Below are 144,179 nucleotides of genomic sequence, written 5' to 3'. Positions count from 1 at the left end.
GCAGTGAGGTCACAGCTTTTTGTTTGTCATGTCACGATGGGGCTGTGCTGCCTCACTCTGTATCTCCAAACAATTCCAGCGTCACCTCATCGACCTCTCACCTCTAACCCCTGTAAAATGGCAGGGTGACCGTGCGACTGACAGCAGCTCCTGTTGCTACAAACAAGGCAACAATGCTAACGTGGCAGCTCAAAAACATCTATACTGGTGCAGTGCTGTGTGCACGCACGGGGCTTCCACACTGACTCGCATGCGCAAAGTAACCGCACAATACCTGACATAACTGCTTAATCGCCTGTGTGCTCTGTGGTGGCACTGTAGTGCTCTACTCCGAGAAGCGAGAAGGAGCTGTTGAAAGCTCCTCTGGCATAATAGTTTATAAGGTCATTTGCATGATTTTCAGGTGATGGCCGCTGAGAATAGCTGCAAGTTGGCTGGATGTTTTATTGGGTAAAAACAAAACCTTGTGTTTAGAGTCTAAAAGAATGGGGGGGAAAACAAAAATAAGCAAACAAAGGAACCTCAAGGCTGACTTCATGAAAGAGAAATGGGAAGTGAGTGCAGCCTTCTGCATTCTCCTAATGATCGTCACTGTCTGAGACTCGTCACAGTAAGAGTGATCTAGTTCTAGTTCTAGTTCCTATTTTGCCTTTAGCCAGTCAGATAATTTCTCTGCCTGGTTCCTCCCTCTCGGTCCCTCACAATAATAATAACAACTTCCCTTAGTTTTTAGTTGTTGTGCTATTATAAAAAAATGTATTCCTCCATGCCACGTCTTTGCCTGTTACCTCACAGACCTGTCACCTGTTCTTTGTCTTCTTTTTCTCGGCTGGCAGGGAGGACAGACAGCGTTGGATGATTTTCTCTCTTATTCACTTGTACTTTCTTTCAGTTCCCCCTTTCCCCCCCCCACCTCCGCGTTTGGCTGCTCTCCAGCAAATTTTAACACCCATCATGGTGCTCTGGGCATCATCCAACAGATGCCCTTGAGAAGGACATTCCTATCTGGCACAATTCCTCTTTTCACGCTATTTATACTCAAATATCTGCGGCCTGCACTGATACCAGAGCAGAATGTATCAAGACCATTCTTCTCACACTGTAAGACTACAGAAAGTGAGTGAATAATAAAAACTCTGTACACATTGTTGCAGAAACGCACAATCGGTTTGTGGCACAGTGTTAACATTTGTTCATCTCAAAGGTTATTTTTGATAAAGCCACAGAGACTCTTCCTGAATTGTCTCCATTGTTCTTTTTGTTAATGATGCATTTTACCGCCAGCAGTTTGGGATTGATTTTCGTTTCTTTTCTTTTTTGGGAGGAGGGGGAGTTTGAGCAGAGAGATTTATAAATTAACTCTTCAATGGCCCAAGCAGAATGAACCACTACTGAGGGACAGAATGTGCTGTTATCAGAAAGGTAAGTGGGGTTATTCTGAGAAGGCCTCAAACACACCACTTAAGCTTTTACATTTTTTCACAGTGCAGGCCTCCTGAAAAGAGAAGGGAGAGGTAAGACTGTTATCACTGTGGACTTTAGCTACATCAAAAACTAGAGTGCTAGTGAATCACAAAATAGCATTCCAACCATATAGGTGGATCAAGCAGCTATTTCCCCCTCATTCTAAAAGTAACCTGCTGGTCTACACCAAATGTATATTCGTTCATCAGCTGGCTTGTAGAAACACACCAAGCCAATGGACTTGTGTGTTTGTCTTTGGTTTGTCCGTGCTTACTTTTCAGTCCATACCTCAGATTTAAAAGTGACTGCTTGATATGTACAAAATTAACACCGGTGGAGTGCAGAATGCTGCCACTATTGCTGCACATCCACAGGATCAAGGCAAACAGCGAGCTACACACACCAGTGCCACACTTAGAGACACTTAATACTGTCATCAAAGCTGATGAGGGGGTTGGATGGTCTCACTGTGACGCTGGGTAAGTGGGACAAGAGGTGGTAATGGACAGAGAGAGTTGTGTTGAGAGGTTGTTGAGGACTCCGCATGGACCAGAATGCTCTACTTGGGTTGGGAAGCAGAAGTCTTATGAAACTCAGAGAAGCAAATATGCTTCTCGTTTAGTGCTGCCCACCATGTATTTACGTGTTTACACAATAGTAAATTACTGCTATGATCATCATAAATCCTATCTTACATTGAAGATATGCTGTATTTATACTGCAACACAAGGATCTTAAAGGTGTTGCCTAGAAAAGCTTTATATTGCATATCTGGTGCATCTTGCTCCCAGTTGATAATAAGGAGTTACAGATAATCTGTGTTATGACATGCAACAATGTTGTTTATCTGGAATTAAACCAGGTAATTGCAAACCGTGCAAATCCCTTGAAGAATGTTAAATCTAGTTCAGTGATTTTACAGACAAAGATGTAAGGCTTTCACACATGCAGCTGTTCACACCAATCACATAATTTCGCAGGATGAATTTGCGGCTTTTATCTTTCAAGCTTAATTTTTTTGATTTTTCACAGACAAATGAACAGATCTGACCAATCCAACCATTGCATTTGGTAGCTCAAAACGTGTGCCGGTTCTATATAATACCGGCAATTGTAAAGTAAAACTCGGGGTGTCCTGAACAGTATCAGTAAATGTCTTTCTGTGCCTAAGATAACTGTGATGAGTTATCATATCAAAGTACTGTTTAGAGTTTAGTCTGTTTAGTCTGCTAGAGGCTGTGTGGATTATTGCTTGCAAAATGTGTGATTGTTCCCCCCCTAAATCGGGGTGGAACTTGACATCGTGTAGACCTACAAGAAAAAGGAGCTTTGCATCATTTCAGATTAATGCTGTAAAAGAAGGGGGCCTGGAGGGGTGTACTCCAATTACAGGGGGATCACACGCCTCAGCCTCCCTGGGAAGGTCTATGCCAGGATACTGGAGAGGAGAATCTGTTCATGAGTCAGGCCTCAGAATCAGGAGGAACAATGTGGTTTTTGCCCTGATTGCAGAAGACATGACGAGCTCTTTATCCTCTCCAGGATGTTTGAAGGTGGCAGGGAGCTTCCCCAACTAGTCTAGGCGGATGTTGTCCAAGATAAGGACAGTGTTGGATAACGCCTCCCACCCATTCCATGACATGCTGGCTAGTCACAGGAGCACATTCAGTGAGAGACTGAGATTACCAAAAAGCACCACTGAACGACACAGGAAATCATTCCTGCCCGTGGCCATCTCCCCGTACAACTCCTCCATCTAACACACTGTCAACACGGCAATAGTTACACCCTTTTGCACACGCTCCACAGTAAAATAGCAAATGACAAAGTTCCCAGGTTAGAGTCAAATGTCACACATATATAATCACCTCTGTAATATTCCTGATATTTATAATTGAATAATTTGTATATATATTAGTGCTATTTCTTACTGTTACTTTCTTGGAGCAATTCACATAATTTCCTTAGGGATTAATAAAGTATTCTGATTCTGATTCTACATGTGCTTTGCTGACTTTGCGGAGCAGTCGACTGCATTACTTGGAGGATGCTTTGGGAGTACTCAAAGTATTGGGTTTATTGTTACAATTTATTCAGTCCCTGTACCGATGAAAACAAAACTGTCGATTAACTGGTGGATCCACGTTCCTACTCTCATCTATGACTGTTAGCTCGCACTGAAAGAATGAGATCACAGATTCCATAATTTCCTTCGGGATTAATAAAGTATTCTGATTCTGATTCTGACAAGTGAGCTTTCTCTGAAGGGCAGCTGAGCTCTCCCAGTTGAGCCGAGGAGTTTGGCCATTCGGTAATAACTCAGAATAGAGCCACCACTCCTTCACCTCAAGAGGAACCAGTCGAAGTGGTTTGGGAATCTGACCAGGATGTTTTCTGGGTGCCTCCTAGGTGAGATGTTTCTAACAAGTCCTACAGGGAGGAGGCAGGCCCAGAACACGCTGGAGAGATTACATATCTTGGCTGGTTTGGGAACAACTTTGTGTTTCCCTGGATGAGCTGGAGAAGTGGGTGAGGAGAGGCAGGTCTGGGCTTCTGTGCTTAGACTGCTGCCCCTGTAACATGGATAAGTGTCAGAAAATGGTTGAATGGATGGGTGAATGCATACTGTAAAACATTTATCTTAAGGCACACTGTGGTCTTTTCATAACTATAATTAAGAGGTTCTCTCTAACTAAACTGTGAAAGAAAACAATAATAAAACACCCAAAAAGGGAAAGTTTAAAAGCATTCACAATTGGTCTTCCTTGGTCTCTTGTGTTCTGGGGGCCTCTGGATGTCTGGAGTTTTGATCTCCTCCATACCTGCTTCATACCCTGGAGGACGGGGCTGTGGCTCCCCACACTCCCTAGCAGATCGTTACATGGAGAAACCTTTGGAATACAAGCATGCTGATCCACACAGGTATGCACACAGGTGTACACACGGGTGTTCACAGACGCGGACTACAGCTTTCTTGGCTGCTGCCTCAAAGCACATTGTGCGCTGTCTATCTTGCGTGCTGCACAATATCGTTTATTATTTAGTATCTACTGATATCTACTGCTAGCTAGTTTATTGTGATGGTGCTGTTTTTTTTTATTATGTTGCTCTTTGTTGTTTGCTTTCTCTTCTGTTTTTTTTCTCCATACAGGTGACCCAGGTGTTTTGTTTGTTTTGTTTGTTTTTCTTTCTTTCTTCCCCCCCTTCTCACCGTCTCTTCTCCCCTTTGGTTTTCTTTCTCTTCCTCTCTTTCTTTCATTCTTTCTCCCTGTCCTATCCCCCAGTCATATTTGTCCCGTTTGTAGGAACTGAAAATAAAATAAATTCATAATTATAATAAAGGTCAATCAAATGGACCAATATGGCAAGGCCATGATGATCCACTTGGTAAAATAAATCCGCTTGGCATCTTTCTTGGCCTTAAGACAACAATTCTGATGGCTAAAGATCCAAACGGGACACAAAAAAAAAAAATAAATAAATAAATAAATAAATAAATAAAAGCATTCACAGGTGGATGTCAAACTCAGATTTCGTGTCCAGACGTTTTTGTTCCACCTCCATCCCTCTTGCCACCTAACTAAGACTTTATCTGTTTATTAATTGGAAACACTTGTATGGATTTTTTTCAGATGGTTGGCAGGACTAAAGTTTGGTTTATCTTGAGTGTTTCACGCAGTCTGTGGATAGTTTTCAACAAAACTTATGTGTCACTAGGCTTCATACACTGTAAACTCCAAATGTCATACAAACTTTGCTGCCAATCTCCAGAAGAAGATTATATATATTTGTTAGATAAGTGAAATCGTGTTACTGCTTCCTACTCCTGGTGCTTCAAGATCACCCCAGCTGACCAGTATTCATCTGGGCACCATGAAATGTCCTATGGAAAATAGCATGAAATAATTTTTAAGCCATGTCATTAACTACTAGAAGTGTTCACCTCAAAGAGATGTCAGTTAGAAAGCTTCATTTGTCTCCTTTCTCTTGCATATGTAAAACTTCACAGCAATTCATCCAAAATCCAAGACCTTCCCATCTGGACCCAAGTGGTGGACAGGCCGATATAAACAGATAGTCATGCAGATAAAGGATGGCGAAAGGTTCTACAATAACAACAGCATCATCATAATCTTTAGGATCACAAGTGTCAGCAGTTTTCCTGCAGCTCAAATCCTTATAGATCTATGAAAACATAACCAAAGCTACTTGCATGGCTCCATATTACTTGGGGCAAGTGAGAAAATGTTTTTGTAATATGGCTGAACTGACCTTTTAACCTTATAAACAACCTGAAACATTTTCCTGTGAACCTCAAACCAACAATGTTTTCTCTTCTGTGATTAAGGCTGGAAATGTGGATTGAGGAAAGACAAGCTGTGCGCTTTGTCAGGGTTAGGATGGAGGTTCATAGGTCAGTGAACCCAACCACCGTGACCATCTGATGTCTGTGCTCTGAGGTTGTCTGGCTCTTAGACACAGCACCTGTTGAGAGTGGAGACATATAGACATTTATTGACCTTATTCAAACAAAACTGTCTGTTATAGTAGTCATCCTTCTTCTAAACTGCTCATCGCTGAGCTTTAAGCTTCAGTCCAGGCCAGATTTTCTTTCAGTTCTGTACATAAAGTGGCAGAGACGCTGACTTTTGGGTTTATCCAGGGCAGCAGTTAAAATACATGACCACAAGCGTAAAGCTGTCAACATGTGGACACGGCCATGGAACACAGTCTTGACTGTCCCCACAGCAACTTTATAGGAATGTTTAACGCCCCCCTCCACCTAAACATATCTGTCCTCTGTATCGTATTTTCCCCACTGCCAGCCTGCTTAATATGCAGGCTGCGATTTCACCCCGCATTCCACCGGATAAATCTCCACTCAGGATCCTTCTAGAACAAAGCCGTTAAGACTTCTTGGGAAATCTCCCCTTTCATCTCAACACTTGCCCACCTATGTGCGGTGTTTTAAGCCGTTCCTGCTCATATCGTTTTACACATCGAAAGATATTTGTAGTGTTGATATGAGCCACTTAAATTGTCGGTGTGTTGGTTTATATGTCGAGACAAAGTGAGAGGTACTTGTGTGACAGTGTGTCTCCGTGTGAGATTATTCTGCCTCTTTGAAGTGTACAAGATGGGACGGGCAACCTGTCAAAATGACAATGAGGAGTCTCTGATGTGTGATTAAAGAAAATGTACAGAATACCTTTATGTAATAGGTTTCAACATTTGACAGTCTGTAGCCCACAATGAAACACTTGTGAAAAAAGATCATAGTTTGAAAACATTGTTATTACCCTGCCTGTGTGTGAATGTGTGTGTGACTGGGTGAATGACTGGATATGTAAAGCGCTTTGGGGTCCTTAGGGACTAGTAAGGCGCTATATAAATACAGGCCATTTTACCATTACCCTGCCTGTGCTTTTTGATCATCTCTCGGTGTCCTCCTTGTAGGCTGGCAACCAGGATATGTGGTTACTGAGCTCACTGCCAGACAAATCTTTCTGTCAGCTTTGTGGGATAAGTAAGGTAAGAGATCAGTGATGGTTGCCACGGTTGGCTTAAGGCAGCAAAAAAGCGTGGAAAATGTACAAGACCGAGCGAATGACAGAGAACCAAACACAGTTGTTGCCTTGGTAGGAAACTGAAAATTATTTCACGGTTCATGCTTTTATGAGTTCGACATGATTTTAGCTTCGTATTTACACTAAGTTACAGTTGAAGCAGTGTTGTCTTTGGCATGTTTTGTAGATTTAACTCAAGAAATTGTGTTTTTGTGTGTGACAGTAACAAAGAGCCTAAAGATACAATTTAAAAGTGGTTCTTCACTAAGTTTTCTTTTATGTGTAGAGTGAAGACTGGTTCATCACTTGAGTTAGGTACCATTTTATCCTTGAGTGATTCATAGGTCAGAGTTAAGTAGCTTAACAAATAGAAAAAAAAAAAAACCCCACATTCTTCTGCTGAGGTATGAGGACTAGTTTGAAAATGAGTGAAAAAACAGCCAATGTCCAAAGAAATTGGACCTGAAAAAATATACAAGGAAAGTCTGGCTCTTTGGAAGAAAAATATAAAGACATGAGAAGTGTCTCAAGAATTTTTTATTCCTTTTATTCTTTATTACAAGGAATAAACCATCATTTATGTAATTAGTTACTTATCTTTTCATACTGAGCTACGTTTTCTACGCCCCAGGGTACTTGTTCCACTGGTTGGGAATGAGTGATCTAATAGCACACTGACAGCATGCCTTTGCTAGCAGCAGAAGCAGCTTTTCTGTAACGCTACCAACCTCCCAGCCAGGGCCTAAGCCGCTCTATCAACATGGAAATCAGCCAGAACCTGGCTATGCAGCCATGCCAATTTTGTTTTACTTTGTTCTGCTACTTTCTAGCTCCCATATTTATGTTCCTGCTTTATATTCTCACTTTAAAGTGGAGTGACACACAAGCTAAATTCTTCAGCGCAGGTTTCCTGTGTTTGGAAGAAGGGGGGCAAGGATATAAAAACAGAGAAAGGGGTGATGGGGTCACACGAAATGAGGGAAAAACAGGTTGGAAAGTGTGGGGGTCAACTGAGTTTTAAGCCTAAGGAGAGATATTTGCACTCTGGCTTTTAAAGTTTAGATCCTCACAAATCCAATGTAAGACTAGAACTGATTTAAAGTGAATAAATTAAATTGTTAAAATTTTCTAAACCTGTCTTAACATTACCAGTACCTGGGGGGGCGGCTGAGGTTATAAAGTAACAATTTAACAACAGAGTGAGCTGTAACATGAGCCCAAAATAATAAGACAGTTTAACGATGAAGTCACTGTCTCTCCCCCTTTCTAAAAAAAATATACAAGCAAGATACTGCCTGGTTTATCTTGTAAACAGGACCACAACAGAGACGTCGTCAGGCAACGACCACAGCAACCATATCTAGGAGATGGCGGTGGACTCCGAGACATTATCGGCTCTAGATGAATGATATCACGCTTGAATGAGAGATTGTAGCCGTCTGACATATACAACGTGTCACGATGTTACACCTCATTTAAGAAACAGCACAAAAGACATCTTGTTTTTTAGTGAGCTGGGGACTGATTGAGAAGATGCTGCTGCCCAGTGGCATCAGCTATGCTAGCAAGACACAACTCTATAAGGTGCATTAACCCTTCAGAATAATTGGGAAAGAGCACCAGTGTAGCTCATCTAGTGGATCAGGTGACCATATGTTAGGACTGGGCGATATATCGAGTTTTTAAATGTATCAATATATTTTTATATGAAATATAAGATGTAACAATATTGTTTATATCAATATAGTCTATGTTACCTTATAATTATACTTGTGGAACCGCAATTTTACCTCTCTTTTGTCCACTTTTGTCTCTACTCTCTACGCAACGTTACTCTGCCTCGCCTCTCCTTCACTGAACACAACTCCCCCATTGCTTCACCTGCAGGCAACAAGATGGACACGGCAGCTATCAAAGAGGAGCTGGTCGGTAAAAAGAAAACATTTGGAGATTACTATTTTAGTGTTGGTAGCGTTAATCTTGTTAAAATGACGTTAACGCCATAACTGCATTAACGCGGCTGCACCGCCAAAAGTCCTTTCATACTCTCAAAAATCGACAATGCGCCTTATGGATGAATTCTGGTTGTGCTTACTGACCGCGAACCGATTTTATGTGGTACATGCCGCTCAGCAATCTCTCAAAAGTGTTTTAGTACGGCTTTGGTAAGCTACGAAGCCACACCGCTTGATGGATTGTCAGAGCATTACGGCTACCATAGTCAGGAGCCTCGCGGAGTGATACGTACTGTGCTTCAATGTAATATTACTGTATTGTGTGTGTTTAAGGACCACAAATGGCACCTGTTCAGAGAGGTGGTTACAAAGAGGATTTCAAAATCCAGGCTGTCAGTCTTGGGAACAGAGCAGCTGTGAAATCTGTCTGTCTTTGTTATTATGCTCAGCGTCTTTTTAGTTTACATTTTGACTGCACAATTGTGAGCTTTTTGTTATGCACAAAAACAGGATTGTTTTATTTTATTTATGGAGCATTATTATTTAATAAATGCTGATAATTTATTTCTGAGTATTTTTTTCATGTACATCCACGCTGTGATGTTAATAAAAGTGCCTGTGTGAGATCTGGGACACAGCTTTGGCTAAGAACTCTCTTTTTGTTCTTACTTTATGGCTTTAAAAAAATATTGAGATGTATATCGCCATCCAGCTAAAGAATATCGAGATATGAATTTTGGATCATATCGTCCAGTCCTACATGTCACAAGACTCAAGCAGTGGCCCGGGTTTGATTGTGACCCAGAACCCTTTGCTGCTCGCACTACTTCCCCTGTCTTTGCTGTCCTACTAAAAAAAAAAAGCTAAAATACCCCAAAAAGTACTATGAAAAGATGAATATCAAAAGGATTCTGATTTGCTAGGAGCATAAATAGAGGTACGCGATGACACAAAGAAGTAAAAACTTAGATAGTTAAAAATAAAACATGTGACCTTCCTATAAGAACTTAATATTTGAACTCAGTGCTGGTAATGCTTTTAAAAAACAACATGATCGTTCACCAATCTGACACAAGAACATTTTCCAATCAGGACCTCTAAGTTTTCCATCTTTGCAATTCTGCGACCTTCACTAGAATCAGTTAAGCTTTTATATATAAAAAAGATTCTTCTTCTTTACTGTTGAGGATTTATTTAAGTTTTACATTTGTAGTTTATGTCTGTGGACATGTTTCACCTCCATTAAATATTGGGACTCGCTGGTATGGCATTTATGCAGTTGCATAAAAGCATGATGTCATGCTGTGCAACTCTTTATTCATTTATAAAAACGTTAACACTGATTTAAGTATTCCTTTTCATTTTTGTTTTTCAGTAAGGAATATTGAAGAAAACAATACGTTGTGTAGAGAAAAATACTTGAAATCTGCCATTTTTAAAGGTCTCAAGAAAAAAAGACACATCGGACTTATTATTGCCCTCTCCAGACCAACAGGCAGCTGTCTGGTATGTAGTTTAGACTTATAATGGTCATTTGCTGTACTTTGGTAGTACAGTTAATCCAGCATTACACTGGGCTTCTTATCTTTTCTGTTTGATGGGTTTAGAGTTTAAAGGTTTTCCAGAACAGGTAGAATTCATTATAATGGCGACTTTATTTGGTGGTATTTCTAAATATTTGTTTGTGACTTCACTCTCCAGAAGAATGATGTAAATATGAAAAAGAGAACGCAGGAGAGTGCAAAGAAAAAGGGGAAGAGTACAAAAGATGAAGTGAAACTTGTCATGAAATACTGTGTGATTCTGTGGTTTAGCAGTGATGTGTGGAAAACATCATCTATGTGATGGCCGGAGGTTAACCTGTGACAAAAACCAAACATGGATGGGATTAAAACTGAGGTGAGCCAGAAAGAAAATCGCAAATGCAGCTCTGTGGGAAAAAAATGGCATTACCTGATCTGCCGAGGGGTCACTTAAGGTCACATTCACAGCAAGACACGCTGTTTATGATGCGGATTGTTGAATATGTTTTTGTCATTGCTATTCAACAAGCTTCCAGCTCCCTCTTTCTTTATCCACCCACAGTTTCCCCATCCAAATTATGCAGACAGTATTTCCTCTGAGAACCAACTTTATGTCTGTCAGTCTGTTTCTTATTTGGAATAAACACCGAAGACAACCCCCTCATTTTGAAATTAGGAAGTTGCTTCTCTTACCTTCACATGACAAAACACAGGTAGAAAATAAACCATTTATAATATTGCATTACTTAAAAAAACAGCACGTGAGATCGGGCACAGACCCATTAGTGTGATCATGGGAAAGTGATGCCTTTGCGCCCTTTTTACTTCCGTCTAGAGAAGACCGTTAATAATTGTCTGGCCTTTTGTTGGTATGAAGCTATTCCATTAGTCTTCAAATGTCAAAACACAGAAGAGGTATAACATTACCGTCTACTACATCCACAAGCAGAACAACCATACACACACCCTTCTTCCTCCCACACCCGCTCCTTTTATCACTTTACCAGCCACACTACACGAGCTTCCCTCCCTCACATGGTCTTATGCTACTTTTATACAATTTTTCTCTATTCAATCCCAAGTGCAGTGAAACATTTGGGTTTTTTTTTTACATAACAAAGCTATATAACGGTTTTACTTCCTCATAATTATGGCTATATAAAAGATTATTTGAAATGCAAGAAAATGCGGGTGATATTAATGAGTTTGTCTTAATTTAAAGGCTCCAGTCCACTTATACTTTTATAGACCATCACCCCAGTTTGAGTCTGAATCCCCTGCGAGGCAACCTGCTAATCTGCTCCAAACAAAACTATAAGACACAGGAGGAAAGCAGACACGCTGTGGAATGTCATTGCTGTGCAGAAACCTTCTAATGTATCCTAATCTGCTCCAAGATATTTAGTCAACGGCGAGTACACAGACAACGCACAGATGGGGCCACACGTGAACACAGATGATCAGACGGGGTTAAAGGGGAGACTTCAATAAATTATCAATTGAAATGTCTGGCGAGGAAATATTAATTGTGTCTGAATTACTGATTGAGTTCAGATGGCAGACCTGTGTAGACATGTCAGTGGTTCAGCCATCTGCTAACAGACGTAAACACTCTGAATTGCATACTGGGGTTTGGGAGGGTAAGTTACCTCTCCTTACAGTCATGACAAAACAAGTAAAAGAGTTGGGTTTTTCTGCTGCTATCACTTTAAATATATAGTTATTTAAAGAAAGAAAGAAAAAGTCCACCAATAAACTAGAAGTTTACATAAACAACCCTTGATGGACGGGCTTGGCAGTCCTGTTTTGCTTGGAGCCAGCCATGAGCCTCCTGAGGCTTTGACAGGTCCCAGCTTTCCAACGCAATCAAAGCACACGCACGGCATTAAAATAAACATATACCTGCTTAGGCAGAGTCCGGCCCCCATTGCTGAATTACAGCCGATCATTCAAAATTAAAATAGTTTACACACAGCGCATTGTAGGTCGTGTTTTGGTGCAGGAGATTAAGCCGACAGTTTCGGATGAATGAGGTCAAAAAGTATACCTGTCATATTTTTGGCCCTAAACGATGGCAAGTACAGAGGTATGATGTTGGTGCGTGTGATGGAGTGGCAGTGAGCTGTAACGGAAAGAGAAAGACAAGCTGAAAAGAGGGAGAAAAAAAAAGAAGAACAGGGAATGTGATAGTTCTGATAACATCCACATCAGAGACAAGATCCTTGAGTATGTAACAAATTGAGGATGGGGGGCTGGGGCGAAAAAGGGTGACAGAGAGAGTGAGAAAATGGATGCTTTTAACAAACAGAAATGCAAGTGTTAACGTTTAACACAGATGGAGAGGTTTTGTTTCAGGGTCGCGGTATGTTTTAGTTTACAGTCAGCGTGTCGCAGCGTTCATAGCATGTCCAAGAGTCTTCTTGGCCAGACTGTTCTGAGTAAGAATTGTTTACAGCTGCCCAGATAGCATCAGCAAAACACTTCTCTGAGCTCACGCTACAGCCTTGGGCCACCTCTTAACTCCTGGTTACCGTCTCCCTCACCCTGTGTGTCATCGCACCAATTCAAAGGTGCTGCTGTAGACATTACACAAGTCTAACACAGATGACTGCAGGTAGTGCATCATGCATCAGAAATGAGACTCAAGTATTTTTGTGATGACAGCACATGCAGGGGGAGGCTAAAATGTCCCCTTTGTTTTCTTTGAGAGATTTTTGTTGAAAAATCATCAGGAATTTCCCAGTGATAAAAAGTAATCAAGTACATTTACTCAACTACAATACGAAACTGGGATTCCTATGCTTGAATATTTGATTTTCAGTCAACAATATACTTTACTGGATGTATTATGTTTCTTAAAAGTTTTGTAAACTACAGCCTATGAAATATTATGCAGTAAAATATGGCTATACAGAAAAAAATAAAATATTGAATTTGTGACAGTTTTACTGTTGATACTTTAAATATTTGTAATCATAAAGTAACTAAACTAATATTGTATTTAGATGAATAAAGGCTCTGAATACAGAATGTTTCAGAGGTTTATGTTTATATTCATAAACTTGAGAAAATGTGGATTAAATGGAAAACCATTGCATGCCAGCTTCTGAACTGGATCACTGTCAAATGATTTGACTTATATTTACATTATTATGAGTTATATATTTTAGGTTAGGCCCCACACTGTGTTCAGGGTCAGCTAAAAGCTAATTTCTTCTTTTCTTTTTCAATTTTAAGCCATTGTTTTCTTCTATATGTGCTCATCAGTCTTGAATAAACCGTGGGGTTTCCTAATATTTTGCTGTCATGGCGTCTTTTCCTCATTTGAGTGTGTGTGTGTGTGTGTTTCAGCTTCTCCTCATCTTGTCTCCACTCGCTTTCCATCCAGGTATGACATCTCTATTTCGCACACGCGGGCTTTATATCTGTCTGCACGCTGTCTGTAGGCTGAGGATGACTTGGGGAACTACCCCTCCACACTTTTATTACCTTCACGGATTTCATGCTGTTGCTTCAGAGCTGTAGATGAAAGGGAGTGAGAGAGAAGCAGTCGATGTGTGGGATAAGCATGCAGCTTAATTGTGTGGTTTTCATTTGACTTGGATACAATCCAAGTCTGTCTTCTGTCATCATATTCTTGTTCTCTTCTTCCTTTTTTGGGGGCTGATTCACCATTCATCCTGGCTGTCTTCTTCTTTTCTTTCTTTTTTTTTGGTTTGTTTTGGTTCTAATCAATTGGTATTCTTTCTGTATTTATCTTAAACACTTCCAGCTTTGTATTTAACTTCTCTTCATTTTGCCCTCAAGTTTTCAATCTGTTTTCATATTCACATACTCCCACCTCTGCACTACTATACCACATTTTTTCCCTGTCCACAGTTCCTTGCATCTGTCCTCCCACATTCAACTCAGTACACAGTATCACTTCCCCCCGTCTTTGTCTTCATTCCTCTACGTTTTCCTCCTGTTCTCCGTGTCTTTATGAGCTGTAATGATTATCTGTTAGTGGGGCTGAGCTTTAGTTCCAGCAGGCCAAAGGCGGTAGAGCCTGTTATTCTTTCCTCCCTGCTGTCTGGCATATGCAGAGACTGGAGGAAAATTTGGAGTGTACACTGCTGTAATTTCAGCCCTTCCGTCTAAGTCAGCCAGTAGGAGTGGAAAGGTGAACCTGGTTCTGTGATAAGCAGAGCGATGGGCATTGCTTTGTTCAACTTTCAGACCACCTCATTTTAGCTTCAGTTCAGCCCAGATGCCCACTTTGATGACAAAGATTACACTGTGGGAAAATGTGAAAGGAAGCCACTAATTAACTAACTAACTGGCCAAAAGCAACAACAGCTTAGTTTGTTTCACATGGAAGGATCAGCTCGTTGATTATTCTTCATACAAACCACGTGCTCCATACAGTTAGATCCATAAGCTTTTGGATAAAGACTAAATTTTTTGTAATTTTGCTTCTGTACACCAGCATTGTGGTTTTTAAATCAGTCAGTAAAGATGTGATTAAAGTGCTGACAGTCAGCTTTAATTCAAAGGTTTTAACAAAAAAATTGCCCTCCATTTTAAAAGGCTCAAAACTGAGCTGGCAAGGCCTGCTCCCTTGTTATAACTAAATAGATAGATAAAGTATCCGTAGCCAAAAAAAAGATCACAATGTGAACATGTCTTGTGAAAATTATTTATGCACAGGAAGAAAAGAATGAACTGGGGTAGAGGTGGGTTGCAAAGCGGCTTGCAGAAGCAGAAACAACTGTAGACAGGCTAAACCAACTTAAATACTGCACCCTATATAAGATATGTTGGTAGCATGCATATCAGCTGAGCCCTCTGCTGCTGTTGCCTACCGCTGAGACTAGCTGTTATCAGTTCGTATACTTAGATCGTGAGCTTGATTTAGTACTGTGGGTTCTGATCTCCTAGATGGTACAGACACGCTAAGGCTGATCTTTAAAATGCTAACAGGTCCACTTGTTTTGCAGATCAAAGTAAGTAAATAACATCGTCTTGTATCTGTTTTCTGGTTTAAAAATAAGTATGGACACGTGCTTTACATTTCATGCTCTGTAGTAAGTAGATGGTGGTGCACACAGGGGTGACTTTTGTGGAAATTCGTACTCGTACTATCATCCATCCACCAATACTCTTACATGTCTACAAAAACGTCTGTTTTATCTGCATTTTGGTGATTCATAAAGCACCAAATTATGTTCATTTTCAGTTTTAGGTATCTTTTTAGGTATTATTATCCCCATTAAAACACAGTTACAGCATGTGGACGCGTGTATGTTCATTTGTGTTAAGTCGGTAATGCAGATGTGACTTTTGTGTGTGTGTGTATTGGCTGCATTGGCTCCAACAGAAGACAAACCTTCACTGAGAGAGGTCCAGACCCAGGCGCAGATACAATCCTGAGAAACAGAGCTGTGTGTAGGAGGGTTAGCTTTTGGATGGTTACCAGGTTCCCCTGCCAACCCCCAGCCTGAGCCTGGATTCCAGCAGTTACCAGTAAGGTTTGCATTCAGGGGGGAAATCTGCCAGCTCCAGACACAGAGGAGATGCATGATGCAGATTTCAGAAATAAAAAGCAAAAATAATGATAATTATAGTGAGACACTTTGAGAAATCTTCAAGAGCACATAGATTCTCAATTTTAGATCATTATGTGGGACTTCTCTCTCTCCCCTGGCTGTTGCTGTCTCATTACTTATATTTTGATTGGCATCTTCGTCCACCATAAGTATCGGGCTTTTATCTTTTATCCCCACTTCTTCCCCAGTAAAGCTTTAAATGTGGGACGCTGGCTGGAAACACTTCCCTGTTTTCCCCAAATTTCATACCACAAGTACCATAGCACCACATTTTGTCATGAAACTTTTGAAACATATGCTTCATTTTCAAAATTACTGTTAAATTTTTAAAAAATTGAACCAAGTTAAAAAGACCATTCAGTTTCTACTTTTGCCAAGTTGGATTTGTAGTCATTTTGGCTTTAATGGGAAAAAAGAAATCCAAAGAACACTGTATTTTTTTTCCATTCATCACTAAAATTGGCAAAGATAATCTCCTAACTAAACCGTAATGTCAATTTTCCAATTGGCAGAACATTTGTCAATTAATCTTTAAACCAAACAACAGTCAGTAAGTGTTGACACCAAACTCAGTGTAGGGACTGCACCCCTTCCTGAGGTTTTCCTATCCTTGTTTACAGCCATGCTTTGAACATGATCAGTTTATATAAATTCCACAGTAATTACATGAATCATACGGACAAAATTTGAGTGGCAGTACTCATATAGGAGAGTATATAAGTTTCTCATGTCTGTGAAAAGACTTAAGGAAAGACTGCAGAGACGTTGCATCTGCAGGATCTGGAATGTGTGTTTGGCACAGTGCCCGAGTTCAGGAAAACATCAAAAAGCTACTTCAAGGTGATCACCCATTCCATCTTCTCATCACACTAGCCAAGCTGCTGAGGGTCCTCATCACGTAAAAAAAAAAAGAAAGAACGAAAGAAAGAAAGGAAGAAAGAAAGAAAGAAAGAAAGAAAGAAAGAAAGGACAAGTAACACCTAACAGCCATTTTAAGCTGTGCCCTAACAAGTATTGTTCTGCTCCCTGCAACACCTAACTGCTCCCCCTTCTGTTTACTTTTCCAGTTTCGAGTTTACAAAAAAAAAAAAAGTAGCACAAAGTTACATAGACATGCACCAAGGGGTGTTGTAAGGCTATACTAAGCTGGGTTTTTCCCTCTTCACAGAGGAACATTTAAAAAACCCCAGACAACACACCCAGAGCCTAAGAAATAAAAAGAGCAGCTGAAAGGTGAATTGTATAAGGTGTTCTTCAGGGAGTTCAGTCTAATAATCACTGGGCTGGGTAGGTTTATTTTTTAACTAAGACATCAAGTGGCTGTATAGTAACCCCTTTCTTCCTGGATCTGTCCATCTCTGTTATTAATGTGCAACCAGTTACTTTTTTTAAGGTTTGCAAAACTCTTCAAGCCTTCATTGAGGAGGCCGTGTCAGTACTGCCAACTGATTAGGCAGTACGAATGTTTTTCAAATCCAGATCTTACCTGGTAATGGGGACTGGGAGACCTTTTCCAAGTTTGTGTTATCCATGGTGCCCAAGGTTGCTCATTTTGGCTTTCCATTTGTGCAGCAAATGCCACTGCCTTAATTTGGGGATGTTTTTTCAAAGTTAACTTAAAAGCCTAGAGCCTAAGGGGTTAATCATGGCCCATGTGCCCACACATCAACCTCCACCCTCCCTGCTCACTCCAAGTGGAAAAACCGCATAGTGGTCAGAAAGAATTAACGCAGTAAGTCTGGCTCTCATGTCTCAGGACCTCAGGTTAACCCCCCCGATGTATATGTACCCATGTGTGTGCAGATGCATGAACATATAAACATATGCTCATACGTTTAATGTTCTCTCAGAGCAGAGTACAGTGCACACAGGTAGCGCTGTTCTGAGAGGGTTGAAGGACTGCCATAGCTGTTACCTAATGGCTGGATATGTGCTGCTGTGAAAGGAGCTTTGTGAGGATCCTCTTGAACTCTCACTACTGCTTTTATATCTTTACATAAAAGGGAATTTCTTTGTGGTGCTCCCAGTGGGCAGCTACACTGGTGCTCTATCAGTGGAATGATGCTATAATCGAAACAGCTTGTCTTTTTTAGAATTTCAACAAATTAGCAAATCAGTAACTGATTTTTCTATGAGTTACACCGCTCCCAGCAAAGCACGACCATCATCTTGCTGAACTGAGCCCCTCTTGATATTGTTTATTGTTAAGCCTTGACGTTTCCTTTATGCTTAAGCCAAACATCTCAGTTTGGCCAAGGCATGGCTTGCCACAGGCTCCACTGCTGGACAAGAGGACTGCAATTATAGCTCACTTCAAAGATGCCAGTCAGTCAAAGACAGCATTCATGCATTTATTTTGGCATACCCTAGCCAACCCCTCCCCCCCTTCCTTGCCTCCTCACCTTTCCACCTCCCGCCCCCTTTGCCCTTCTTCCTCCTTTCCCACCAACCCTCAAGCTTGTTTAGATGAGCGATTAAGTAGAGAAACAAGTGCAAATGGAGTTTGGTTTGGCACGCTTCACTATTGACACACAGTTTACTGAAATATCTCCCTGCGTAGTTTTCCCCTCACCTAAATTTGGCCGCGGTGGACGTCGGCAAAGATGAGGGGAGGAGTGGGTCTCGTGTGCCAAAACAGCAAGGCTTTAGTCTTGGGCACAGACACCATCCTCTGCCCCCTTCTCACCCCACCTCCTCGAGCGGATCCCGAAATAAATCCCAAAGAGAGGGGGGTGGGTGAGAGGACGTGTTTCACCTCAGGCCATCTGCTCTACGCAAGCTATTAGATGTTCAATTAACACGGTAAACTGATAGTTTGCAATGTCAACAGAGCACTGTATCACCAAGCATCAGGTTTTACCCCCTCTATATTCGAACCCCCTTTAAAACCGCAAAGCAGGCCAACTTTAACTGTCAATGATAAATTTAGAGAAGTGTTTATTCATCGGCCATTTCATTTTCTGCCAAGGTTTATTTGACCATGAGAATTCTGTGTATGTAAGGGACTAATAATACAACTTTCTAAACTTGTTATTGCATGGGGTCTTTAAAGTTGCCTGGCCGGAGATTTGTATGTGGAGGAACAGCTGCCATACTCTCTTCATACATTTCACTTTATTGAAAGGGCATCATCTAGTGTATAAGTGATCATATTTCAGAAATATCTAGCCTTCCACCATCTGCTGTGTCTTTTATCTCCATCTGTTCTGAGAGGGATGTGTTGTGTGCATGCTGTAATTTGCTCATATGTCTGTTTTTGAGTTTGCATAAGGGTATTGTAGGCCAGCGATTGGTATGTGCAGAAGTGCCGGCAACTGTTTGTTGTTAAAGCAAACCAGACACCTCAGCCTCACTGGGCCAGAGCTCCACCATCACACCCCCTGGAATCTGAAACCTGATGCTGGACGTTGGGCAGCCAGAGTGATTAGGGGGACCCACCACGCTGGTGGTGTTACAGTTTGGCTCAGGTGTCCCATTCGTCACACCACAAACCTCGCACACACCACCCAGTACCGACACCCTGGTTGCAAGATTGTCTCTAGGGTGGAGTCAGGTGGCCCGGGGACCTCTCTATAGGAGCCTGTATGGCTCCCGTGGGTCCAGCTTATAAACCCATCTGCAGAGGGTCCTCTAACTCATTAAAAAGCAGGGAACTATGGTGCTAAATCATGAGTCTGTCACACACATCATACACACCTGGCGGGACTTGTATCCCTGCAGAACAATAACTGTCACATTCTGGATGTTATGTGGACACTGAGTTGTGGAGTGAGCATTTTAGGCATACAAATAAATACCAAAGCCCCAAATCAGATATACTCAGATTGCCAAATACACACGCACACTTCACCTCGGTGTGAGACCAGAGGTAGTTTTTTTTTCTTTCTTCAAACTACAGTGAGTGGCTTCACATAAAGGTGGCTTTGTTAAAATGCAACACAAACTCTAAATACCATCCAGCTCAGAAAACCATAGTAGGGGAGTGTTGGTTAATTCTGATAACAGCTGTTAACTGCAAAGGTGCGACCTCGCTGCTGCTTATCTGGATACGAAGTTTTAAATAGACATAAATGAATGCAAAGAGCTGCGCTACCAGGATCTCACATTGTGTACACACTCACAAACAGCACATGGACTAAATGTTTTTCAAGCTGCCTCATTCCCATCAGTGTGTGATCATAAGGGTTTCCTTAATTTCTGGGCTTTTAACAGTACAATAGATGACTGCTTGCTGAAAGGTTTGAGTGAGTGAGTGAGTGAGTGAGTGAGTGAGTGAGTGAGTGAGTGAGTGAGTGAGTGAGTGTGTGCATCTGGCATGCCATATAGTGGTAAAACCATCTGAATATGTCCTAATTACTAAAAATAGAAATGTCTTGTCTTTGGAACTGTAATGTAGAAATACACTTTTAAAAAAGAAAGAAAAAAGTATTCTGAAATCTTTTAAATGTTGCGTATTTTAATCAAGCTTATTTCTTAGAGCGATGGCTAATTCACCACATATTGATTAATTGATTCCAACATGCGCCCCGGTACAGTTTAATTTTATTCAATGAAATGTAACTAGAAGTAGAAAGACCTTTAAATAAAGACAACAAAGAGAATGAATGAATGAAATCGATCTAAAGGCAAAATACTTTAAAGCAAACATAGAGTTAACATGAGTTAACAAAAAACCCCTCTAAATTCTACACAACAATAACTGAGCTAAAATTACCAGTTTAATCAATTTGCATTTAGTTAAAAATATCAAGTACAGTTGACTAAACAAAAAAAATCTTAATTTTCTTCATGCAATTGCACAATGCAGTAAAAGTGAATCATATCAGCAAAATATCTTTTCTGCTGCCCCCTCAACCCAGACCTGGATAAACACCAGAGAATGGCTGGGTGAATAAATGAATGGATATTTTTGTGGTTGACTTAGTTGTATTTACTTTTGAAATATAACTGCTTGTTGATCACCGGCTATCATCAATGAATTTTCTGAAAAATGGAAGACACATTTCTACAGTAACATATCAAGGCTCACATTCATTAAATGCAGATAAGTAATACTTCAATACTTACACTTGCTATTTTGAGTACATAAGGGCTTTCACACCAAGTACAGTTATTCTACCATAGGACTTTCTGCATTGTGATAATCCACTAATTTAAATGTGGTTCACTGTACAGGTCTGGCTCTCAGTGGTCTACATACAGGGAAAGAGATGCAACCAATTTTCAGCAGGTAGGAGGACAATGTGAGATACTACAGTATCATGTGATGTGTATTTTTATGTTCATGTGTGTTAATATATGGGATGTATGCATAGTTGGGGGCTTTGCATACTCTAAATGTGGTGATGTGATTGTGAACAGGTGTAGCAGATTAATCACAGGTAAAACTAATGAATGAAAGGCAGACAAAAAAGGATGAAAATGAATTATGGGAGGAAGTTAAATTTATAGTATTTTAAAAAGATTTGATTTGAATATAAACATAAGCACAACCCTTTAAATGCACAACTTGATGTGTGTGATGTAGGACAACGACACACTTAAAATGAAATATAAAACCCACATGTTACACCAGTAAGTGTGCGCGTATCCAAATGTACACCACAGCAACATCAGCACAGAGAGAAACAAGAACGGGGAAAAGCAATAAAAATAACAGCAGTAACGATAGTCATGAACTCCTCTAGGTCAAGAAGTAAATAAATGGCTTTGCCTCTCTGGAAGGTGACCCTTAACCCCTCTCACACCCTCACGTCATGCCTGAGCCTTGAGGCGACATTGTTAATAGCTCTCTCCGCTGGTATGCAGAAAGCATGAAGCAGAGCAGAGAGGATCCTTCCAATGCAGCATGAAAGAAATTCTGGCCCTTGTGTGCATTCGGCCTTACAAACACCAAGGTGGTCCTGAGGAGATGGGAAGAGAGGGAGTTAGAAAGACACACGAGTACATGGGAGGACAGGAGTTATGTGGGAGGGGGGCTGTTAGGTTGTCTGTGTCAACAATAAGGAAATAATTGGCCTCTGTAGCCTGTGGGCCTCACTGTGGCAGCCCTGGGGCGGTCTAGGGTTGGGTGGGGCATGGCTGTGGCATTACACACAATTAGGGCAACAAGGGGGTCAAATGGGGAGGCAGGGGAGGTCCCAGCCCTCTCATTCATGAAAGGGATGTCTTTGTGCCCGAGGCTAAGCCACGGCAAACCTGGGTCACGGGGAAAGGCCCTAAACTAGGACTCTGTCTGAAGATGAAAGCTTAATGTGAGTGTGTTGTTGATGTGAAACCAGGCCAATGCTGCAAATTACAGAGGTGGGGGGCGGAGGATATTAACAGGTAAGGGTAAATACAGGTTTGGAGGGGGCATCAGGCAAAAACCTAGAATCACTTACTGTTAGAAATTCAAGACGGTTCATGTTTCTTTTCTTCTACTGGTTGTTCTTCTAACCTTTCTTTAGCCTCAATTAATGACAAGCATGTTCTCCTTCTATACCTGTGAAATCCACTAAGTCCTGCTGAACAGGTTTCTGTGTCCATGGTCAAGCTCTGGATAGTATCATTATTTAGACTGCAGGGTGGCAGCACACTAGCCTCCCTCTGACTTGACCCCCTCCTTGACCTCTGCCTAATGTGATAAACATTCCCAATCAATGGAGGAAACAGGGTGGAAGTGGCTGGGGATGTGAACATGACCTCTCGTATGGCTTCAAACAGCCAGTGATTCCCTGTTTACACCTACTCCACACTTTATTCTGCTGATTGGCTAAGCCCAGGGAAAGCTCAAGCAAGGTCATCTAGTTCAAAACTGACAATTTGGGGAAATGTAGCAATCTTTCTAAACCGCTCTTTCAACAGTGGCTACTGCAGTGATTTTTCTTATCAGTGCAATTAGCTTTATATTAATAATAATGGATTGCATTTATATAGTGCTTTTCAAGAACATCAAAGCACTGTACAATTCCATTATTCATTCACTGACTGGTGGAGGCAAGCTACAGTTGTAGCCACAGCTGCCCTGGGGCAGACTGACAGAAGCGAGGTTGCCATATTGCGCCATTGGCCCCTCTGGCCATCACCAGTAGGTGGTGGGTGAAGTGTCTTGCCCAAGGACACAACGACCAAGACTGTCCAAGCTGGGGCTCGAACCGGCAACCTTCTGATTACAAGACGAACTGCCAACTCTTGACCCACAATCGCCCCCTATTACTCCGCATGAACGTTTACATCTGCATACCTTCTATGTAAATCATTTTGAGTTTTCAGTCACACTTTGGTTAGATGTAGGTAACAAAACTTGGTTAGGAAAACGTCTGTTTTAAGACTCTGTGTGGCAAACCCCCCCTGGCACCTCCACATGTTTAGCTGTCCTTGAGAAAGACGCTAAACCTCAAGCTGCTACTTCTGCTACTGATGCATCTCTGTGTTGGTTTAAATAAGTAATAATGTAAACAGGCCCATGTTCTCTTAAGGTAGAAAAGTAAGTAAGACCACATCAATATTTACTATAATACACTATAATCAAAAGAAGACTGATTTTTCCATTGGCAGCAATTTATATTAATCAGCATGTCTTCGTTCTGGCACATCCACACCCTTCCATGTGAATATAAAGCAGCAAAACCGCATTAGAGCAGATCAGGAATCAGCGACAACTGAGATGATGTTGATTGAGCCAGAATGAAAAGAAGTAGCTGGTGTGAAGGGCTCCAAAGCAACTGTGGGTGGACTAAAGCAGCTCATTTAGCATGCCCCAGCATATACAAGATAGCTGACTGGATGCTTAGAAAGGTGTCAGCTGAAATCAGCTGATCAGCCTGGATTACTTCATGGTCTGCCTTAATTAAAGCTTTGCTCAGTTTGTCAAATCCCTGCAAATTATTCAAGATTTGCATACATTTAAATGTGTAATCACAGCATGTTTATATATGCTACAGTATTGTTCTGTTATGTAATACACCCTAAACAGCAATATATCTGTTTAGCGGGATACGTTTTTATACATACTACAGTCATACACAGAAAAGTCATGTGAAAAAGAGTTTCCACAAGTCTCCTTAGATACAAACTGAATACACCCCATCATTCAGTGGGTCGCAGAATCAACCTAGCTGCAATAATTAAAATATTTTTTTGTATGACTTTATTGGTCTTACACATCATTATGGAGGAATTTTGGCGCACTCTTCCTCACAACGCTCCTTCAGTTCATTGATGTTTTTCATCATTCATTTCTGCACCTTCTCCTAAGGTCCCAGCATTTCAAGCAAGTTGATATCAGGACTTTGACTGGAGCATTACAACAGTTGTAGATTTGCTCCTGTGCTTGGCATTATTGTCCTGTTCCATGACACAATTTGCACCAATCTGCAGCTGTCATACAGATGGCCCAATCATTGACTCTAGAATACTTTGATAAATGGAGGAGCTTACGACTAACTCAATGCCTGCACGGGCCTCAGGTCCTGGGGCTGGAAAAGAAGCTCCCTTCATTTGCCTCCACCGTAATGCCAGGGCTGATATTTTGGTCCCAGTCCAGCCCTGGCCAATCACCTCCAGTTTGGTGTCGTCTGTCCGAAGGACATTATTCCAGAAGTCTTTTTGTTTGTTCAGATGCAACTTTGCAAACTTAAGCTGTGCTCTCATGTTCTTTTTTAGAGAGAAGAGACTTTTTTTCCTGGCAACCTTTCCACACTAATTGTGCTGTCATGAACATTAACATTTAACACACTGAGGCTCTGCTCACGTTGACATATCCACTGGGAATATTGGGGTGTTGTATTAATATGCACTTCTGAAACTTCAGCCTTAATAGAGGTGCTCACACTTGTTCATGATCAAGAGTGTTTAATTAGCAGAACCTGGCTGCTACTTACCCTCTTAGAGGATTTTAGTTTTTCACAGGACTGTATAAACTTTAAATACAGCAAATGTTGACTTTTATGGCTTTTCTATGGCATGTTATGTGCTTCTCTTCTACTATATCTCAAATGAGGCGAACATGATTGATTAATTCAAGACTTATTTTATAACATGAGATGATAAAATGATCAACTTATATTGGTATATTCTGTCTCACACAGACCGATGGTCAGTTTGTTTAAAGAATGCATGTTATATAATACTGCCATGACTGCATAGCCAGACCTGACGTCTCTTCTTCGGCTTCCATTTATACCATCTGCTTTGAACTCACATGTATGTCACACAGGCCACACAGCAACAAACTCTGAAGATGATATTTTACAACTTTGTAAATATCTGAAAACAGTATCCAGCATCTCACTTTCATTCAGCAGAAGAATGGAGAGGGCTCTCACCTGCCACATGAATGAATGCATGTAACTAGAGATGCAGGTACAGTAAAAGATCTGCTCTCCCAGTTGGGGTGATTGTTACGTTTTATCTCCCTTGTTGACACTTTTTTTTTTACCACCCCTCTCTGCTTTGTGGAAGCTTGGGAATTTAAGGGTCTGTTTTTGTCAAAGGAGCATTTCCCTCATGTAACTCTATCTGTAACAGTTCACGCTGCATTGCTTCACTTCTACAGTACCTCTACCCACTTCACTCGCTCAGTCTATACTCCGTGCTCTCCCATGGCTGATAGACACTCATAAAATAGTGGCGCAAGTCCTCCTGCAGGAATTCATGGCTGGATGTAACAAAATATATGCCAGAGGCCTTTCACTGCTTCCTCTTACAGTTTAGAACATGATCAAACAAGACTGGGCAGGAAAGTGGGATGGCATTTAGGTTTACATGAGTTGGGGGGAAGTCAAAATGTGTGTGTGTGTGTCCCCGGGGATGAAAAGGGGTTGTGGGATATCTCTGATCCCCTGGGCCCCTGGGGAGCAGGCAGGGCTGCTGCTGAGACTGAGTAGGGCTCAAGTTTTGTCAACGGGCATCAATCTCTCTTGTCTGTCAACCCTGCAACTCCCAACCCCTGACCCTACCCCACCCTTTAATGGCCTGGGTTACAAGGCCTCGTGGATGGAGACTGGTTGCCACAGAGGTCCAGCTGAGAGACAGTGGAGACGGTAATCTGGCCTGTGATGCCGCTGTGTCTCTGGAAGATGGAGCTCGTATTGCTCTGGCCTGAGCTTAACAAACTCAAGCTTAAACTAAATCTGCTCTGATGTTGTCCCTCGTTGCTGTTCTTTATCACTTTACTGATAATAATATGCTGCTATTCCTATCTCTTGGTCATATCAGTCCACTTCCCCTTCCTCGCTCTTCAAGGTACAAAGTGTCATCATCCATCTCTCTTCTAACAACTGAGCAGCCTGTCAGTGAGCTACCTCTGGAGTGAAGGATGGCATTATCTCTGAACAAAGAGCATAGATTGTTTTCTACACATTCACTAGTCTGAGAGGTAGGATTCTGGGATTTTTGGTGTTGGAAGCGTGATGTGAGTAAGTGTGGGATAAAGATATGGTGGGTTCACTGAGACAAACTAATGAGACCATGACAAACCACTTGGGGCACGGTTGTCTCATTGCATATCCCTGAACAATGAATTCTTGCAAGGCCATGCTTGGCTCCTCTCTCAAAGCTTCTCTGTCATTTCATGGAGGAGGTCAACAATTCGGAGCATTCCTTCTTCCCTCCACTTCTGCATTTGTCTTTTTCTTTCAGCCAGTGCATTTTGGGGTGCAAGCAAAGAGACAGTGGCATCTCTTTTCCTGGGGTGTGGGGTTCGAGGGCAAATAAAAGATAGGCATGGGGTTATTGGGGTGAGACCTGGGGGTACTGAGGTACTCCAGCTGTAGAGCTCCTTAACCTTCTTTTCTTTATCTTTGTCACTCTCTGCTTCCACGCCTACAATCTCCCTCCATCACTCACTGTCCCTTGTCCATCAGCATCCTGCAGGTTCCTGATTAAAGAGAATATCTCTTTAAACTCCCCCACCCCCCTCTCATGTGCTCTTCCCCTCTTACTTCATCTTCTTCTGTCCTGTCTTTCATTTCTCCTCCCCTCCCGTGTGAGGCGACCTGGCTCACTTCCATCAGCTTGTCTGTGGAATCTGTGAGTTGAACCTCGGTATGCACTCTACATGCTCAAACTAAATGCTTTTCCATTCTCTTTTATTTCTCTTCTCCCTTTATCCTTCCTCAGATTTGAGAACTCTTGTCCAGAACATTGCTTTCCCACGAGCAGGTGGCAAGCTGTGGTCCTCATGTGAGTCATGACTGCACAGAGTGTTTAGTTCACTGAAAGAAATATATAAAAAAAACTGCTTTTTAGTAAAATTTCAACCAAAAACCCCAGTCAGCTCTTTAAATTAAGACCAGGACAATTGCTCCTGGTTAAAGCAGCCCTTTGTCCCTGCTGGCCAATGATCAGCGACATGCAGCTGACATCAGCACCACTATAGCTCTTAATGAAAGATTAAAATCAAAGGCAGCGTGAACCTGTATGACGGTCCTTTTCACTCACAAACAGCTCTCTGAAGCAGGAGGCCCTACCCTCATGCAGGGACCCTCAACCATCATCAAATCATCACTGGTGGCTTTGATGCTCTATTCAGTTGATGGTCCATTGTCACTGCTCCCTATTCACAAGCACCTGGGCTAGGAAGCAGAGTTAAATCCTTTTGCAGTATTATCAAAACAACACCTTAATCAGGGAGCTGGAGATTGAGGGCGAGCTGACTGTGTTGCAGTCAGTGGCACTGAGGTGCTCTCTTTTTATTTTAACAAGATGGGGACAAGTGGGGAATGCAAGAGAGTTTTTGAATGTGAAAACATGGAGATCACAAGAACAAACCAAATGCTTTCTAAAGCAACACAAAAATAATGCCCTCAGATTTGCAGACTTGTCATAAAGAGAGGAGTAGTTATGGGCAACAGCGGGTATGAAATGCTGGTATTGTCTCTTTTAGAGAAGCCAGACCTGGTCTCATCAATGAATATATCTTCAGAAGCTAGTTATCATGTGCTCTGAGTACCTTCTCGCCTCTTCTGGCCATGGTTGAGGGAGGGGTTGGGGACAGAGTCCTCCTTCATCACCTCAATACGAGGATGGGACCAGTGCCCAGAGTGGCCATGCCCAGCAAAATCCATTCCTAGCTGAGCCGCAGCACGAAGCAGAGCAGTTAGGGGGATCTGGACCCAGGTAAAGTGGGAAAGTGTGTGTGTACGGGAATGCTTCTGGAAAAAATACACAAGTGCTTGTTCCTGTATATGTGCATATACATCATAATGCAGCATCCCTTACTAAGTTTTCCCCTGGAAAGTTTGGCAACGATAACAACAATAATGGAGGCTTTGCTGTTTGCCCCCGTGTTGGTCTTTCTGAAAATAGGACCTGAACGTGAGAGGCGGAGAGGAGCGGAGACTAGGTTGGTGGTTCACCTTGGTGTCTTTGATGCACCGTTGTTCCGCTGGCCACCCTCTCTTCTCCGTGCAGCACTGCGGTTTAGCTTTGGCTCCACGACCCTCTTCACAGTCTTCCCGTCCAACTCCGCCACCGCAGGTGAACTTCTTTAGCACTTGTCAATATTTGTTTAAGATTATTTCTAGAAGTCCAGAAGGATAAAATCCCTTTAGTGATTACAGAGCTGACACAAAATAATGAGGAAGAATCCAAGGAACCATGGAAGAACCATTAATGAATATTTATTATTTGCATAACAAACACAGATGATTTAACTCAGGCATACTGTGGGCTGCTAAATTTGGGTGTATCCACACGGTGTCCTGGGTAACCTCAGCCCAGAATAGCCTGTGATGAAGACAGGAGTCACAGTGGTGTGTTAGGCTCCCTTGCTTACACATGAAGATGGGAGTTATGAAAACAGAGTCAATGGAATTAGGTTTTTCCACCAGATCTCTGATAAAAGGATCCATGTCTGGCTTAGCAGTGACAGCCAAATTCAATTTGCTATATTTTGAAAAAAAATTAAAAATGTTTCATTGAACAGCCCGAGTGCTGACTCTGAGGTCAGCTCGTTCACACATAAATCAAAGACAAACGATTTTACTCATTGCGCTCATTGCAATTTGATGGAAATGAGAGACGTAAGTGTAAGAATATGCTCAGTCAAGGATGAGCTGTATTTCCGTGATCTCTGAATGATTCCCAGGTGGGAAGTTCTCCTGGCATGCGGCAAGATTCAGCAGGACTTTCTTTCCTTTGTTGCAGTGGGTGATTAGTCATGCAGTTATTAAATACAGTTGATGCATTACAGACTTGTCATCTTTGGGGATATGAACTATATGTGTTCTTTTTTTAGGCGGTTCACTCCTTTCTCAGACAGTCTGCATTAGATTAGATTAGTCTGGGGCTTACTAAAGTAATTAAGGTTGATATAAGTTCTTTTAGAGACAGAAATACTTCAGTTCAAAGATATGCAATCCTTTTGGAGTGTTATAATTCCCAAAGTTTCAAAAGAAATGGTGCAGTGAAGGGGATTTCCCCTCAGCTCAGTGTGTGCCAGCAATGACCATAAAATAAGGATCTACTCGTGATCCCTCTCAACTTAGTTTAAGTGTGTGAGCAAACTTAAGCGCAATTTACTCCAGGTTATTTAAACCATTTGTCCAGAAGTCTTTGGTAGCTTCTGTTTTCTCAAGTTTTAGATAAGCTCTTTATGCGATCTTTTTGGGATCTTTTTAAAAAGGATTAGTGCTTCTGTTTCCATGTGTCTGTTCTGTTAGCCCACATGCAACTGTCTAACCTGACTACGTAGCACAGGCAGGAAAGAGGGTTTTTTTTAACTGACAAAACCTGCTTGGCCACCATTAACCTTTGCAGGAAGGGAGTCATACCACACATAATATCGCAGCTCAGACTGTATTTTTGTGTTTGACTTGGAAAAATATAACAGTGATTATTTTGTGATCCCTTGAAGTCTTGGCTGGGAAATTCAAAGAGCTGAAAAAGCTTGTGAGTCACTTTGTTTGTCAAGCTAGTAAAGAATGAAGTAGGTAAGCCATTGCAGGCAGGAATCTATTACTCCAGGGCTCTGCAAATTCAACACTTTAATTCCTAAATGCCTGAAATGGGTTATCTTCAGGTCTGCAATATTGTGTGGTAATTGAAAAGTAGATTTCATATTTCATATATAGCCGAACAATGGTCTGTTCAGATAAGCTATGTAAGTTGTTTAACTTTTCCTCTTTTTTTCTGTGCTACAGAACAGTGCACATACTGCTATGAGCACATTTATCTTTGAGTGGATTAATAATCTAGTCACATAACAATAGCAGCATCACCTGGAAATCAGGATTGAGGTGCTTTTCCTGCAGAAAAGTTGCCTCATTTTTCTCGGTCTAAGTGTGTCATTAAAGAACTGTGGTTGCCCCTCTCTCTTTTTACTCTCCTTGTCTGCTGTTTAAGAGAAGAGTGGAAAGTTCATAAGCAGAAGCTGGAAACTACAACCACAACCAGCCTATGCACAGGATAGTTATTCATAGACTCACACACACACACTCAGACACATGGGGTGGGGAACAAGAGCAGTGGCAGTAAATTGGTACAGGCATCCGTCAGAAGCCCCATGACTCATCTACTGGAAAACATACAGCTCTCCAAAGCCAGAATAGATATCCATCAAAAGTGATTGTGGCCAGTGCGAGCGCCTGCAAAAACACAGTTACATACATACACACAAGCATACGCTCACTTTCACACACAGCGGCACATACTAAAGACATAGTCAAGCATGCCCCCACACACACACAGAACAGAGATTTTTGTGGTGCTGATGGTGAGGTGGTAGAAGGATAACGAGGGGTATGTCGTCCAGTAGAGAGACAGCGAGCCAGGGGGAGCCATGCATAACCACCGGAGAGAATCATCAAACTATAAAATGAAGCCAACCTTACTTTTGAGGTCACCTGGCAATATAACAACTGACTCAAGAGTTAACCTCAAATAAATCTCATGTTCTTTGATATTCTTTGATACTTTTTTGAACTCAAACCACTGACTGAAAATCAAGGTTTTGCCACCTGCACTTAACTCCAAATCGTAGTCCCTGTATGACATAAAGAAACGATGCAATGCCCAGTTTTAAAAATGATAAGAATACTCATCAGTGACTACTGGTTTATGGAGGGATCCTGACACCTAGACTGCTGTGTGGGTATTCAATTTAGTTCAGTTCAGTTCAAGACAATTTCATTTTTACGGCGCAAAATCACACAACAGTCACCTCAAGACACTTTATATTGTAAGGTAGACCCTACAATAATGCATACAGAGAAAAACCCAACAATCATATGACCCTCTATGAGCAAGCACTTTGGGTGACAGTGGGAAAAACTCCCATCACCTGGAAATCAGGATTGAGGAAGCCTGACTTCTTCTTAACAGGAAGAAACCTCAGGTAGAGAACCAGCCTCAGGGAGGGGCAGCAATCTGCTTCGACCGGTTGGGATGAGAGAAATATCTGTGTATCTGTGGAGGAAGAAGCACAATACCTTACCTTCACTACATTGTGGTGATTATTATTATCCAGATTTAATCCTGTATAATACAGTACATTAAATTCACTCTACCTTTTGTTTTTCCCCTATAGGGCACATTTTCATCCTGTGAATTTTTCTCTTCTTCACTTCAAGTCATGTTAACTTTGGTTTAATTTGCACTCATTTATTAGATATGCGCCACTATGAGGAGTAACAAAGAAGCGATTAAGATAAATGTAGTACATGAAGAACACTTGATAAAGCTATTCCTACTTGGCATCAATATGTCAGAACTGTATCACCAGAAGAAGCAATGTGATACACTTTCATCTTTCAGGCATTTGTTGTGAATATTTAACTCATCATACTCAGCAAAATGTTTAGATTAGAGCTAACGTATCCCTCTGTTTTCATTTACAGAAGACAAAGACTGAAGCACACTATAGAGTCAAAATTGTTATCGCAGTTGATTATGAGCTGATTATTTTTGTGAGCTCATGTTCACCCTATACAGAGGAGCACAGTGTTGTGAATAGTCCTGTGTTGTGTTGCATGGTGGGGCAACAATTCCTGAGACATCAGACATTCTAGTGTTGGTGGGGCCAGCGGTTGCAGCCTCACTCATGACCTGCTCAAGGTCAGCAGGTCAGATCCTGTGATAATCCTGTCTCATAGCTCATGGGGTGCATGCATGTGTCCTCTCTCTCTGTCAGAGAGGCTAAAACTGTGGCCATGTTTGCACCCCTGTGTGTTTTCATGTGTTTTCTTTATACTGTAGTTTGCTGATGGTTAGCAATGGTGTTTTCAAATTCTGATCACATGTATGGGAAACACATGTTTCATTTGACAGGCTTCCAATATCGCTTCCGCACTTGTGTGCTGTATGCACATGCAACCGCATAACCGTGAGTGTGTGAGGATGTACATGACTGACGTTTACTCTTTCATCTTAGTGTGTGTGCGTATACCCAGGAATGAGAGTGCAATTTGTCCCAAAGAGGCTCAAAAGGGCCGCACCTGCAGGAGATCTGCAGAAAACATCAATGTCATGTGGATAAGCGAGAACAGAGAGAGAAAAGAGATGAAACAGAGAACAGAGGTTCTCACTCCACCCCCGGACATTGTTATTTCAAGCTTTTCTCATCAAACTGAGGAAGAGGGGAACAATGCACAACACATACGCTCACTCGGAGAGCTCACTGGGAGCAGCTCAGTCTACTCTTTAAGAAAAGACAAGAAAGGAAAAAAAAATCAAAGAGCAGAGAGGTGAGGACAAGCAGGGACGGAGTAAAAGATATAGACACCGGGGAGATGAAGTAGCTTATCAAAAGAAGCTATATTCTTCACTCCCCCCACACTACTTTTTCATGAGTGTGATGCAAAACATGCATCAACACGACACGAGCTAGAGGCAACTTTACTGAGCTCCATGTTTAGCTTTTCAACATCTTACATGCGCCTGCTATGCTCACAGCACCCGAGAGAAGTAAAAGAAAACTGACAACTTATTGCAAAAAGAGAGATAAATTATGGAAAAAGCACTAAAGAGTTGGAAGAAACAATTTTCCTTTTAAGCTCTGAGTGAAAATACATTCTTTATAAAGATTTAGACATGAACATACTGGCCTTTTCTCCAGTTGTTGGGGGAAAGAATGCCTCTGTCGTATATCTAACGGCACATGGAATGATTGATCAGGTGGCAAAGAGACCAGAGTCATGATAGAGTCTGCGGTCATGTGCACATTTGTGCATGCGTGTGCAGTAAGCATGTCACATAAGTATGCGTTCTGCTGGCATTTGCGTGTGTGCGGCCTGTTCACGCGTGTAAATTCCTTGTGTACATACATCTGCTGTAGTGTAGCTTTACAGCAATGTAGACACCAAGACACTCGGCACCACACTGACATGACCCAATGCTCGACCCCACAGGACGCCAGCGACAGTCTGACATAGTGAGAAAGATGCACCCTACTTCAACTTCCTTAAAAAGTCTGAAAAAGATACGTTTTTCCTTTGTATCAGTCATGAAGCCTGAAAGGAAGCTCTTGCAACACAAGAGTCAATGTCTTACAGTCATTGACGTTTAAGCTAACCTCTTCGAACTTTGACAACTTTCTTAGAGACAACTTCAGGCTTGTGTAAAAAACTACAAGAAGAAACTTGACACCTGTCTGCATTTCCCTCCTGGGAACCATCCAGTTTTGAGCCATCTAGATACTCTTGCTGTGTATTGCTTCTCCATTGCCAACCGCATCTTTCCTCTTTCATCTTTTTCCTATTTTATGCTGTTTGTGTGTGTGTGTGTGTGTGTGTGTGTGTGGGGTGGGGTGGGTGAGTGTGTATTTTCCCTCAAAGAAATATTTGCTGGCATGTTTGAATTAGAACTTCAATAAACCTCTGCCAGCTTGGGATTCTGGAATTTAACCCCCTCTACAGGAACGCAAGATCGCCAACTTTCATTCAGATGTTATCTGTCCGTCAGGCAAATGATGATGGTTTGACAAGAGCCAAAACACTCCCATGATTTACTAGGAAACACTTCGCTTTTAATACACGGAAAACTTCCCTATTTTGCTGACATCATATGAGATGTAGGCCCCTCCAAGGCTATTTAATGGTGCACTTAGGTAGGGTTTGGTTAACTGAATAATCCTATACTTGGTGCATGCCCTGTTGTGCCCCCTCTTATGTTTTCTTTCGTCTACACTTGCTCCATTTAGCTCTGTTAGTTCTGATCCTTTGGGTGGTGAGGCTAGGTCAGCTAGACACTCTAATGAGCCATCACCTTAGGGGCTGGTGGTTACAGAGTAAAGCTTTATGACTCAGGTGCATCCCACCTCTGAACATGCACCTAATGTGAGCTGGAGGCTTTGGCTATCCTGGGCCTTTGGATCATCAAGTGTTTTGCTTCAGGACACCATCAATGGCCAGCAGTCAAAGAAGCTCCGAAAATGGGATGCGCCAATTTGAGCTAAGGCCAGTGACCTTTATGTCATCCTTTCGTCTCTTATGTTTCCTGCCAAGAAACCTGAATCAATAAGGAAACGAAAGAAACCTTACTGAAATAAGGGAGTTAGTGTAGTGCCAAATAAGTGTGAAATAATGCAAAAAAAGAAGATTTATAGAGGAAAAAAATAATGTTTTAGTAAACTGATGACCTCTTTGTGCACATGTGAACCTTCAGTGTAGTAAAAATTGAAGAAAAAAAAATGTGATGTTTAATCCTTGCCAAGAAGCTTGACACAGTGCAGGTCAATATTCTTGTGTGGCATGCTCACCTGTCTCCTCATGCCTCACATGTTAAACAATATCCGTCATGGCTTAAAGATAGCACGGCCTGGAGTTGTGCAGGCGGTTTGGCAGGCAGGTATAGGGAGGCAGCTCACTCACACAATAACAAGCAGGGCGGTCTGCACCGGTACAGCAAATATTGATACTGTGCTTGTGGGCGTTCTGGTGTGTTTTCAGGATGTTGATGGTGAGATCGGGGATGAGGAGGGATTTCTATATGTGTGCAGCCGACTCTGAAAAGCTCACCAGCCCCTCACCCGTGACCCTTTACCCTTAAACTGTGCCATGCCTTTCTTTGGCACGATCATGTTTAGTTTTCCAGTCGACTCCCTGAGCATTTCCCAATTTCCCAGGACTCCCTGCAGCAAAGGGAAGTTTGAAACCCGAATCAGTCTGTCTGCAAATGTGCCAGAAGGAGGATCCCAGTGAAGCCAATCATGCCTCCACAAACACTGCTGCTCTGTAGTGAAATATTCAGTCAGATATAGCTTTTATATGTTTGCACAGGGTAGATAAAAATGATTTGGCAGACACAGGTGAGAAGTGTAGTCTGCTGTGAGATCAGGCAGTAAATCAGAAATAAGGTGCATTCATTCTCTATTTATTGCCGTTCTTCTTCTGCTGATTGTGTTCTTGACAGTCCAAAACCCTGAGATATTCAAGTCAGAGTCAAAAGAGGCTGATATAATTGCTTTAACAAATAACAGATTAGTTTCTTGGGTGATTTTCCTGATAGTTCATGGTTAATTTTTCTACCAGGCAATAGAAAGTGTGTGTGTGTGTGTGTGTGTGTGTGTGTGTGTGTGTGTGTGTGTGTGTGTGTGTGTGTGTGTGTGTGTGTAAGCTGTGTGAAAGTGGTTGAAAGGCAGGAGAATTAGGGTTCATGTTTTCTCTCTGTGAGTCAACTTCCTTCACAGACGCTGTAATGGGAGCAACACACTTCCGCACACATGAACACACACACACACACACACACACGCACGCAAACTCGGGAATCACACGTTCAGTCCATTTCTCACTTACCGAAGCCCTGAATCACCCGGGGCCACATGACTTTATGACTGGTTGTTTTGCGCCATCTGTAGGTCGTAGATGATTGTTGGCTCAATATATTTTTATGATATGATGATAAGAAAGGCTATACACAGGAGTGTGAAAGGGTCCAGATTTACTGCTTGGTCACATGTGCCGCGAATGTCTCTGTCTGTCTTTTCATGTGTCTGTTAATATAGTGTGTGAGAGAAAGACAGCATTCACGCTGGGTCTTCCTGGTCTTTGCACCACTCCCACTCTCAATAGTTCACAGCGAGATTTCATTTTTTCCTAAAACATTTACCCGGCAGATTGGAAAGTTTTAAATAAACCCAAATTAATACAAATACAGCCTTGCCAATAAAACAAGGATTTCTCTGAGAAGGCTGAAGCCAACACTTTGTCTTTTGTGTGCTCCATTTAGCCGTAAAGTTCCATATGCCTGCGTTTATGTTTTCCCACTCTGAATATATTTGGATTTGTTTTCTGTGTTAATGGCAGGAGGGAGGGAATGACAAGCAAGCGGGAGGAGAAAAGGTCAGTCCATGAAAAGGTGTCTTAAATACTTTGCTTAGTTAATATTAAAACTTGTACTCTTGCCCTGAAAGTATGTTTTTGCTTCAGTTGATATGTCTCATTTAATAGCCCCCTAATAATATGTTGCATTTAGGCTGTCCATAAGGAAATTCAGGCTCTCTCTCACTTCTCTGTCCTCGCTCTGTCTCTCGTTCTCTCCCACCATCCATGTGCCAAAGGAAAAATTAATAAAACCATCACTCATGAGGACTCATTGAAGAGCGCCAGCTTGACAAATACAGGGAACCTTTTTTAATCGTAACGAGAAAAGTCTGGTTAGCGAGCTGCATTGTTAGGACTGTATACCGGAGACCTCAGTGGGTCCCAGGGAAAACTTACTGTGTCCTTATCATTTCTCAGTTAAGGCAAGAAGGGAAGCAAAGTTGTTTTTACAGTAAAATATTTTTTTTATTATTTCTCTGGATCTAAGAGATCAAGACAGCAAGCAGCTGTCATCATGTTTGTTTGCTCTTTAAATCAGACCTAATGAGCGAGGAGTGGGTCTGACTCAGAAACGGAAGACACTGCATTTTTATAATGGAGCCACGTTGCTCACAAGCTAGATATAGCTAAAAAAAAATACCCCATTTTATATGTTATTGTCTTTTCAAACATGGGCAAATGATATACAACATGAAACTGACTGAAGTTAGGGTTTTAAAACCACCAACTGAGGCAGAAGCAGTGTCAATCTGTCTTCTTCTAGCAGCCTGTTCTTCTAGGAACCAAAAAGAGCCCAAACTTTCTTTAAAATAGTGTCTAGCTTGATCAAAAACCTAACTGATAATTAAACTGACAGAATATCTAATGGACTGACTTGTGCTCCAGTGCCATCACCAGCAGGTCATCTCAGATGTGCTGTTATTTTATGATGTATTGTAATTGTGAGCAGCTGGTTTGAATAAATAACTCTTCATTTCAGCCACAGTTTTCAAGTAATTTCATTAAAATAGAGGCATGCCATGTTTTCTTTGTCGTTTGCTGACACCTTGTGCACAGTTAACTGTGAGCAGATTTATTTTAAGGATAAATCTGTCTGGGAGAATATTGGTAAATTTTCCCCATCAACTATAAACAGCTTTTTAGTCTCTGTGTAAGGTTATCAGAGGTTAGAAATTATCAAAGACAAAGTGGCAGAAAAATATGTTTTATGCATACATGGTAAACTCCAAAGTATGCAGTGGATAAAATAAACTGAGTACAGTCAGTCACGTCTATTGCCACAGCTATGAGGAGGGAACTCTACCCCACTGCACCTGCTTCCTCCTCTCCTCTCCCTGTCAGCTCTCTTGGTTGGGATACAAATTAAAATTCCTCCCAGACAGATTTGGTAAATAAAGGACTCAAAGCCAAAGAGAATGTTTTTATATACTCTCTCAAAGCAGGGAAGGTAAGATAATAGTGAGTGAGGGTGAGATATGTCTGACATGATTAGGCCCGGGTATAGATCACTTATGTCAGGGTGAGAGCTGAGTCACCGGAAGACAGGAAAAGGACACAATGTTGTACTTTTTACATCCATCAGGTCAGAGCCAGTTTTGCTCTTTTGTGAACCTCCTCTGGCTGTGAATCATGCTGCAAATATAAGTATATGTACACTCCAATAAAGCCCAAACATGTAGGGTGGAAGCAGATGTCCTGCCAAACACAGTATGTTTTTTACTGAAATAATCCAGCACTTATCCAATCCACTAAAGATGCCAAGCGTGCGTAAAGTACAAACTTGACTGATGTTTTTAACTCAGCAGCAAGTGAAGCGAACATTAAGAATGAATCTTTTTCCTCTTTGTGCATGGTCTCGACAGCTTTGTATGGAATTCAATCTGCACTGAGATATGTGCTTCAAAACCTCACAATTCCTTAGAAGAACATCAGAAATGACTCTTCTGCAGTTTTTTTAATAGCTTTTGAAAGATTTACAGCATTTTTTTCTCTAATTCACTTTTTCTCGCTCACCCTTGTGCTGCTGTAACATGCGAATTTCCCCAGTGTGGGATTTTTGCGTAGCACAGGACCAACAAAAGGTAAATCAACAGCGGCGCTTCAAAGCAGGTGCAGGCGTGTGGATTAGGCCTGATTGCTTATTAGATTAAGACTGGGATTGATGTTCACTCGGTAATTAAACTGAAAAAAAAAAGAAAGAATCTGAATGTGTCGCTCACATGAACAATGCGCAGATTTGTTCTTTCTGCTCTTCTACTTGTCTGAGACGTAGACTTAGAAGCTAATCTCCTCATCGGTTATGACCACTGTAAACCACCGAGGCAACGCTAAGTCACCAAGTGCAGCTGGCTCACGTTTAAAACGAACTGAACGACTGGGATGCACCAGAGCGAGTGACTGGACTTGTGATAGATTAGCCACACTGGAGTTTATTAATACATCAGTAACCCTTAAGCAGGTTAAAAAGTTGACTTCTTTTTAGCATTAACACTGCAACACTAATTAAAAATTAATGAAATAAATTAAAATTCATTTATACTAATTTTCACATGTATGTACTTTTTTTAAAAGCAGTAAACGTTGTTACTCTCAGGTTATCAGTTGCAGATCTTTTAACTGGTCCCAGAATTAGATTTAAGTGTGCTGAGGCTGCTTTCAGTTACTGTGGTCCTGTTATTTGGAAAAAGCTGCTTGCTGACCTGAGGTCAAGTACTACTGTATTTACATTCAAAAACAAACTTCAATCCTTTTTATTCTCACAGGCTAATAATAAATAACTGTATGAATTTGTGTGTACATGTTCACTTGTATTTTATTTCTTCTTCTCCGGTTTGTTTTGTTGTTTTTATTGTTTTAAGGAATTGTAGACCAGTTTTTATGCTTTTATCTTTTCTATTAAACACGTTGAGTTTACGTGTGGTGAAATGTGCCATATTTAAAAAACTGTCATTGTCAACACTGCCACAGTCTTATTCTCTCTGTGCCTGCTGCATGGATTCTCTCAGTCCAAAACCAAGATTCATATTTTAATTGGTGAGTTTAAAATTAAAAAATTTAAAAAAAGAAAGCTCATTCGTGCCCAGGAGGCCAGGAGGTAGAAAGAAAAAAAAAACAATGTCTGAACAAATTTCAATTGCATAAAAACATAATAAACTAAAAGAATATTCAGAAAATGAAGCAAAGTTTTGAGTTTGCTTATTCGAAAAGTACTTTTATATAGAAAAAAGAAATAAATGAAGGTTTTCACTGTACTTCTGCAAATATATCCCTGTTTATACATGAGCTGGTCCCGTTCTCCTTGATTCGCAGCCACACTGGCCCTGAAAAAACCCACAGCAGTCAACTGTGATGATGTAGGTCCCTTGATTCTAGTCACACTGCAAGCCTCATTTCCAGACTCATCAGAAAGCTTTAAATGTGACATAGTAACATATGGAAAAGAGAGGAAACTGTCTACATTCATGATGATGTTGAGGTAACCCATGGTGGTAGGATGTTGGTTAGAGAAGGAAAGAAGGACCAATGTGGCAAGGAGGGAGGGGCTGGAAGAAGAGCTTGAGGCAAAAGGGGACATTATTAACTTGCCTAGAGTCCCTGGGGTTGAGAGACAGCCGTGGCTCCATCAACATTCACATGTGCATGTGTGTGTGTTCACCTTTAACTTTTCCATTCAGTGACACACACACACGGGCCGTCAACAGAGCAGCTCTCACCTCATGCCCAGGCTGATTTATTACAGTAAAGAGGTGTTGATTCCATATAGGAATGTAATGTGGGACTAGGATGGACCTGTAACACTGCATGTTTCCTTCCATCTATTATGTGCTATATAAAATTGTTGTCGGTAATATCACACCCAATCGTACTTTATGATGTACTGTGGCCAATACTTCATGTGGCTAGCATGCTTTAACTGTGACAGAAGTGGAAAAGACATTTTGGCTGTTGAGCAAAAAACATCTGTGAGGTGAAAAACTGGACCGACATGGCACAGTGTCGTTTAACTGTGTAGAAAAAGTAGTTATTAAACTTCATGTCTGGTTCTCATGAGAGGGAAACACAAACCAACATTGAGTTTTGTCTCTCTGATGAAGAATGAGGCTGATTTAGGCGCACTGTGAGAGAAATGGGCCTCTCGGTGCCTTCGGTCTGGTTGTTAAGGAGCAGTTTGTCGAACAGCGTAAAAATACTGCAGTGTTACTAGGTCTGGATGTAAGGACAGGAGAGAGTGGGGACGCTGGCAGGATGCGATGTTTTTGCTCAGTAGGAGAGGGGGTTTCCCTCATGCTGTCATCTGTGAATGCAGCTGAATGGAGAAACTGCAGGGACTCTGTAGAGTGGCACCACAGGTCCCTGTTCTGTCTGAGGCCCTGTTGCCATCCATCACACCACATCCCTGCCTTTTATGGTCTCAAAGGTAAGGAAAGAAAGATGGTTGTGTTTGGTTACCAATTGCCAAGCCGTTATACTCAAACCGAAAGAAATGTCCTCCTAAATTCCCACCAGACCTCATTTTGATCTTCTAAAATCAAAATAATCCCCTTTGTGGAAGCATCATCCCATAAATACCTCGATTTCACACTGGCATCCTCTGCAGTGTTTCTTTAAATGATCCCAGGTTCTCTAAGACAGCGCCAGTCTACTTGGCTCATTTGGATTTATGCACACTAACTTAATCCAGCTGCTTTACATTGGACAGAGGCCTGTCTTCCTTCCAATTACCATGCACAACATCACCACCACCACAGCTTTTCTTGGCCTGAGGGAATGTTTACCTGGTGCTAAAATACTGACACGCTCCATATGCCTACTACGCACACACACACACACACCCGCACACACACACGCGCACACACACACACACACACACACACACACACACACACACACACACACACACACACACTGAGTGAGGCGATAATAGTGACAGTAAAGATGGTAAAGTGGGATGCAAAAAGAGGGCGATGACAACATAGAAGAATATGGTAGAAAGGATAAAGGAGAGCAAACAAGTCCCTTAAGAGATTGATAGTGACGGTGATATTGCTGCTTGTTATCCACCTTATCTCTCCCCATGTTTCCTGCCTGTCGCTCAGCTGTCATAACAAAGGTTTAAAGGATTCAAAACAGAGCTGCGTACAGTTAGTGACTCTGAGGAAGCAGTACTTTGTGGTAACTCATAACATCAGCATGATAATATGGTCACATGATAACATGCTGGTATGGTTTAATGTTTACTGCACTCATAGTTGTAACATTTTTCCTCTTAGGAGAGATGTGCCAAACTTTTGGGCTCACAGCATTTATTTTGGGTTTTTTTTTTTTAGACCCACCAAAACAGGAATAGCTTCATTTTGTAATCTATTCCTAGTTTGCAAATCTTTAATATAAAATGACTGTTTTTAACTGCAGTGGAGAAATCTGATGTTTTTGCTCAGTAGGAGCAAATCCTGTGATGGAGTGGTGACCCCTCCAGGGTGTACCATGCTTCTTGAATTATGACAGCTGGGTTTGGCTGCAGATGGATGGGGAATTGAAATGTCACCTTGGTGACTGTTATCAGCCAAAGTCTTCTTCCTAAAATTGACGGGTTGGACAGCACATTTTGTTTTGCTTGAGCTCGCTGAACATTTGAAAATACTGATTCTCTGTGGGTTTGAAAGTAAATCTGTAGCACTTAATATTTAGGTTGATTAACAACACGCTAATGAAACGAGTGATATGCAATAATTACACAGTAGATAACTAAGGGCAGTGAAAAATATGACCTCTTACTTATCCAGTATTGAAAGACACAACAAGAAATCCAATCATGTTCAACCTCACTTATATCATAACAGACTGGTTTCTTGTCAGGGAGCTTATTAAACTTTCTGTTACTAAAGTTACCTAAATGCACTCAGTAGTGTTTGATTTGGCAGTCTTCCTCAGCTCAGTTGGGTTTCATATCATTTTCTAGCTAAATGTTTTGGTTTTCCAGCACAGCTTTAATGTTTTGGTTCACTTAGTATTTTTATAGGGCTGTCAGACAGCTGTTTGAATGGAAAGGTTCTGATAACTAACTGTAGACAAGCTGATCAATGTCAAACAGCACATAGACAAATTAGGTATCTAACTTAGGAATATAGTGGAACATTCAGCAGCCAAAAATAAGTGATTGTTGGACATTTGTAACCCAGAAAAATAAAAAGAGTTAAGAAAAATGACTGTCACTTCAGAAAAGAATATCACCCATATGGTTTTCACTGCCCTATGCATAGCCAAGAAAACTGTCCTCATGAACTGGAAAAATAAAAACAATCTTAATTCTAACCAATATAGAAATTATCTATTAGATTACATTAGTCTTGATACAGCCTCTGCCACCACATCAGATCAATTGCTCTGGGCTCCTTTGATCAGCTCCATCACCTAGTGGGGGTGGAGGGTCATAGTTTGGTCCCGCCTTCACTGTTGTGATTGGTGTGGGGGTAGGGACAGGCTTAGGGCGTCGGGGGGTTCCCCGGAGGCATCTTCCTTGGGGGGCTCAACCCGGGGTAGCGGTCATGTCCGGTTAGGGGCTCTGTTGGCTCTCAGGTGACTGTTTCCTCGCGGCTGCGTGCAGCGGGGCTAGGGGAGGGTCTGTGGTGATGGACGTGGGTTACTGACCTGGTAGCCTGTCTGCCCCTGGGTGGGTCCGGGATGGGCGTGAGGTTCTGGGGGCGCTCCGTCTCTGGGCTGGGGCCCTGGCCGGGCCTCGGGGCCTTGGGACCAGGTTTGTGTGTTGCCGGGGTTGTGGGCGGGTGGGTGCATGGGGGCCCATCCCTGGCGCAGGGTGCCGCCGGTGTGGGGGGCTCTTCAACTGGTGGGGGAGATTGTCACATCTTGCAGGAGCTTTCCTCTCCTCAGGAACTCTCTGCAGGAGGGGGAGATACAGGAGAGGTGGAGGAAGATCTCAGCCTGGGCGTCTATTGTCTCATGTAGTCTGGAAGATGAGTGGATGGTGGGGTGGGTGCAGTTTTCTCTGTGGTGGGGTTGGGTGGACTGTCCCGGGCTCTGTGGGGCCGGGGGGCGCTGCTGTGCTGGGCCCCGGTCTGGATGGGCCTGGGCCCCCTTTCCCTGGTGGGTCACGGAGTATGGGGGTGCCTACTGGGGTCAGCGGGGGAGCTGGCCCTAGGGAGGGGTCACCTGCCCCTCCCTTCCTTCCCTCCCCATCTCCAGCTGCCTCCCTCTTCCCGCTCCACCACAACCACCCACACATGCAGGGCCTTGGAGTAGGGGTATGTCACCAGGTTGCAGAGGAGGCTACCCCCCGTCCCCTTCTGGCTGCCTCTGCCTCTGTCATGGTTGGCTGTGTGGCAGGCGGGCAAGCAGGAGTGGTGGATCCAAAATGCAGGACTCAGACACAGAAGTTCAACTTAAAGCGCAGCTTTAATGCTGGAAAACCTCTTACTAACTAAACTCACCAAAAGACAAACAAAAACGCTGGTGGACTAAAACACTGAAGCACAAAACACTGAACTGGAACTGGAAACAAAACACTGGCAACACGGCGGCAAAACACACACAGCTTGTTGAGGGTACGACGCAACACTGACTCAGAGAAACACAGGGACTAAATACACTGGGAAGTAACGAGGAGAATGAGACACAGAAGGAGAGCACAGCTGGGGGAAATTAGAACTGACGAGACAAGCAAAGCAGGACACATTCACATAAGACACGGACCTTCAAAGTAAAACAGAAAGGATCACACAGAGACGCGAACTTGACACAGTGGAGACAGCAACTAAGAAACACAGAGACATAAACCATAAGGCAGAGGACTCTAAGAACCGAGAGACACAGAGGGGAAATCAAACATGCAGACACAGACTTACACAGAACAAAGGGGACATAGAGAAACATGAAGGGCAAGGGATCGAAACTAGAAACTCACACCAAGTACAATAATACAAAAATCACAAAGAACTAAAACGCTGGGTCAGGAGACCCAGGACCCTGACAGCCTCAATTTTATCCCACAACTTAGACATTCACATTACTCACACTCTCATTACACATACATATAGGATCTTGGGGGTGGGCACGATACACGGAGTCCAAATTACCATCAGGGTGTACACCTCACCCCTGGCGTTGTTGCCCACCCCTCAATTTTAAATACACGTAGACATTGAGGGCTAGCAGGAGGGACCATGCACTTACCTGCTGCTCTCTGGCAGGTAGCTCCATGCCCTCCTGGGTTTTAATTGCACCTTAGAACACACATGCATCAACACTACAATGAGCGGGTGGAGGGAGGTTTGGAGTCTTTTCTCACCCCCATTCTCTGCGGCCTGCTGGAGCGGGGGGGCTAGGAGGAGTTGGCCGTCCAACTGCGGTCTGGAGTGTGGGGCCTCCCTGCTGCTGCGGAGTCGGGGCGGTCTGCCTCTCCCCACCGCAGGAAAAAGGGTAACACCACCTGGGTCTGGGTGCAGTTCCCCCCTCCAGGGGCAAGGGTACCTAGACCCGGTTCGTAGAGTACGCTTGGGGAGTGTGATCGTGTGTACAGCGTCTCTTTATGTCTGTCTCCACGTTGATTGAGTGTGGAGTAAGTGCATATGAGAGCATGAGGGTGGGAATGGATGTTTGTGTCTGTGTGTGCCTGTATGTCTGTGTCTATATGTCAGGTTGGGTATCAGACGCCACCTCTCTGGGGACATCTCAGGCCCTCCAAGGTTTGGAGGCCTATCTCCACCCACCACCACTTCCCCTGCCAGTGGCGGACTCCCTCAGGTATCGGTGCGTTGGTGGTTCTTTGTGTCTGAGGGTGGGCGTCCGGGTACACACCGGCTCACTCCTTGGCGGCCGCTTATCGGGGCCTGGAGCCTGGGGCTCGCTCGGGCCACTTCGGAGGTGGGGTGCCCCCGGCCTCTCGGCCTGGGGCTCGGTCACTCAGGCACAGCTGGCTGCTGGCGGAGCTCACGGGCGCGTCACTGCAACTCCCCCTGGCTTCTGCTCCGCGGCTGCTGAGTGAGCCCTCATCTGGGACTCTCCTCAGCTCTTACTGGGACAGTGGCGCGGCTGCCCCTCTGTTGGTCTTCCTTGGTCTCTTGTGTTCTGGGGGCCTCTGGATGTCTGGAGTTTTGATCTCCTCCATACCTGCTTCATACCCTGGAGGACGGGGCTGTGGCTCCCCACACTCCCTAGCAGATCGTTACATGGAGAAACCTTTGGAATGCAAGCATGCTGATCCACACAGGTATGCACACAGGTGTACACACGGGTATTCACAGACGCGGACTACAGCTTTCTTGGCTGCTGCCTCAAAGCACATTGTGCGCTGTCTATCTTGCGTGCTGCACAATATCGTTTATTATTTAGTATCTACTGTTATCTACTGCTAGCTAGTTTATTGTGATGGTGCTGTTTTTTTTTTTATTATGTTGCTCTTTGTTGTTTGCTTTCTCTTCTGTTTTTTTTCTCCATACAGGTGACCCAGGTGTTTTGTTTGTTTTTTTCTTTCTTCCCCCCCTTCTCACCGTCTCTTCTCCCCTTTGGTTTTCTTTCTCTTCCTCTCTTTCTTTCATTCTTTCTCCCTGTCCTATCCCCCAGTCATATTTGTCCCGTTTGTAGCAACTGAAAATAAAATAAATTCATAATTATAATAAAGGTCAATCAAATGGACCAATATGGCAAGGCCATGATGATCCACTTGGTAAAATAAATCCGCTTGGCATCTTTCTTGGCCTTAAGACAACAATTCTGATGGCTAAAGATCCAAACGGGACACAAAAAAGAAAAAAAAAAGAGAAAAAAATAAGTGATTGTTGGACATTTGCAACCCAGAAAAATAAAAAGAGTTAAGAAAAATGACAGAGAGGCCTAATGCATGCTGGAGCTCCAAAACCTGAACCTGAACAATGATAATGTTACATATGACCGATCATACAATAACCGGGATCATAAAGTAGTGATTTATATACATGCTGCTTTTTTTGAAATGCAATAGCTGTTGCTAACTGTAGCTAATAGACTGAAAACTCTGTGTCTTGGTGACTCTGCAAATGTATGTCCCTGTTCACCTGCCTCCAGAGCCAAGCCCAGCTGACCAGACCTTTCCATGACCTTGCTCAGTGGCGACAGCTGCACCCAGTCTCCGTGGAACAGCACACCATCCCAGAACTGGCCAAACAATGGCTCCTTCAAGACAAGGTCCCTCAAGACAGTCAGGCAGTCAGACCGGGACCCGAGGAGGACCTGACTCAGCCGTAAGCCACCCAGGTGTGCCTTGCTCACCATGGCACAACAACTCTTCTATTTACAAGTTGTTTACCTCATTTTACCTCATTTCCCCTCATTTCCCTTGCTTATATTTGTAGCCTTGGTGAGCTGTAGGGGGTTTTCCTGTTGTCAGGTTAATTCCCAAACATTAAAAAAGTCAAGAATAACAGATCAGCAGTTGCACTGACCCTGTGGATCTGAGAACAAAGAGACATTAAAAAGCTGAGATAGACAAACACAAAGCCAGTGGTGTGATAAATCATATAGGTTTATACCCTATATGCCCTTTAACCAAAACTAAGACAAATGGCCAACCTGCTGAGCACTAATGATTGCCATTACCTGAGTATAGTGCTGCTGTGTTGAGGAATGTGGAGCCTCTTTTGCCCAGAGAGGGTCATTTTCAGGGCATGGTTTAATAAGAGATACTGTAAGCAAAAAGAAACCAAACTGAGGTTTTGGGTTGATTCTTATCCAGTTAAAGCTGTTTATTTATTCTCATCTCATCTCCTCCCAAACGTTCACAGTGAACCACCACACCAGTACTAATGATGCTGTATTTATCATCATCATTTTTTATACGAATCAAAGTTGCATAAACAGTCCTGCAGCAGTGCATCTTTGTTCAAAAATGTCTTTCGATCTGTCAGCGCCTGTGTGCTCACTGTAATCAATGCTGTCTGATCAAGTCTCTGTCTGTTTTAAGAACAATGATGTCATCTACCCACTTTAAAAACAAACAAACCAACAAACCAACAAAACAAGCTTGACCCCTCTCAAAAAGACCAATCTCAAAATTACCTTTTATTGCAAAGAATTTAGAAGGTTGTGGCTAAGCTTTAATTTGGCTTTCATAAAGCTAATTCCACTGAAACAGCTCTAGAGTGTCAGATTAGATCTTGATTCACAGTAATGTGGGAGAATGTTCTGTGTTGTTGTTGTTTACCGGACCTCTACCATTGACACTGTTGACCATGACATTGTGCTTGATAGGCTGAGACACTGGGTCAGTATATTAGGGTCTGCTTTGGATCTCTGCCTGAGGGATCTTTCTCTGTGGCTGCCTCTGAGTTCAGCTCCTCTTCTATTTTTCTTGCATATAGTGCAAGAAAAGTTCAAATGGCAGACAATTTTCACCAATTTATTGTCAAAAGAAAGAGAAGTCTTTGTTTCTGTACCCAACAGGTATATGGAACAATAGACATTATTGGTCCCCTTATCAGTTTTGCTAAATCTTGTATTTAAAAAGCTTGGAGTGACTTGATTCAGCCTTCACTTTGGATGCTCATTGATGCTCATCTCTGGTTCACTAATTTATGCTTTTATCATTTGCGAAATATTGCCAACATGAGTTCGACTGTGTCAGGCTCTGAGTTTGTTATTGATACATTTATTTTGCCACATTTGGATTAATGTGATTGTTTTGTTCATTTAAAAACAAACCTCTTTGGAACATCTGCAGGTTGTTTAGAACGCCTCTAAGAGGAAGTACACATGCCACACTATGATTAACTCTGTTGCACTGGCTCCCCATTAACGTCAGGGTCCACTTGAAGATTTTTGATTTTGACTTTTGGAGCCCTGCATGGACAAGCACCAAGTCCTCAGTGAACATTTACATCCATACAGCCCCAGCAGGACCCTGAGGTCATGTGATCAGGAGATGTACCTGACAGCTAAAACTCATCTTTTTAAACTTACTTTTGGGTAAGTAGTGCTATGAAGCACTTTTTGATATTTATCTTAAAGGGTGCTATATATAAATAAAATATTTTGTATTTTTAAATTTTTACTTACTTACTTCATACTATCTGTCAAATTAAGTAATAAAAGTCTGAATTATGATTACAAATGTCCTCAGCACTGCTTTACCTGAAATAAGAAATCAGCAGTACTACTACTTGGTTTTCTACAAACCCCCATAGTGAACCAGATTAGATGAGTTAATTCTTTTTTTTTTTAACTGGCTTTGTCTTTTGACTATTTTTTATACATAAAAGAATTGGATTGTGTCCTAACAGAACTAGTAATGAAGTTTCTGAGTTCTTGTCCACTGATTTCATATTCTCTTTTAATCCAAGGTTTGCCCCCCCCCTCAAAAAAACCAACAAAAAAAAAAAAAAAACAACCCAACAACAACAACAACAAAATTCAGCTGCATGGGATATTTTTTGGTAAATTTTCTTAGGGTGCTGAATCCAAAAAATGATCTTCATTCACCCATCATGTACAGGTTTTTTTTTTTGTTGCAAAACATGAGAAGTTTATATTTAAAAGAAAAACACAGCAGCAATGAAAAAAAAGCAACATTTTAATACAATTAACTATGCATAGTTTTTCTGAGATTCCTTACACTTTGCTATGATCATCTGAGCTTCTCACTCTGCCAAACCCATCTTCCCACCACCCCACCCTGATCCCCCTCAATTCCTTGCATTTTCTGTTTGTTTTTCTCCTCAGTCTCACTCTTAGACATATTAAATCAATGTAAGAAATCATTATTGGACATGGTTTTTGGACTCAAGTATAGGATACCAGACTTCAGTTTAAAAAGGGAAATTGTATGCTTAATTACTCTAAGAACATGAGTTTTGCAAGAAAACCTGAACAGATGAATTTTAAAAACATATTTTCCCGCCAAAGTGAGTAAAAATCTATAAGAAACTGTCAAAAAAATCCTACGTAGCTTTTTTGGTTGCAGATCTGTCTCATTAAAGATCATTAAAGACAGAATATCTAAAAACACACAAAAAAACAGTAGAGCTAAGGATGACTCTGTCAATTTGAAATATTTAAATAACTACAAGATAGAACAAATCTGTGACTTTGCACCATCAACACATCTTTTGTTTTGTTTCAAGAAGTTAATGTTGTTTTTACATCATATAATGTAAACTAAACATTAAATCTCTTAATGTCTTAAAACTGATTTCTGTATCTGGAATCTTTTATGTTCATATGGAACATGTCTGTGAATGAATCAAAACACTGACTAGTACTGCCCTCTGGTGCTCAATAGGAAGAAAACAACAAGAAGAAAATAAGTGTGAGTGTGTGTGCATATGCGTGCAGGTCTGTGATTGATTTACAATCATGTATCATCATGAAAACATCCTCGCATTCACCAGCAAGGAGTCTGCAAATGATTGTCTTAAATGATTGACTGCTGCTAGTCTCCCTGGGAGTGGAAACCCTGTAAAGATCACAGCAAAATAAAACTGACAAATAGCATGCAACCCTGAAACAGGTGAAAAAGAATCCAAGAACACTTTCTGGTATTTTATGACGATGTGTTTAGAAGTGTGTTTTCTGGTTTGTTTTCAGAAAACGAAGGGGAATGATTTTCACAGACACTAAAGTCTGTAGTTCAGAAAGGTGGCATCAACACAACAACAAAAGAGGAAAAAATAAAATTCAACATGGACTTATCGTTGCCATCAGTCAAGCATGATGCTGAGTTATTCAGTAAAACGTTCCCATAAGAATTCTGTGTTGTTATTCTTTATTTAATAATTTGACATTGAAAGATTTTTATAATGGTAATGCAAATTTCAGGGACTGGGTTAAAATAGGTCATCATGTTTCACCACCATGACGAAGCCAAAAACATCTGTCTGATAGGCTGCAATAAACTGGCCCCATCTTCAGGGTCAGAAAGCTATTTTAAAAAGGATCAAAGCCTCTCAGTTAGCCTCCTCATCTGAAGCAGTAGTAATTTTGTTGACCAATACTTTTCATTGTTGTTTTCATTAATGAAGATAACTAAATAAAAACTAATGCATGAGGACAAACACTATAGCGAAATGTACTGAGTCTAATGAAAATACATGAAAATTGTCATTGACATCAGAGAATGACCTGATGCAAAGGCAACAGTTACTCAGATCGCCACTTACAAAACCAAGGTTTGCAGAAGAGCTCTGAACACATAACATATCAAACTTTGAATGTGATTACATCACAGATTTAAAATCAGCTCACACTAAAATATTTTCACAGATTTGGTGATGAAACACTGTCGACAGTTTGAAAGTTACATTGTCTGAATTTCAGAGTATGAGTCTGTTACGTTCCCCTAAAAAACAAATCAGAAAAACATTGTAGACAACGTGGACAGTAGGAAAGATCCAAAATAGATAAGGATTACAAATCAAACCCAGATCCACTTTGGTCCTGGTCATTTCCCAGATCATCCCATCCGTCAAGGCTTAATATTTTTCTGCCTTTTTATTTGGCTCATTGTCCCATGTTCACTATTCTGAAGTATTTAAAAACTATAAAAGCGAGGGCATTTCTTACAACATATTTGCTTTTACATTTATTAAAGCTGCCCTGCATTTTTTTCAGGGAAATGTGAACCTATCATGAAACTCCGATTATTAAAAATAGCAATTCAGTAAACATTTCTGCTATGACTATAAGACAGTCATCATCTAACAGTGAAGGCTAACATCAGATCAGATTATAAATTCTTAGAGAACATTAAAGCAGAGTTTTTCTGTAAATCCCATTAAACACTTTTATCTGACAATGGCAGAATACAGCCAGCCCTAACAACATGGTATTTTGAATTTGTTGCACTGGCCGAGCAAGAATAGTCTTTGTGTGCAAGAAAAAAAAAAGTAGAGGTATGCTAAAATAGAATTATACCAACTTTGTGTTATGCAAAAGTTGCATGAAAATACTTTATACTGTCTAGTATAACTACAATATAAGCAGCAAATCAGCCAAGACATTACTGAAAATATTTGCTTACATCGTGTTGAATTCAGCTGTGTAAATCCATAAACAGCAGTAAACCTCAGAGCAGCAGCAGGACAGGTCAGCTGATCACAGCCTGCATTCAAAGAAAATCCAAATGTAAATGAGTGTAAGCTGTGATTGTTCCAATACGGAGCCACTCAACCAGTCCCCCTGCTGCCGAATCCCTTTAACCCCTGTGTGGTTTATGATGCCATCCATCCATCCATTTGCTTCAGCTTATCCATTGCAGTGTCGCGGGGCGCGCTGGAGCCTATCCCAGCTGCCATAAGGCGAGAGGTGGGGTACACGCTGGACAGGTCGCCAGTTTGTCACAGGGCTAACAATAATAATAACAATAATGTCATCTATCCTTATAATAATATAGCTTAAGGTTCAGTTAGCTTTGTAACAAAATGGACAGAAATGTCCTTCAAGGGGCTACTTTTTACTCTTTCTTTGAGTGCATTTCAGGCCTGTACTTTCTCACTTTCACTTGAGTAGAGAAGCTGAGTATTTCAACTTTTACCCGAGTATTTTTAAAGAAAGTATCTGTACGTCTACTTAAATAAAAACTGTCTTTGCCTTTGTCACCTCTGGTTGTGTTCAGGCTTCTTATGTGTTGTGGGAATGTGGGCTGCATACTGTTGAAGAGAACATCCTTAATGGTCAGCCCATGTATCGGAGGGCTCCCACTCTCCCATCCTGGTACTTTATATTTTTATTAGTAATTTTGAGGATCACAAATGTAATGAAATTTGAATAAAAATTCATATTTAAAATAAAGTGTCCATCACACAACACATAACATCATTTTACTCCTTTGTTATCAGTACATGGCCAGCATGTGGCTGCATGTAATAAAGCCTGTATTAATGTTTTTATCTAAGTCCTGAAGGACGTTTGGAAACTAGGACACTGCTGTGCTATTTTATCACTATTTTGTGTTTACGATTATAGTAATAACATGTATGCATAATGCCAGTGGATGCATACAAGTTAATAATTCCCAGTTTGATCCTGGGAAGAGGTACACATCCCTTCGTGTTAGTGTCGGGAAGACCATCCAGTTGAAATCAAATATAGGGAGCTGCCGGCTGTGGCCGCCCCTTATAATTAAATATTGTACTTTTCACGTGTACAAGTCTGCTATACAGCCAGAACAGGGAAGTACTGCTGACGCACCGGGTCTAATGACGTGCATTTCACGTGCCCGCCTGTTTTTTGTGACAGTGGGGACGCATCCGCTAAGAATTTAGATGACAATACACCCACGCCAGGATGCGAACTTCAAGCAGATGTTTAAAAAATCCAGGAATCCTAAACTACTACTCAGCCGTTCGGTCTCCACCGGTCCACAGCTGCGTACAGTCACAGGAGGGGAGACGTTTTTTTTTTGTTTTCACTGTCTAAAATGTTGAGAATATACACATGTAATGCAACGGTCTACCTTTATTCTCTTTTGTGTTTAACCTATAATATCTGGAAACTTTAATCCCTTCCAACAAATCCACTCGTCGTTGTTGTAACATCTCTCAGCCACTCATATCTTCCCTGAACAAACACCGCCTCTTTTGCTTTTCTCAGTCCTGCTTCTCACTATTTTCACTACACCCACCTTTTTCTGGTCTCCATTTATTTATTTATTTATGCTATTTGTATTTTATCTGTTAGTACATATTAACTGGCATCTGTGTGTGGACAGCAAAGAAAGAATCTCATTGTACAGAGAAATGCTTTTCTTTGTACACATGACAATAAACGCTTTGAATCCTAAATCTTGAAAAATTGTTCTGCAGTCCAATGCAAACATTTTGGAACGTACATCCTCCAGAGCCGTGGGATGCGCCCTGAAGTTGGGGGTGGGGAAGTTTAGGGTGTAGGACATGAAGTGTACATAGCATTCCATTCCTCTTGCCACATTCTATGAAATCTTTGAACAAGCAGACCCAGATGCACACAGCGCACAACTGTAAGCAGTCTAAACTGGACTGAACTGGTTTGTTTGTTGTTGGTTGTTAATTTATTTTGCTCATGTGAACATTATACAAAGTTCATTTAGCAAAGACAAGAAGAGAAAGAAAATTCAAAACGAAATAAAGCGACCACATTTCAATATTCCTTCAACTGTTCTGATTCAGTTACATATTGAAAAGGAGTGGGAAGAAGGTCTCAGAAGTCCCACCAAAAGCCATCACTTCTGTTTTCTGCTCATTAAAATGTAAAAAGTTCAAAGCCATCCAGGCCCTTATTTCATCAAGGCATCTGAGCAGAGGGTCTACTGAGAAGCCATTTATCTTTTTAACGCTGGGCATACACGGTGCGATTTTTGGCTCATTTCGAGCAGATTTTTCAGTCGTGTGACCGTTTTGGTGATTGTCCCAAGTTTCGCCTTCATTGTGTGTCATGCATCGTGTAGTATACGTGGGGTAACGAGGAGCGATTAACACCTCACGACCAGCTCCCGATCATCAATCGCTTGGTCGTAAGAAAATCAAACCTGTTTGAAATCCTGTCGGCCGTCGTGAGGGTGTCACCGCAGCCTCTCACACTGCGCACGCGCTAACACAGAAATGAAAGTGAAAAGACGGTGCAGCACGGCAGTGCAACGTGTGATGTGGACACAAGCGATCGAGGCACAACTTGTAGAACTTTGGCAAGTTCATCCGAGCCTTTTCGATGTGGCCTCACAAAATTATCACGACCACAACAACCGTAAAAATAGTTGGATTTACACTGCTGCTTAATCACAGCTGCCTGATCAATGTTTTTCATTAGCAATTTAGCAAAGTTGATGGTGGTGTGTGTGTCTGTGTGAGTGAAAGACAGAGAGGGAGAGCCAGCGACAGACAAATTTCCTGAGAGGACTCGACACCAACAGTCTGTGGAGCATGAAGGACCATGTCATAAAACGGCTGTGTGTAGGCAGGAAAAGGACCCAAAATTCAGACTCAAAACGGCAGCTTTTATTGCTTAACAAAAAAAACTTTACTGGGATCTGCAGGGAGAAATACACAGCATGAGGGCACTCACAACACTGACACAGAGAAAAACAGGCCTTAAATACACTGGGAAGTAACGAGGGGAATGAGACACAGAAGGGGAGCACAGGTGGGAGAAATCGGACATAACGAGAGTCAAGGGAAGCGAAACACAATACAGTCACATAGGACACAGACCTTCAAAGTAAAACAGGACATGTAACACAGAGACACAGACTTGACTAGGAGATACAGCTGACAGGGGAGACAGAGCAACAAAGAAACACAGAGATCAACATAAAGCATAAAGAAGGCACAGAGGGCAGCTACTAAATACTCAGAAAACTAAAGAGAATACAAGCAACCCAAACTCAGACACTAGAGTCTATAGAATAAACTGGGACAACAAAGAGAACATAGAACATACATCATAATAAAAAAAATACTGAGACACTAGAAACTCAACACTGGGTCAGGAGACCCAGGATCCTGACCGGCCATGTCAATAGTCTTAAATAAGGCATGAGGCTTACGGCAATTTGTCTGAATAATAGCAGCAAAATGTTTCCTCTTAGCATCTTTTACAGTTTTCTGATAAGAATTTCAGTAATTCTGTAATGTTTGGTATGACGCCTGAAGTTTATCCTGCTTCCATTTACGTTCAGCTCTCCTACAATTTCTTCTGGCAGCACGGGTGTCTTCATTCAGCCAGGGTTCAGATTTGGCTTTAACTTGCCTAAGCTTAAAGGGGGCCACCGAATCTAAAACGGTTTGGCAGACTGACTAAAACCGTGTGCTCAGCTCTTCTGAATCATTATATACAGAATCAGGAAGTCTGCAGTTCTGATTAAAAACAACAGAGAACTTACCAGCAGAGGATGGGTTAAAAATACGCCAGCACCGAGCAACAACAGGAGGAGGACAATATCACAAACTTCTAAGTTAGAGACAGGTAAATCATGAGTTAAAACAAGATCCAACTTGTGCCCGTATTTTTGTGTAGGCACAGACACAGGTTGCTCAAGATCAACGGAATCGATAAGATTTAAAAAGTCCTTTGCCATTGGCTTGTCAGGGCAGCACATGTGAATACTGAAGTCCCCAACATTAAGGACATGATCGTATTCTGGCATAATTTCAGCCAACAGATCAGAAAAGTCATTCAAGAAGTCCTTATTGTATTTGGGGGGTCTGTAAACCACAGCACAGAGCACTGTGTGAGAGCGACCTAGCTCAAACACACTCAGTTCAAAGTTACTAGGTGATGTTCATAAGGACAGTGGTTTACATTTATACTGCTTAAAAACAATCGCTAGGCCTCCTCCTATGCCTGATATTCGAGGAGAGTTTAAAAAGAAGTCATCTGGTAAGAGATCTGGGAAAACGCTGGACTCACCGGCCCTTGACCATGTCTCAGTTATACAGAGGAAATCCAGTCCTTGGGTCATAAATAAATCCTTTAAGATAAAAGTTTTATTACTCAGCACTCTAGTGTTCACCAATCCAAACCTGGTGGAGGTCAGTGCGTTCATGACAGATGAGTTCACAGGTTATTTTTACTCATTTAATCACACATTAAATCTAACATTTTAGGCAAAAATAACATCTGGAATAGTGTTTCAAACATCTTATCTATCTATTTTTTGCATGCTGCAGCAATCCCATTACCCTACATCCCACGGCCTTAACATTTTCCATTCAGAGTACAAAAACGCTTGAGATATTTTTTCATACTACACAAAATGTGTTAATCTCCTAAGACCCGAACTCTTTCATGGATTGCATTTAAAATTTTTCTTTGCTATTTGACTTTATAGTGTTCTATTGAACACTATAAAGTCACAATTGAGTAATGATGTGCAAAACTCTTTATTTGGTGTCTGAACACAGCAACATTTTTCCTGAGTATAAAAACAAAATGAAAAATAGCAGTTGTGCCCCTTTGAGCAATGTGGCTCATTTGAAAGAGCAAAATTTAGTATTGTGGTCTAGATAACCCAAAATGTGATGTCCCAATATGTGAACGCCAGGTCCTGAGGTCAAGACAGAAAAATGAAAGTTTTCTGTTCCCATAGCTATTTCACTCTTTAAAAATAATTTAAAAAACAATTTCTGAAGTAGTTAAGAACAATTCTTCATTTCGCAACTGAATCTTTAATTACAGCTGAACAAATTGACAAGGAAAGTCTGTATTGTCTTGATGATCGAGAGATTGAAAATTTGATCAAAAAAGCTGGACCAAGAGTGAAATTCAAGAAGAAACTCAAGCTGTGAAAAGTAACTAACTGCTGATTTTTGTTAGAATTACCTGTATATTACAAAACTGTAACATTGAAATAATTTGTAGTGTAATTTTGAAAAATTTAATATGGTTTTGCGATTTCATTTTACCACAAAACACAAATCAGGTAACAGTCAACATGTCTTTTCAAGTAAGTTAAAAAAAAGTTTTTCTTTCTGATTCAGTATCTACAAAAGTATCTATACAACAAATTACATTATTTTTTTAATTTATTTATTTTACATTTTGAATACATCTTAAAGTCTGCTCAGTATTGTACACAGCTTTGCACTTTTTATCTGCAGTGTAAACAGGAGTATGAAGAAGCAACTGATTTGTTCAGGTAAGGATTATACTGCAGTATAATAAGCCTGCCTGAGACAAAGTAGAGGTCCAGTCTGTTGCTTATACAGACTGTCAGTGAGCCCCCTGGCAACCTTCCAGAAACCAATAAATGACTGAATCTAAAAACTTAATTCATAGGGGGTTGGGGAATATGCCCTTCGCTAACCATCAATCAAGTCTGTGTGACTGGGACATAATTATGCAAAAGATTTGTCTCATAGGATCACAGGTGTTTACTAAAAACAATGGAGTTATAATCTATTCTTCATCAGTCTGCTGGTTGAAAACATGACTGCATTTAAGTTTGTTGATTATAAAACTTGTATTTTAGTGTCCTTTAAATTTTGTTATAGAACAATGCCAATGCAAACAGTGACAAGTTCCTGTATAACTGAATTTCATCCTCTGCTTTTGCTATTGTTAAGATTCATTATTGAGGAAGGGTACAAGAGGTGATCGAAGAATAACCACACCGATCCGGCCGGGTGAAGTCAAACGATGATTTTAATGAATACACGCGTGGGAAGACAACTCTGTACGCAGACAGGAAGTAGTCTTCAACTTAATCAAAGCATGAACAGATATTTTATAGCATCAGGGTTTGTTTACTGACGCCCCTTCATGCGTCACCGGTACATTTTATACATAGATCAGATCAACATCATCATGACTTTTCACCTAGAAAATCATCTCCTATTTTCATGGCTTGGTACTTTCCGTTCTTATCTTAAAATGAATTGTTCCTCTTTCTTGCCGAGACAACAAGGAACGGTTCCTCTTTTACCAAGACAATTTTGCAGTTACAGCCAAACATAACTAACCTCTCCTCTAAATAAATCTAATTTAAAGTGTGTGTGTGTGTGTGTGTGTTGACCTCACATGCTCTTTGTGTCACCTCTTCACCTACTGTCTGTGTCTCGTCCTCAAATGCTCTTTCTTAATTCACCTGTTACACTTCTGACCTTTTACCAGACCAGAAGCTCACTGAGACTATGTGTATGTCTTCTACTAAATAAATGTTTTAACCAAGAACCTCTACTAAAACCTTAATATAAAATGATCTGATATATAAGTGTTTTGTAAGCCTGTATTGCAATTCCTTCTCTGGCTCCAAGTCACTTGCACAATAGATTGTCCGAACATCGCGCCGAACAAAGCTTCCGACCCCCAATTAATTGACCGAGCTCCAACTCTTTAATAAGCACAGATATGCATTATGTATAAAATAGTCATAACTGCTTAAGGCCTTCTTAAAGCTATCTGTTACATTGTTAAAGCCTCGTCTTAGCCTGCGGCTCAAAATAACTTCCTGCTTCTTTCTACATACAACTTCCTGTCAGCCTGCAACTCAGTCTTTCTGAAAGAGACACTGTTTAAACCTTGGAATGCAATATCCATGCTGCAGATTATATTATTAATGCAATGACAATTATTTAACAATAGCAGTAAAATAATTTCCCTCCTCGACACTCCCCCTTTTGACCTCTGGAACACCAGAGGTCACAATACATTGTGTCCTCACGCAGACCCTCTCTGGTGGTCTCGAACCTCGAGATCTCCAGGATCCTCGCCCCTCCTGTGGTCGCCGAGATCGATCTTCTGCAAAGGAAACAAAACACCTTCTCTTGCATCTCCCTAACTTATCCTATCTGGGACTCTTTAATCAAAAGCCTGATCCTAATTATCTTCTTAACTTATTGACTTGTATTTATGTATACTCTTCAACGTTACTCATCACTTTAAAATTCTTTTAAGCGCTGGTTTCACGTCCGGTTGCTCGCTCTATTTTCCCTTATCTGATCATCAACATCCTGTGCACAAGTTGTCGCTGCTGCAAGTTAATCTACTCCAAAAGAAAACAACCACTTTAATCAATTAAGTTTAAGCATATAAGCAATTACTCCTGTATACATTTCATCATAGCTAAATGCTGCCTTGAAACAACTCCTATGTGTTAACACTAATTTCATTTTGCTCCGTTTAATGTAACAATACCTTCTAATTCTAATGTATCAGACTTAACCAAAACATATGCTTTCCTTCCTCTTTGGTCCTTCTTTAAGTTCAGTTAAAAGCTAAATGAATTTAAGGCCTTTTGCCTGGAATCAATACTGTCATGTGTGTTTCTTAACTCTGTGTCTGTAAGCGTGTGCAATCCTTCATGAACTCATATTATCCTCACAGTAGATTGGCTAATCATAGCGCTAGCCAAAGGCTCGTGACCCTCCAGAGACAAATTTGAGCCACAACTCCTTTAAAAGCACAAAATGCAATATGTATAAAAATCATTTCTATTTATAAGCTCCCCCTTTTATCCTAAAAATACCTCCTATATAATATCTGTATGTGTAAGCCTACATTATAACCACTACTTCTAGAAATCAAAAAGAAATCAAAGCTGTTCTACCCCTTCAACCCTCACTAATTTTCCCTCTAAGAATTATTCACAGCTTTGAAAAACCGGCATTGTATCTTCTAAACAGGATTCAGTTCTGTCATGGTCCTGGGCCATGTTGGCCCAGTATTCTTGGTTCCTTGTATTTTCGCTCCTTATTTAGGCCAGGTTTTCTGAGGTGTCCTGTTGTGGTGTTCCCTAAGTGTTTTTTCCCTTTGTGACTCTTACCCCCTTGTGCCCCTCTGTGTATTTATGAGCTCTCGTCTCTCTTTGTGTTTATTCCATGTTTCCCCCAGCCTGTTATGTCTGTGTTCTCCCCGTGCTCTGGGTGTATTTAAGTTGTGTCTTCTGTTATGGTAGTTGCTGGTTTGTCTGTGCTGTTTCCCCTCGGTCTCCCTGCGTCTCGTTTCTGGTTTGTGTTATTAGCTTACCCAGTTTAGGTTTCCGGTTTCTTGTTTTTTCCACCAGTGCTGTTTTGTGCCCACCGTTGTAAATAAATATTCACCTGCACCAGAGCTGCCGCCTTTTGGGTCCTTTTCTACAACTCCACACGGCTTGCCTCGCAAACCGTGACAAGTTCACTTTTAATCCTTTAACCTTAACTTAAAATAACAGTTTCAGTTTTACCATATCCAAATGATCAAAAACCCAAAAGGTCCTAAAATTATCCTAAATTATTAAACAATTAAATTATTAAACCCTAAACCCCCCTTTATCTTGATACATTTCATGTGTCAAGATACTATACAAAACTTAAAAATGCTCAGTTTTCCCCACTCATGATCCAATCTATGTCATAAAAATAAACTTAAAACAGAACAGTTATCAGTCATGTGTTTCTACAATTAATGGTAACTGAGTTACATCAAAAAATATTTCCCCTTTAGCATTTGGCATTCTCCCAACAATATACTATAATCCCATAATCTAACCCCAGTCAACAAAACAAAAATTTTTCTGGTAAAAGCAAATTGTTTGTCCACGTTTATTCACCCTCACATTCACTCACACATTCACTCACATGCAGTCACACCATATATTTGCTGATAGTGGAGCTTCCCGCACGATCAGATACTCCACCCTCAGCAAAATGAGCTCAGTCATTTTTTATTTGCCATAGGAAAATATTTCTTTATGCTTTTGGACTGGATTGACTCGCATAAAATCCTTTTTACAGGGACTTACGACCTTGATCAGTCCCCAGGTAGCTTTCTCCTCAGCCAATTGTAATCTGGAAAGCCCCCTTATATTTGCTCTTTCCAAGAATTTTTAGCGCCGTTATTCACTGTTGCAGGCCTGCTTAAAACAGAAATGAAAAAAAATAGAGCTGATTGTTAGCTCATAAAAACAAAACAAAATCACCTGACAGGTTTTCTTTAAGTGCACTGTTACAAAATAATGGGCCCAATTTTTTAGACATGTCCATGTTTCCTAAAACTCCCTTTATTAAAAACAAAAACACCAACCCCAAACCTAACTGACAAAATCAACCCCTCACCACAACAACCTCAACAAGCTTAAACACACAAGTCTTGCCACCACATAATTTCACCTCCTCAATACACCAAAAGTCCCATTAAACCCACTCAATTTGCACACAAAAATCACCCCCTTATACTCTATAACATACTTCAATTCAGCATAAAACCCCCTTACAACAACATATCACTAAACTATAAATTTCCTACCCCAATCTGCACTTCTCGTCTCTGCTATGCTTCCTCTTCCTGAAAGTCACAGTCACACACACACTCAGGAAGTTCTTTCGTCACCACACACTCCAGCTAATTTGCATACTGAATCATCTCTCAAGAAGCTGTAACAACAGAAACATATGTTTAGAATAATTTCACATATGGCACTTTGTGTATGTGTGTTTTCTATTCATTAATGTAATTGTCAGTTATTTTCTCTCTTCATTTTACCTTATTTATCTGTTTGTTTGTAACGTTCTACTTTAGTTCTACTAAACCTTGATGTAAAAACAATACTCCCTTATTTCACGCACACACTCTGCATTTTGCCTACGCACACACTTCTCTCTCAGACTTCCTCTGTTCACACATCACCTTATATGAGCATGCAAACTTCCTGTCACCCACACCATTTCCTATTACACACACACCGCACGCAGCTGCTCAGAGCAGCTCAAGCTGCTTTGCTGTTTCTCCAGGCTAATCAAACTTATTTTGTATTTACAATCTACAAACCCTCTGTAATTCTACTAACTTTTGACCTAAAATGTAGCATCATTCACACAATGATTTCATAATCCTCTCACACACACCTTTTAAATAAACTAAACTCTTATAACATCACTCATGCCTCTCTCAAATTAAAAACACTTTCAAAGTTTAAAACGTCCTACTTTACATCACCCAAGAAATACCTCTCACACCTTTATTCATCATGTCAAAGCTTCTAGTCACCGCATTCACACTTAAACTGTGACTAGAGTTAAGGAATATAACTCAACACACTTTCCTAAGAGTATTTTAGACATGCTTGTCATAATCAAAAAGAGCAAGTAAACAACAAACAAACAAAAATTGAAACCTCCATTAATTCTCACCGCACACACAAGAAATTGAAAAAATAAAACCCACCAGCAACTAATGCTGGAGAACAGTTACTACTGAAAGTGATGTATTAGCCTTAAGTATATACAGTGCACTCAATATATTTATATATCTACATCCAAACTCAGTCAATTACTATACATCCACTACGGCAACTCAAAACTTTATTTATAGTCCTCTAATAAACATAAATGGCATTTGAAACACACACTCAACAATGTTTGCAGCAGTATTTGTAAAACCAACTGTGGCTTAAACAGTTCACTGCTTACTCATTTGCATTTTCACTCACACACACTCCTCCAAAAATAGCAGCAGGCAGTCAGTGCATTACTGACTCGACACACAGAGATCTCTCACACCAAATTTTATTATTCTATATTACAACGACGTCTTATATTTACAACTACTGTCAGATCTGTCAGCTTTAGCGCCTAACCAATTTAGACAAATTTAAAATAACCGCCCACCAATTAACCAGTATCAAGACTTTAACTGTTTCTGGCCTCATTTCTAAAATCCCTAACTCAATTTAAAAGCGTCAACCAACCCAAACTTTGCCTGAAGCTCTATTTTTGGCATTTCACAGCCAAGGCTTACCTCGAAGTGTTAAGTTAAAGTTACACGCCCGAAATCCACTTCTGCTGGCCAAAAAAGCGCAGATACCGTTTCAAACGGTAAGGAGATTCTAACTCCTAGTTATTCTGGAGTGCCCCAAGCTCCACAGTGACCAACTGACTATCCCTCTTCGAGGACAATGCATAAGCGTCCTTTGCATTGGCAAGCGTTACCTCTGAGCACTGCGCTTCCTAGCAGACTCTAACTGCCGTTCTAGAATAATTTATAATACTTTGAAACAACAGTAAAACACCCAAAACAAGTGTATAACTGAGGCAGGTGCAACCTAGTGGTCAAATGGAGACTCCAACTCACAAAATGACCGCTCAGGTCCACTCTTATGACCAAATTTGGACTCTAACCAACACAATAACCAATTCCCTACCAAACTACTTGAGACTCTAACTCAATTTCTTTGGGACTTCAACCCAGTATTTAAACTTTTCCTGGCAGACTCTAACTGCTTTAGCAGACTTTACTGCTTTCATTTCTTCATTCTTCTTAGCAGAACTCTAACTGCTTCAACTCATGAGATTTTCATCAAAATCAAAACAGACATCCACCAGTAACTTCAGTGAGTAGACTTAAATTTTATCATGTCCAATTTGGCACACTTTGGAAATAATTCAACAGGTAGTGCCTTACCTTTTGAATAAGCCGGCTTATGCCCACTCACTTAGACCACTGGAACTCATGTCTGCCCGTCAGACCACCCAAGACCACCAAATTTCTCCATCTAAACCTCCAACTCACCCTCCTCAATAACCGGACGAAGCCCCCAAATGTTAAGATTCATTATTGAGGAAGGGTACAAGAGGTGATCGAAGAATAACCACACCGATCCGGCCGGGTGAAGTCAAACGATGATTTTAATGAATACACGCGTGGGAAGACAACTCTGTACGCAGACAGGAAGTAGTCTTCAACTTAATCAAAGCATGAACAGATATTTTATAGCATCAGGGTTTGTTTACTGACGCCCCTTCATGCGTCACCGGTACATTTTATACATAGATCAGATCAACATCATCATGACTTTTCACCTAGAAAATCATCTCCTATTTTCATGGCTTGGTACTTTCCGTTCTTATCTTAAAATGAATTGTTCCTCTTTCTTGCCGAGACAACAAGGAACGGTTCCTCTTTTACCAAGACAATTTTGCAGTTACAGCCAAACATAACTAACCTCTCCTCTAAATAAATCTAATTTAAAGTGTGTGTGTGTGTGTGTGTGTTGACCTCACATGCTCTTTGTGTCACCTCTTCACCTACTGTCTGTGTCTCGTCCTCAAATGCTCTTTCTTAATTCACCTGTTACACTTCTGACCTTTTACCAGACCAGAAGCTCACTGAGACTATGTGTATGTCTTCTACTAAATAAATGTTTTAACCAAGAACCTCTACTAAAACCTTAATATAAAATGATCTGATATATAAGTGTTTTGTAAGCCTGTATTGCAATTCCTTCTCTGGCTCCAAGTCACTTGCACAATAGATTGTCCGAACATCGCGCCGAACAAAGCTTCCGACCCCCAATTAATTGACCGAGCTCCAACTCTTTAATAAGCACAGATATGCATTATGTATAAAATAGTCATAACTGCTTAAGGCCTTCTTAAAGCTATCTGTTACATTGTTAAAGCCTCGTCTTAGCCTGCGGCTCAAAATAACTTCCTGCTTCTTTCTACATACAACTTCCTGTCAGCCTGCAACTCAGTCTTTCTGAAAGAGACACTGTTTAAACCTTGGAATGCAATATCCATGCTGCAGATTATATTATTAATGCAATGACAATTATTTAACAATAGCAGTAAAATAATTTCCCTCCTCGACACTATTCACATGGATCCAGCTGAGACACGCATCTTATTTTTTTAACCTCATATTAATCTGTGTTTTAAAGGCAGCAATATTTTTGCAACATCTAAATAATTAATTGAGATAAACTTTAAATGCCGAGAGATGTCAAGAACACTGGACGGAGTGGACTCAATGGCAGAATGGTTAAGGTTTAGTGCCTTTATTTACAGTGACAAGAATTACCAGGGTAATATATATAGTTGCGAGGGAAAAAGGTAAGGCACATACATGAGTTAATGGAGCCAGGTTTTGCATAGTTCACCAATCCAGAGAAGAAAGACTCTGGGCCACCATCACGTGTGTTAAACCTATGTCATGGACCTGGGTCTGAGGGACCCAAGGTTATTAAATAAGTTATGGACATGTGTATTTTTGGTGCTGCTGTCGCTCGTTTTCCTGGTTTGTGTGTGCGTGCGTGTGTGTGTGCGTGCGTGTGTGTGTGTGTGTGTACAGAGCACCGGTCTACAGGCATCATCAGGCCCGGCAGGTGTGTTCAGACTGGATGCTGGCCACACCTGAGGGAGCTCATTACGCACACCTGCAGCTGATCAAGCCTCGTCGGGGGAGCTACTTAGGTGTGTTGTGGAGCTCTCTCCGACGCTTGTTTCGTGAGACTTCCCGTCAGTTTCCCAGCTAGAAGTCAGTGAGTGTGAGTTTGTCGCAGTGTGGTGTATTTGCCTCTGGTATTTTCCCAGGAGGATTGTGGAAGGAGAGGACAGCAAGCACGGGTTACACGAATACCACGGAGCAGACCGTGACACTGATGACATAATCTGGGACAGGTGGTCGAGTCATCCACTGTTAAAATAAAAAAAATTCTAAAATTGTTTTCTTAAAGAGAAGGGGCATGCAATTTGGGGGGATTAAATTTAATATACCCCAGTATCCATACAATAGTAAAAAGCTTTTGCATTTCTGTGTGTGGAGTGAAATTGTGGACTGAAGTGAAGAACGGAAGCAATGTCCCAGCACGACTCAGTCTAACAAGCAGTAAAAAAAACAAAACGTGTGTGTGTGTGTGTGTGTGTGTGTGTGTGGATGCACGCACGCACGCACGCGTATGTTTATATAACTTTATATATCTGTAAATTTGTATATGTTTTGACGTGTTAGGGTTATAAAAGCAAACACATGTAACAAATTGTAAGGAAGAATTTCTGATGGATAAATAGGAAGAAAACGTGTTGATTATTAGTAGTGGTGGAAAGGGGGTGGGATTAAAAAAGCTTATGCTTCTTCCAGAGCTGCTTCTTACTCCTACAGGGTTTTTATTTTATTTTATAACCATTATTGTTTGGCTTTCCTTTGTTTGGCTTTGTTTGTTTTTGTTTCTTTCCCCGCCACAATACAACACATTACAAATACCAGGAATTTCGAGCAGTTTCTTTCATATGGACTTCGTTATCTTCTTATTATTTCCATCTGTCTCTCTCTCTCTTATGAACCGGATCTGTTAGTGCTCTGGCGCTCAGCCTGGCGCACTGGACCGAACCAAATCATGAAATAAGGAGGGGAGGCGATGTCAGACTCTGACTAGATTTCATTATTTGTTGGCAATGACAAAACGACATTAATTCTAGAAGAGAGGAGTGGTAAGGTCAAATACCTTATGAAACAAACATCCCTTTATTGTAATATGTTAATATTTTCAAAAGTAAAAGTAATTGACGGTTTACTATTTTTCTAGCGCTCATGTTATCACTTTTCTCATCCTTATGACGCCTCTGTTTGTTAGTACGGAATGAAGCTTAGAAAACGGGACATAATTGTGCGATTTTATCACTAATTTGTGTTAAATACTTATATAACACAGTGTTCTTTATTTCTTGTCTTTTGTTTTTAATCTGTAAACTTTAATCCATTCGATTTGTTTGTCACCAAACAAAACCGCTTTCTACATGCATCAACACCACTTCTGCGTCTTCCCTATCCTGTTTTTTGTTTTCTGAGTTCTGCTTTTCCGTGCACACCCACTTTACTCTGTCTAGATTTAGCGTTGTATTATATGTAGCGATCCACTTTCACTTGCCAAACAGTGAACTACACTTTTTGCAAAACCGAGTCCCAGTTTGTTTTTGGACTTTTGCTTTTTGCTAGATTTTTTTTTTCACCCTGTTCCAGTGTGTGCCTCCCTGCATTTTGTTTTTATTTTTTTTTTTAACTTTTTGTTCATTTATTTATTTTATTGTCAACTGTCTTTTTCTGCATTACTTTAAACCAAAGGTAAGTAGTTTAAACTTTTAATTTGAATTCAATAAAAGTTTATCTGAATATAGAATTAGAGTCAATGAATTTAAGGACCAGTTGATTACAAAGTCTAATTTGTCAAGCAGTACTGTCTGATGAAATATTACAGTTTATCTTTTAGTTTCTTGCTTATGGATGATTTTGTGGAGAAAAAAAACTGGGCCTAAGTAAGTGGCTGGAGAGATTTGAAGATATTGATACGGATGTGATCTACTGACTGTGAAACAGAAAATCTACTAAAAACATGAGTACTACAACATTGTTCTGCAGTCCAATGCAAACATTTTGGAACGTACATTCTCCAGGGCTGTGGGATGCGCCAGGAAGTTGGGGGTGGGGAGGTTTAGGGTGTAAGAGATAAAGTGTACATTGCATTCCTCTTGTCATGATCCAATGCGCTCTATAAAGTCTGTGAACTAGCAAACCCAGCTGCACACAGAGCACAAGAATAAACAGTATAAGCTGAAACTGATTGTTCCGCACAGCCAAGAAAATCATATCAGATGTTCTGTGGCTAAAATAACTCTTTCATCCACAAAATGGGTGGAGGTCTTAGAACTGAAGGGGAAAAAAAAGGATTGAACCAAAAGTGTCATATTAGCCGAACTGTTTATATTTGGTTTTTAAACTGTGTGTATTTTTCTATCAAACTCAGACTCCGTCTATAAGTATTTTGTCAGAAATATTTTATTATTCTGTTTCCAGTGACATTATGTTCAGTTGAGGTACTGTTGCTGCCCATCTTAAGTTGGGCTTTAGACAACTTGCCCCATTCACGCCCATGCATACAACCACTTTTTCTGTGATCTTTACTTTAGACTTTTTGAATGCAGAATATTTTATTAAAGCTATTTAGCAGGAGCAAAGCAAAGGATGTATTAAATAATAATAATCACTTAATATACTTAACTAATTATTCTACTCCGAGACAATGCAAATTTCTAATACTGATCTTGAGAGTAATGAGAGAGCAGAGGATTGGCACATCCAGGCAGGAAGTTGCACTTCTTTGGGTCGTGTCAATATAATCCAATAGTAAGGTAGTAACGCTATACTGAGTCCTTCAATTACTTGACATTGTAATCCAACACAACACAAATAGAGAATAAATGTAGTTTAGCACTTTTGTGCTATTTTGTCACATAATCATATGATTATGTGATTAAAATAGCACAAAAGTGCCTTCCTTTCCAAACTACATTTATTCTCTATTTGTGCTGTGTTGGATTACAATGTCAAGTAATTGAAGGACTCAGTATAGAGTTACTACGTTACTATTGGATTATATTGGTCTGGGGAGGTTGTTACCCCCCTCTCTCAGTCACTTCCAATCTGGCCTGCACAAACACCACCTCTTCCTGCTCTTCTCTGTTCTCAGTTCTGCTTTACCCTGTGGCAGCCTCGCTTCTGTCAGTCTGCCCCAGGGCAGCTGTGGCTACAACCGTAGCTTGCCTCCACCAGTGTGTGAATGCGAGAGTGAATGAATAGTGGCATTGAAAAGCGCCTTGGGTTCTTTGAAAAGCGCTATATAAATCCAATCCATTATTATCTCCCTCAGCAGCCTTTTCCTGCGTTACTTCTAACAAAAGGTGAACTGTTGAACTTTTAATCTGAATTTGATATCAGTGTCTCTGATTTATATATGCATTAAAGGAGAAGTTGATCACAAATGTCTAACCTGTAAAGCAGTACTGTCTGGTTAAACATCACAGTTTATCTTACAGTTTCACTTCCTTGTCATGGATGATTTCGTAAGAAACAAACTGGCTGAATGGGGGCTAAGTGAGTGGGTGGAGAAATTTAAAGGTAAAGTATTAACGTGAATCCATGATCGGTACAGATATTGATCCTGATGTGATCTGTTAACTGTGAAACAGCTCATATAACTATGCCCATTGCTTTGTCACTCATTGAACAAGAATTTCTAAAGCAAGTTGAGAATAATCTTTATCTCTGCAACTTTATTTTTAATTACAGATGAACAAATCGATGCAGAAAGTCTGCGTGTCCTTGATGATCGAGAAATTGATAATTTGATCCCAAAAGCTGGACCAAGAGTGAAATTCAAGAAGAACCTCAAGCTGTTAAAGGTAATTACGTTTTTTTAACAACATTTTTATTTGAGTGTTCGGAGGTGAACTGTTGTTAGAATTATCAGAATATTAAAAATGTACTGGCGGTAATAATATGTAGTGTCATTTTTGTTAATTCTTTACTAAAACTGAAATGTTTTTGTTGTGCTAGGAAGAAATAAACACAAATCAAGAAATCAAGAAACAGTAGTAAGAGGTTAATATTAAACACTGCTTTGCTGGGCTAAAGGGGCCTTGCTAGCTATGGGATGTTTAAGAGTGCGAAGCAGAGTCTCCAATTCTGTGATCCTGGCCTCCAGAGCTGCAAATAGTCTACAAATAGTATCATTATTGCTAAAGGAGGCTAAGGAGTAATTAAGCACAAAAGTAACAAAAGTAATCTGACACAATGAGCAAGAAAGTGCAGGAGGTACAGGTGAAAGGGCCATGCTGCTAGTGAGTTGGCTACAGGCCAAGCTAAGCTAGCGAATCCCTGATGGCACAGTGAGTGAATACTGTGACTATAATTAGTGAGTGAATACACAGAGTGCATGAAGATAACACTATGAAATACGCTATCTATACGTTTTTAATTAGACTGGCTACACAGATAAGCTACACAAAAATACCACTCTGCGTTGGAACAAGAAGTGATAGTCTACCATGGAGAGGGAACACCAAATGACCCACTGGTGTTCGACAGCGTCTCACTGGCAGTAATTATTTGTAGAGTAATTTTATTAATTCTTAACTAATATAGATTTGAACTGATTTTACTGTTGTAGGAAGAAGAAAACTCAAATCGGGAAACAGTCAATTCTGTTCAAGTAAGTAAATGTGAAGGGAAAAGTTCTTAAATGTCCATATGACAAATACAATTTTAATACACGTTTAAGAGGTTAATATTAAACACTGCTTTGCACTTTTATCTGCAGTGTGAACAGGAGCATGAAGAAGCAGCTGATGTGGTTCAGGTAAGGGTTATACTGAATTTCAGACATTTAGGCCAACTACCTGAGACAAAGTAAAGCTCCATCCTCTGGTCTATAGAAACTGACCACTCTCTACAGAAACCAATAAATGACTGAATCTAAAAACCTAATTCATAGGTTGGGTTGGGAAATATACATTTTGCCCTAGCTAGGGGTTCGCTAACCGTCTCTGTAGGTCTTCATGACTGGGACTTTGTTGTGGAAATTTTGACAATAACCTGCAACACACCCATTGAGCGTTTTGAAAAGGGTGTAATAAACACATTGCAATGTGGATAGAAGCATCCCAGCCAAACCACTAGGATCATCTCTGAATCGTGGCCACCGCCCTTACATCTTATATACCCAGAGACAGACAAAGACACTCCACAAACTCTTACATGTTGGCCCCTCTCACGGGGAGGCTATACCATCAGCCTCATGCTTAAAACCCTCTCCCTCTCAGAGAGAATTATAACCTTGCTTTCTGCTTAACCGTCACCTAAAGATTTACATCCCTGAAAAGGAGAGGGAGTCTCACTATCTGTTTAACGTCTCCCATGAACTAACAATGGCCCCACTGTGTCAGTGTGTGTGTGTAGAGCACAGGGCTCATTTCTAGTGCACATGCATACAACTAAGTGACAGGAGTGCTCTTGCTATACTAAAGTGATATTACTATTACTAATGTGATATGATTAAACATGTGATTAATACACGAGAACAGAAATCTGCCACCAAAACTTAATTATGTAAAAGAATTGTCTCATAGCATAAGAAGAGGGTAATGGGAGGGCGTAATGTACTCTTCATCAGTCTGCTAGTTGAAAACATGGAGAACTTGTACATTAGTGTCCTTTAAATGCTGTTAAAGAGCAATGCCAATGCAAATAGTAATAATTTCCTGTATAACTCATATTCATCCTCAGGTCTTGCCATCCACAAGTGATACAGGTGAGACACATGCATCGTATTTATTGCATCTCATATTATTCTGTGTTTTAAAGGCACCAATATTTTTTGCAATCTACATAACTTTACTAAGAATAGATTTACTGAGAGAAAGACGTTTTTCTTTTCTTATTATTTTTTGTTGTTTTTATCCAATCAGGAAAGAGAAAATCAGACCTTCAAAGTGATGCCAGCAGGTTGCAGTCACCAGCTAAGCGACAGTGTCAGTCTATGCCAGGATTTGAAGGTATTTATGTTTCTTACTAAACAGTGTCACAGTTTAAGCCACTATAGGGTTAAACCTCTGTGCAGCACAATTTTCCCAACATGCCAGTTTCATCTTTGATGCTAGAAATTACTTTTTCTTTGGCCTGTTGTCAAAATGTAACACTCACATGATGCATGGTATACTAAGTATGATTGGTAAGTGGTCATATTATGATCCTGATATACTCTAATTCACACAGGTTTGTTTTTTTAACATGAGATTTTACATTTTCTGGTTATTCTAGTCTATAATTCCTTCTAAATAGTTTTTTACTTTTTTGTCCACAGAATCAATCATACTGTCTGATGTGAAAAGCATCATGACATTTGTACATGCCAGACTAAATGACCAAGACAAACTCAGTGCTTTCTTGAAGTGAGTATTAATTTTTTTCATATTTTGTAATGTATGGGCCTGGTTCCACTCCTGATTGCGTGACAGTTTCACTAACAAATCACAGAGTTTGTTTTTAAAGAAAGCAAAAATGCAGAAAATATCTGTAAAACATCCTCAGAAGCTGCTAGTTATGTGTAATTTAGTCACACGGAGATGAATTAACCTAAATGCACTAACTGCACGTCTTTGGACTGTTGGAGAAAGCCAGAGTACCTGGAGAGAACCGAGGCAAACACAGAGAGAACACGTAAACTCAAAACAAAAATGCCCCCAACCAGATGGTGGTGTGAGACAACAGTGTCATCATGCCATCATGCTGCCTGAACATGAACCCTTTTGGTTCAATAGTCACCAATTAGTTTCTTGTGTCAGTCTGTTTGACGTGTTGGTTCTTTGTTTAGTTGTCTGTGAAGGTTCTCAGTCATCCAGGTCATCGTAGTCAAAGGAGCTTGCAAAGAAAAGCGTCTGGACTTCTTTAAGTTGCTTGAAGACGTTTCACCTCTCATCCGAGAAGTGGAGAAGCTTCTCGGATGAGAGGTGAAACGTCTTCAAGCAACTTAAAGAAGTCCAGACGCTTTTCTTTGCAAGGTCCTTTGACTTTGTTTAGTTATTTTTACATCATACTTTTGACTTACAGCCGCACAATTATAGATGACGGAATGATTCGGTAGTAAACTAAAACTTTCCAATTTAAGACCAACAAAGACTGATATTTTTAGGAAGTTTTGGTGACTTAGCTACATTTTTTTTCCTGTTCCCGGTATCTACCAACTCTTGAAGGAAACATTTTCACTTTAGCTGACACAAAAAAGAAGGTGTAGATCAAAACAACATACAGTAAACAATTAGTGGAGCGAGTCTATAAAACTGAAATGCCTAGTAGTCATTACTATTAAAAATAATATAACTCTCTTTTAAACCTTTTGAAGCATGTTTAAAAATGTTTTCATGACTGAATCAATTAACCCATATTTAAAATATTGTTCAACAGGAAAAAGATCAGTGATTTGGAGACAGACAAGAGGGAGCTGGTTGGTGTCTTTGGTAAAACTGGGGCTGGAAAGAGCTCTTTGATAAATGCCATCATCAAAGAGAAGAATCTTTTACCCTCAGGAAGCATCAATGCCTGCACCTCAGTCATGATTAAAGTGGAAGCTAACACACGTAGCACAAAGTATGAAGCAGAAATTGAGTTCATCACAAAGGAGGTAAAATGAATTCTCAAAGTTTGATTTGTACTTAAAACTAAATCATTTGTTATAGTGCAGTTCTTGGAGCTTAAGGCTGGGTACATGCCTCCAATAAATGGCTTGTCATCTATTTTTGTAGGAGTGGAAAGATGAGTTGTGGTCATTTCGTCAGTTTCTTGACAATAATGAAGATCAGGACAAGGAAGGCGATGATGATTATCGTGATGCTGTTGAAAAGCTGTCAGCACTTTATGGAGAAGAATGGAAAGAGAAGTCCTCTGAAAACCTCATGGAGAACAAATATTTCAAAGAAATTCCAGAATTTCTCCAATCCAGGCGAAAGATTTTGAGATGTGAATCAGTAAGACAAACTCATATTGCTACTATAACAGACAGCCATGATAGTCTACACACTGGGGATGCTGGGAAGGGGACACAGGTGAAACTAGGACATCTTGGACACAAAAGGGAACTGACCAAATTAACAAAAGATTACGAATTGGAAACACATCTCACTTCTGAAAACAAAATGCAGCATAGATCCAAAAGTCCAAAAAACACAAAACACCAAAAACAGTTTTTTTCTTTCTTTATTTCTGTCTGTCGAATGATAATTAGAGACTTACTCAAAACTATCAAATGGTTGATTGTTTTAAAAAGGGTTTCACATGACCTGAATTTCTCCTCAGTCTTGATCCAATATAACGCAAGGGGAAGCTTGTACATGACACAATCTGATCATTTAAATCGAAAATTGACGAAGGTTCCCTTGCACATCTATTTTGGCATTTCCCTGTCTTTAAAGCTTTTTGGAGCCAGATTTTTACGTGGTTTTCAAACCAATTTAGGAAAAAAGTACCACTTGTGGTACACTGGCTATAATTGGATCATTTGCATCAATCGAATCTGTTTTTCCTTTTCACAAAAACAGATAATTACAATGGGTATGCTGGCTGCAAAGAAACTTATTCTTTTACAGTGGCGGTCTTCTTCGGCCCCGTGTTTTAAAAGGTGGTTTAATGAGATGGTGTCTGTGGCCAGGGTGGAACAGATAATATTTGATAGAAAGGGGAAACTGGCGAGTTTTTGTACGATTTGGTAGCCATTTCTAGAATTCTTAATTAACTGATCATAATTCATGCCTCACGCTCTGCGCGAATTTTCTTATTTTATTTTACTCTTTATTTAGTTAATGTTGTTATAATTTTTTCTTCCTCTTTTTTTCTCCTTTTTCTTTTTTCCTTATAAGTTCACAAATGCTAAATGTAGTAATTGTCCTCAGTTGAATCTGTATAAGCATGCTGTGTTTAATATAAAAGCAAAAAATAAAATAATTTAAAAAAAATATATTTTTTTAGTGATCCAATTTCTTTAAGTTGTTTTTTTTTATGTCGCAGACTTTTTAATGGTTTTTGTAAAGCACTTAAACTGTAGGATTAAAATTAAACTGCACTGCTTTTATTATTTATTGCAGGCTAATGAACTTTCTGCAAAATGTGTCAAGTACACAAGAAGTGATTCAAAACAAGGAGAAGGCAATGAAGGAAAAAAGTGGTTTTGGCCACTAGTGAAGTGTGTGACTGTCAGGGTGCCAAACAAGTCTCTTCTCCAGCATGTCACACTTGTGGACCTTCCTGGAAATGACGACTGTAACAAGAGCAGAGATCAGATGTGGAAAGGGGTAATTCACATTTACTGCTCTTTGCTTATACTGTGTTGTCTGTAAACAGTCATCTTTCAATGAAGCACTGAGACATGTTATTCTCCTTTCAGATAGTTGGAGATTGTTCTACTGTGTGGATTGTGACTGACATTAATCGAGCAGCATCAGAGAAAGCAGCCTGGGGGATCCTGGAAAGTGTCAGTAGTCTGATTGGAAATGGTGGCGAATGTCAGCAAATTCACTTTATCTGCACCAAGTCTGATCTTCTTGATGATTCAGATGATCTGTAAGTACATTTTCCATGCAAACTCCCATATTTGCGAGTTTGTTTTTTAAACAGTCAAAATAAATACATTAAGCAAATAAAGCCATATAATCATAAATGACTGGACCCGCAAAGCAGACAACTGAAGCTCAATAGGTTTATTTCTAATGAAACAAATGTATACAATGAACTGGTGAATTAGTGGAGAGCACCACCCTAAGGTGGTGGTTTGGGAGAGAGTACTCAATGACTGGCTGGAAGGAAAAAAGACGGAGACTGTAGTGAACAGGTAAGTATTTTGGTGTGAGGCTCTGACAACCCAAGTTAGCAAGTATGAGAGGATATTAACCAGACCAGACATTTAAAAATAGAAGGCAACAAACTGGAGTACCAGCACCATCAGGCAGAGAAACATTGCCACAGCCAGTCTTTAAATACAATCTATGTGTTAACAAAGAGTTACAGGTGTGCAAAAGTCAGGCAAAGCTCTGCTTGGTTCCCACATTTTCACCTAAAGGCCAAGAATAAATCAAAACCGCCCAGCCTGCCCCAAATTAATGATGGTGATGGTGATGATAATAGTGATGACGGTAACAGTACAGATATGCTCATTTCTTGTAGTTCACGAGCTCATATCCATGATCGAATAGTAATGAGAAACCTGCAAGCCAAGGATGGAGTAAGGAAAGAATTCAACAAGCGAAGCAAGATTAAGGTGAGTTTTATAGGCTGATAGAAAATAATACAGACTCTCCACAGTTGCAAAGATGCTTTAAAATTAAATCATTTTTCCGCAGAAACACTTCACTGACGACAGTTTCAAAGTGTTCACAGTGAGCTCCAAAGAGTTCCTAAAAGGGAAGCATCTAAGTCCAGAAGAGACTGGTAGGTGAAGTCTTGATGCACATGTTGTTTTAGTTTGCTCTGACTGAAAGAAGAATTATTTAATTTGAATTATAGTACGTAATTTCAAACTGTGGCACTGAAATTTCTTCTTAACAGAAATACCCAAACTTCAGGGATTTTTGCAAGATCTCAATGACTGTCACTCTGAGATAGTAAACTATGTGAGTGGAGCTTATGGGATTCTTGCTTTGATTCAAGGAGCCAACTCCGGAGGAGTGGTAAGTTCAAGTAAAAGATACACAACAACATTCTCTTACATGTTGGGATTTATCAAATGTCTTTGTGTTTCTTATTGTGTTTTTTATGTATTAATTTATAGGTTACTAAGTGATCAATTGATTGTATTTTTGCCGTTCTGTTTTACTTACAGTAGAGTGACTTAAAGCCAAGTGGAGTTTATAGAGAAGAAATAATAATAAGTATTTTGTTTATGGTTTTATTCCTTCAAATATTTTTCAGGATGATAAAAAAGGTGAGGTGTGTTCAGAACTTGAGAGACACATGATCCTTCAACTAGCAAATATCAACAAAGAAATGGAAGAGACCATTACGGCCTTTGAAAAATATCTTGATGATGGCGTTGAGAAATCCAAACGTTCATACGGAGAAAAACTCAAGAACTTCTTGTATCACGTATGTATTTTAAATCTAGGTGTAACAAAACAACAGGTTTTACAGGAGTATGTATTTAAATAATTCCGTTTTCTTTTTTGTTTTAGGGAAAGAAGGGTGGTGGTTTTTGCAGGGTACTGAAGTGTGTTGTTGAGAATGGTGGCGTCCACAAACCAAAGAATGGGACCCTAATTAACCTTAACATGAAGTTGGCTTCATGTCTGACTGACAGCATTGATGAAGAATTCAGAAAGACCTTCCCGTAAGAAAAGACAAGTTCTAAACAGTCACATAATATTATTCAAGATATGTAATTTATAACATATCACAATTTTCAAATATAAACTTGCCAACTCTGCCATTAATAACCACAATGTTTACATGTTTTAGAAATGACTCAGAATGTGGAGCATTCAACGGAGTCATCAAGACTTTTTCTCTTAACACTGATTCTCTGATTGAAAAGTACAAAAATACTGAACTGCAGCTCAGATTTCTCAAGACAGAGGTAAGAGATGAAACTTTCCTATACATCAATTCAAACAGTAAAGTACAGTAAAAGGAAAAAATGAAAAATTAGTTTTATAGCTTGATGTAATTTAAAACGACGTTCATCTGTATTTCATGTTTTGTGTCTAAGGAAGAAAAAATTAAGGCAAAACTGAACAGAATGATCCGGGAACAGAAGAAAAAAGTCTACAGCAGTCTGACAGAGACAATTGAGAACATTATGGAAGAAGGCTACAAGAGTAAGAGATAATATTATTCACAACTTGGCACTAAAACACATATTTATATTTATCATTATTCAGCAAGAGGAATCTAATTGGAGTTTTCTGTCTTATTGTAGAGGCTGCAGAATTTAGAGGAGAAGGCCAGCTGTACAACATGAGGGAGACTATTAAGAACCATGTGCACTCAAAAAAGGACATGTTTGAGCAGGCAAAAAATACCATGTTGGAGAAGTTACGCAGTTTAAGGGTTTGTCCTGTTTTATGAAGAAGTATTATGACCATATTTTGTTATAGCTCACCTGAAGGCTTTTTCTGTGTTTAACTGGAATAGACTTATACAAAAATGTATGTTTCCATTTATGTTTTAAATGAAGTCTGAGAAATTTCTAAATGTAATTTAATATGACTTTAATACAATATTTGATCTGTGATAAGTGAATACAATTTTTTTTTTTTAAATTAGAGAGACATCCTTGAGATTCTGGAGACTACTATGAAGGAATCCTTTGAACTTTCATTCAAGACTGATGGGAGCTCACTCCCAGGTAAACAGGACAGTTTGCTGTAATTACATTGGTTCCAAGTGCTTGATAATGCTTCCGTCCTTTTCTCTTTATCTTTGCAATCTTGCACCTGATAACTTCGTCTGTGTAACTATTTATCTGTTTTTCAAATTAACTTATAAATTACTGATTCATAAAAATTCAAATTTGTTTTTCAGATGTTTCAACAGAGCTTGATATGGTGAAGAAACGTTATGATGAACTTCCAGGCACTCCAGATGATGAAGTGTCCCTTACTGGGTAACTCCTAATATGTTATCAATGGTATTACATTAAATATTAAAAATTTTACAAAAAATAAAGAATTTTTGCTCTTAACAATGTTAACAATTATTTTAAGCCAAAGTATGATGATCAGCTGAGAGGCTGCAATGAGTCCATTTTAGGGGAATCTGCAATTCAACATTTAAACTAATTATAGCCATTAGTATTCTTTAGTGTGAGGAGTTTTACAAGCAATATTACGATTTTTAAAATGTAGAAATTATATTATGTTCATTGGTTATTGTTTATTGTCAAACCTTTGCTCTCTTTTTTTAATGTTTCAGAGTTGCTGACCAGGTAGTAACTGCAGAAGCCTGGACACAAACAGGTCTTACCAGAGGAAGTGCTGTTTAAAACAAAGAAAACATCCGATTTGGTCTCAATCCTTTTCAGTTGTTTTTATTTGGTCTTTGGTGACATTTGACTTTGATTTTGTGAATGTCATAAGTGATTCTGGATTTTTATTTCTGTAAGACATTTGTCTCTTTTAATGTTTTAAATCTTGAGGCTAGCAGAGAAGTTGGAGGAAAAACTGAAAGAGATTCACATCACTCTACATACATTGTTTTGATCTACTTTAATGCTTTTATTTCATGAGTTTAGTTATGGTTCATTCAGATGACAATGACAATTATATAGCACATTTCAGTACATGTAAAATCAGTCTACTTATCACAGAAGGTAAAAACATGGCAACACTTTATAATACAGCCCACAACTAACGCGTAATTCCCCTGTAATTAAAAGGAACATCAATGTATTTTATCTAAAATTACAATTAAAACTGTGATTGTATTTACCTACAAATATTTAAAGGTAACAAGTCATCCAGATCATTGATTTAAGATTTTTATTATGAGATAATAGTTTTTCATCTCAACCTTTCACACACAAATATGTGTTTTTGACAGGTTTTCATACATTAGAGCCACAGCAGAGGGTGCGTTTTCTTAAAAACAATATCTGAATTAGGATAAGATGGATTTGTGTATGAAAAACACAACTAGTCATAAATTTATTTGTAAAACTTAAAGTTTCTGGGGTTTTTTTCCAAGGACACATTCACACTTCTTGTCATGCTCTTTTAATTGTTGCTTTCTTGTTCCCTACAATCTTTCTGACCTGTCATCTATGTTTATTCTTCACAAAGAATATTATTATATGAACATAGTTTTGGTAGTAGTATCAGTGGACTCTGTTGTGATATTTTGACAACATAGTGTGCTGTTGACAGAATTTGAGTTTGTCTAAGGTGCACCTCTGTCACACCTAACAGCCATTGTTGTTGTTGCAGGTCTTTCCAAGTATCCTGTGCCATTTGAGTCCCCACAAAAGAACTGAGTGTATTTTGTATGAAAATATATTATCACATTATTTCTAAAAGCGTGTCTTACAATCTGAATCCCCAATTTACCTTAGAAATCAACTATACTTTTGTTTGGGTTTTTAATGCAATGCAATATCCTGAAATGCCATGTCCAGTCATTTTTGTTCAAGTTCAGTTTTTAAAATATAAGTAATAAAAATTAAAAACAGTTGTACACCCTTACTCATAATATTATAACCAGATGTTATTTTAATTCTGTGAATACATTTTCAATGCTTAAAGTCTTTGATATAAGTCCCTGAATTGGCTGTAACCCCCATTACTCTTACTCTTAGGGGCATTGTTTTTTTGTTGTTGTTATTTTTGTTTGTTTTCTTTTCTTTTTTAAAGGAAAATCATCTTTTTTTAAAGAACCAGAATAAATATCAGTCTTTCATCAACATTTTCTTCCATTTTTCTGAATGATTCACAGATGTGTTGAAGGCAAGGCAAGTTTATTTGTATAGCACAATTCAACAACAAGGTGATTCAAAGTGCTTTACAGAGACATTAGAAACAAAAACAAATAAAAAGCATGATTTAAAATTGATTAAAACAAGCAAACAAACAAACTAATTAACAAACAAACAACAGTATATAAAATCAAAACAGATAAAATCAGAACAATAGATAAAATCAGTAGTTAAATGTAAGTTTTGAAATTTAAGCTTAAAAGTGTGGATTTGGTGCTTTATTCAAATGCAGCTGAGAATAGGTGAGTCTTCAACCTGGATTTAAATAAACTGAGTGTTTCAGCTGATCTGAGGCTTTCTGGGAGTTTGTTCCAGATATAAGGAGCATAAAAGCTGAATGCAGCTTCTCCGTGTCTGGTTCTGACTCTGGGAACTGATAAAAGACCGGATCCAGATGACCTGAGGGATCTGGAAGGTTCATACTGGGTCAGGAGGTCACTGATGTATTTTGGTCCTAAACCATTCAGAGCTTTATAGACCAGCATCAGAACTTTAAAGTCTATCCTCTGACGGACAGGCAGCCAGTGTAAAGACCTCAGAGCTGGACTGATGTGGTCCACTTTTTTGGTCTTAGTGAGGACTCGAGCAGCAGAGTTCTGAATGAGCTGTAGTTGTCTGACTGATTTTTTAGGTAGACCTGTAAAGATGCTGTTACAGTAATCAAGCCTACTAAAGATGAATGCATGGACTAGTTTTTCCAGGTCCTGTTGAGACATCAGATCTTTTATCCTTGAAATATTCTTGAGGTGATAGTAAGCTGACTTTGTTATTGTCTTAATGTGTTTTTCTAAGTTTAGGTCTGCATCCATCACTACACCCAAATTTCTCGCCTGGTTTGTGGTTTTTAGGTGTATAGATTGAAGTTCTCTGGTGACCTGTAATCGTTTTTCTTTGGCGCCAAAGACTATTACCTCAGTTTTGTTTTTGTTTAGCTGGAGAAAATTGTGGCACAACCAGTCATTAATTTCCTCAATGCATTTACCGAGAGCCTGTACAGGGCCTCGGTCTCCTGGTGACATTGTGATATATATTTGTGTGTCATCTGCATAGCTGTGGTAGTTTATTTTGTTGTTTATTTTGTTGTTCTTTATATGAAGCATAACATGTTCACCCTCTCATGCTTATTTACAGTATAAACTGATACTGCCTCACGTAAGTAATAAAGGCTAATTTAAGTATAAAGTATGAAATATTTCTCAATGCATTTTGTATTATAGTATTTTTTTTTCATATTTTGGTATCTCAACCTCAAAAACGTAAGGCAGCAAGACTGTTGATGTAAAAGGAGACTGTGAAGACTATTAAAAATTGTGTATAAATGATAACAATAGTAAATTTACAGTGAAGTATATGGGCATGATTTTATTATTTTTTTATCATTCTTGATGAGCTCTCAGCCGTAAAAGGCTGATGGGGTATTGTAGTCACTCTGCCTGGTGGGCGGAGCCTATCCCAGCAGTCCAGAGGCGGGGTGAACAGGTCTATCGCAGGGCCAACACAGAGACAGACCGTTATACTCACATTCACACAATAGGCAACTTCGGATTTCTAAGTCTAATATCAGCCTGCAATTGAGTCAAATTGATAACTTCATGCAATCTGTGTCTGACAACCCAGTGTTGTGCAGAAAACAGCAGACATAACTCTGACTTGACTGAGCAAAAAACAACATTAGTTTATTGTCTAGTCTTTCACACAAACAGCAACTTCCAAAATGACAACCCATCCATATATTCAATTCAATTCAGTTTTATTTTTATAGCGCCAAATCACAACAACAGTCACCTCATGGCGCTTTATATTGTACAGTAGATCCTACAATAATAGATACAGAGAAAAACCCAACAATCATATGACAAGCATTTTGGCGACAGTGGGAAGGAAAAACTCCCTTTTAACAGGAAGAACCCTCCGGCAGAACCAGGCTCAGGGAGGGGCTGGGCCATCTGCTGCGACCGGTTGGGGTGAGAGAAAGAAGACAGGATAACGACATACTGTGGAAGAGAGACAGAGATTAATAAAAGGTATGATTCAATGCAGAGGTCTATTAACACATAGTGAGTGAGAAAGGTGACTGGAAAGGAAAAACTCAATGCGTCATGGGAATCCCCGGCAGCCTACATCTATTGCAGCTAAGGGAGGATTCAGGGTCACCTGGTCCAGCCCTAACTATATGCTTTAGCAAAAAGGAAAGTTTTAAGCCTAATCTTAAAAGTAGAGATAGTGTCCCCCCAAACAAAACTGGAAGCTGGTTCAACAGAAGAGGGGCCTGAAAACTGAAGGCTCTCCCTCCCATTCTACTTTTAAATACTCTAGGAACAACAAGTAGGCCTGCAGTGCGAGAGCGAAGTGCTCTAATAGGGTGATATGGTACTACAAGGTCATTGAGATAAGATGGGGCCTCTTTGGCTCTCAGCGAAGGCGGTCGCACTTTTCTCCTCTCCTCCTTACCCTTATCTTCCCTGCTTAGCCTCTATGTCCTTGTCTTGTCTCGTGTGCATTACTTTCCAAACGCCTTCGATGCTTGTGCCCTACCAGGGAAGATGGCAGTCAACTGGACCAGCGCAGACATGCTGCAGGACCGGATGCGCTGTCTACACCGGCTCTCTCTTACCCTTTACCCGCCCCTGTTGCTTGTCTTGTGTTTCTATGGTGTCGTGTGCTTTTTGTGCTGAGGTGTTTTTTCTGTTATCAAACTGTTCTCCCACTAGGAGCTCAGTCTGAGTGGAGTTTTTTTTCTCCTCCTCTTACCTCATGTTTTGTATTTTCGTTGTTTTTTTTCCTATCAGCCTACCTTTCTGACATGTCTCCCCAATGTGATGTTTGTGTAAAGTTGGTCAGAAGGTTCCTTTGTAAGTGCGCATGCGCCATTAGCGTGCTGCCTGCTGTAACCCTAATTTCCTTCGGGATTAATAAAGTATTCTGATTCTGATTATTTAAGACCTTGTATGTGAGGAGCAGGATTTTGAATCCAACTCTGGATTTAACAGGAAGCCAATGAAGGGAAGTCAAAGCAGGAGAAATATGCTCTCTCTTTCTAGTCCCTGTCAGTACTCTTGCTGCAGCATTTTGAATTAACTGAAGGCTTTTCAGGAAGTTTTTTGGACTTCCTGGTAATAATGAATTGCAGTAGTCGAGCGTGGAAGTAATAAATACATGAACTAGTTTTTCAGCATCAGTAACACCATTAACACCATTTTAACCACTCGTTATGCTAGTCTAACCGTTTTCTATTAAACTATACAATACATATTATGCATTTCAGATTGCTCAAATTAAATCATGTACATTACAAACCTTGTTCCCCTGTCGACTGTAGCTAGATGGTTTGAAAGAAGAGTAAAATATGCCATTTATGTCCACTGTGAGCGACCATCTTTGAACAGAGGCGGTGGTTTACGACACCAACTGTCTGCCATCTATAATCCAGTGTTGAGATCCCTTCACAGACGCCTTAACGCCCACTCACATCCTGGGCCATCTGACCTCAGGAAATCACATGACAGGGTGGGGCTAGGTTTCACAATGAGCTCACCCGAAACCTCGTGACCTACACCCATTTTCACACCTTGGCTCGTGCGATTAGATAGAGGATCATTAGGGGGTCCATCGAGAGAGTGGTCTAAGTGGAGTGCTGCTTTTGAAAGCCAGATTGAAAAGGGACAAAAATCTGTAATCTGCATAGTGAGGACCTGAACTGAACTTTTTCCAGTAATTTACTTATAAATGGCAGTTTTGAAATAGCCCAATAATTACTAGTAGAGCAAGGATCTAGATTCTGTTTGTTTTTTTTATTTATTTATTTTAAAAAAGAGGAGTTTCCTCAGCATGTTTAAAGGATGGAACAAAACCTTGCCTCAGTGTACTGTTGATGATGGATAACAATGTGGGACCAATGATGGTGAGAGTCCCAGACAAGACAGAGAGAGGCAATATATCTAAAGAGCACGATGAGAATTTCATTTTGCCTATTACTGTAATGAAGTCAGCATATTTACTATGGAAGGCCTCGATCCAGACCTTGCGACCCTACCGGAAATACTCCGGAAGTGTCTAGTCATTTTCAGACCTGATGCGTCATGTTCCTTAAGCATGAGGGGAGGGGTATGGTTGCTGGGGGGAGATCAGAGAGGGTTCCTGAAGCATAGGGGTGATGCAGCAGCAGTTGACTCTGTGCTGTATAGAGAGACAGAGCGGCAGTTAGTTTTCCACAAACTCATAGTTTGAATTCTGTTTCAATATTATGACAATTTTCTCTGTATTATTTTTTTTTTTACAATAGCGGATGTAACTTTACTTTCTTAAGCTGCACCGGCGCTTGTAATGGGAAAAAAAGAGTGACTTCCTATTGCCTGTAGAGAACCATTTCTTTCTAATAGTATTTTATTTTCCTATAATACAGACGCAGTAAAAAACCTTTAAGATGATCTGTCTAGCAACAAATTGCATTTTTAGGCTACACCATAGCTTGTGATGAAAAGAAGAACTTTCTATCCGCTTGTAACCTACAGGCTGCCTACCCCGTATGTGTAAAAATGAATAAATATCCCTTAGTGAATACTTTTCTTTGAATACTACTTTTCCTTTTGAGAGTCCCTTTTACAAGGGACTGAAAAACAAACCATAATTGCCGTGACAGGCGATCTTGTTTCACACACACACACACACACACACACACACACACACACACACACACACACACACACACACCGCGGGTCAAGGAGGAATGAGACAGCGGTAGAGTTTTTTTCTTCATTACTTTTACAATGGGTTTTCTCAATAGACAGAAAATGAAAATGATGACGCTGAGGAGTCAACAGCCGATATTATCATTGCTTGTAACCCGGTAAATAATTTCGTACATCTCCCCATAAAATAAGCCTTAGTGGGAAAAAAAAGCTCATATTCGAATAAGTTTATTAAAGCACCCCCCTCTGTGGGAAAGAGTTTTTTTTCTCAGAGTCGAGTTTAAACCATGAGGTGAGTTTTGTCAACAGGAGGCGAGCAAGAACAACTGTTGCCCATAAAGTAAAACAAATATCCGCCTCTAAGTCGTATTTTACCGTTGCAGAATGTGGAAAACAGACAGCCCTCCCAAAAAAAAAAGGAAATTGGACACCCCAACTCTCCCGACTGCACACACACACACACACACACACAAAACCCTCTCTAACTGACAATATTGTCAGGAGAAAGATGCGAAAAACAGATGCCTCTCTAGACGAGGATAAAATGAGACAGGGGAGTTAAAAGAGCCGTTATCTGCTCAAACCCTACTGTGAGAGTTCTACCAATCGCGAGGAAGAATCCGAGAATATTATGTCAGCATTCCGTTCAAACAACACCGCCGATCAGAGCGCCAGGGCCATCTCGCCAGTATTCGTACCTCACCCCGGTAAGTCTTTTTTTCTTTACGACTTTAAATTATATATCAACAGAGATGTCAATAATTTGATTACTTTCTTTTAGATTTCTACATCAATGATTTCACGCAAGTGGACTACGGTGCGATTAAATAAGTATATATAATTTTTTAAATAAGTTTAGATAGACTTTTTTTTTTTTAACGAAACTCTGTTACTTACAGAAGCTATCGATAGCGCGGTGAGTAGCAGCATAAATCCGGCCGTTTTCCGAGGCGATTTAGACGCCATCCTCCCCGCAGAACCTCCGCCGCAGCGAAAAGAAGAACAAGAAGACGACGTTATTTTCGTCTCCGCATACCAGGAGAACTGCGGAGAAAAAAGTTTTAAAACCGAAGGTAAACAATATGTTGCATTATCGAGCATTAGCCGCGAGACCCCCAAGATGGCGCTCTGAGCAGTCACGTTTCGCTGAGCTCTGCGAACCTGGCCTTTTTTAAATATATATTACACACAGTGAACAGAGACTTTATTTACGCCTACGCAATAGTCATCCTTTACTTCTCATTTTGGTATCTATTTGTGAACCAAAATGAGCAAACCCGAGAAGAGAAAGACCGATTCTAAGAAGTTACATGCTAACAGCGGCTCCGTTAGCAAGCTTGCTAATGTTAGCCAAGCTGCTCAGTCTTCTCTCGCCACTGAGATGCCCGCCGACGCTAAAAATACTCTCATCGACTCCATGCACGACTATTTGGAGGCAGTTTCCGAACCGCTTCAGTATTCACGGATGGAAGAAGAGTTTCCCCCTCTCCCTATCACTCCATGCGCCTCTCCCGCTGGTAAGCTAAGAAAAATTGCGGATACGGAGACATCTACGGTTCTCTCCCAGCTCTCATCACTTACCATGTTGATTAACTCGAGGTCGGACACTCTTGAAAAAATGGTGAGTGACAACTCCATAGCCATCTCCGAGATGAAAAAAGCTGTCCAAGAGAACACTGAACATATCACAGCTGTTAAGGAGTCATTTGATGCTGTCTGTGCTGAGTTAAATGATATGAAGAGCAGAGTTGTCAGTGTTGAGGCACAGCTCGAAAAATATAAAGCTATCGCTGAAGCACAGGAAAAGCGCATCTCTCACCTGGAGAGCTATTCACGCCGTTGGAATCTGAAGCTCTACGGTCTGACCGAGAGGGACAAGCAGGACGTGCGGCAGGAGGTACTCAAAGTCTGTAGATCAGTCCTACCGGAGATGCAAGATAAATTCCCCGACGTCGTTGACACCGTCCACCGCATCGGTCCCAAGAAGTCCAATAACGACCAACCCAGGGGAATCATCATTCAGTTTACATCCAGGATCTACCGCGATGCTGTCTGGCACGCTGCTAAGAAATCCACCTACCTGAAAGGTAACAACCTAAAGCTGGCTGAGGATCTGTCTCCTGACGACCGCGCCCGAAGAAACAGACTCTGGCCGTCTGTGGAAGCTGCGCGCAAAGAAAACAAGCTGGCGTTCTTCGTAGGAGGTCGTGCATTCGTGGAGGGAAAAGAGATTTTTCCACCCCTATAACTTGATCCAAGGTATTTTGAGGTGAAAACTGAAGTATCTTAAGATTAACTTGGTTTCACTGCCGTTCTTTTTTTGTTTGTTTGTCTTTGTTGTTGGACTCATAAAACGATCAGAGTTAAACTGATGCAGTTTATTTGTTATAAGTTTATTGGTCTTCAGTTTGGCTGCAATATTTTTGCTGAAAATGTTATGAGCAAGCTGGATAAGCTTCTTTTTATTTTATTTTTTTTGTTTGTTTGTTTTTTTAATTCTTTTTTTTGAATAATTAGTGATTTAAATGGAGCAAGAAAATTTCTATTAAGCTCCCTTTCAATGCTCATATGTGAAGCATTTATTTATTTTATTTATTTATTTTTTACCACATTGGTTTTGTTTTAGGCTATTGTATTCCTATTATTATTCAAGTTCCCAATTTCCTTACTCAGGGGTTGCAGTTCTCATCTTATATAGGACTCTCTTAAGTGACCAGGTTCCCAATTCAACTGTTCTTCATTTACTTGGTCTAAGCTTTTTCTTATTTGTCACTTTTAATTTTTGTTACTATCTTTATGTCTTTGTCTGTTATTTCTTTAAATGCAAGAGGTTTAAGAAACAATGTTAAACGTAAGGCTATTTTTTTGTTTTGCAAGCAGTTCAATTCAGATTTCTGTTTTATACAAGAGTCTCACTCAACAGAACAAGAAAAAACATTTTGGAGATCGCAATGGGGAGATGATCTGTGGATGTCCCATGGTACAGAGCATGCTGCTGGTGTCTGCATACTTAAAGGAAGATTTAATGGTAAAATCTTGAATTCTGACATAGATAAAGATGGTCATTACATTTTTCTAATAGTTGAGGCTGCACACTCTATCTATGTTTTAGTCAATGTGTATGGTTTTAACTGTCAGAGGGAGAATAAACTATATTTTGATAGGTTGGAGGAGCGCCTACTGCGCTGGTTATCTAAATATCCCAATTCTTTTATTATTTTTGGTGGAGACTTTAACTCATTCACTGCCATTGACGTCTATAGACGTCAATTACGTTTTTCAATGGGAGGGGCTAGAATACAACCTCGGGCAGCTTGTCAGTGAATTTTATTGTTTCATATATTTGTAAATAAATTGTTTTGATAAAACATAACCTTTCTCAGTGTTATTTCTGTTTTATAGAAGGAAAAACTATTTTATATGTTAGAGGTGTCACAAAGCAAGAAATATTAGTGTCAAAGGCACTTTTCTGCTTGAAATGTATTTTTCACAAAGAGTTTGTTTTCTCCCTTTTTTTGGTCAAAACAGGCATTTTTGGTGGAACCCACCTCTCTTCTACAGCTGATTACTAAAGAATGGAAAATGGTAGAAACAAGCTTTTTTTTTGGATGAAAGAAGAGAGTCTGTTCTTCATTTTGGTAGGTTCAGCGTTTATATGATCATAACACACAGTTTTCTGTGGCTCTTCAAAAATGAGTAAAAATGCTCAAAAACCCTGGCAGTGGGGAGTTACCTGATTTGAAAATGGCTGGCAGTGAATGAGTTAATACAGTGTTTAACAGCTATTTAGACAGATGGCCTTCTAGAAGTTCAGACTCTAACTCATTCATAAGACTGTTTGCACAAAGATTCAACTTAGTCGATTCTTGGAGGGATTCTCATTCGTCTCAGATAGCTTATACATGGTGCAATAAGTCTCAAACCAGACACTCGCGTATCGATTTTTGGCTTATCTCAAAAGATTTAGAAAAAGTTAAAACGGATATTTATCCTACACCACTCTCAGACCACAAAATGGTTAGCTTATCAATCCCGTTGTCATCCTCCCTAATCACTAAAACCTCTTACTGGAAGTTAAATAGTACCATTCTTGAGCATAAAGAAGTGATTTGTGAAGTTCAGAGATTCATTAAACTTTATTGGAGTAAAGCTCTCACAGATAATACATTTTGTAGTAACTGGGAACTTTTGAAATATGAAATTGGAAAATTCTTTAGAAAATATAGCAGTGATTTAGCAAAAAAAAGAAGATCTGATGAGACGCAAGTGATACAAGAGATCACATGCCTTACTTCCAAACCAATAGGCACCCTCAGTGAATCTGATAAGATAAAACTGGTTGACCTGCAGCATAAGTTAGATGAGATTTACAAACGCAAAGCTGACGGAGCATTTATTCGGTCTCGCAGGAAATGGCTCGAAGAAGGAGAGCAGAATTCAGCCTATTTTTTCAGACTTGAAAAGCATCAATCTAACACCAACTCCATCCTACAACTAAATATTAATGGGACAATTTCTAATGATAAGGATACCATAGCAAAATATTGTTCAAACTTTTATTGCAAACTTTATTCTTCTAGTTATTGCCCTGAAGCTTGTCTGACTTTTTAAAATTCTTTAGACAAAATCACTCAGCTGAATGAGGAGGATAGTCAGCTTTGCGACAGATCGATTTCTTTGATTGAGGTTGCAGATGCTATAAAACATCTGAAGTTTAACAAATCACCTGGAACTGACGGCCTTACTGCCGAGTTTTACAAACAGTTCGCTGACAGTTTAGCCCCGTTTCTTTTAGAAGTTTTTAAGGAAAGTATGGATAGAGGTACACTCCCTCCCACTTTATGTCAAGGTTTGATCACCCTCATTCCAAAACCAGGAAAGGATCCTTTGCTCTTAGACAATTGGCGACCAATCTCTTTACTGAATAATGATTATAAGATATTGGCACAAATTCTGGCTAATAGAATGAAACCTGTATTAGATAAAGTTATTGATGAGAGTCAGTCTGGTTTCATGCGGAATCGTCATATCTCAAACAACATAAGATTAATTCTAGACATAATAGATTACCCAGAACTTGTACAGGATGATAGTCTTATTCTTTTTTTAGATTTCTACAAGGCGTTCGACTCCTTAGAGCATGAGTTTATTTTTACTGCTTTAAATAAATTTGGGTTTGGTCAGTCCTTCTGTAATGCCGTTCAGACACTGTATTCCAATAGTAACAGCTCCATAAAGCTTGCCACTGGTACTTCCCCAAGATTTTCTCTAAAGCGTGGAGTGAGGCAGGGTTGCCCCCTATCCGTATATTTATTCCTTCTTTCTGTGCAACTCCTTAATTCGCATATCAAACTCAGTTCTTTAAAAGGCCTGGTCATTGCTAACAGAGAAATACTCATAAGTCAGCTGGCAGACGATACAGCTCTCTTCCTCAGAGACGCCTCGCAAGTTTCAGTGGCCATCAACAATATACAGCCATTCTCTAAAGCCTCCGGACTTTCACTCAACCTGCATAAATGTGAACTTTTACCAGTTAAAAGTTGTTCAGCAACTTCAATTCATGGAATACCTGTAAGAAACTCTGTAAGATACCTTGGAATTCAAATAATAAAAAATGAGCAATCCAGATGCTCCACAAACTTCATTCCTATTATAGATAAATCCCAAAAAATCTTTAATCATTGGCTACAGCGAGACCTGTCATTGAAGGGTAGAGTTCTGCTATCGAAGGCTGAAGGTATCTCCCGTCTAACCTATGCTGCCCAGTCACTACATGTTGATAATACAACCTGTAAGTCAATTAACAAATTATTATACAATTTTTTATGGAAAAATAAAACTCACTACTTGCGTAAATCAGTAGCTTTAAATTCATATGATAAAGGAGGTATAAATTTTATTGATTTCGGTGCTCTTAACAACACCTTTAAAATAAACTGGATTAAAAAGTATTTAAAAAAATCCCACTTCTATCTGGAACTTTATCTCACATCATGTGTTCTCTAATTTAGGCGGCCTTAACTTCCTACTGCTCTGCAATTACAGTATTCCAAAAATACCACTGAAACTTTCTCACTTTCATCAATAAATTCTTTTGGCATGGGCGCTGATTTACAAACACAATTTCTCTCCACAAAACTGTTTTATTTGGAATAACTGCAATATTATTTATAAAAATAAAACTCTTTTTTTAAATAACTGGTTTAGTAATGGAATAATCTTGGTTAGTCAGTTATTTAGAGAAGATGGACTCTTTTATAATTACTCTGAGTTCCTCAGGAGATACAATGTACCGATAACGCCTAAAGAATTCTCAATAGTGTTCGATGCCATCCCATCTGGTCTGTCCATGTTACACAGATGCTCCCACAGTGCTCCACGACAGGTCACTCCCCCGGATGTGTTACATTCTTCTCTTGGCAATGTTTGCTTTTCCTCTCATAAGTCTATAAATACCAAAATAAGATCTCTCTTTCAGGATGCAATGGTCTCTGTTCCATCAGCCATATTTTATTGGGCCAATTTTGTAACAGATATTGAATGGAAAAAAGTTTGGACTTTACCACAAAGGTTTTTCTTGACAAACAAAATTAAAGAGATTTCTTTTAAGTTGATTCATAAGTTTTACCCTACCAAACAATATTTGTCCAAATTTATGGCTGAAATAAATGTAAATTGTACTTTCTGTCAAGAGCAACCTGAAACAGTTTCTCATCTGTTTTGGTCGTGTAAATTTACGTGTAAATTCTGGAAGGATTTCCACAAGTTTATTACTGACTTTGTTCTCCCTAATCTTCAACTGTACTATAAGGATGTTATCTTTGGCTATTATAATTTTAAAGACAAGGACAATGATGCTTTCTTTTTTATAAATTTGGTTTTATTTTTGGCAAAATTTCATATACACAAAAGCAAAGTCCTCGGCAGAAAGCCTGAACTTCTTGTATTAAAAATGGAACTTGCACAATATATAAGGACAATCTCCTCATCAAAAAACACTAAGGCTCTCAAGACTGTTAACATCTGTAACCGATTGAAACTGCTAACTTGATTTTGGCTCTTGCAAACTTTTGTTTATTTATGTTCCCCTTGATTTATTTTATTTTTTGTACTCACTTTTGTCTTACTGTCTTTGTCACTCTTTCTGTTCCTCATTGTACTACCACAATGTTATCTTTTATGTGATCCCTGTTTTACCTGACTGTATGTCTATAATGTGATAAATAAAGTTAAAAAAAAATAAAAAAATAAAAAAAACACTCGCTGCTGCTGCCTCCCATGCTAGCGGCCTCGGGAGAGCAGATCTCTTCGCCGTCCAAGTACACAGGAACGCCGCTGGGCTGCGTTCCTGTGGTGGTGGCGCGCTTAGGGGATCAAATTACACACTTCCGGGGGTTTCCCCCTCCCTTCGCCGGATGCAATTCGTCACGCTTAGGGGCAGGTGGCGCGCTTCCGGGGTTTCCCCCTCCCTTCTCCGGATGCAATTCGTCACGCTTAGGGGATCAAATTACACACTTCCGGGGGGGAGGGGGGAGGTCAAAAGGTCGTGATTAGGGTCATCAATCAAATCGAATCAAATTTTGTCATAACTTGTAGGGAGTATCTCTCTCCCAGGGTGATATTGTGGAGAGCAGGGAAACTATTTTACTGCTATTGTTAATAATCATCAACATTACTATTGCATTAATAATATAATCTGCAGCATTGATATTGCATTCAGATGTTTAAACAGTGTGTGTGTCTTTCAGAAAGACTAAGCCACAGGCTGACAGAGGCTGTGTAGAGGGTGAAGAGGAAGGAGGAGAGGACAGGGGCACCACAGGGGACTGTCCTCTCCCCCTTCCTCTTCACCCTCTACACCACAGACTTCAGCCACTGCACAGAGACCTGCCATCTTCAGAAGTTTTCTGATGACTCTGCGGTGGTTGGATGCATCAGCAGGGATGATGAGACAGAGTACCGGGCTGTGGTCGACTCCTTTGTCACGTGGTGTGAGCAGAATCCTCTGCAGCTCAACGTGGCAAAGACCAAGGAACTGATCGTGGACTTCAGGAAGACCAGGAAACACTTGACCCCTGTTTCAGTCCAGGGGGTCAGTGTTGACATTGTGGAGGACTATATTGACAATAAACTGGACTGGGCTAAAAACACCACAGCACTTTACAGGAAGGGCCAGAGTCGTCTCTATTTTTTGAGGCGACTGAGGTCCTTCAGCATCTGCCAGAAAATGCTGAGGATTTTCTATGAGTCTGTTGTGGCCAGTGCGATCCTCTATGCTGTTGCATGCTGGGGGAGCAGGCTGAGGGTCGCAGATGCCAACAGACTCAATAAACTGATCCGTAAGGCCAGCAATGTTGTGGGGATGGAGCTGGACTCCCTCAAGGTGGTGTCGGAGAGGCGGATGCTGTCCAAGATAAAGACAATGTTGGATAACACCTCCCACCCACTCCATGACATGCCGGTCAGTCACAGGAGCTCGTTCAGTGAGAGACTGAGATTACCGAAAAGCACCACTGAACCACACAGGAAATCATTCCTGCCTGTGGCCATCTCCCTGTACAACGCATCCACTTAACACACTGTTTGCTGCTATAACTACACATGTTTCTTTTTCAGCTATTTATTTATGAGTGACTTATGTATGTATGTATGTATATGTATATATTGTACTATTCTTAGTTAGCGTATTGTCTGTCTTGTCTTAATGTTGGTTTATAATGGAGCACTGTAACAAAAAATAATTTCCCCCAGGGATCAATAAAGTATTCTGATTCTGATTCTGACAGGATATGCAGGCTTTGCAGAACTGAAACAGAAAGCAGAATCTAAGCGCAGGTTATTCTGAGGAGCTGGTTAGATGAGGCTATTTGAATAACTAGGTTATTCAAATTGCCTGGTATACTTTTATATCCTTTTATTAAGCTTTTAGTAGAGGTTCTTGATTAAAACATTTATTCAATATAGTACATATAGTTTCAATTAGGTTGTTACACATAAGGATGAGCCTCTGTTCTGGTGAAAGGTCAGAAGTGCAACGGGTGAGATGAGAGAGCATTTGAGGACGACATATACACACACACACACTCAGAGGGAATCATTTATAGGTGAGAGGTTAGTTATGTTTACTCGCAACTGTGAAAGAGGAACAGTTTCTTGTTGTCTCTGCAAGAAAGAGGAACAGCGTCTGGCAGGATGCGGGGCTCGTGTTCCAGACGAGATAGAAGACAATGTTCTTTTAAAAACCGTGTTAAAAGTCATTGTGGTTTTGATTTGACGTATGTATATATTCTGTCTGTGACGTATGAAGGGGCGTCATTAATTCAAACCCTGATGCTATAAAAATCTGTGTATGCTTTGATTAAGTCGAAGATCAGCCCTGTCTGCGAACGGAACTGGTCTTCCCACGCGTGTATTCATTAAAATCAATTGTTTGACCAAGATCTTCTGGACCATGGTTGTTTGTACTCTCCTTCCTCAATATTTGAACTTTAACAATATCTAAAACCTGCAGGACACCGGCACTCGAGGCCTGGAGTTGCCTACTCAGCTTCTACTTTAGCTATTATATTGTTTCTGTTGTTTATATTCTGTATTGATTCTATGCTGTAAGATGGAAACATGTTTTTTTTTTCAAACCCTGTTCTTGTTTTTTTCTGACACTAAAAATAAGCTGCCTGCCAAAAAAGTATTTTGCAGCACCACAGCAGTTTTTAACATACAACAAAATTATCCATGAACTTTAAAGACTGAAACAATCTATTTTTCAACCGGAAGTCGAATGATTGGTGATCCTGCTTCCTGTAAAAGCGTTCTTATCTCAGTGGCCTTGCAGGTCATCTACAATCCTCCAGTCACATCTGTCATCAGCAGCTCTCTTCTATAATCTGTTAACTTTTATGGCCAAACTAACCTTTTATAACCCTTTGTGTGATATTAAAACAATACAGGTTTTTACATTTCCTGTTTCACAAAGGTTTAAAAAAAAAAGCATGTCGAGAATTTAGACTTTTTGAATCCCTGTGACAGACTGGCGACCTGTCCAGGGTGTACCCTGCCTCTCGCCCTGTGACAGCTGGGATAGGCTCCAGCACCCCCCGCGACCCTGAAAAGGATAAGCGGAAGCGAATGGATGGATGGATGAATCCAGAATATTACATTAAAGGAATTTAGTAGAAGCAAAGCAAAAGATCAATCAAGTAATAATAATAATAATCACTTAATAAAATCACTTGAATTTTACTTACTTAATTAAGCTAATGTAGATTCCTAATACTGATCTTGGGTGGACTGAGAGAGAGGATGGGCTCATCCAGGCCTGAAGATGCATTTATTTCTGTTCCCTGTCAATATAATCCAATAGCAAAGTAACTCTATAGTGTTCTCCAATTACTTTGAAATGGTAATCCAACATTGTACGAGAAGAGAAAAAAGCCAAAAAATTATCATTCGTAAGTTCATAGTGTTCGGCAGCACCTAATCCTTTGGCTTTTTTTTTGCTGTAATTTCCAACTGTGAACTTCCAAGTCTGGATTTACTGATCATGCAGGAAACTAGAGGAAGAATCCTGAATGCTCCTAAGTGACCCCTTAGAAGCATTGATAGCCATTTGGCCATGTTGTATGCATGACTTCTACTCCCCCACCCTTCTTCCTCTAACCAAATGTGGTAAGAAGAAGAAGGCCAGAAGATGGGTATCCCATCCTTTGTTTCTTTTGCGTGTGAATATACATTCCTTTATATACTTCATGTATAATCATATATATTCTATTTATTACAAATTAATCTTGTGCATTTCAGGTTAAAGCTAAGAAAACTATATCAACAACCACCAAACAACTAAATCAGCAAATGAGAGCAGGTAAACGGATTCCACGCAAAGATGTAAACACAAAGCGTGGACGAAATGCATGAGAATCAGTGCGATGTCTTCAGCTTTCTCACTTGATGGCACGTACACGCCATCAGTGCTGAACGACGACATCTCACAGCTTATGATGCTGCAGGATTTGCCACTCTTCACCTCTTCCTTACAGATGCATCTGGAGATCAGCACACCTAAGGCTGATCTGTGAATGTGTGTGTGTGTGTGTGGGGGGGGGGGGGAATGCTCTTCAGTAGTTTTCCACCACTCTCCTCTTTGCCCTGGAGGGTTGCCCTCCCACAGGCTTGTAACTGTGGCCTCCAGTCCAGGGGGTGGGGGTTAGCTGTTCTCCTGCCCTGCACCCCAGCCCCCTCCCACTATGCAATCTACAGTCTCTCTAATTATACCAAGCAAGCTATTATCCTCAAAGAGCATCAGGTAATGTTCATATGTTGATTAACGGTTTTCTTCAGTTTTTGATCCACTGCAGAATATTTTTAAGGAAAAGCCAGGCCAGGAAAATCTCCTTCATGTTTTTCTGTGTTTTATCCTTAGTTACTTTGACACAAAGGCATCTGCTGTGTATATTGCATATGCTTAAACATCTGATGAAGTATCAGTACTGATAAATGATCAAAATTATAATATTTCTGACTGTCTGAGGAAAAATTGAATCGAATTGGAATCCAACCGATTCTAGAAATCAGTGATGATAACCAGCCCTAGTGCCAAGGTAGGTATCCCCCTGCGTCAGAAGCCCGCACTGGGCTGTCCAAATCATGGACAAACAGTATCCCACTGCTGTTTATGTTTTTAAACCCATTTTGAAGAGAGGCATTTTTTTAAATGTATTGATAGCATAATGTTAAATATTCTTACACAGTTAAAAAAAACTACACGTACAATAAATTAAACCATAAAGATTTCTGTTATTAAAAGAGTTTGTACTTTATTTTATTGCAACCTGTAATTTGTTTCAGTTTACTTGTATTTGTTTTATTGTTTACAAAAGGTTTGAGGTGCGAAATACACTGCAATGGTGTTTGAAAACAAAACATGCGTGTGTGTGTGTGTGTGTGTGTGTGTGGTTGGAGGATGTGTTTGTGTTTTGGGGGTTATAAAACAAGATGATAGATACAAGATAATAGATAATATGCAACTTAACAGTTGTATTTTATCTATTGGGGGATGGGTGTGGCTGGGCTGATGACGGTAACAGAAAAGAGTGGCAATTTATATTTTTATTAGTATTTTTAAGGATTAAAGATGGTATTTATTATTAGTCTTTTTTAAAAAAAAGTGTTTATCACCCAACATCGTTTCATTGTTGAAAAAAAAGGGCTCCGAGGGAGGGTGTTACCGCTCTTCCAGCCACGCCCATCTGCGCTGCACAAACACCTCCTCTTCCTGCCTTTCTCAGTTCTCCGTTCTGCTTTTCCTGCTCCCGCGTTACTCATGTTGGATTTACCTTTGTATTTTATGTATAGATGCAGTTGCAATTGTGCAGTCTGAGCCACAGAGTTCCAGTTTGTTTTTAACCGCATCGGTTTGTGGACTTTGCTTTTTGCTTGATTTTTATTTTTCCCGCCTGTTTCCTGTTTGTGTCTCACTGCTTGCCTCAGATCTCCCTCAGCAGCCTTTTCCAGCATTACTTCTAACAAAAGGTGAGCAGTTTGAACTTTTAATCTGAATTTAATATCACTGTCTCTGATTATATGTGCATTAAAGGAGGAGTCGATCACGAATGTCTAACCAGTAAAGCAGTATTGTCTGGTTAAATATTGCATTTTATCTTACAGTTTATCTTACATTTCTTGGTCATGGATGATTTCGTAAGAACCAAACTGGTTGAATGGGGGCTTAGTGAGTGGGTGGAAAAATTTAAAGGTAAAGTATTAACGTGAATCCCTGATGGGTACAGATATTGATTCTGATGTGATCTGTGAAGTAAGTTGAGAATAATCTTTATCTCTTCAACTTTATTTTTAATTACAGATCAAGAAATTGATGAAGAAAATATTTTTGAGCTTGATGATCGAGAAATTGAGAATTTGATCACAAAAGCTGGACCAAGAATGAGATTCAAGAAGAACCTCAAGCTGTTAAAGGTAATTAAGTTCTTTGACAATCATTGCTATTTTAGTGAACAGAGGTGACTTTATCTGTATATTTAAAAATGCACTGGCAGTAATAATCAGTGATGGGAAAAACCGCGTTAAAAGCAACTCTTTTACTTTTTTTCTGTAACTGGTAATCTGAGTAATTACTATTTCTATCGTTTTGTCTTGATGCATCAATCATGCAGATAAGTAAATCTCCAAAACTTGATTCTGTTCATCTGGACGTAGCGTTTTGTGTGAGAACCGTTTCGTCACTCATCCAAGTGACCTCTTTAGTTTCAGCTGACTGCAGTGCATTTGCATAATGACTGAAACCAGTCCAGTGAAGGAACAATGGGCTGGGAGGTCAGTTCCTTAATGTTAATTATGCAAATTCTCATGACCATTGATCAACAACCACTGACCAAAACCCACTGATCAATGGCCATGAATACCATTCAGAGAGTTGGGGAATGGCTGCAATTACAGCATTCTAAGATGGCGAAAGATGTACCCTTAGGCCCCCTCCTCGAAGTCAGAACAGAATCACCAATTACCAGAGTTTGATTCCTGGCGAGTGTTTTGCCAAGTGGGCAAAAACAGTTAGATGCATGAACAGGTTGGTGGTGTACCGGGGACTTCTGTTTAAGACTATGCTTCCTCCTCACCATCACCCAGTCATCTTGTTTACCCGACTGTTCGGGACAATTTGCCAGAGGGAGCTAGCCTTTGACTGGACAGGCTAAAGGGGCCTGGCTAGCTATAGGATTTTTAAGGGTGCGAAGCAAAGTCTCCAATTCTGTGATAAGGTAATTTATAATGTATTCTTCATCAGTCTGCTAGTTATAAATATAACTGCATTTAAGTTTGTTGATTGTAAAACTTGTATGCTAGTGTCCTTCAAATGTTGTTAAAGAGCAATGCCAATGCAAATAGTAATAATTTCCTGTATAACTCATATTCATCCTCAGGTCTTGCCATCCACAAGTGATACAGGTGAGACACATGTATCGTATTTATTGCATCTCATATTATTCTGTGTTTGCATAAAATATTGGTGCCTTTCAATCTACATAACTTTACTAAGAATAACTTTCAATGCTGAGAGAAACACATTTTTTGTTCTTATTTTTTGTTCTTATTTTTTGTTGTTTTTATACAATCAGGAAAGAGAAAATCAGATCTTCAAAGTGATGCCAGCAGGTTGCAGTCACCAGCTAAGCGACAGCGTCTGTCTATGCCAGGATTTGCAGGTATTTACGTCTCTTTCTAAACAGTGTCACAGTTTAAGCCACTATAGGGTTAAATTTCTGTGCAGCACAATTTGTCCAACATGCCAGTTTCATCTTTGATGCTAGAAATTACTTTTTCTTTGGCCTGTTGTCAAAATTTAACAGTCAGCTTGATGTATGGTATAGTAAGTTTGATTGGTAAGTGGTCACATTATGGTCCTGATATACTCTAATTCACACAGGTTTGTTTTGTTTGTTTGTTTTTTTACATGAGATTTTACATTTTCTGTTTATTCTAGTCTATTTGTTTTAAATAGTTTTTGCCTTTCTTTGTCCACAGAATCAATCATACTGTCTGATGTGAAAAGCATCATGACATTTGTACATGCCAGACTAAATGACCAAGACAAACTCAGTGATTTCTTAAAGTGAGTATTAAGTTTTTTCATATTTTGTAATGTATGGGCCTGGTTCCACTCCTGATCATGTGACAGTTTCACAAACAGATCAAAGAGAGATTGTGTTTGAAGAAACCAAAAATGCAGAAAATATCTGTAAAACATCCTCAAAAACTGCTAGTTATGTGTAATTGAGTCACACAGAGAAGATGGTCCCTTTTCAAGAGTCTTGACACACGCAAAAATAAGCAGTATATTCACATGATCAGAACAATTAAAATGATTCAGTCCAAACAAACTTTATGGATGTCACACTGGTTACACCAAGATACAGTCACAGGAATGAGTAACTACATTGATGAGGATTTATTAACCTAAATGCACTAATTGCACGTCTTTGGACTGTTGGAGAAAGCCAAAGTACCTGGAGAGAGCCGAGGCAAACATGAAAAGACAACACGTTCTCACTCCCAAAGCGTAACATGTTATGCTATGTGACAAATCGTCGGTATATTACGCTTCTGGCCACCCAACACGTCCCTATAATACGAAATCAGAAAAATTAAATGCTAACTCCGGGTCCGATAACAGGCAACCCACCCGCAGTAGATGCGCTCGGTGTGAGGTCTCGCACCAAGCTATCAAATACGGTGCATTTCTGGGCTTTTAAAAAAAACGCTATGCGTCGCCAGGTGTTTCATCGGATTTGAGGTGTTACCTCCTTTGACAGTATCACAGTATCAGCTTAAAGCACTTGTTGCAGGCTGCTGAGTTTGCATATTTTGCTGTGAAGTACAGCCAGGCTTTTGACCGCTTCGCCTTGGGCATTTTTAATCTGTAGCTCTGCTCTAAAAGAACGTACGTACCTGGACCCGCCTACTATCCTCGGAAACGTAAAATGATTGGCTAGAAGTGTATCACAGCTCAGGGAATAAAAGCACCGAAATAAAGCACCGAAATGTGCGCTGCTTTTCGGTCTGGTTACTACCGTTTTTGTCAGATGGCACCGGACACCGGTACCCATCCCTAATTATGGGTATGTTACAATGTACACGGTATGAAGGTATTTTATGAATATGCTATAACTATAAGTATGTACAGGCTGTAGTGAGTGTACAAACTATCTACAGGCTATGAACAGGATTTAAATATGGTTAAAAATATGAAAACTATACAGAAATATGAAATATGAACTATACTGATTGTAGATATACAATTGTGAGTATTAATAAACAGTTGTAAACAGTTGTAGAACTATAATTATTGTATTGTACAGAATGATTGTCTATACAGCATTTACAGTAGTGCAGTTCAGATCAGTGAGATATGTGGGTAATTTCTACAGTGGTTATATAAAGTGCTAGTGGTTGTAAGGTTGGTGAACCACCACCTGAACCGGTCCATGTTATTATTTTGTGTATGAGGGTACAGTTGGCCATTTGTTTGTTTTGTCCATTGTATGTGTGTTCAGTTATAGGTGGTTGTAGGTGTGTGTATGTTCAGTCCATGAGTTTAATGTGGGTCAGAGTTCAGGAGTCTGACAGCTGTGGGGAAGAAGCTGTTACCACTACCTGATGGTCTTAGTCCTGTGGCTCATGTAGCGCCTCCCAGAGGGCAGGAGTCGAAGAGTCTTTGTGCTGGGTGACTGGGGCCTCTGATGATTTTCCCAGCCCTTTTCAGACACCTTCCTGTAGATGTCTTGTATGGCAGGAAGTGGTCTTTCACCGATGCGCTGGGCGGTTTTCATGACCCTCTGCAACGCCTTCCGGTCCGAGGCAGAGAGGCTCCCATACTAGACTGTTATACAGTTAGTCAGGATGCTCTCGATGGTGCAGCAGTAGAATTTCACCAGGATGTCTGAGGACAGGTGGTTCTTCCTCAGAGTCCTCAGTAAGAAGAGGCGCTGGTGAGCCTTCTTGACCAACTTGGAGCAGTTGGTCGTCCAGATGAGATCCTCGGAGATGTGGACTCCAAGGAGCTTGAAGCTGCTCACATAATCCACAGCCGTCCCTTTAATGTAGATGGGTGGATGTGGGTCAGCTTTCCTCCTATAGTCCACGATGAGCTCCTTGATCTTCTCGGTGTTAAGCAGCAGGTTGTTGGTGTCGCACCACTCGGCCAGATGATAGTTTGGTTCCATATTCACCAATTAGTTTCTTGTGTCAGTCTGTTTGGTGTGTTGGTTCTTTGTTTAGCTATTTTACGTTATACTTTTGACTTAACAGCAGTACAACTATAGATCACAGAATGATTTATTAGTAAAATAAAACTATCAAAGTTAAGACCAACAAAGACTGATATTTTTAGGAGGTTTTGGTGACTTAACTACATTTTTTGCTGTTCCTGTTATCTACCAACTCTTGGGGGAAACATTTTAGCTTTAACTGACACAAAAAGGAAGATGCTGATCAAAACAACATACAGTAAACAATTAGTGGTGTATGTGTATAAAACTAAAATATTTAGTGATATTTCATTTGATGATCACTACCATGATTATAACTCTCTTTGAAACTCTCTTTTTTAAAGCGTGCATAAAATGTTTTCATGACTGAATTGTTTAACCCATATTTAAAATCTCGTTCATCAGGAAAAAGATCAGTGATTTGGAGACAGACAAGAGGGAGCTGGTTGGTGTCTTTGGTAAAACCGGGGCTGGAAAGAGCTCTTTGATAAATGCCATCATTGAAGAGAAGAATCTTTTACCTTCAGGAAGCATCAATGCCTGCACCTCAGTCATGATCAAAGTGGAAGCTAACGCACACAACAAGTATGAAGCAGAAATTGAGTTCATCACAAAGGAGGTAAAATGAATTCTCAAAGTTTGATTTGTACTTAAAACTAAATCATTTGTTATAGTGCAGTTCTTGGAGCTTAAGGCTGGGTACATGCCTCAATAAATTGCTTGTCATCTATTTTTGTAGGAGTGGAAAGATGAGTTGTGGTCATTTCATCAGCTTCTTGACAATAATGAAAATCAGGAAAAGGAAGGCGACGAAGATTATCGTGATGCTGTTGAAAAGCTGTCAGCACTTTATGGAGAAGAATGGAAAGAGAAGTCCTCTGAAAACCTCATGGAGAACAAATATTTCAAAGAAATTCCAGAATTTCTCCAATCCAGGCGGAAGATATTGAGATGTGAATCAGTAAGACAAACTCATATTGCTACTATAACACACAGGGGATGCTGGGAAGGGCACACAGGTGAAACTAGGACAACCTGGACACAAAAAGGGAACTGACCAAATAAACAAAAGACTAAGGCTACGTTCACACTGCAGGCGAAAGCGCATCAAATCCGATTTTTTTGACACTATGCGACCCATATCCGATCATGGTGTGACAGTGTGAACGGTGCAAATCCGATATTTTCAAATCCGATCTGGGTCACTTTTGTATGTGGTACTGAATCCGATACATATCCGATGTTTTAGAAAGCGACTGCTGTTTGAACGGTGCATTAAATCCGTCTTTTACGTCACCGACACAAGACAGAGGCCAATTATCAGCGCCGGAGAAGCGCCCGAGAAGACATCGCGGTCGCTTCCTGGCCATCCAGTGTAGATGTCAGTGAAACTGTTGGGAAGACAACGTTGGAGAAACGTGAACATTTTATTTGTACTGTATAATCTGTAGATTCTGACAGAAATCTGCAACTATCCTTTGAAGCACCGCTCCTCTCTAAAACAGCAATAAGGATATTTATTAGGTTATTTACATTATTATGTAAATATTATATTAACGGCCATCTGTCAAACAATACTGTTTGCTCTGGGTCTAAAGAGCGCGCTGTGTGTGAAGTCTTCTTTTGCGCATGCGGGCCGCTTTAAGCGTTCACACTAGAGCGCGTTTGCTGTCGCATTTTATTTGTAGTGTGAACACGCAGACAAAAAAATTGGATTTGATCAAAAAATCGGAATTGAGCATTAACACCTGCAGTGTGAACGTAGCCTAAGAACTAAAAACATATCTCACTTCTGAAAATAGCATGCAGCATAGATTCAAAAGTCCAAAAAACAAAACACTGAAAACAGATCCAGTGATCAAAACAAAACAGATCTTACTGAGATCCCACATCCCACACAATGATCTTTAGATGATCACATTGCCAGAAAAAATAAATCTGTTCTTGTAATAACTGGTTAACAAGACCCAAGACTGGTCCAGGTCCGTGATGTAGAGCATGATTGTTTTTATTTTAAATAATCGCAGTAAGAACCTTTTCCCTTATCACACAACAGTGATCAGTTCCCTATTTTAACCTACTCTTACACTTTAAATCGCACCGTAGAAATTCACTGCTGAGCAAATTCAGCAAAGACTGAATCAAAGTGGCCACAAAGTAAATCAGTGTCTGACAGTCAGTTAAAGTGGATAACTGTGCAAAATGCCGACATGAAGTAGTTTCTGCTAATAGTAATACTGGCTGTTGAGAACAAGAGTGTTCATAGCATGATTTAAATAGAGAATAAAAAATCAAATAAATCATAAAAATCTATTTTCATTTTGGATTTGATTGATGTTTTTCTTGGTCCAATATAACACAAAGGGAAGCTTGTACATGACACAATCTGATCATTTAAATCTAAAACTGAACACTAATTACTTAACCTTTTTTATGTCACTGACTTTTTAATGAATTCTATAAAGCACATTCTGTGAGGACTGAAATTAAACTGCACTGCTTTTACTATTTATTGCAGGCTAATGAACTTTCTGCACAGTTTGTCAAGTACACAAGAAGTGAGTCAAAACAAGAAGAAGGCAATGAAGGAAAAAAGTGGTTTTGGCCACTAGTGAAGTGTGTGACTGTCAGGGTGCCAAACAATCCTTTTCTCCAGCATGTCACACTTGTGGACCTTCCTGGAAATGGCGACTGTAACAAGAGCAGAGATCAGATGTGGAAAGGGGTAATTCACATTTACTGCTCTTTGCTTATACTGTGTTGTCTGTAAACAGTCATCTTTCAATGAAGCACTGAGACATGTTATTCTCCTTTCAGATAGTTGGAGAGTGTTCTACTGTGTGGATTGTGACTGAAATTAACCGAGCAGTATCAGAGAAAGAGGCCTGGGAGATCCTGGAAAGTGTCAGTAGTCTGATTGGAAATGGTGGCGAATGTCAGCAAATTCACTTTATCTGCACCAAGTCTGATCTTCTTGATGATTCAGATGATCTGTAAGTAATTTTGAATGCTGATCAACTACAGGGTGTTTCCATGTAAGATAAACCCAGGCTAGAATGAAACACAGAGTTTAGCCTTTTTTTTTTAATAATACAGAACATTTGGGTCAAAGGGAGTCTGAGATGCAGATACAATTTTATAAAGTTTATTGAATATGGTGGACTGAGTAATAAAGAGAAGAGAGAGGGAGTGGAATAGTGGAGAGTGGCAAAGGTAGTAGATTTTTTTTTAGTTGTAGAGGGACAGCAAGAGAGAAGAGGGTGAGCAATAACAGGAGAGCAGGAGGAGAAAGAGTTGCAACTGGCATCATTGCAGCTTTTATGTATGCACAACTGATGTGAAGTTTAATAGGTTTATTTACAATGAAAGAAAAATATAAACTGAATAAACTAATATGAACTGGTGAATTAGTGGAGAACACCACCGTAGGTGGCAGAGATGCAGTGCCACAGGCAGTCTTTAAATACAATCTAGGCGATGACAATGAGTTATATGTGTGCGACAGTCAGGGAAAGCTCAGCTTGGTCAGAAAGGGAGCCTCCCACATTTCCGCCTAAAGGCCAAGGCTACGTCCACAGCTACACTGGTATTTTTGAAAACATAGCTTTTTCTATCGGTTTGGGCTTTTCATCCACACATAAATGGCGTTTTGGATCACTGAAAACTGAGATTTTTATAAACTCCTGCCAGCGTGGAGATTTTCGAAAACAGTTTTTGCATTTACCCGTGGACGAGGAATACGAGGAGTTAGTCACGCAACATCAAACATGACGCCACGCTGTGCGCCACGTGATTGTTTACATTTGATGAATTTTCAAAATGGGAGACAGAAACAAAATACTATCTGCATTTTTTTACACGCTTACATGTACACATGCAGTTACTGCCTGCCGTATTTCAGAGAGCTGTGACTCGTGATTATAAATCACTAAGACAAATGTAAAATTGTCAGTTTCTTTCTTTATTGAATAAACTCTGGCCAAAAGAGCTAGCAAGATAAAATCCAAAATACAGTTTAGTTATTAACATTTGAAATAATGAAGGCACTTGAAAAGAAAAGAGGACATAATTCTAGTAAGTTAGGATTTGGCATGTTCTTGACAGCGTTTGACTTTGTTTTTGCGTTTACATGTGAACAGAGATATTTTTTAAAAAGTGCACACGTCGATGCGATTTTTAAAAAATGAAAAAATACCTTTGTACGTGGGGACGTAGCCCAAGAGTAAATCAAAACCACCCAGCCTGCCCCAGATTAATGATGGTGATAATAATAGTGATGATGGTAACAGTACATATATGCACATTTGTTGTAGTTCATCAGCTGATATCCATGATCGAATAGTTAAAAGAAACATTCAAGCCAAGGATGGAGTAAGGAAAGAATTCAACAAGAGAAGCAAGATTAAGGTGAGTTTTATAGACTGACAGAAAATCTAATGTAAAGACTCTCCATAGTTGTAAGGATGCTTTAAAATTAAATCACATTTTTCCCCAGAAACACTTCACTGATGACAGTTTCAAAGTGTTCACAGTGAGCTCCAAAGAGTTCCTAAAAGGGAAGCATCTAAGTCCAGATGAAACTGGTGAGTGAAGTCTCCGTTTTGCTAACAGAATATAAACAGCTGAAATGCACATGTTGTTTTAGTTTGCTCTGACTGAAAGAAGAATTATTTAATTTGAATTTAAGTAATGTCAAACTGGCACTGAAATTTCTTCTCAACAGAAATACCTCAACTTCAGGGATTTTTGCAAGATCTCAATGACTGTCACTCAGAGACAGTAAACTATGTGAATGGAGCTCACGGGATTCTGTCTCTGATTCACGGAGCCAACTCCAGAGGAGTGGTAAGGTCAACTAATGCTGGGAATACACTGCGATTTTTTTCAGTCGCGTTATTCAGCTTCTGCGCAAACTGTACGATTGAATCGCAGGGGTGAGAAGTTCGTAGGTCACGGTGCAGGGTCTCACACTATATGGCCTGATGTGCTCACACTGTGCGTCCATAACACATAACACAAAATCTATCTCTCCCTCTCTGTCTTTTACTCACACAGACACACACACCACCACCATCAACATTACTAAATTGCTAATGAAAAACGCAGCTGCAAATGAGCAGCAATATCCATCCAACTATTTTCACGGTTGTTGTGGTCGTGATAATTTTGTGAGGCCACATCGAAAAGACTCAGATGAGCTTGCCAAAGTTCTACAAGTTGTGCCTCCATCGCTTATGTCCAGATCACACGCTCCACTGCCGTGCTGCTGCTCCACCTTTTCACTTCTGAAAGATGGAGCTGTGTGTGCAGTGTGAGAGGCTGCGTTGACACCCTCGCAACGAGCGACAGGATTTCAAACAGGTTTGATTTTCTTACGAGATCGGGAACTGATCGTGAGGTATTAATCGCTTCTTGTTACCCCACGTATACTACACGATGCATGACACACGATTAGGGGAAAACTTGGACCAATCCCGAAAACGGTCGCACGACTGAAAAATCGTCTCAAAATGGACCATAAATCGCAGAGTGTATGCCCAGCATTAAAAGATACACATTCTCTTACATGTTGAGATTTCCAAATTTTTTCGAGTATCTTGTTTTTATAATCTATTAATTTATGATTTATTAATTGATTCATTTATTTTTGCTGTTCTATTTTACTTCTCAGGTTCTTATTACAGGACAGTGACTTTTAAAATCAATTGATTTCATAAATATATACGAAACAACAAGTTGTTTTTCTGACTTTATTCCTTCAAAAATTTTCAGGATGATAAAAAACCCGAGGTGTGTGCAGAACTTGAGAAAAACACGAACATCCAACTTCGTAATGTCAACAAAGAAATGGAAGACACCTATACGGCTTTTGAAAAATATCTTGATGATGGCGTTGAGAAATCCAAAGGATCATACGGAGAAAAACTCAAGAACGTCTTGTATCGTGTATGTATTTTAAATATAGTTACAACAAAACAACATATTTTACATGAATATGTGTTTAAATACTTCTTCTTTTCTTTTCTGTTTTAGGGAAAGAAGGGTGGTGCTTTTCACAAGGTACTGAAGTGTGTTGTTAAGAATGGTGGCGTCTACAAACCAAAGAAAGGGACCCTAATTAACCTTAATATGAAGTTGGCTTCCTGTCTGATTGACAGCATTGATGATGAATTCAGAAAGACCTTCCCGTAAGAAAAGACGAGTTCTAAACAGTCACATAATATTATCCAAGATATGTAATCATAACATATAAACTTGCCAATTCTGCCATTAATAACCACAATGTTTATATGTTTTAGAAATGACTCAGAACGTGGAGCATTCAATGGAGTCATCGATACATTTTCACTTAACACTGATTCTCTGTTTGAAAAGTACAAAAATGCTGAACTGCAGCTCAGATTTCTCAAGACAGAGGTAAGAGATGAAACTTTACTGACATAATGGACAGTAAATGGAAAACATGAAAAATTAACCTTAGTTTTATGGCTTGATGTGATTTCAAGTGATGTTCATCCATATTTCATGTTTGTTCTCTAAGGAAGAAAAAATTAAGGCAAAACTGAACAGAACGATGCGGAAACAGAAGAAAAGAGTCTACAGCAGTCTGACAGAGACAATTGAAGACATTATGGATGAAGGCTACAAGAGTAAGAAATAAGATCAGAGATTCACAAAAACACATATTTATATTTATCATTATTCAGAAAGAGAAATCTGATTGGAGCTTTCTGTCTTATTGTAGAGGCTGCAGAATTTAGTGGAAAAGACACGCTGTACAACATGAGGGAGACTATTACGGACCACGTGCACTCAAAGGAGGACATGTTTGAGAGGGCAAAAAATACCATGTTGGAGAAATTGCACACTTTGATGGTTTGTCATGTTTTATGAAAAAATGGGATGAACATATGAAGGCTTTTTCCATATTTAACTGGAATAGACTTACACAAAAATATGTTTCCATTTATGTTTTTATGCAGTATCTGAGAACCTTCTAAATTTAATTGTATTTGACTTAACACAATATTTTGATCTGTGATAAGTAATAACCATTTTTAAAATAGGAAAAAATCCTGAAGACTCTGGAGGAAACTATGAAGGAATCCATTGAACGTTCATTCAAGACTGATGGGGGCTTACTCCCAGGTAAACAGGACAATTTGCTGTATTTACATTTGATAAAGCTTCCTTCCTTTTCTCTTTATCTTTGAAACCTGATAGCACAGTGTATTTACCTATTTGTCTCTCTATTTTTAAAATTAACTTATAATTTACAGTCACACACACTATTACGTGAGTCACTCTTGGGGAGGAAACAATTCAAAAAATGTTTTGTTTTTCAGATGTTTCAACAGAGCTTGAGATGGTGAAGAAACATTATGATAAACTTGTAGGCACTCCAGATGATGAAACATCACTAACTGAGTAAATTCTTATACGTCATCATCAGTATTACATAGAATATTTTACATTTAAAAAAATATATATATATTTTGGTCCTTATTGCTCATTGTTAAACCTTTTTTTGGATGTTTCAGATTTGCTGACCAGGTAGAAACTGCAGAAACCTGGACACAAACAGGTCTTACCAGAGGAAGTGCTGTTTAAAACAAAAAACCATCCGATTTGGTCTCAATCATTTTCAGTTGTTTTTATTTGGTCCCTTTAAAAGTTGTTTGGTGACATTTGACTTTGATTTTGTGAATGTCATTATAAGTGATTGTGGACTTTTATTTCTGTAAGACATATTTATCTTTTAATGTTTTAAATATTGAGGCTGACAAAGAAGTTTGCGGAAAACTGAAAGAGATTCACATCACATCACTCTACATATATTTCAAATCTATTTTAATCGTTTTATTTTATGAGTTTAGTTATGGTTCATTCAGATGACAATGCAATGATATAGCACATTTCAGTACATATGAAATCAGTGTACTTAACACACTAGATAAAAAATGGTAACACTTTATAATACAGCCCACAACTAAGGTGTAATTAAATGGAACATCAATGTATTTTATCTAAAATTACAATTAAAATTGTGATTATATTTACCTACAAATATTTAAAGGTAACAAGTCATCCAGACCATTGTTCCAAGATTTTTAGTATTAATGACTCCTAAAATTTATCTTGTAAACGTTGATTGGTCAGTTAGGGTAAGTAGCTCTATCTCCATGCAGCTACAGGACTAGTTTTATCCCTCTACATTGTGTCCATCTTTTCCTCCAATAAATGTTTAATTTTAGTAGTTCTTTTCATTATGGAATTAACTGTCTGATTATGAGATTCAAAGTAGTTTTTCATCTCAACCTTTCACACTCAAATATGTGTTTTTGACAGGTTTTCATACATTAGAGCCACAGCAGAGGGTGTTTTTCTTAAAAACAATATCTGAATTAGGATTAGATGGATTTGTGTATGAAAAACACAACTAGTCATAAATTTATTTGTAAAACCTAAAGTTTCTGGGGGTTTTTTCCAAGCACCCATTCATAATTCCTGTTATGCTCTTTAATTGTAAGTTTCTTGGTCCCAACAACCTTTCTGACCTGTCACCTTTCTTTATTCTTCACAAAAAAATTAATTATGAAGATTGTTTTGGCAGTAGTATCAGCTGACTCTTTTTTGATATTTTGCGCTGTTGACAGAAGTTAAGTTTGTCTAACGTGCACCTCTGTCTCATCTAACAGCCATTGTTGTTGCAGGTCTAGTACTCTGTGTCATTAGAATCCCCACAAAAGAACTGAGTGTATTATGTATAAAAATACACTATCACATTATTTCTAAAAGCTTGTCTTACTTTGTTAATCCCAATTTACCTTAGAAATCAATTATATGTTTCAGGAAAATTTTTTCTCTCCTTTTTTTTAGCACAATTATCCTAAAATGCCATCATTTTTGTGCATTTTTGTTCCTCTTCATTATAGCCTTACTCATAATATTATAGCGAGATGTCCTTTTAATTCTAATCTTCTAATGCTTAAAGTCTTTGAAGTAAGTCCCTGAATTGTCTTTACCCCCATTACTCCCACAGAAATCCTTATGAATATTCTGAATGTGAATTCTTTTTTTTGTTGTTGTTTGTTTTCTTTTGTTTTTTTTAAGGAAATCTAAAAAATTAATACCAGAATAAATATCAGTCTGTCATCAACCTTTTCTTCCATTTTTCTGAATGATTCACAGATGTGTTAAAGCATAGCATGCCCACCCTCTTATGGTTACTTACAGTATAAACAGCATCACATAAGTCAGTGATTCTTAACCATGGGGCTGCGAGCCACACCTCAAGAGCCGCAAAATACTTTTGGTTATTGTTCCCTGTCCATGACAATCTCAGTCTCAATACAGCTTCACACCATTTGGTGGGAGTTGTTTAAACAGCCTCAAAAAGCAAGAAGAAGAAGACAGTCTGCCTGCTGTTTGCAGTTAGCAAAATATATGGAGAAGTTCTTAAAATGCAAAAAGGAAGATAAAGGTGACAACCCCCTCCCAAAAGTCAAAATGTTTGTGCAAGTACAGCTTTGACTTCCTGAAGCATGCGGTTTGTGAACAGAGGAAATGAGGCGGACCCGAGAGCCCAATGTGTGGAGTAATGCTATACATTGAAGCACTGAATTGATTTGGCCTGCCACTGTATATATGTGCCATGAGATCATCGGAGGGGCTGCTGCAAAGAACACTCAAACGACACTGCGAGCCACCGTATCATGGACATGACCTTAGACATACAGCATCAGCTTCTAGAAAGAATAAAAATACTATTTTTGTCTCTTTACAACTAGATCAGTCCCCTTTTTCTCTTTCGTTGTAGTAAAATTGAATTATTAATTATTTTTGTGTTATTAACCTTGACTTGAGCCTTTCAATTTCTACTTGCAGTTTGATTTGTTTCATGAATTGTTGACCTGTTTGGCATTTTGTTTTATTTCCAGGTTCACATACATGTAATAAATAAATGTCTTATTACATTGTATAATGTCGTCATCATCATGTTTATTTGGCAAGGTTTTAGCTTTTAAAATCAGGTGGAATTGATTTATTTATTAAATATAAATCAAACCAAAAGCAAAATTAATTTATTCAATACAGTGTTAATATGTGAATGGGCCCTGGTCCACTTTGTAGTGAAAACGTCAGGCCCTGAGATAAAAACAAAACAAAAAAAACAAAATGTAAGAACCCCTGACATACGTGATAATGGCTAATTTAAGCAAAAAGCGTCTTCCTCGTTTTCCACAGTAACAAGGTGGACATAGTAATGAGCAGGTCGATCATTGATGTGATATGCCCATTTTGTGTGTATTTTTAATTTATTCAAAGTATGAGAGGTGGTGGATTTGATCTAGAAAACCTGTTTAGTTTGAAATATTAGTGAGGACTCACTTGACCGTAGTCTTACAACCGACTGCCCACGGCTGTTGCATTTGACAGAGTAATGCGGCTGCTTCACTTAGGCTACTAGCAGGTTATTGAGTAGACATCTGTGTAGCGGTTTGAAATGTACCACTTTTTCCTTGTCAGGAAATAACTTCCTGTTCATCTGAAATGGCTTGGTTTTCAGTGGAGAGTGTTTCAGTAATAATGTTCTTTATGGCACCTCATAGCATTTTTGACCCATGACAGAGATGTATTAAAATAAAATGAAAAAGTAATTTCAAATCAAACTTAACTTGAACAATAAACTTATTGCCATACATTTTACATTTGGTAAGTGGTCAGTAAGAATGCGATACATTGCTCATTTTGTATATCAGTTTGTTCATTTTGCTCATTTTGTTATAATGGTTCCTAATTCCTGCTAAACACTTTCACTCTGACAGAAGCTAGAATACTCTCTGACATGAAAGTCATAATGAACAAAGTCAAGCACCATATAAACGACAAAGAACAGCTTGGTGCTTTTATAAAGTGAGTATATAAACATTTAAGTAAGACCTTTTACTTTAGGGATAATTAAGCGTTATTTATACAGAGGACCAAATCTCTTTTTGTAAGACCATTCTGGTCAAAGGAAATCATACACATAAGACAATAACATATATATGTTATTATATGTATACTATTACTATTATTATTATTTATAATAATACATTATATATATATATATATATATATATATATATTTTTTTTTTTTTTTTTATTCATTCATTTATGTCTGTATTAATGAGGCATGGTGTATTAATTGCTCTGCGAACTGAAGTAGAGTAGAAAGGTTTTATATAAGTACCAGTACATACAACATACTAAATGACATCATTCTCCAGAAGACACAGGAAAGATTATCCTTTAACTTCCCAAACTCTCCCTGCACCACCTTCATCTCTGAGGAGTCCCCCTCCAGTCATAAGGCTCACAGTCAGAGCATTCTGCGGCACAGGGTCCTCCCTCAAAGGTGCAGACATGTCTTTAATTCAACTTCCAGCTTCAACAGGAGGGATCAGAGTGGTCTCTGGGTATGACATACAATGAAAAAGAAAAAAATGTTTTGACGCAAATACAGAAAAATTAAGGAAACTTAAAAAGAACTAAGCGATTGAAATAAATCTTTGAAAATACTGTTGCACAGTGTAGTTGGGTTTACAGAAAAAGAAGCAGGCCAAGGATTAGCTGAAGTGATTTAAAGATTAATGACAGGAACAAATACATTTGTTTTAAGACTGTGTTCAGCTGACTCAGTGAAAGCTAACTCTAGCACTATCAGAGCTGTGATGAAGATGTATTTTTTTCTGTCTGTGAATAAAAATCATTCATGACTGATTCTGTATTTGTAACAACAGCCTAGTGTCCAAGCTCAGCATAAAGCCAGCAGCTGTATTATCACAGCACATCATCATCATCCATAACCCATACAGGACAGACTGTCAGAAGCTCATTGACAAGAGTACTTACAACATGAAAACCACACACATAAATTTTAAAAAAGAAATAAAAACAGCAGGTCTATTTCTGTCAGTGAGTGTTTTTAATGTTCGTAAGACATGAACACAACACTGTCAGAATATTTACCATTACAACATGACAGCGGCACACACAAATAAATGAAACCTCCTGTTCATTCATTATTTAGCTCATCACTTCAGCACAGCTGACACAACTGTTTAACCAAACGGTGGACGTTAACTGTCATGAATCCGATAAACCTTTAAAGCACAGCTGCATATTCATTCTGTAGGTTTACTCTTATTTCAAATAACCCTTTTCTTACCTGTGATTAATGAACACAGAGCTCTGAGATCTGATTTCATCTCTGGAAGTGGAAAGTGACTCAAAACAACACCGGAAAACCATAGTGGACAAAAATATATTACATCTGTAGCGATTTAGCACTACCATAAAGAATGAATGGGAAACTGTTTTGATCCATTTATCTAAGGTTGTGTGACATGTTTCTCATTTTCCACTTTCAGCATGTTTGACAAAAGCAGTGCACAAAGTGCCACTTTCAGTATCCCTGCACTTCCTAGAAAATCACAAAGCGTTGTCCTTTTATACTTTAGAGAAAGGAGCAAATTTACCAGATTATCATCAAGTCTTTTATTATGTCACAGAGGTGGAATGTGTTAAAAAAAACATTTTGAGTACTCCAAATACTGTTTATGCAAATCATTTCTTAGATGACATAATATAATATTCATGGCTCTTACATACAGGCAACATGCTTCAGGAGATACAAACTTTTTACAGGTTTAAGGGGACTCAGTTTACTATTTTAGACCAATGAAGTTATAATTTATTAAAAGTTGTAATTAATACCTGTATCACCATGTTCTAAGTTAGTGTTTATAAATTAAGAACATGTCCCTCTGGTGTTCCTTGGTGTCCACCTTGCAGAGAACCTCTCCTGGACACTCAACACCAACTCCATAACCAAGAAGGCCAAGCCATGTCTCTGCTTCCTGCGGAAGCTGAGGAAATCCAACCTGCAAGTATGAACTCTATAAATTCAAATTTTTTATTTGTCACACACACACAACCATACACAGTATGAAATGGGGGTGAAATGCTTGTAGCTGTACAATGCCCAACCATTAAATGACAGAAAAAAAGTTTTACAATATTTACAATTTACAGGTTACTACAAAATTTACAAATTAACTTAGGAATTTACAGTAAAGAATGTGCAAATAGCAGAAGAGATTATAGGAAATGTGTGGTGGTGCGTGTGGTGATGTGATATGTGTGAGAGTCCAGTCTTATAGTGACATGTGTGGGAGAGTCCAGTCCTACACCTGGTTCAGGGCCCGAATAGCCTGGGGGAAGAAGCTCCTCCTCATTCTCTCTGTTTTGGCCTTAAGGGAGCGGAAGCGCTTCCCAGACCTCAACAGTGAGAAGAGTCCATTGTTGGGATGGGAGAGGTCCATCATAATCTTCCTAGCTTTGGACTTGCACCGCTTGGTGTAGATGGACAGCAGGTCAGGGAGCTCTGATTGAATAATGCGTTCGGCTGAGCGCACCACTCTTTGCAGATCTCACCTGTCCTGCTTGGTGCTGTTCCCAAACCAGGTGCAGATGTTTGCCGTCAGGACGCTCTCGATGGTGCAGGAGTAGAAGTTCTTGAGCACCTTCAGTGGCAGATGGAAGTCTCTAAGTCTTCTGAGGAAGAAGAGACGCTGACGGGCTTTCTTAACCAGGGTGTTGATGTGACAGGACCATGACAGGTCCTGAGTGATGTGGACACCCAGGTATCGGAAACTGTCCACTCTCTCCACTGGCGTGCCACTGATGATGAGGGGTTTGTAATTCCTCGCCTGCTTTGTAGTGAAGTCCACGATCAGCTCCTTAATCTTGCTGATGTTTAGGAGGAGTTAGTGTTCTCCAAATACTTTGAAATTATAATCCAACATTGCACGAGAGAAAGAAACAAAAATTATAATTTGTAAATTCATTGTGTTCGGTAGCACCTAATCCCTTTAATTTCCAACTTTGAACTCCCAAGGCTGGCTGATCATGATGGAAACTAGAGGAAGAATCCTGAATGCTCCTACTTTTAAAGCCCATTTGCACATATGCATGACACCCTCCTTCCCCCTTCCTCTTACCAAATGTGGTTTGCTCTGTGAACCCCATCCTGTTGTTTCTCTCCCTCTCTGTGATGTTTCACACTGATAAATTTGGGAAAAGGGTCAGTTATTCATTATAGTGGTTATGTTTTCTCATCCATATAAAGTACTTTATTGTGCATTTATATGATATAGCTGTTTCACACATGAATATGTTCTTCTTTTTAGCTCTATCACGTGTACAATATACAGTGGAACCCCGACTTACGAAATTAATTTGTTCCAGAGGGTCTTTCATGAGTCAAAATTTTCGTAAGTCGAAGCACCTTTTTCCATTGCCTTTTGAGTGAGGCGATGCTGGCTGAAGACGAAGTTCTTGGTGGAGGAGGAGGTGGCGGAGGTTGAAGAAAGCATACATATGCATGCATACATACATACGTGTACATGTAGGGGAGACCGGGGATAGTTGTAACATTTTTGACATTTCTGTCTGTAAATTGGAGCTCGTTTAAGGTAGTGGATTCAAAATGTAATGCAAAGTATTTACATGTCTCTGCTATTAAATAGTGCAGCTATTTTCTCTGCAGCACAATTACCCATTGCATGGTATGGTCTCATACACAAAGAGTGAAATGTTACAATTAACCCCATAGTCTGGGTTAGTTGTAACATATCCTGGGGTGAAATGTAACACAATGAAATAAGGGTACTAACAAAACATTAACATGTAATCTTTGTTTATTCAACACATGAATGCACTTAGAGCCATTCATGTAGCTGTGTGTGTGTGTGACAGAATGCAGAAATCTAGCTTTTGAACATATTCCAACCCCCCAAAAAAGTCAAGTTATGGAATTTTCTGCAACTGAATATTTCATTAATTTTGGTTGGTCTTCCTTGAGTTTGGCCTCATTGGCTCAGTGGGCATTATAACCTACAACTCTTGCACCAATTTTGAACATAACAATGAAGCTGAAAAAATGTAGTTGTTCACCAGCATCCCAATTCCATTACTTTTATCATGGCTTACCTTGGTGTGGTTTGCAAAGTGCTTCAGAAAGATGAGGAAATATTGCCGTTAAGTGCCTTCGTAACTTGAATTTTTCGTTAAATGGGGTCTTCGTAAGCCGGGGTTCCACTGTACTTTCCTTCATACACTTCATGCATAATCATGTATTAATTACACATGAATGTTGTGCGTTTACCAATCACAGCATACTTAATATAACTTCTTTCTTAATCATAGATGGCAAACTCAGAGAATCTCACATCTCTTAGACTTCCACAATATAAACATGATTAACTATTTACAAAATAATATTTAAATAAACTCAATTTTATCACTCTGCATCCCAATTCCCATAAAAAGGCTGGATGTTCAGACGAACCAGGGGATCTCATTGTCTTTAGTACTTTGAATCTGGAATGAAAATCATTTGTTTTCATTTTATTATCACATCACAAACTGCAGATATTTTATGTGGCCCTACAAATGTTTTCATGCTGTCCCTTTTTGTGTTTTGCATAATTTAAAATGAATACAGCAGGGAGGAAAAGAATGCATGTTTGTGTGAACCACAATCATTTTATGTAGCAATAAAACATTTGAGTATGTTCAATACGCCATTCTAAAAACACAAACACTGATTCAGCAACAAATTAGAGCCACGATTTATCAGTTCTTTTTGCTTTAATTGTCAGTGAATTTATCAGGTATACACCATAATTCAGCAAGTCAAACTTTACAGTTGCATATTATTTGTTGTTCGAGGGTGGGCTGTTAACTATGACAGAGAACATTTACAATTTATATTTTTATTAGTATTTGTAAGGATTAAAAATGGTAGTAAAGATTTCAGACTGAGGTTGTTGTTTTCGGCCCTGAATATCTTAGAAATATGGCACCTAACCAGATTTTTACTCTGGATGGCATTATCTTCACTTCCACTAACACTGTGAGGAACCTTGGAGTGATTTTTGACCAGGATATGTTCTTCAATGCACATATTAAACAAATATGTAGGGCTGCTTTCTTCCATTTGCGCAATATCTCTAAAACAGGGGTGTCGAACTCCAGGCCTTGAGGGCCGGTGTCCTGCAGGTTTCAGATCTCACCCTGGGTCAACACACCTGAATCACATGATGAGTTCATTAACAGGCTTCTTGAGAACTTCAAGACATGTTGAGGCCATTTAGCCATTCAATCAGCTGTGTTGGATCAAGGAAACATCTAAAACCTGCAGGCAGTAGCGGTTGTTGATACGGGCGACACAGGCGGTTGCCCGGGGCGGCATCACGGGCATCGGCAAAATAAAAAATAAAATAAAAATTGTCCGTACTCATTCTGCCCCGACGTCATGCCAGCGCATACTGGGGTTTACTATCGCCCATTTGCGGGAGTAAGGGCGCCCTCCGTTTGCGAGGTGCGCCTGCTGCTTGTGGCACAGAGAGGAGAGGGCGGGGCGGCGGGGGATTCTCTGACCGGCTGGAGCAGCATCTAATAACCAACTCGCAAAATAAAACAAAATAAAAAAAAAAACCAACAAACACGAAAACACCAGACATTATGACACAGATTTATAATTTGCACCGATGTCTTTTCGAAATTGAAAGTGAGCGCGAGAACCCTCGGCGCGCCTGCTTGCTGCTGAAGTCAAAGTAAACTTTATTGTCATCTCCGCTACAGTCCAGTATATAGAGAGACGAGACGACGAGGCTCCAGTTACAGCCGTGCAAGTAAACAAACAATAAATATAAGAAGAGTATAAGAAAATAAATATACACTTTAGGACTGGGGGTAAAGGGATCAATAACAATTTAAAATTTATATTTTATAGTTTGATGATTTAAAGTCTGACACACAACCCGTCGAAAGGGCAGGGGCGGCTACTTCCAGAGCACATTTAATTCATAATGATGTAAATCCAAGCCCATTATTCATGATTTGAATCCTGGGTTGTGTGAAATCCCAGAAATACACCTTAGACAAAGTGAATCTGTGAACTAAGGTGTAGGTCTATTAGATTATGTTGTGGTGATCCTCGGGTTGGGGAATGGGTGTTCATACTGGAGTGCAAAATTAAAACCAAGATGGACAAGAAAAGTTCAAAGCCATCAGGTGCTCAGTTTAGAAAAAGAGAAAAGAAGAGGAGAAACGAGCAAAAGATACAGGTAAGCAGATGTGTCATTGGATAATGGCAGGTCATCCTGAAACAATCAGAATCAGAATACTTTATTAATCCCTAAGGAAATTATGTGGGTTACAGTTGCTCCAAGAAGAAATGGTAAAAATAGTAACAGTAACAGGACTAAACTCCAAACAATACATTAAAGTTTTATGTGTCAGAGGGAATGTTCGCCCAGGGTGCCAAACAGGCTAGGACCGCCACTGCGTGCAGGACACTGACCCTCAAGGCCTGGAGTTCGACACCTGTGCTCTAAAACTAGAAATATCCTGTCTCAGAGTGATGCTGAAAAACTAGTTCATGCATTTATTACTTCTAGGCTGGACTACTGTAATTCATTATTATCAGGATGTCCTAAATTATACCCATTATATTGGTATAATAGCTCCCTGTTAAATACAGAATTGAATTCAAAATCCTGCTCCTCACATACAAGGTCTTAAATAATCAGGCCCCATCTTATCTTAATGACCTTGTAGTATAGCACTTCGCTCTCACACTGCAGGCTTACTTGTTGTTCCTAGAGTATTTAAAATATTAAAAGTATTATTTAAAAGTAGAATGGGAGGCAGAGCCTTCAGTTTTCAGGCCCCACAATATAGAACCAGCTTCCAGTTTGGATTTGGGAGACAGACACTAACTCTTCTTTTAACATTAGGCTTAAAACTTTCCTTTTTGCTAAAGCATATAGTTAGGGCTGGACCAGGTGACCCTGAATCTTAGTTATGCTACTGGGGGATTCCCATGGTGCATTGAGTATTTCTTCTTCAGTCACCTTTCTCACCCACTATGTGTTAATAGACCTCTCTGCATTGAATTGTACCTGTTATTAATCTCTGTCTCTCTTCCACAGCATGTCTTTATCCTGTCTTCGTTCTCTCACCCCAACTAGTCGCAGCAGATGGTCGCTCCTCCTGGAGCCTGGTTCTGCCAGATATTTCTTCCTGTTAAAAGGGAGTTTTTCCTTCCCACTGTTGCCTAAGTGCTTGCTCATAGGGGGTCATATGATTGTTGGGTTTTTCTCTGTGTGTATTTGTTACGGCCGCTGGCCTCAGGTGGCCCCGCCTTCCTCCCTGGAATCTACAGTGCTCCAGGACTCACGGGGGATTGGCTGGCCCGGACATATGCCCGCCCCAACTTCATGCGGATCCGAGCCTGTCAGACTACACACACCATTGGCTCCCGCAAGAGCCTGGAGTACGACGGACAAGTGACACAGCTGTCTGCAGTTATGACAAGTGACACAGCTGACTGCAGTTACCTGATAGTATAAAAGGCTGAGGAGTCTTCATTCGTCGAGGGACTTGTTGATTTGAACAGACTGTACAGAGAGGCCCTCCCTTTTGCCTGTGTTTCGTGTTGCCTCCTGCGAGACGTTTAGTAGAGCAGTGCTCTACTGGTGTTATTAATCGTGGTGTTTGCTTAAAGTTTCTCTGCTGCCTAGTGAGTTGTTTCACTAACGGATTTCAGTTGTGTTAATAAACCTTATGTTTGTCTTCCTATCTAACTCCTTGGTCTCTGGGCTCGTTTATGTTACGTCCGCTGCCGCCTAGCAGAGCCGGGCCGTAACATAAGTGGGGGCTCGTCCGGGATCCCTCATAGGGGGTCTTTGTTCCTGGGAGTGGGGGTCAAAAAAAAAAAAAAAAAAATTGAGTTGGCTAAAGATTAAGCACTATGTCAGCTGCGTTTTGTTTGCAGCACTTTATAGCTGCCCCGTCTCTAGGGATTATTAATAGCTGTCGCAAGAACGATTTGCTGCAAATTGTGGATCACTTTCAGCTGCAGGTTTCAAAAACTCTCCGTAAGAGTGAAATAAAAGCCTTAGTGGTGGACAAGTTGGTGGGAGCTGGTGTGCTTCAAGCGCCTGTTTTGCCTGTGGTCTCTGGTGTGCCAAGCCAAGCTGCCGTAGTTGAAGAGGGCCAAAATGGTTCCAGTGGGGATGGTGAGGGGGATGAGCGGGGAAAAACGCCGCGCACGCTTCCTCGCTATGATCCACTCTCTTCTGGGAGTTCCGAAGGGAGAGAAGGAGCTCGGCTGAAGGTGCGGCTGGCACGTCTCCAGATGGAGGCTGAGGAGAAGGCTCAGAACCGGCGGGTTCAGCTTGAAATAAGGAGGCTGGAAATAGAGGCGGACAAGGCCGTTAGGCTCCGACAGCTTGAGCTGGAGTCACAGTCTCAAGCCTCATCTGTCTCTGCTGTTCATTCCGGTCCCACCTCCACGTCCACTTCTGCTTTTAAAATTGATAAGTGCATTTCTTTAGTGCCCACTTTTAGAGAAACTGAGGTGGATACATACTTTGCAGCATTTGAACGAATCGCTGGCGCGCTGCAGTGGCCTAGTGAGATTTGGCCTCTTTTGCTACAGTGCAAACTGTCCGGCAAAGCTCAAGAGGTGGTGGCTGCTCTTTCTTTAAAGGACAGTTTAGATTACTCGTGTGTTAAAGCAGCTGTCTTGAAGGCCTATGAGCTAGTTCCAGAGGCCTATAGGCAGAGGTTTCGCCAGCAAAAGAGATTGCTGTCGCAGACTTATGTGGAGTTTGCAAGAGAAAAGGGGGTTCTCTTTGATAAGTGGTGTGTTGCGTCAAAAGCGACTGACTATGACGCTCTGCGCGAACTAGTTTTGTTAGAGGACTTTAAGAAATGCATTCCTGAGCGTATTGTGCTGTATTTGAATGAACAGAAAGTGACGTCACTAACATCTGCTGCTGTTCTTGCTGATGAGTTTGTACTCACTCACAAAGCCTCATTTACTGACAGTGAGAAGCCACGGGTTAGCCCTGTGCAGCAGCGCCACACAGCTAAAGAGTCTGGGTCCAGGGAACACCGTGAATGTTTTTACTGTCATAAAACCGGACATGTGATTGCTGACTGTTTAGCATTAAAACGCAAAACATCACATGCTCAGCCACCCAAAGGGGTGGGTTTTGTAAAAGCTGAGGCCCGTCACGAGGACCATGAGTGTGGTGGTAGGGTGCCTGACCCCTGTTTCGAACCATTCATTTTTGATGGCTTAGTATCGCTAACAGACAACCCATCCGAGTTAAAACCTGTGCGTACTTTAAGGGACACTGGAGGTTCTCAAACTGTCATCCTCTCAAGTGTATTACCATTTTCTGCTAAAAGTGAATGTGGTTTTAATTCTGTTCTGCGGGGGATAGAGATGGGTTACGCTCCTAGACCAGTTCACAGAATTTTTATTAAATCTAGCCTTGCTACAGGATTTTTCCCTGTTGCCGTTTGCCCGGCCTTGCCAATAGAGGGTGTGGCCATGCTGTTGGGCAACGACATCGCAGGAGGGGTAGTGCTCCCTCGTCTGGAGGTTTTAGACAACCCCCTGAATCAGAAAACTTCTGATGTGTCTATGCACCCTGGGCTGTATCCAGCCTGTGCAATTACTCGAGCACAAGCTCGGAAAGATACTGATATTGCCCTCTCTGATTCTGTGTTGATGTCCTCGTTTTCCGGGGAGAATGATGTACCCACTAACAGAAACAATGTTCTGTCACCTCCAGACTCTGTGACGCCCGAGGAGCCTGATCCATTTCCTAAGGACTCTGTACTGCCTTTGACTAGAGATCAGCTGTCAGCAGCTCAATTAGCTGATGAAACAATAAAGAGCTGTTTCAAACGTATGGTAAGTGCTGAGCAAGCCAAGAAGGAGCAACAAGCCTATTTTATAGAACATGATGTTCTAATGCGTCAGTGGTCTCCACCAGGTGCAGAAGGTGCAGATTGGAGTAAGGTCAAGCAGATTGTAGTGCCCTCTGCGTACCGGCAGAAAATCCTGGCCCTTGCCCATGAAAGCCAGTGGTCAGGACACTTGGGCATCACAAAAACATACCAGCTACTATTAAAACATTTCTTTTGGCCTGGTATGAAGCGTGATGTTTCTAAATTTTGCAACAGTTGCCATGTATGTCAGATTGCAGGTAAACCCAATCAGGTCATACCCCCGGCTCCGTTGTGTCCCATTCCTGTAGTGGATCAGCCGTTTGACCATGTCATAGTAGACTGTGTGGGTCCACTACCTAGAACAAAATCAGGAAAGCAATACCTACTCACGATAATGTGTGCCGCTACCCGCTTCCCCGAGGCTGTCCCGTTACATAAAATTACAGCGAGATCTGTCGTTAAGGCGTTGACAACCTTCTTTTCAGTGTTTGGCTTGCCTAAGGTCGTACAAACCGACCAGGGCTCGAACTTTCAGTCTAAGGTATTCAAACAAGCAGTTAGCACTCTGGGTGTTAAGCATATTGTGTCCTCTGCTTACCATCCTGAATCGCAAGGTGCATTAGAGCGGTGGCACCAGACCTTGAAGACGATGCTACGCAAATACTGCCTGGAGAGTGATAAAAGCTGGGACGAGGGTGTTCCATTTGTGTTATTTGCTGCCCGTGACGCCGTTCAGGAGTCACTTGGGTTTAGTCCCTCTGAGCTAGTATTTGGCCATAGGCCACGGGGACCCCTCAAAGCTCTGAAAGAGGCGTTTTTGAGCCCACAAGGGGTTTTCAAAACAAACGTCAGCAGTTATGTAAAACACTTCCGTGAGCGTTTGAATCAAGCCAACGCTCTGGCTAAGCAACACCTTGCCGCGTCACAGGGAAAGATGAAACGCCATTATGATAAGGCTTCTGTTAAAAGAACCTTTCAGGTGGGTGACCAGGTTCTCGTGCTCTTGCCTGTCCCTGGCTCAGCCTTGTCTACTAGGTATAGTGGCCCATTTAAAGTTTGTGAAAAGAGAGGGGAGACAGATTATGTAATTTGCACTCCCGACCGCAGACGCAAAACACGTGTCTGTCACGTAAACATGTTGAAACTGTACCATCCGCGGTCAACACCAAAGCCTGCTGGGCTCTGTGCTCCTATTGTAGCCTCAAGCCACCTGGAGGAAGGAGGGGCGGATGGGGGTGATGGGTTAAAACTATGTTATCCCACCTGTTCTAGACCCCGTTTGTCTAACTCTGAAATGCTAAAAGCATTGCCGGGTTTGCTTGAGCATCTGATTTCAGAGCAGCAAGAGGACATAATTGCCTTAATTAGGGAATACACCTGTTTATTCGGGGATGTGCCAACTGCCACTACGGTGCTAGAGCATGACATTGATGTCCAGGGAGCTAAACCTATTAAGCAGCATCCTTATCGAGCCAGCCCCCATAAGCGCGTGCTCATGAAACAGGAGGCTGACTATCTGCTGCAACATGGTTTAGCGAAGCCCAGTCAAAGCCCCTGGAGCTCGCCTTGTATAGTGGAGTCTAAGCCAGATGGCTCGCCCCGTTTTATTACAGACTTCCGGAAGGTGAACTCTGTGACTGTGGCTGACTCACATCCTCTCCCAAGGGTTGAGGATTGTGTAGACAGTATTGGGACTGCTCAGTATGTCTCCAAGTTAGATCTTCTTAAGGGTTACTGGCAGGTCCCTTTAACTGAACGTGCCTCTAACATCGCTGCCTTTGTTACACCCGATGATTTTTTACAGTACACAGTCATGGCTTTCGGCATGTGTAACGCTCCTGCCACCTTCCAGAGGCTAGTAAATAAAGTCCTCCGTGGTCTGTCCAACTGCAGTGCCTACCTAGATGATCTAGTAGTTTACACTGAAACATGGCAAGATCATTTGGAAACGTTACAACAGGTATTTCACCGTTTGGCACAAGCTACCCTAACTCTCAACTTAGCTAAGTGTGAGTTTGCCAAAGCTACTGTGACGTACTTAGGCAGGGAGGTGGGACGTGGACAGGTCCGGCCCATAGATGCCAAAGTGGAAGTGATTAAACAGTTTCCCACGCCTACCACCAGGCGTGAGTTACGTCGGTTTCTAGGGATGGTGGGCTACTACAGGAACTTTTGTAAGAATTTCTCCTCTGTAGTAAAGCCATTGACTGACCTGCTCAGCCCAAAGGTTGAGTTTAGCTGGTCGAGTGAGTGTCAGGATGCTTTTGAGAGTGCAAAAGCCCTCCTCTGCCATTCTCCTGTGTTAGCTGCACCTGATTTGACGCGACCATTCAAACTCGAGGTTGATGCCAGTGCTGTCGGGGCTGGGGCAGTGCTGTTGCAAGAAGACTTGCTGGGTTTGAACCACCCCGTTTGTTACTTTTCCCGCAAGTTCAATAAAAATCAGTTAAACTACTCCACCATTGAAAAGGAGACCCTGGCTTTGTTGTTGGCTCTTCAGCACTTTCACGTGTACCTGGGGTCCAGCATGTTGCCTCTTGTCGTGTACACAGACCACAACCCACTTGTGTTCCTGGCGCGTATGTTTAATCACAACCAGCGCCTTATGCGCTGGGCTCTGTTGTTGCAGGAATACAACTTAAGTATCCACCACAAAAAGGGGACTGAAAATGTTTTAGCTGACGGTCTGTCCCGTTTGTAAACATGTTTTACTGCTTTTGTCTTTTGTTGTTGTTTATGCTCTGTAACGTTGGCTTCAGCCCAACATAGTTGGTATTTTAAGGGGAGGGGTGTTACGGCCGCTGGCCTCAGGTGGCCCCGCCTTCCTCCCTGGAATCTACAGTGCTCCAGGACTCACGGGGGATTGGCTGGCCCGGACATATGCCCGCCCCAACTTCATGCGGATCCGAGCCTGTCAGACTACACACACCATTGGCTCCCGCAAGAGCCTGGAGTACGACGGACAAGTGACACAGCTGTCTGCAGTTATGACAAGTGACACAGCTGACTGCAGTTACCTGATAGTATAAAAGGCTGAGGAGTCTTCATTCGTCGAGGGACTTGTTGATTTGAACAGACTGTACAGAGAGTCCCTCCCTTTTGCCTGTGTTTCGTGTTGCCTCCTGCGAGACGTTTAGTAGAGCAGTGCTCTACTGGTGTTATTAATCGTGGTGTTTGCTTAAAGTTTCTCTGCTGCCTAGTGAGTTGTTTCACTAACGGATTTCAGTTGTGTTAATAAACCTTATGTTTGTCTTCCTATCTAACTCCTTGGTCTCTGGGCTCGTTTATGTTACGTCCGCTGCCGCCTAGCAGAGCCGGGCCGTAACAGTATTATTGTAGGGCCACCTTGCAATATAAGGAGCCTTGAGGCTGTTGTTGTTGCAATTTGGTGATCTATAAATAACGCTGAAATGAAACGAATAGTAATAATAAAGAACTTTTTAAAAAAAGTCTTCATCACCCAACATTGTTTCACGCCTTTATTATCAGTACAATGTGGCAGCAGATAATAAAACCTGTTGATATTTTTAATCTAAGAACCTTAATGTAGTTTGGCAACTTAATGTTAGTGGCTCCATAATATAGTTATTTTTCTGTTTGCCTAAGAAGTGAAAGATCCCTGATTTGATTCTGGTTAGCAGCACAAATTCTTGTGTCTGTTGTGATGAGCTCTTGTGAAAAAGGGAACAGCTGAAAGTATTTTTCTCCCTTTTTTAATGTTTTTTTTTTCAGTGTATTTTAAGTATAGATGAAAATGCGTCTGTAAACTTTAATCCCATTGATTGATTTTAAACAAACAAACAAAAAAACCCCCCACTTCCTCTGAGGCAGGTTACCCATCTGCCACCCACTCCCATCTGCGCTGCACAAACACCTCCTCTTCCTGCCTTTCTCGGTTCTCCGTTCTGCTTTTCCTGCTCCCGCCTTATTCATGTTGGGTTTACCTTTCTATTATATGTATATGTAAACTTCTATTATATTGCAGTTGCAATAGTGCAGTCTGAGCCACACAGTTCCAGTTTGATTTTAACCTTATCCATTTGTGGACTTTGCTTTTTGCTCGATTTTTATTTTTTCCGCCTGTTTCCTGTTTGTGTCTCACTGCTTTCTTCACCAGCCTTTTCCAGCATTACTTCTAACAAAAGGTGAGCAGTTTAAACTTTTAATCTGAATTTAATATCAGTGTCTCTGATGATGTATGAGAGTGCGACGATGGCGCACTTGGACAGTTCTTTTAAAGTTGACAAACAAAGTCTCCACTGTAGTTAAATCTAGCTTTTACCAATTACGCCAAATTGCCAAGGCCAAGCCTTATATACCCAGTAAGGACCTTGAGAAATTTATCCATGCCTTTATTGCATCTAGATTAGACTACTGTAACTCCCTCTATTTTGGCCTCCAATCCCCTTCTCCGCAGACTTCGGCTTGTTAAAAATGCGGCTGCACGCCTCTTAACTGGAACTGGCAGGTTTGATTCTATCACCCCTATCCTCGCTGACCTTCATTGGCTTCCCATCAAATACCGTATTGATTTTAAATGACTATTGGTTACCTTTAAAATTATAAATAACATTGCTCCCAGCTATCTTGTTAAACTTCGCAGCTTGTACACTCCTAGTAGATGGGCCTGTTGCTCTTAGTGCAACCTAGGGCACGGTTGAAGACCAGAGGGGATCGTGCTTTTGCCATAGCTGCACCCAAACTCTGAAATAATCTTCCTATTTTGCTATTCCTGAGTCTGAATCAGTTCAATCTTTTAAATCGCGGTTGAAAACCTTTTTATTCAATTTAGCCTTCCCTAGTTAGTATTTGTATCCTGCAAATGTTCTTTTATGTAGTTTTAATGATTTTATTTTATTGCTGAATAATCTCCTAGTCGAGTTGTGTTTGTATTTTCTTTTGCATATTTTCACTGCGCTGCAGCTAATTAGTAGTGATGGGCAGATGAAGCCCCATGAAGCACTGAAGCTTTTCATCCAATTGGTTCACCCCAACGCGAAGCTTCATGAAGCTTCATTTGCTCTAGCAGGACACCTACTGGACGTAAAAATAATAGCTGGCATGAATTTGAAGAGTGTGGCATTTTGCACACAGCCTGTAAATGTCAACAACAAAAGGAGTGTGTAAAACATGTATATTGTAGTGATGGCAGTATACTGTGTATATTTATACTGGCAGTATGGGAAATGATTATTTGGAAATGCTTGAAATGGAAATGATCATTTACTGTGAGGTGAGGTGTGGTTGGGGTGTGGACAGTAGTTGTGCTTTTGTAACGTTGAGGTATGGACAGCTACACACTGAGGCTTTGAGCCTCAGTCCTGCCTGTTCACATTTTATTCTGTAAAAACTAAATTTTCACTGCTTTTACGACCTTTTTAGTGGGGAGAACATAGCTAGGATTTAATGATTTAACAAGTCTTTTGAATCCTTTGTCCTCCACAATGCTAAATGGCTGTGAGTCCTCAATCACCATGCTGACCGGGTCTTCATCTATTTGAGATTGTTCTCCTGAGGAAAGACAATAAAGACAAAGCACAAATATAAATATCACACACGTAACTTATTACAGTTGTATAATATTGTTATATCATTTAGTAACATTACTGCATCCTATATTATCATTGCATTTGATGGCTCACCTGGTCTTGCTCCACAATCGGTGTTCCCCTTATTCTCATGCAAAGCTCTGTAGTGCCTAAGCATGGATGAGGTGTTGTTGTTATATCCCAGCTCCCTGGCACATAGCAAACACTTCACCTTGTACAAAAGTAAAGACAGCTTAACATAAATTGTATTGCACCATCAGTATCATGAAAATACATCTTCTGTAGAAATTTACATACCTTGTTGGGAGGAATAAGATCAAAATGTTCCCTCACAGGGGAGGACATCCTCCTCTTCTTAGCTGGCTCCATTCTCTCCAGACTTTCTCTCCTCACTCTCATAAACCTCCAAACGGTCTCCAAACTCTCACTAACCGCAACTCTCCATCAAACACCCACATTTTTGAATGAAGTCTGAGGGGTTTATATCGCTGTCATAGCTCGCGGCAAAGTTCGAACCACTTCATGAACCAGTCACGTGGTACAGCCGGGCAGCGAGGCTTCGGACGTCTCATTTTCAGCTCCTCCCATAAATGAAGCAAGCCTCGATACGCGCTTCGCGGAAACGCCCCCTCCATTACTCGACACACGCTCCGAAGCCTCGATACAGAACGTCCCATCACTACTAATTAGTGCTCTCCGCCTGTTGGTGTATTTATTCCGTTAGTTTCCTTTCTTTAAATTATTGTATTACTGTAAAACACTTTGGTGTACCGCTGGTTTTGAATGTGCTATACAAATAAAGTTCTATTGTATTCTGTATGCATTAAAGGATTAAAGTTGATCATGATGTCTAATCTTTAAAGCAGTGCTGTCTGGTTAAATATTGCATTTTATATTTCAGTTTCATTTCTTGGTCATGGATGATTTCGTAAGAAACACACTGCTTGAATGGGGCCTAAGTGATTGGGTGGAGAAATTTAAAGGTAAAGTATTGATCTGATTGACAGATATTGATTATTATTTGATCTGTTAACTGTAAAACAGCTTATAGAACTGTGCGGATTGCTTTTTCACTCATTAGCGAGAATTTCTGAAGCAAGTTGAGAATAATCTTTATCTCTTCAATTTTACTTTTAATTACAGATGAACAAATCAATGCGGAAAGTCTGTATTATCTAGATGATCGAGAAATTGATATTTTGATCCCAAAAGCTGGACCAAGAGTGATATTCAAGAATAACCTCAAGCTGTTAAAGGTAATTGATTTCTTTGACAATCATTGTTATTTTAGTGTACAGAGGTTTAATTTTTGTTAGAACTATCTTGATATTAAAAAAAATGTACTGGCAGTAACAATATGTAGCATAATTTTTTTTTAATTCTTCACTAATATGGATTTACAATGTTTTGGTGGTGCTAGAAAGAAATAAACACAAATCAAGAAATAGTCACTTCTTTTCAATTAAGTTACAAACTATTTTGTTTCCTTGAGATTTAGTATCTATACGAGAAATACAATTTTTAATACATGTTTAAGTGCTCAGTATTTTATTTGGCTTTGCACTTTTTATCTGCAGGGTAAACAGGAGCATGAAGAAGCAGCTGGTTTGGTTCAGGTAAGGATTATAATGAATTTCAGACATTGGGCCAACTACCTGAGACAAAATAGAGTTTCATTCTGTTGCCTATAGCTGCGGGCCCATCCCCCGGGCCTCGGACCGGTACCGGTCCATGAGTCGTTTGGTACCGGGCCGCGAGAGTTGAGGCTCAGGTGTGAAATGTATAGTTTTCAGGGTTTTTATCGGTTTTCAGCATTATTTTGTTATCGTTTTTATCGTTTACTCGGTTTTCCTTGGTCTTTTCACGCGTGTTATGAATAAATTTTCTTTTTTTTCCGGTACCGGTACTAGTTTTATTTTGTTGGATTTATCCGCGACACCTTAAAGGGCGGTCCGTGAAAATATTGTCGGGCATAAACCGGTCCGTGGCACAAAAAAGGTTGGGGACCGCTGGCCTATAGGGTTACATACCGATTGAATATTAATTTTAGTGACCTTTGATTGACATAACCGGATGTCAGTATTGCCAACGTAAATTACAATTTTACTGAATTTATGTTTACCCTTAGCCAGCAGTTTTAAATTTCCCTCACTGTCGCCTGTTCAGGCCATCTTGACTGATGTCTCTAGCTTTACATGTCTCAGAACAGAATCACCAATTACCAGAGTTTGATCCCCTGCGGGTGTGTCGCCAAGTAGGGAAAAACAATTAGACACATGAATGGGTTGGTGGTGTACCAGGGGCTTCCTCCTCATTGTCACCTAGGGCTGCCACAAACGATTATTTTGATAGTCGACTAGTCACCGATTATTTTTGCGATTAGTCAACTAAACAGATCATGCATCCATTGGACATAAAACGTACAAGCTTATTGCACCAGCAGCATCTGCTCTTATATAACTATCATTAGCTTACAGCTTTAAGTGTTTAAGGTATGTGCTAACTAAAAATAAAGACAAGATGATAGTTTGTTAAATTTTAATGAAATTTGCAGATTGTTTCGGTAAAGTTTAATAAACTCCTTGCTATCTAAAATATAACGGGACACCGGAGTATATTCTCGAGCATCTCACACTTCTGATAATCAGCTGTCTGCTTGACATTTATTCAGCTGTGTAAAAACTATAACTTTAATCTCAGCCAAACTGATTTACTCAGGAACAAATAAAATACTAAAAAAAGGCCAAACAATAACATTTTTAAGTTATCTAAATGACTTATATATCATGTTTAACCTGAGTAGCGAAAGACGGTGGTGGGTTTGAAAACGATTTGCCGGGAGTCCAGTGTTCTCACGGGCTCTAGTGAGCCTTGAACCCCAGCTAGCTATCGAGCTAGTGGGTAACAGACGCCTCCGAAAACGTCGGAGCGCTTTTGAAAATATGTGGTGTCTTGATAAACTGAGCAGACATTTGAGGTTTACACAGCTACATTCTTGCCTGAAAACATGTTAAACGTTTATTTTGTGACCCAGAAAGAATAATAAGAGTAATGTTAACACTAACTAGCTGCCGCCATTGTTGGAAACTGAGCTGGGTCGCGCTATGAATTCTGGGACACAGCTACTTCTTCTTCTTCGGGGTTTAACGGCAGCTGGCATCCTTGTACATGCAGTGCTGCCATCTTCTGTTTCAGTCCGTTATTACACTCTTAAATCCTACTACTCATTCCTGCGTCTTTTGGGATCTTACAAAGCTTCAAACGACGTGTCGACTATTAAATCAGTCGTCAACAATTTTAATAGTCGACGTAATCGTGACTAGTCGACTAATCGTGGCAGCCCTATTGTCACCCAGTCATCTTGTTTCCCCGACTGCTCGGGACAATCTGCCAGAGGAAGCCAATGGAGCCTACACTACCTTCGGCTGTGCCCCGGCTAAAGGGGCCTGGCTAGCTACGGGATGTTTAAGGGTGTGAAGTCGAGTCTCCAATTCTGTGTTCCTGAGTGAATGGTTGAAGATTACACCTTGAAATACGTTATAAGTTTTTAATTAAATTGGCTACCCAGATAAGCTACACAAAAACACCACTGTGTGTTGGAACAAGAAGTCATACTCTAATGCAGAAAGCAAACACCAAGTGACCCACTGGTGACAATGTTTCACTGGCAGTAATTATATTTAATTGTATTAATTCTTAACTAATGTAGATTTTAATTGTTTTGATTGTGATAGGAAGAACAAAACTCAAATCAGGAACCAATTGTTTTTTTCCAAGTAAGTTAAAAACAGTTTTTTTTCCCCTTCAGATTTAATGTCCACATGACAAATACATGTTTAAGAGCTTAATATTAAACACTGCTTTGCACTTTTTATCTGCAGTTTGAACAGGAGCATGAAGAAGCAGCTGATGTGGGTCAGGTAAGGGTTATACTGAACTTCAGACATTTGGGCCAACTGCCTGATACAAAGTAAAGCTCCATTCTCTGGTTTATAGAGACTGACCACTCTCTACAGAAGCCAATAAATGACTGAATCTAAAAACTTAATTCATAGGGAGTTGCGGAATATACATTTTGCCCTAGCTAGGAGGTTTGCCAACCGTCTCTATAGCTCTTTGTGACTGGGACTTAATTATGCGAAAGAATTGCCTCATAGTATCACCAATGTTTACTAAGACGAAGGTTATTATAATTTATTTTTCATCAGTCTGCTGGCTAATAAAAAAAATCACTGCATTTACGTTTGTTGATTGTAAAACTTGTATGTTAGTGTCCTTTAAATGTTGTTAACGAACAATGCCAATGCAAATAGTGATCTGTATAGCTGATATTCATCCTCAGGTTTTGCCATCCACAAGTTCCAAAGGTAAGATATATACTATCTATTACATCTGATATTCATCTTTCAAAGCAGAAATATTTTTATTTTGACTAAATGATTCCATTGAGCTTAAGTTTGGATATCGAGAGAGACCCAGCCAACAAACGGATATTTTTTTGTGGCTTAGGAAAGCGAAAGTCGGATCTTCAGGCTGAGTCCCTCAAATGTTTCCCAGCAGCTAAAAGACGTTGTGACTCAGGTATTTTTCTTTGTTTCTAAACAACATATCCAATGAAATTTTTCTTGTATAGCAGGAAAAAACTTTATCATCAGTTTGCTGGTATCTGAGGTACTATATTAAATTTTTCTTATTTCAAATCAAACATTGAACAATCAACTTGTGCCATAAGTACTTGGTAAGTGGTCCATAAGAACCTGATACATTACCCTTTTTGGATATCAGTGTATCACATTGTGTGTTTATAATGGTTCATAATTCCTGCTAAACACTTCTTTACTTTCACTTTGACAGACACCAGAATATTGTCTGAAGTGAAACGCATAATGAAACAAATCAAGGACCAAATAAACGACAAAGAAGAACTTGGTGCTTTTATAAAGTGGGTATATAAACATTTAAGTAAGACCTTTTACTTAAGGTATAATGAAGCTTTATTTATATGAGATCCAGATGTCTTTTGTAAGACTATTCTGGTGAACGGAAATCATATACACAAGGTGTTCACAAAGAGATGGCTTTCTAATTTTGCGATACATTTCATTGTTGAATAAATTAACTCACATTTAAACTCTTGTTCCATAGGAATAAAATCAGTGATTTAGAGATTAACAAGAGAGAGCTTGTTGGTGTCTTTGGAAGAACTGGGGCTGGAAAGAGCTCGTTAATCAATGCCATCATTGATGAGAAGAATCTTTTGCCCACTGGAAGTATCAGCGCATGCACCTCAGTCGTGATTAAAGTGGAGGCTAACACACGTAGCTTAAAGTATGAAGCGGAAATTGAGTTCATTAAAGAAGAGGTACAATAAAATGAATGTTTATTTTTCACAGTATATGTATATATAAGTATGTATATAATAATTATATAATACATAATTATAATAATTATAATTTCTAGTTAGTCTGCATGACATTTAAGAAAACCCAAAGATTGTTTTTGTTTTTATCTTGTTTTAGGAGTGGCATGATGAATTATGGTCACTGAAAACTTACAAGAAAGGTGATGATGACTATCGGGACATGGTTAAAAAGCTGTCAGCCCTGTATGGAGATGAATGGAAAGACAAATCCCCTGAAAACCTTATAGAACCAAAGTATTTCAAAAATATTCCAGAATTTCTAGCGTCCAAGAGGAAATCTTTGAATTGTGACACAGTAAGGTCAAATGCTATTCTATTACTTACTATTACTTAGAATGTTTCTTGTTTTACTGAGTGAAATTTGTTTGCAAAGTCTGAAATTGATATAATTTATAGACGGCCTACTCTATGCAAATTGGGCTTTAACTGTTATTAAAAAAATGAAGAAAGAAAAAAAAATAGAAGCAGAGTAGAATATAATGCATCTTTGATAAGTGCTACAGACCAAAATCACAAAACAAATCTTTTCTTGCCTTATCAAACCTCAGTGCTGCTTTTGACCAGTTTGAAAACTAGATGTGATCAAAGGACCAAAGACAGAAACAAAAATGTGAATGTTTATTTACAATGTTTTCCAGCTGCCTCCTGCAGCTCAGCACACTGAGCTCCCTTGTCAGGTCCTGCCATCCTACTTAAATAGGGAAGACTGATTCTTATATAGACCTTTTCTACTTTATCTGAGCACTCAGAGAGTGGAAAAACAAAAACCTCATTGAAGAAAAGCATTTCAGACATATTCCAGAAATTTTAAACTCCATGAAGAAATCTTTGGAATGTGACACAGTAAGCTCAGAAACTCTAAATAATGCATTCTTTGAGAAAGTATTTATGTTTTCAGTTTGCGAGGACTGACATAATTTACTCTCGGCCGACTCTATAGAAATTGGACTAATTTAACTGCAAGTTTAGTGGATTTGTAACTGAGAACATTTTTATTTATCACACCTCCAAATCCATAAAATGACAACCAAATGTACCAGGGCAGGTTCTAATTCTTTTTGTTTTTTAGTTTTTTAACAGAATGAGTGATAGTCGCTGTGCAACTCAGCAAGTTCATCAAGGAATAGCTTTAAAAAAGGAGAAAAAAACAAACAAATTTGAGTTCCACTGAAATGGATTTAGAGGATTTGAAACAAACAAAAAGTCATGTTATGGATAGATGGTATGAGAAAAGCTTTCAAAAAGTTTTTCATCCTAAAGATGTCAGTATTAGCTCCTGAGGTCAAGAGTGTACATATGGTTGTACATACTTACATTAGCCTGTGCTGTATTTTGGGTTTTCTGCTCCTAATTTACTGTAATTGTAAGTTTTAGAAATTCAGTTAGGTATAGGTACGTATTCAGGTATAGTATCACTAAAAGCTACAATACTCACTACACGTTATCGTTGCTCTTCAGTCATATTTTACGTTGCACTACTTCTTTAATCCAATTTGAAGACACGTTCAGTGATTGTACAGGTTACGTGTCTTGCATTATCGTATTTATTTCATTTATTGCAGGCTCAAGAGCTATCTCAAAAACTTCGTATATACACAAAGGGTGGACCAAAGCAGGAAGATGGATCTAAAGCACAGCAGTGGTTTTGGCCACTAGTGAAAAGTGTGACTGTCAGGGTGCCACACAATGAGCTCCTCCAGCATGTCACACTTGTGGACCTTCCTGGAAATGGTGATCGTAACAAGAGCAGGAACGAAATGTGGAAACAGGTATTTTATTCACATCCACTGCATCTTGTTTTGTCCTGTGTTGTCTGAACATTGTTTTGTGTAATTATTTAAAATTGACATTCTATGATTCTCTTTCAGATTGTTGTAGATTGTTCTACTGTGTGGATAGTGGCTGAAATTACTCGAGCAGCATCAGAAGTTGAAGCCTGGGAGATCCTAAAAAGTGCACATGGCCTCATTGGAAATGGTGGTCAATGTCAGCAAATCCACTTTATCTGCACCAAGTCTGATCCTGCAGATGATCGGTAAGTGAATTACCAAACCACACAGTGCTGAATGTGTTGGCAAAAGTACTCAATAACTGATATCAAAAATCATATTAAAGACACATACTATTATCAAGACTAAGATAGTACCAGTTTACTAGAGAATGCATTTCTTGAAGAAAATTCAGTGTGAATGCTGACAGCTGAATCGTTTGAGTTGAATTTTTATAATTACTTGTCTTGTCTTGTACACCAGTGTGTACACTGAATACACCAACTCATTCACATGAGAGCAGAAGTTCACACTGAAGAAGTAGTTTCAGAGTTTGAAAGTAGCTGAACAGAATAAGCTGATTAAATGACAAAAGAAAATTTAGACTTTGTGAACTTCAGCTTTCAGCAATTCTGCACTTTGACTTTCAGATGAATGGTTCGGTGTATTTCAGCTCAATGGATATTTTTCCAACCAAAGGTTCAGAAGTTATGACATTTCATCTCAAACAATTCAGCTATCCACATTCACACTTGAGTTTTCTTTAGGAAATGTGTTCTCTAGTTATTCCTTTGTTGTTATTTCAAGGGCAGGGATTTTTTTTTTTTTTTTTTTGAAAAGACTTAAGGTGTTCCAATTGCATGTTAAAGAATAAATTGTGCCATGGATGTTAATGTCAGTGGCCATTTTGCTTATTTGTATTTTCATTGGATCATTGTAAAGCAGCAGCCATTTTTGTTTATTATTAATCTATGTCTTTAGCCGCTAACTAGTCTCACACCATTTGTCGCTTGTCTGTGAGCTGCGTGCTTCCATTCAGATTTTTACAATTTATACACTTTCTGAAATATTCCTCTTTTCTGCTGATAGGGTCACATTGACTTTGAATCACTTTCCTTCTTTTAGGCCATATTTCTCCCACACCGTTTGACTTAGACCCTACTGTTACACCAAATTGACCAGAGGAACTGTCTGCAAAACTAAGATATTTATTTCACTTCATTTCTACAGTTTTTCTGTCTCTCAAATCCCTCCCCATTCATGTGTATTGGAGAGTTAGCATGAGGCTAGTGTGAGGCACACAAATCCTCAGGTGAATTTTTTTTCTTTAACATCTAGATACATGTTCAATCATCCAAGTAAGTTAATCCCCAAAAGTTGATTCTGTTCAACTGGACATAGTGTTTTCAGTGGGAGAAATGTTTCGTCGTGACGAAAGCTTACTGCAGGTTTCCCCAGCCTTATAAACAGTACCCGGAAATTCACTCCCTGTTTAATTTCACCAACCACTTTTGGAGCAAAGTTTTTACAGAACATTTTTTAACTTGCACTTGTGACCTTAAATTTAAGCTCTACACAAACAAAAATCCACACATGTGTAGAACAACTTCTTGGGATCCCCACAGTTTTTAAAACACATCGATATCACGTTCACTTCCCAGTTTATAAGCCATAAGGCAACAATTCACTCTATTACAGCATCCCTCATTTGAATATAATTTGTGTACTGGTTTGTCTGTGTCTCACCATAGTCTGGGCCCCACCTATGAGGTAATACTCACCACAAGGCTCATCTACAGTTTGTTAGCTTGTCATGTGTCTCACTGAGAGGTTTAGTGGGTAAACTGCTACTCTTTCTGTGGGGGGCCATTGCGTATTGGCTGTAATGCATTCAGTGTGAATGCAGCAACAGCCAATGAAATAAAAAAAGATTGCTTACACAGAACCGTCAGAGAACAGGTTCAAGGCCTGGTAGGGACAAAGCTTGTGTTACATTATCAAAGGATAAACACCAGTTTGTACTTAGATAATGTAGGTAACATTAATTTTTCACATTACTTTATGATTTTATTTGATTGTCTTGTTTATTTGTAAATTATATTATATAGTGTTACCACCCTTGGGGCTGTGTTTCTGCATTAATTACTTTCATGAAGTACATTTGAGATGATATCCTGCTCGCTAAACACTGTTCATAGTGTTGAACTCTGCTTGTTAACCCCTAACTATGGTTGAACCTAGCTTGAGTAGATTTTTGTGGTGTTACTGCTCGTGAGGTTAGCCTTAGTTAGCTTTAGGTTTTAGGTTTAGTTAATTTTGTGCTGGTTATATGTCCAGTGGTCTGCAGTACGCGGCCCTGTCGGTTTTCTGTTTGAATTTTGCAATAAAACCTTTATTTCACTCCCTGTCCCCTAGCAGAGAGGGTTGTAACAATACCATGATAATCCTGTGTTGTTTATTAGGTGAATGCAAAGACAGTGTTTTGCACCAGGAAGCATCTCTGTATAGACAGTATAATTTAGAAGGGCAGTAAAGAAAGTCTGCATGCAAGACACAGAAAAAAAAAACACCTCAGCACATAGCACACGAATCATCACATCTGACAACATAGAAGACACTTCCAAGGCGTTTGGAGGGGGTGGGGGGTGAATGTAAGTGTGTGTGTGTGTGTGTGTGTTCCGTGTTCCGGGACTAACACGCACACTTTACACTTTACACTTTACACTTACAGCTGATCTTCTTCTCCAAGATCTTATCCATATTGCGTTCAATAAACACAGTCTGTGTACTCACAGCCCTGCCCATCGTCTATCATGTCAGCCAGCCTTGTGGGATTTTGAACAGCTGTAGCCACTTCTTGTTCTTCAATAAGCCAGGTCCGAGCCAGCTCCAATCAGCCAGAATTCTATTATCGTGGTTCCGAATTGATAGATGTCATTCAATGTCCTCCATAAAGAGTGTCGCCAGACACACGACGCAACCGACCATCTGATGTATTCATCTTAGTGTGAATGTTAGATATAAAACACTTGGATATAGAAAAAAGTGTTTGAATGAAATTTTTATTTGAAGAAATGAAAATAGCAGGTCTGTGCTCTATTTCTGTCAGTGAGCGTTTCTAATGTTCGTAAGATATGAACACAACACTGTCAGAAACCCACCCAGCTTATTTAGCATTACAACATGACAGCAACACACGAATAACTGAAACCTCCCGTTCATTCATCATTTAGCTCGTCACTTCAGCACAACTGACACAACTGTTTAACCAAATGATGGACGCTAGCTGTCATAAATCAGATAACCCTTCAAAACACAGCTGCATATTTGTTCTGTAGGTTTACTCTTATTTCAGATAACCTTTTTCTTACCTGTGGATAATGATCACAGAGCTCTGAGATCTGATTTCTTCTCTGGAAGTGGAAAGTTTTAAAAGTGCGGCGACTCAGACTTGAAACAGCGCCAGAAAACCATAGTGGACAAAAGTATATTACATCTGTAGTGATTTAGCACTACCATACAAAACGAATGCGAAACAGTTTATATCTGTTTATCTAAGGTTGTGGGTTCAAGTACAGCATGGGACATGTTTCTCATTTTCCACTTTCAGCATGTTTGACAAAAAGGTGCCACTTTTAATATATCCCGTGGTATACACATAGCTAAACATAACTTTCTAGAAAATGACAAAGCGTTGTCCTTTTATACTTCAGAACAGGGTCTCTAACTCATTTCCCGGGGGCCACTAGCGGCCCACGTCACACCCCCCCCCTCCTTGCAGCCTATATATTGACGTGAAAAAATATATTGCAATTTGGCCCTTTAAGTTTGTTGTTGAATGCAATGTTAAAATAAGTTATTTAAAAATTATTTAATATGAAGGAATATAAGCAGAGAGTACAAACATTTTGAGGAATTGTGTTAGTTCAGTGATTCAGTTATTTGTAAATAAAACTATTTTCACTAGCAGTCAGAACTATTACTTTAACTACTGTGGTCTGCAGAATCTGTATAAGCATGTGGCCATTTACCATTGAATGAAACCATAAACAATAAAAAAAAAAAAAGGTCAGGAATAATAGAAAGCAAGACCCATCAGAAAATAAAAAGAAGGCAGAAAAGCGGGGCCTGAAGTGGTCAGTCCTTTAATTATGCTGATCTTATTGACACATCTTTTTGAAGTGGTAAAGGTATCTTGCACTCCACATGCAAATCCTTTAAAAGACAAACACTCAGCTATTTTCTTGATGTGTTGCTGTATGATTAAGCTATATGTTGAGTCCAGTTTTCTTTTCTATCCATTTAAGAGTGCCAAACAACAAAGAAGCCAAGGAAGAAGTGATGAACGAATTCCAGGAACTGAGTGTGAGTTTTAAAGATGTTCAAACAGTTTTCTGTAATGGCGAGGCAAAGCTTTATTAAAATTAAAACACATTATTTCAGGAGCAGTTCAGCGATAAAGGTTTCAAAGTGTTCACAGTGAGTGCTGATGAGTTCCTGAAAAGAAAACGCGTAAAAGAAGATGACAATGGTAGGTTGTAAGCATGTCAGAATATTTTGTGATTAAAAGAAAACAATCTTATTCAATGCATATCTTGTTTTATTTTCCCTCTATGTAAACCAGTAAGAAGTTATTAGATTAAATTACTTTTATTTACAGAAATACCCAAACTTCAAGACTTCCTGCAAAATCTCAACGACTGCCACTCTGAGACAATAAACTATGTGAATGGAGCTTATGGGATTCTGTCTTTGATTGAAGGTGCCAGGTGTAGCAAAGCGGTGAGATCAAGTTATCTATGTGGAACTATATATTAATGACAAATTTATAACTTCAAATGTTTCCATAACTCTGACACCTAACAAGATTTTAGTTATCAAGATTTCTTGACAGGAACTGACTGAAAAAAATTTCAAAATGATGAATGAAAATAGAGAGTTGTATTTATGTTATTACTGCTTTAATAGAAAATAAATATACTTTTTTTAATTTCAGGGTGTTGGAAAAGCAGATGATGTATGTAAAGTTCTCGAGAAAAACATGAGAGAAGAACTTGATCAAGTCAAAAGTGCAGTTGATGAAGCGATCAAGGATTTTGAACAATGTCTTACAGAAGGCGTTAAAAATTCCAAAACCTCTGAAGAAAGACTGAAATTTTTTTTGGACCGTGATGTATGTATCTGAATTATAATTAACATCATAGCAACAGATTTTGACCTTTATATGAGCATGTGTTTTTAAAATGGTTTTCCAATTTGTTTCAGCAAGAGCCTAGTTTTTTCAAGACACTACAGGCTGTGGTTAGAAAAGACGGCATCCACCAAACCAAAAAAGGGGAACAAATAAATCTCAACACAGTATTAGCTTCATGCTTGACTGACAGCATTGATGAAAAATTCAGAAAGACCTTCCCGTGAGAATAAACAAAAATTTAAACTGTACACTATACTTAAAATGATTAAAACAAACTTGTCAAAACTGCCATCATGAAACATTTTTTTCAGAAATGATGTTAAAGGCGGATCTTTCAGTGGAGTCATCAGTAGATTTTCACTTGACACAAATTCGCTGATTCAAAAATACCAAGATGTCAAACTGCAGCTGATATTTCTTCAGACAGAGGTACGACATGAAACAATCCAGTTTGTCAGTTTATTATAGCAGAATTTACCTATTCACTCTTCAAATACCAATTCTGTTTATTAACTCATTCATGTTTCATGTTTTTAAGGAGGATAAAATTAAGGCAAAACTCAACAAAATAATCCTAAAGGGGAAGAAAATCATCTACAACAGTCTAACAGAGACAATTGAGAAAAACATGAAAAAGTGCTATGAAGGTAAGAAGATTGTCAGCTTGTCACTGTAATAAATCACAATTGTACATAAAAAAAAAAATGTTTTGACAAAGTTTATTCTTTTCTTGTAGACGCACAAAAAATTTCTGGAACTGATGCACTGAAAAAAATGAGGAAGACTATTGAGACACATGTATCCTTAAATAGGAACATGTATGAGGACGCAAAAAAGACCATGATGAAGAAGATGAATATATTGATGGTTTGTCAAATTATAACATACAATGAGACCAAGTAGTGTTTTTTCTGTATTTGAGTGCTTTGGCTCAGTCTGAACATTCTCTAAACCAGGGCTAGGCAACTCCAGGCCTCAAGGGCCGGTGTCCAGCAGGTTTTAGATATCACTCTGGGTCAACACAGCTGAATCAAATGATTAGTTTGTTACCAGGCCTCTGGAGAACTTCAGGACATGTTGAGGAGGTAATGTAGCGATTTAAATCAGCTGTGTTGGATCAAGGACACATCTAAAACCTACATGACACCAGCCTTTGAAGCCTGGAAGTTGCCCACCCCTGCTCTCTAAACATTAGTGAGGCTGCTGTTAATATTTTTATTTTTCAGCATTACAAAGATTTAGTCTGATACGATGGGTTGGACTGAAGAGTTTGAAGTATAAACTGGCCACAAGCACTCTAAACAAACATCTACCCATTAATTTAGATGTTTCAGGTGTTTCTAAACGTCAATATTTGACTTTGGAAAAAGTAATAAAAGCTCTGATGTTTAATTAGAAGATCATCTGTAAGGAACTGGAGGAAACCATGGACCACTCCATTAAACACTCACTCAAGGCATCAACTTTGAGTGAGAGTCTCCCAGGTAAAGAAAATATAGGCTATAAAGGTGAATCATGTATGTTGAACAATGCCAAAGCATGTTTTATTTATTTTTTGTTTTTCAGATGTTTCAGGGGATCTTGAAACTGTGCAGCAACATTACAATGAAGTTAAGCGCAGTCAAGAGGGAGAAATGACATCACAGTAACCAGGTAAATATTTAAATGTTATTTCATGTCACAGAATTATTATTATTAACCATTTTGTGTTAAATTACTTTAATAGTTCCTGTGAATTCTCAAAGAGAGGGGGTGAAATCTGATGACAATCCTAAGCACCTAAATATACATTAACTTTTGTCATAATTTAAAGATCCGAAATAGCCATTTTAAATTACATATGGCCATTTAAGCTGTCCGCTTGTATTTTCATCATCTCAGCTAAAAAAAAAAAAACCCAGCTGGTTCTTATCTAACATTGGTGCCAGGTAATGTTATGCACCGGTGCCCTAAACAACCCCATTTCTCTCTGATAAAATGTTTGATTATATTCTTACGTTGGATGAGAGTTTTTTTCACTAAGTGTTAAAGTGTGACACCATAATGTTAGATTTACTTTAAAAGAAGTTTACTAGCAGCTGCTAAACAACTGCTAACAGTTGTGAAAACAGCAGCACTACCAACATAAACGTTCAGGACATGCTCAAAAACTTCCCTGAATATTGTCCACAGTCTTTGGACAGAAGTGACTTATTGACTCATATCAGACTGACAGCTGAGGTAAACATGCTGAATTAATTATTTCTGTGCACAGACAAAGTATTTGAATAATATCACCACTTATAATTTGTGTTATTTTACCCTTTTTACATCCGAGTCACCTCAAACATGTTAAAATAAAGTGTTTCCAAAAATGATTTTCTACACAAACAGTAACAGAAACAACAGATATTAAGATTTTCTATTCTAGGCTGAGGAGCTTTCAAGACATCTTAAAGCTAGCTGTAAGCACTGGCAATTTTACTGTTTGCCTGAGCAGCTGAGTGTTAAAAATCTTTGTGCTTATTATTACTGGATGTTTCAGATTTGCTCCACACAGTAACAGCAGAAACCTGATGACCCACTCAGCATCTCTGAGGGAACACTGACCAAAAGCATGAGGTCTCTGGATATCACCACAGACATTTCTGTTGTGTTGCCTGCTGTCTTTGAATGTTGTGTTTGACTTTTAATGAATTTGGTGAAATGAGATTTTTCAGTCTTCACTGAGAAAAGCTCCTGGGTTTGAATCCAGTTTGAGGCCTTTCTGTGTGGACTTTGCTTTTTCTTCCTGTGTCTGTGTGGGTGCTCTCTGTGTACTCCAACTTCTTCCCACAGGCCAAAAACATGCGTGGGGGTTAGGTTAATTGGTGTTATTAGTTTTGTATTTTGTCATTTATTTTTATTTTTCATTTCTGTTTAGTTTCAAGACTTACAATTTCAATTTATTTTTCATTGTTTGAAAATGTTTAATTTTAGTTGGTTTTTATTACTGTTACGTTCTGATTTTATCTACTGTTTTTTTTCTTTTAATCAATTTTAAATCATGCTTTTTTTATTGTTTTTTTAATGTCTCTGTAAAGCACTTAGATTCACCTTGTTGTTGAATTGTGCTATATAAATAAACTTGCCTTGCCTTACTGTTAATTTTTTTTTTTAATTATTAATTATTGTTGTATTTAGTGGAAATATCAGAGACAAAATTTAGGAAAACCAGTGGAAACAATAGAAATGTTTCACTTTTTGAAAACAGTTGACCCACTTGTCTTGTTACATGTCCAGTGTCTCAAACACATCCATCAATACCATGTCAGGCACATTGTAATAACATTTTTACCAAACTAACAAATACTGAAACTAAAACTATTTCCTCTGATTTGTATTTCAAATGAGGTCATTTAATCATTTCTGTTGCTTGTTGTTTTTATTTTGTTTAACTAAAATATTCATATCTAGTCTTAGTTTTTACTTTAGTTTTATTTGAGTGGAATAACCTTAGGAACCTGTTCAGGGTGTACTCTGCCTCTCGCCTGACAACTGGGAAAGGCTCCAGCAACCCCGAATTGGATAAGCAGAAGAAAATGGATAGATGAAGATTTTTAAGCATGAATTCCTCCCAGAGTTTTTAAGGTTTTAATTGTGAGGGTCTAAACCAAAAGGGCAGCACTTTGTGCAAAGATGTTTTGATATATCTATTTTCTCCATTTTGTTGTATTTGTTCATTATTTGTAGACCCTAGTTATACAGAAAATTATACAGCAGTAGAACTACAATGTTACAGATTGTTAATTTTAGTGCTTTAAACCACAGGGATACTGTGATATTCAGATTCTTCCCAGTTTTCTATATAGCACATGTCTTATGTATACCATTTTACTTACATTTCTAACCTAAATATTAATTTACTGTAATACAATGGTTTCTTTGGTTGTCATAAGTAATAAAGCAGCAGCAAAAATATGTCTCACTTTCTACTTTAGTTATTATATCATATTGTTTTCTATTGTTTCTATTCTGTATTGATTCTATAGTTGTAAGATGGAAACATGGTTTTTCAAACCTTGTTCTTGTGTTTTTTTTCTGACCCTACAACTAAGCTACCTGCCAAAAAGTACTTTGCAGTCCCACGGTAGCTTGTAACAAAGAGCAAAATTATCTATGAACTGTAAAGACTGAACCACAAACCATTTATCAACCAGAAGTCAAATGATTGTGGATCCTGCTTCATCAGAAAGGTTTCTTGTCTAAGTGGCCTTACAGGTCAAATACAATCCTCCAGTCACATTTCTTATCAGCATCTCTCTTCTATGATTCTATAATAATGAACTTTTATGGCCAAAGTTACCTTTTATAACCTTTACATTTACTGTTTCACAAAGGGTTAAAAGACCAATGTCTACAATTAAGACTTTTTGAACGCAGAATATTAAATTAAAGAAATTTAGCAGGAGCAAAGGAAAAATCAACTAATAATAATCATTGCTTAATAAAAGCCCTTGAATTCGACTTATGTAATTAACCTACTCTAATGTAGATTCCTAAGACTGATTTTGGGAGGAATGAGAGAAAGGAGGATGGGCTCATCCAGGCCTGAAGATGATTTAACAATTTGG

General features: G+C 39.7%; 3 protein-coding genes across 6 annotated transcripts; all 3 read left to right on the top strand.

Annotated features, from left to right (window-relative positions):
- The first annotated feature begins 65,895 nt into the window (after nt 1-65,895).
- LOC146711386 (nuclear GTPase SLIP-GC-like) lies at nt 65,896-79,253 on the top strand. 2 transcript variants are annotated; one of them, XM_085454219.1, is made up of 23 exons: nt 65,896-66,607; nt 68,356-68,437; nt 68,609-68,721; nt 69,489-69,530; nt 69,639-69,677; nt 70,604-70,628; nt 70,786-70,872; nt 71,181-71,268; nt 72,281-72,497; nt 72,619-72,840; nt 73,954-74,160; nt 74,253-74,428; nt 75,029-75,122; nt 75,205-75,292; nt 75,410-75,531; nt 75,773-75,946; nt 76,033-76,187; nt 76,316-76,433; nt 76,566-76,674; nt 76,776-76,906; nt 77,123-77,204; nt 77,381-77,462; nt 77,771-79,253. In XM_085454219.1, exons 2-23 carry the CDS (start codon nt 68,371-68,373, stop codon nt 77,838-77,840), a joined length of 2,508 nt encoding a protein of 835 aa, XP_085310345.1. In that variant the 5' UTR covers nt 65,896-66,607; nt 68,356-68,370; the 3' UTR covers nt 77,841-79,253. The 2 variants fall into 2 exon arrangements, with proteins under 2 accessions (XP_085310345.1, XP_085310346.1); XM_085454220.1 differs by lacking the exon at nt 65,896-66,607 and having other exon boundaries at nt 68,213-68,437; nt 77,381-77,486; nt 77,771-77,835.
- On the top strand, nt 67,899-142,713 carry LOC146711384 (nuclear GTPase SLIP-GC-like). Of its 3 annotated transcripts, none has more exons than XM_085454223.1 (24): nt 67,899-68,220; nt 128,104-128,185; nt 128,346-128,458; nt 128,780-128,818; nt 130,937-130,978; nt 131,084-131,122; nt 131,545-131,569; nt 131,712-131,783; nt 132,057-132,144; nt 132,348-132,564; nt 132,722-132,919; nt 134,187-134,393; nt 134,493-134,659; nt 138,701-138,758; nt 138,837-138,924; nt 139,054-139,175; nt 139,390-139,566; nt 139,659-139,807; nt 139,899-140,016; nt 140,126-140,234; nt 140,324-140,454; nt 140,984-141,071; nt 141,154-141,240; nt 142,112-142,713. In XM_085454223.1, the coding sequence occupies exons 2-23, from the start codon at nt 128,119-128,121 to the stop codon at nt 141,234-141,236; spliced, it is 2,397 nt and encodes a 798-aa protein (XP_085310349.1). In that variant the 5' UTR covers nt 67,899-68,220; nt 128,104-128,118; the 3' UTR covers nt 141,237-141,240; nt 142,112-142,713. The 3 variants fall into 3 exon arrangements, with proteins under 3 accessions (XP_085310349.1, XP_085310348.1, XP_085310350.1); XM_085454222.1 differs by lacking the exon at nt 67,899-68,220 and adding an exon at nt 125,549-125,798; XM_085454224.1 differs by lacking the exons at nt 67,899-68,220; nt 130,937-130,978 and adding an exon at nt 125,549-125,798.
- Nucleotides 96,292-110,773, top strand: LOC146711385 (nuclear GTPase SLIP-GC-like). The gene is made up of 21 exons (XM_085454221.1): nt 96,292-96,538; nt 96,674-96,761; nt 96,870-96,982; nt 97,945-97,969; nt 98,140-98,226; nt 98,546-98,633; nt 101,194-101,407; nt 101,528-101,749; nt 103,307-103,513; nt 103,606-103,781; nt 105,102-105,195; nt 105,284-105,371; nt 105,512-105,633; nt 106,561-106,734; nt 106,822-106,976; nt 107,088-107,205; nt 107,330-107,438; nt 107,534-107,664; nt 107,856-107,937; nt 108,135-108,216; nt 108,330-110,773. Exons 2-21 carry the CDS (start codon nt 96,695-96,697, stop codon nt 108,397-108,399), a joined length of 2,424 nt encoding a protein of 807 aa, XP_085310347.1. The 5' UTR covers nt 96,292-96,538; nt 96,674-96,694; the 3' UTR covers nt 108,400-110,773.
- Nucleotides 142,714-144,179: the final 1,466 nt, after the last annotated feature.

Source organism: Copadichromis virginalis, linkage group LG4 (genome assembly GCF_057382275.1).
Source record: "Copadichromis virginalis isolate Kocher_CV1m ecotype Utaka linkage group LG4, C_Virginalis_male_GT1.1, whole genome shotgun sequence".
Lineage (NCBI taxonomy): Eukaryota > Metazoa > Chordata > Actinopteri > Cichliformes > Cichlidae > Copadichromis > Copadichromis virginalis.
Note: the sequence above shows the minus strand (reverse complement) of the source record. Positions and strands in the feature narration are given on the sequence as shown.

Excerpts from the sequence above, each read along its gene's own strand:
- LOC146711386 (XM_085454219.1), top strand. The coding sequence starts at position 68,371 with ATGGATGATTTCGTAAGAAACAAACTGGCTGAATGGGGGCTAAGTGAG. Across the intron at positions 72,841-73,953 it reads AGATTTTGAGATGTGAATCA|GCTAATGAACTTTCTGCAAA; the intron begins GTAAGACAAACT and ends TATTTATTGCAG. Across the intron at positions 76,188-76,315 it reads GAATTCAGAAAGACCTTCCC|AAATGACTCAGAATGTGGAG; the intron begins GTAAGAAAAGAC and ends TACATGTTTTAG.
- LOC146711385 (XM_085454221.1), top strand. The coding sequence starts at position 96,695 with ATGGATGATTTCGTAAGAACCAAACTGGTTGAATGGGGGCTTAGTGAG. Across the intron at positions 96,762-96,869 it reads GTGGGTGGAAAAATTTAAAG|ATCAAGAAATTGATGAAGAA; the intron begins GTAAAGTATTAA and ends TTTTAATTACAG. Across the intron at positions 107,938-108,134 it reads TGATGGGGGCTTACTCCCAG|ATGTTTCAACAGAGCTTGAG; the intron begins GTAAACAGGACA and ends TTTGTTTTTCAG.
- LOC146711384 (XM_085454223.1), top strand. The coding sequence starts at position 128,119 with ATGGATGATTTCGTAAGAAACACACTGCTTGAATGGGGCCTAAGTGAT. Across the intron at positions 128,186-128,345 it reads TTGGGTGGAGAAATTTAAAG|ATGAACAAATCAATGCGGAA; the intron begins GTAAAGTATTGA and ends TTTTAATTACAG. Across the intron at positions 139,176-139,389 it reads GTGCCAGGTGTAGCAAAGCG|GGTGTTGGAAAAGCAGATGA; the intron begins GTGAGATCAAGT and ends TTTTAATTTCAG.